Raw genomic sequence first — 136,616 nt, forward strand, 5'->3', positions numbered from 1 at the left:
CTGATGGCAAATCCATCAATCACCCGTCAGGCCTTATCCTCCAGGATCTTTCAGGGATGTATGACCCTGATGACTTCTCTCTCCTTTCTTTCTTTATTTTTTAAATATATTTTTATTGATTTCAGAGAGGAAGGGAGAGGAAGAGAGAGAAACATCAGTGATGAGAGAGAATCATTGATTGGCTGCCTCCTGCACACCCCCTACTGGGGACTGAGCTTGCAGCCCAGGCATGCGCTCTTGACCAGAATCGAACCCAGGACCCTTCAGTCCGCAGGCCGATGCTCTATCCTTTCGGTGCATGGGCCAAACCAGCCAGGGCTCTTCTTTAAACCCTCCCCTTAGTTCCCAGCCTGTCTCCCGCCTCTACCCTCCCCCCAAAACACACACACACACACACACACACACACACACACACCCCTCTGGATGTTGTTTCTCAGCCTCCTTCCATACCCCTCCATTCTCCCACACCCCTCAACAGCGGGGTTCCCCAGGCCCCACCCCATCTTCTTTCTTTACCCGCTCACCTCCCCGGGTTCGGCTGTGTGTCTCCGTGTCTACAATATTGACATCTATGCGCAAGCCCGACCCTGCTCCTCAAAGGCAGGACCTGTAGCGCGCCTGAGCCCTGGGCTGGGCACCAAGGACAGAGGCAAAAGGTGTGATCATGGTCCATCCGCAACGCTAGTGAGCGAGGCCAAGGCTCCGATGTTGGAACCGCCACCCGGTGCTGGCCGCACCTTCCCCGAGTGCTTCTTTCTGCATTTCCCAGCAGCGATGGCACCTCTGTCCCTCCTGACACTCAAAGCAAACAGCAGGCTGTTTGGGGCACCTTCCCGTACCCATCTGCGCATCCACCTTGTCCCAGGTGCAATGCTGAGTAGCTCCCATAATCCTCCCTCCTTCACGGCAGCTGCTGCTCTTGTCCGGGGTGTACAGATCAGGACACGGAGGCTCAGAATGGTTAAATACGGAACCCAAGTTCACAAGGCTAGGACAGGCCAGGGCTGGGGCTCTCACTGCACTTTTCCCCACTTGACCTAAAATGTAAGTTAAATAAATAATACAAATAAACAAAGGTGGGAAGGGACAAGGAAGGGCCAGCATGGCAAAAAGTCCACGGTTGGTCAGAAGGCCCAGCCTCTCCTCACTTCAACATTCTCGCCTTGCACTCTCCTTTTTTTTGGTTAATCCTCACCGAGGATATTTTTTTCCCATTGATCTTTAGAGAGAGTGGAAGGGAGGGAGGGGAGAGAGAGAGACACACACACACACATCAATGTGAAAGAGACACATTGATTGGTTGCCTCCTGCACGCACCCCGACCAGGCCCAGGGATTGAACGTGCAACCCTACGTGCCCTTGATGGGGAATTGAACCCATGACCCTTCGGTGCATGGCCAACACTCTAACCACTGAGCAACACTGGCCAGGGCACACCTCACACTCTTGAGGAGGTATCAATAAGAGTTCATCTTCTGGGACTACATTTGTACTCGTTTCCACAGCAGCCCCGGCACCTGACCTCGTGGAGGGACAGTGCAGGGCACTCAGCTGAGTCTCACTTGCATTCTTTGGTGACAAAGCCCATTCTGGTGAAGAAACCACAATGTTACAGCTTTGCCTCAGTGGCCAAATCCGGAGCTGCCTCCTGGGTCCTCTCCATTGCAACCACCGTGGGTCAGTCTAGGCTCTCATCTGCTCTCCCCTGGGCCTGAGGGAAAGCCTCCTCTCTGGTCTTCCCACCTGCGGACTCTTTCCTTCACATCATATTTCATCCCCGCTGCTAGCATGATCGTCCCCAAACCAATGTGATAATATCCACCCCCACACCCATAACTCCATGCCCCCCACCGCCCCCTGTTACACTCAGTAGCTTCTCTGGCCTTTGAAATCACACCACCATCACCTCGTCTCTCCCACTACTTCCTTCCCTGTGCCACAAACCCAAGGCCTTAACCACACAAAAGAGTCCCAGATCCCAAATACCTCCAAGTCTGTCATTGTGCCATTTCCTCTGCTTGGTACCCTGTACCATTCCTTCTCTGACGGTCACTTTCAAAGCCCAGTTCAAGCCTCTCCCAGCAGTCCAGGCAGACAGTGTTACGAGGTGGGGGCTGAGGCTGCTTCCCCACTAGACCAGACTGGGCCTGACTCATGCCTGCTTCTCCCCAACAACCAACACAGGCTCAGGCACAAAGTACATGTTCACTAAAAATCTAAGTGGCTGAGTGAGTGGATGCCATATTCCCTCACACCTTTACCCAGGCATACAGACAAGGAAAATAGCTCCATGAAGACAGGCATTTCTGTTTGTTTTGTTCATTGCTGGCTTTCCAGGAGCACTAAAGCACTTGGCACATAGTAGATCTATACTAATAAAAGGGTAATATGCTAATTAGACCAGACATCTTCCAGACGACCTTCCGGACATCCTTCTGGACCAAGCCCCAGTGGTGGGGCTGAGGCAGAGGCAGTTAGGGGGATCAGGTCGGCAGGGGAGAGCAGTTAGGGGGATCAGGCCGGCAGGGGAGGGCAATTGGGGGCAATCAGGCAGGCAGGCAGAGGCGGTTAGGGGGAACAGGCAGGCAGGCAGGTGAGCAGTTAGGAGCCAGCGGTCCCGGATTGTGAGAGGGATGTCCGCAGGGATCGGGTCTAAACCGGCAGTCGGACATCACCCGAGGGGTCCCAGATTGGAAAGGGTGCAGGCCAGGCTGAGGGACACCCCACCCCTGTGCATGAATTTCATGCACCGGGCCTCTAGTGTTCAATAAACATGTATTTGTTAAACGAATGTATGAGTGAAAGGTGTGCAATGTAAATCTGACTACAGTTCTAAAGATGGACACAGACACACGATGCGACAACAATGGTAATTCTTCTCATTGTTCAGTGATTTTGAACTAATTGCATCCATGACCACTTAAAGTCCACCCCAGAACTCTGAGGTGGGATGCCTGGACCACACACCCACCTCCTGTCCAGTCTCCTGCCTGTGTGGCCTTTCTAAAGCTTCAGCATAACCAAGCCGGCCCCTGTTCAGAACCTCCCCGGCTCCCCAAGGCTCAGATATTCTAACTTGACTCCCCAGTTTTGGGCACACCACCATCCTCATGTACCCTGATTCCAGTCCCTGCATTTCCCAGTCCCATGTGCTTCCTCGGGGTGTTCCTGACCCCGGCGCACCTATCCTCTCATATTTCCAAACCCAACTCCTCCTCTTCTTTCAGAGCTTAGCTGTTGGGATTTTCTTGACGCTCCTGAAGCTGGGGGGAAAGCTTGCTACACATACAGATTGCCAGGCCTCCACCCTGGAAAGTTTGATTCAGGAATCTGAGATGGAGCCCAGAAACCTCGGTTTTCACAACCACCTCTGGCCAGTCTTATTTTCAGTCAAGTCTGGGTTTACCAGGTGGCAAGGCTAAGGCTGGGCTACGCTGTGTAAGAAACACCCCCCAAATCTCAGGGCTCTATTTCTATTTTTGCAGCAGGTTTGGGTTACTTCCCAGAGCATCTGCCCTTCAGAGAATCTCAGTGCTGTAGAAGGAGAAATTTATACACAGCTTAGCAACATGCTGGATTCAAGGACCCCATCTCATTCATCTCTGCCTCCCCGTGGTACCTGGCACAGGACCGATCACGCCTGCTGTGCTCAGAGGAGAAGAATGAATATCCGGTTGACCTGTTCTCCCATTAACTCGTATTTAAGGAGACTGCTCTTTGCACCAGGATTATGCTCTGATGCTGGAGACACAGTGATGAGCAAAGCAGACATCAACCTGCTCCATGGAGCCAGCCACCTAACTTCTCTAAGCCTTAATCTACAAATCTGTAGAATGGGCCATATTCCTCACCCCGCAGGCACAGTGTGAGAGGATTTCCTGAGAAAATGAGCATGGAAGCCCTTTGCAACTTGAAAATCTTAATGCCAGCGGATGCCAATGGGCACTGGTACCCTGGTGTGTGGCCCTTGCTGCTCCCCCAGCCCTCACATCCCATTTTCAGGTTTTATTCCTTAGGCCCCTGGAATTTAGTAGCACAAACCTCTGCTCACTATTTCCACTTCCCCTTCAAATCATCATAAACCTGTAGCATGAATATTCTATATAATAAAAGGCTAATATGCAAATTTCCCCCTCTACCAGGAGTTCGACCAGCGGGCAGGGCAGGCTGGCCAACCACGGGCTGCCCCTCCCCCTGGCCTGCCCTGCCCCCGATCGCCCCCACTCCACTGCCACCCTGATCAGGAGCGGGGCGGCCAACCACACAAGGCCCCTCCCTGCATCAGGCCCGACCCGATCAGCCCTGATCGGGGTGGGCCAGCCGGACCTATGCACAAATTTGTGTACTAGGCCTCTAGTAATATTAATAATAATAGTGATAATAATAGATTTTTTAAAAATGTATATATTTTATTGATTTTTTACAGAGAGGAAGGGAGAGGGATAGAGAGCCAGAAACATCGATGAGAGAGGAACATCGATCAGCTGCCCCCTGCACACCTCCCACCGGGGATGCACCCACAACCAAGGTACATGCCACGGCCGGAATCGAACCTGGGACCCTTCAGTCCGCAGGCCGACGCTCTATCCACTGAGCCAAACCAGCCAGGGCATAATAATAGATTTTTTAGAGAGCAAGAGGAGATTGAGAGAGAAACATAAATTTGTTGTTCCACTTATTTATGCATGCATTAGTTGTTTCTTATGTGCCCTGATCGGGGATCAAACCTGCAACCCCGGCATATTGGACAATGCTCTAGCCAACCGAGGCACCTAGCAAGGGCAACAGCGCAGTCTTATATAGTACCTATCATGTACCAAGCTCTGTGTTAAATGTTTTATTTCTATTAATTCATTTAATCTTCATAACGACCATCTGAGGGTACTACTATTCTCTCCGTTTACAAACAAGGAAACTCAAGCACAAAGAGTTTAAGTGGATTGCTCAGGGCAGGAGCTGGGATCCACTCCGGGCAGAAGTCCTGGCTATGGACTCATTCTCAGGGTGAACTGGTTATCTGCCTCCTGGGAGGCTCCTTCCGGCCCTTCTCTCCACCAAAAAACACAGTCAACATCCGGCAGCAGAAACATGGCACTGACTTTGTAGATATACTTTGGGAGAACTAAGTCATTACGACACTGAGTCTCCTATCCCAGTGGTTCTTAACCTTCCGGCCCTTTAAATACAGCTCCTCATGTTGTGACCCAACCATAAAATTATTTTTTGTTGCTACTTCATAACTGTCATGTTGCTACTGTTATGAATCGTAATGTAAATATCTGATATGCAGGATGGTCTTAGGCGACCCCTGTGAAAGGGTCGTTCGACCGCCAAAGGGGTCGCGACCCACAGGTTGAGAACCGCTGTCCTATCCATGTACATGGTATATCTATCCATTTGTTTAGGACCTCTTTAAAGTCTTTCAATAACATTTAAAATTTTTTCACATAAAGAATATTAACATATCTTTAAAAGACTTGCTTAGGTACTCTATACTTTTGTAAATGATGTTTTTACATTTTCTAAAAGTCTGTTGCTGTGATTTTAAAAGGCAATTTATTTTAAGATATTTCTCATATTCCAACAAACTTGCCTCCAGAGTTCAGCCAGAGCCAGAGACCGGGGAGTGATCTAGGACCCGCCCACTCCCTCGCCAGCACTTCCCGTCTGCCGCTGTGTCTGACGGACACCCTCTCTTCAGTGGGTATTCCACCCACCTCCAGGCCGCAGTGTAGGCCTCGTTACTTTTGGCCTGAGGTGATTTCTAACTGATCTGCCAATCAACCTTCACATGGCAGGGCTACTGCCACCCTAACTGGATCCTTGTGCAAATAGAAAAAGGAGTCCCTTCCTCATGACGCTCTGCCTCCCTCTGTCAGGTAACTGTTGCAATAAATATTCAAATATATGATGTCTACAGTGCACTTGGTGCCCCTCGTGTGTCTGTCTTGTGTAGTGCACATGGGCTCAGCCATCAGTGGTGGCCCTGTACGCGGCCACAGAGAGATCGTTACAAAATGAAAGTCTGATCATAGCATTCTGTGATGGGCTGAATGTCCACCATCCCCTACCCCGAATGCATATGTCAAAGCCCTAACCCCCAAAGTAATGGTATCAGGAGGTAGGGCTTTGGGAGGTGATTAGGGTTAGTTGAGGACATAGGGTAGAGCCCTGATTGGATTAGTGCCCTTAGAAGCAAAGGAAGAGAGACCAAGCCTTTTCCCTCTGCCACCTGACAGGACGGCCACCTGCAAGCCAGGAAGAAGCCCTAACCAAGAACTGACTCTGCAGGCACCTTGACCTTGGACTTCTCAGCCTCCAAAACTGTGAGCAATAAATGTTTGTTGTTTAGGCCTCCAAGCCTATGGTATTTTGTTATAGCAGCCTGAGCTGATTAAGACATATTCCTTTGCTTGAAGTTATTCAAAGGTACCACTCTTTCCTTGATTTAATTACATAAAATAGGCAATACTTTAACATGGTTCAAAAAGTTAAATAAGCCCTAGCTGGTTTGGCTCAGAGGATAGAGTGTCGGCCTGCGGACTGAAGGGTCCCGGGTTCAATTCCAGTCAAGGGCACATGCCCAGATTTCGGGCTCGATCCCCAGTAGGGGGAATGCAGGAGGCAGCCAATCAATGATTCTCACTCATCATTGATGTTTCTATCTCTTTCTCCCTCTCCATTCCTCTCTGAAATAAATAAAAATGTATTTTTTAAAAATCTAAATAATATTAAATATTACTGTACAGTGAAAATTCTTACTCTAACAACTGTACTCGCCACCTTGTTCTCACAAAACACCCATAGACAACCACTTTTATTAGTTTCTTATGTACTTTCCAGGATTTCTCTGACAATACAAGCAAATACTAGTACACACACACACACACACACACATATACTTTAATTATATAACAGTAGCATGATACACTCACTCTACACCTTGGTTCCTGATATTAGCTAACAATATATTTTGAAGCTCTTTCCTATTTATACATAATGAACACCCTCATCCTTTTTGAGAGCTGCATACCTACTGATGGACAAGTTTCTGACCTATTGCAGATAATATTCAATGAAGAACATTGATATATGTCCTTTCATAATGTGAATGAAAATTCTATTTGTCCACCCTTTGCAGCTGGTGTGGACTTGTGACTTGCTTTGACTAACAGAATATGGCAGAAGTGCCCTGGCCAGGAAGCTCAGTTGGTTAGGGCATCCTCCTGATACGCCAATGTTGCAAGTTTGATCCCTGGTCAGGGCACTAATGAGAATCAACTGATGAATGCATGGGTGGGTAGAAGAACAAATCTCTCTCTCTCTCTCTCTCTCTCTCTCTCTTCCTCTCTCTCAAATCAATGGATTAAAATTTTAATTAAGAAAAAAAAAGGATATGGCAGAAGTAATGTGTAACTTCTGAGCAGTGCCTCAAGAGACCTTGCAGCTTCTACTCTCACCTTCTTGGAGCCTGAGGCCACTGTGCTATGAAGAAACCCAGGATGAAATAGCACACGGAGAGGGTGGCTCAACCATCCCATCACACCTGGCCACCAGAGCTAAGATCCCAGACATGGGCGTGTGAGAGAGACCATCATGGGCCATCCAGCTCCAGCGGAGGTGCCTGCCCCTGTCACCACTTGAGTAATCGAAGGTAAGACCAGCAGGAAAACCACCCAGCCATCCCTAGGATCTGGAAAAATAAATCATTGTTTGACACCAGTGAGTATTGAGACGGTGTCTTATGAAGCAGCAGCTGACTGATATCGTAGGAACACCTTTCAGATAGATTCAAAAATGGGGTTGCTGCTTCAAAGTGTATGTGCATTCAGAATTTTGATAAATGTTATCTGGGTTGTATCACTTTGCATTTCTACCAACAATGGGTAAAAGTCACTGTTTCTGCCAGTCTTACCCAAAGAGTGTTTTATCAAACATACAGATTTTTGCTAATGAAATAAAAAATGTTACTTCAGTATTGTCTTACTTTTCATTTCTCTTATTACATATGAAGTTGCACACCTGCATATGTGTTTAAATCCTTACCATTCACTTTTTTGTGATGTTTTTCACATTTTTTTATTGAACGATTGGTCTTTCTTATCAATATGTGGAAGCTCTTGAACTAGTAGGGATATTAATACTTTGTATATAATAGGAATTGCACATATTTTTCCAGTTTGTTGTTTGTCTTTCGATCTTGCTTTGATGTTTTCGCCATGCAGACTTTTTTCATGTAGACAAATGCATTACTCTGTTATTTATAGCTTCTGAATTTTGAGTGGCAGTTGGAAAGGCCTTTCTCACTCGGAGAGTTATAAAGGATCTTGCCCATATTTTCTTCTAGAATTTTTTGAAGTTTATCCTGACAACTGTGTAATCTATCACCTTTACTTTTTTAAAATATATTTTTATTGATTTCAGAGAGGAAGGAAGAGGGAGAGATAGAAACATCAATGATGAGAAAGAATCATTGATCGGCTGCCTTCTGCACGCCCCACACTGGGGATCAAGTCTGCAATCCGGGCATGTGCTCTGACCAGGAATCAAACCGTGACCTCCTGGTTCATAGGTTGATGTTCCACCACTGAGCCATGCCGGCCAGGCTGATCCATCACCTTTAGAGTGAAGTTTAAGACTAAGGTTATGGCATGGGTGACCTTATCTCACCCATATAGAGAAGAAGCAGGAAAATCAGAAGCTGGTTTAGGAAATTCTCTGGGTGGGGGTGCGGTGGGGTGGTGGTGGATGCATCCTGTTTGGGACACGTTGAGTTTAAGATGCCTGTGGGGCCTCTAGAATGTCTAGGAGGCAAGTAGATTCCAGGGTCTGGAACTCAAGAGAAAAGTCTGAGCTGGAGACGTGGATTCGGGAGCTAGCATACGGATGTCATTAAAGCCGTATGCATAGGTGGAGAGTTTGAAGAGGAGAGGTTCTCAGTGAAGCTCTAGGAAGTGATCCAGGTCAGGCCCAAAGCACATCGTCAGAAAAGAGCTGTGGGGGCGTCATCTCGGTGGCCTTTGGCACAAAAACAGCCTCACAGACATTTGTGGGGTGAGCAGAGGCCCCTTAACTTGAGGCATGCATGAGTATCTTTGTCTCCCGGGACACAGCTAACATGAGAGAGAAAAGGACCCACAACTTCCCCAGCTGTCAGCCCCACCACAGAGGGTGTGGGAAGGAAGAAGGCTCAGACTCACAGGCAGTCCGGCCCCTGCTCCCCCACACGATCCAGAGCAGGGCTTCAATAGGTAGCAGCAAGTCCCCAAGGTGAATGGGGCCCCGGGAGCCATCTCTGATGAGTTCTACCCTTGGGTCCTAGTGTAGCGGTTAAGAGCATAGACTCCGGAACTTCCTCTCTCGGTTCAAATCCGAGCTCTCTCACTTACTAGTGGGGAACTTTGGGCAAGTTACTTAATCTCTCTGTGTTTCAGTTTCTGTCTATCTCAGAGAATTAGTATGGAGATTAAATAAGTAAATATTTATGAAGGGCTTTACTATGTACCTGGTACATAGTAAATGCTATATAAATTTTATATTAAAAGGAAACAATTTGGCTCTGGCTGAGTAGCTTAGTTGGGTAGAGCATCATCCTGATACGCCAAGGTTGTGGGTTCAATCTCCAGTCAGGGCACATACAAGAATCAACCAGTGAATGCATAAATAAATGGAACAACAAATCAATGTTTCTCTCTCTCTCCCAAATCAATAAATAAAAATTTAAAAAGGGATCATCTCATTCACTTATGAATAGTTATTGATCAGCTACTATGTGCCAGGCATGGTTGTAGGTGCTTGGGACACAGCAGTGAATAATGCAGGTGAAAATCCTGTCCTCATGGAGTTTACATTCTGGTAGGTGGAGAGGAGGGGTACAGACAAACAATATATAAAATAAATAAGCCAAATAGATGGCGTGTCAGGTCCGAGTGGAGGCATGAGAGATTCGCAGGAGTTAGCAAGGCCACCAGCCTAGGACCTGGTACACAGTGGGGTCAGGAGATGGAAAGGCGGGGAGACCCTGGACAAGCAGCAGAGTGGGATCCCTGGCGGAGACCCTGGGCTGCTGACACCCTCAGAGTAACAATCATCATCATACCATCATATAATAGCAGCAAACACTTACATAGCACAGTACCCGGCACTGTTCTATTCACTTCACTTACATCACTTTATTTAATCCTTACAGCAGCCCTATGAAGTTGGTACTATTATTGTTCCCATTTTTCAAATGAGTAAACTGAGGCATAGAAAGGTTAAGCACCTTGCCTTATAGAATTACACAGAGGGTGAACGAGCTGGGGTTCTAAGCCAGGTCAGCTAGCTCCAGTGTTTGTAGGATGGACCTATAAGGGGAAGGGACAGGGCAGGTTACCAAGCCTCAGGATCAGGTAGGGCCTGACCTTTATATGAATGAAAAAAATTTTGCATACATCACCAATACCCACACATCCGAGACCCAATATACTTATATACACTTCTAGGCTACTCAAAGGGCCTGAGTAGTAAAGGACCATCCGCAGAGCCATTCTCTCTAGATGGCCCCTGCTCCCCATCCCTCCACATACCACTCCTCATGCCTTTGAACCAGCCTCCTGGGGCCTTAAGTCACCATCCCAAAGCTCCCTGATCCTACCCAGAGACCACAAATAAATGGTGAATATCATCATCCTGGGCAATTTAACAAAGGCAGCAACAACTCCAAATCACAGCTGAGGACCAGAAAGGCAAGTCACCTAAGGGCTGAGGAGCAGCCTTAGCTGATTTTCTCAGTGGTTAGAGCATTGCCCTGCAGACCGCAGGGTCATGGGTTCAATTCCCGGTCAAGGGCAACATACCCCAGCTGCAGGTTCCCAGCCACGGAAGGCAGCCAACCAATGTGTCTCTCTCATGTCGATGTTTCTTTGTCTCTTGCTCCCTGCCCTCCTCCCTTCTTTCCATTCTCTCTAGAAATCGATGGAAAAAAATATCCTTGGGTGAGGATTCAAAATTTTAAAAAATTTAAAAGGCTGAGAAGCAGGGGTGTTGGTGGGGATAAGGACACATATGTAATACCTTAATCAATAAAGAAAAAATAAACAAAACAAACCAAAAAAGGCTGAGAAGCAGAGAGAGGCAGGGCTGAGAGAGTGCTAGACTCACAGCAGTAAAAGCCCAAAGAGGCAGAACACTCAACATGTTCCCAGACCCTTCCGCATCCTTCCTAACCTCACTTGATATTGTTCAGCTTTTACCTTAGGCGAGGCAGAACTGACCTGACCAAGTTGTCCAATGGAGAACTTGAGTCGCAGAGAGGAGCAATGACTTATTCAAGATCACACCCAGGACTAGGAGTCAGATGCCCAGAATTCCTTCCGCTGTGCCACACAGAAAGAGTCTGAGACAGACACGGTGCGAAGGAGAGGGAGAGGGAGAAGGAGAGAACAGGGAGGCATGAAGCTAGAGGTTGGCATGAAAGACCCATGAGCAGAGAAATCTTCCTCATGATCTCCAAGGGACCCCACGGAACAGGCTTGGCCTCCTGAAACCCTCCAACCTCTCATTTCCCCTGTGTGCTGACCAGAGTGGCAGCATCCTCATTCCTGACCCCCAGGATAAAGCAGCATTTGACAGTTTCCAAACTCATAATCATTGGACTTCACAGCAGGGAATACCCATGAAGATGATCTCCCCATCCCCTTTATATAGATGGGAGATCAAGGCCCAGAGACAAGTGACTTTGCAGAGGCCACAGCAACTCAGTCATAGGAATCTAGATTTTCTTACCAGGGCATACTAGAGAGGGGCCTTTCTTTCTCCTGCTTGAACCTCCCTGCAAAGAGCTGTGAGGTCCAGGAGACTTGATATGCATTCCAGGCTTGCTGAGACTCAATCAGTGGCTATAGGACTCCTCCTATTGAGTAAGTTCCACAAGTGCAAAGTATTTTTATTTGTTAGGCCCTGATGTATCTCCTGCCCCTAGAACAGTGTCTATCCCATATTAAGTGCCCAATAAATAACTATTGAATGAACGTCTAGGGGCCAGGGTTAGAGAAGTGTCACTGTGAGGGTCTGAAACCTAATAGAGAAAACCAAGGAACATGAGCTTTACCCTCAGACACATGAACGGCTAAAATCCTGTCCACAGATATTTACTGAGGGCCCGTTAGGTACAGAACCAGGTGCTGGGAACTCAGGTAAAAAAAAAATGTCAGTCATGCCCTGACTTCAAGAGCTCACAGTCGCCGAAACCGGTTTGGCTCAGTGGATAGAGCGTCAGCCTGCGGACTGGGGGGTCCCGGGTTCGATTCCGGTCAGGGGCATGTGCCTGGGTTGCGGGCACATCCCCAGTAGGAGATGTGCAGGAGGCGGCTGATCGATGTTTCTCTCTCATCGATGTTTCTAGCTCTCTATCCCTCTCCCTTCCTCTCTGTAAAAAATCAATAAAATATATTAAAAAAAAATGTTTAAAAAAAAAAAAGAGCTCACAGTCAACTATGATGTGGAATATGTGCAGATTTTTGGTATGTGGGTGGTGGTGGTGCGAGGTGGGGCGGGGGGGGGGGGGGGGGCGGTCCTGGAGGGTAGAGCCAGGTGCAAGGCAAACTGCTCAGTATAATACAGACACTTTTCTCAGCCTGAGCTAACCTGAAATGGTCTGGCTGCTCATAAGGTGGTGAGTGCGGTGGGACTGCAGTGCCCAAGCAGGGCGCCAACCGCCCACCTGTCGTCAAAGGCTGCGCCAGGACGATGCGGGGGGTGGGGGGGGGGGGATGGGGGGGAGGGTGGAAGAGATTTCTGCTTGGGTGAGGCATTTCTCACCCCCAGATTCTCTGCCTTCAAAATCCTGCAATTCTGACGCTGGATCTTATTATTTTCTGAATTTCAAGGTCCCATGATGCTGACAGCTCCAAATTCTGAGTCTTCAGTCTGCCCACGCCTCTGGACCAAAAGAAATAGAGCCGAATTCATCAAGGGTCCTCCGACCTACTGCTTCAAAAGGTCTCTGGAGTTAGTTAGCGCCCCCTCCCCGCCTCGTGGGAGCTGGAGGGGCGCAGCTCGAGCTGTCGTGGGGACATGGGTGTTCAGAGAAGGGGTTGACAGAAGCCGGGGCACGTGACAGTCAAAACGTCACGTTCTGTGGCCTGGGACCCGACCGGTCACGTGACGCGGGGGTGCACCGTGGGGTGATGTGAGATGCAGGGCCTCTCAGATTACGTACAAATGAGGCATTTCCACCCCGTTTGGCAACACGATTGCCTTGGGAAGACAGTTCCGGTAAAGGGGGTGGGCTCTCACATCCTGGCAATTTTGCTTCCGGTCGGGGCGCTGCAGCTTCCGACCTTCGCTTCTCCCTCCCACGGGAAGGAGACGCAACCCCGTGCGCATGCCCCGAATCATCCAAAAGAGGGTGGGGCCTAGGCTGCGGGAGCGGGAGGGGGGGAAAGAAAAGGGAATTCCAACCTGTGGAATCCTGGAGGTCCCCGTGGGCAGCACCATCCCATTGACTGTGGATGGTGTCAGGGACAGAGCCTCTGGCGGCTCGTGGGGGGTTTGGGGGCCCGCAGGGTGAAGGCGGAGGGGAGTGTCGGGGGTGAGGGCAGTACGGGAGTTCCAAACTTAGAATCTTGAGGCCCTCAGGGCTCAGGTGCGGGGAGAGGGAGCTCGGGCCGCCATGCGGGACAGGACCCAAGAGCTGAGGCAGGTGAGAAGTCGGGGCAGCAGGGTTGGGACGGGAGGACGGGGTGGGGTTTGGCCGGAATGCAGGATTCCTGGTCTTCGGGGCAGGGAGGGGTGGCTGAGGGCGAGGAAGGAAAGACCCGGAAGCCCGTGAGTCCTGCGGGGAGAGCCACAGCAAGGAAGTGATGCCAATGACCCCGGTCCTGGCAGGGGGATGACAGCTCGGACGATGAGGACAGGGAGCGGGTCGCGCTGGTGGTTCACCCGGGCACGGCACGGCTGGGGAGCCCGGACGATGAGTTCTTCCAGAAGGTATGAGCCTGGGGTCTCTGCCTGGATTCCCGAGGGGCTGGAGGACCCGAGGAGCAGCGCGGTCTGGAGGGCCTTCGCATCTCCTTCAGCCCTCTCGGTCACCCTCCCCAGGTCCGGACAATTCGGCAGACCATTGTCAAGCTGGAGAATAAAGTCCGAGAGTTGGAGAAACAGCAGGTTACCATCCTGGCCACGCCCCTTCCCGAGGATAGTGAGTGAAAACCTGGGTGCAGAACGCATGCTCAACCAGAGGCATTTTGGGTATTGTAGTTCCATGCAGGTGGTGGCAAGGAGATTTGTTGAGGTAGGGACTGCTTTCTTTTTTCAGGCATGAAGCAGGACCTGCAGAACCTGCGCGAAGAGATCAAACAGCTGGGAAGGGAGATCCGCGGGCAGCTAAAGGGTGAGCTTCTGGGACCTGAGACAGATCCTTCCCTCTGGTCCTGCCCAGCTCCTGACACATCTGGGGAGTTTGTGGCCCAGAGAGGCCAAGTGATCTATCCAGGTCACACAGCAGTCTAGAATCTCCGTCTCCGTGTTCCAGCCCATAGCACTTTCCACAGCACATGCCTGCCTCTCAGGTTCTTTTATTTACTATGAAACCATTTACTCCTAAAATTCTTGCCGCCCAGTGTGCATTCTTTGGGCAGGCATTTGGGGTTTTGTTAGGAGGCCTCTGCATCCTTCTGGGAATTAGCTGATGTACGTATTGCAAAGAAAAAATATGCTTTCCCCTGTCAGAGACTTAGAATTAGTCATTTAATGATAAATTATATTTCCCCCCCAAATCGTATGGAGATAAGCATCTCTCTGTAGTGTGGCTTGGGTATGACACTGGCCCTGCGTCCTGATCCCCAAACAATTTTCAGAAGCCACAGGTCACCCTCCTGTCACCCCCACAATACCCTTGTGTCTTCCCACAGCCATTGAGCCCCAGAAGGAGGAAGCTGATGAGAATTATAATTCAGTCAACACAAGAATGAGAAAAACGCAGGTGGGTTTGTTATTCCCAGCACTAGAACATTTCAGCAAGTGTTTTATAGAAGCAAGAGGGGAGCGACTTGGAGATCAGCAAGTCCAACCTAATGATTTTCCAAATGGGGAAACTGAGGCTCAGAGAGAGAAAGGACTCACCCAACATCAAGAATTCCCAATCCATTATAACACCCTGCCTTTTTCTTCATTCAATGAGAAGTTGCTGAGTCCCCAGATCTGACCTGGGCTCAGCTATGGGAGACATGCTTTCTAGGAGCCAAGATGGGAAGTTAAGCTTGAATAGGTGAGGAAGACATTACTGAGGTAGGACTTGTTCACTAATGGCTTTGTCCGAGGAAGAAAAAGGAGCAGTGATAAATGACGGTGAGGTTTCCTGCCCAGATGGGGGGACAGCCTCTGCCCTGTGGGCAGAATTCAAGAAGTCAGGAAGTGGAACTTCCCTGGAGGGAAGGTCACTTAATCAACATCTTAGGAAGATTTGAGGTGATCTGATTGGTCCCTTCTGGGTGCCCAGTGAGGAGTGGTTTGGAGTTCTTGGAGGTCAGAGTTGGAGTGAGTGGGCCCAGAGCTCAGCAGGGCCGAGACTGAAGGTGGAGCGGTTTGGGCATCTCGAAAGGGTGCTGAAGCCAGGAGAGCAGGTGTGTCTCTGAGGAAGGTACTCCAAGGACTAAGGATCAGGGAAATGGACAAGGGAGAGGGCATTGCAAGGGGAGCCTGTGGTCATCAGCGTAAGAGGCTGAGGGCCCAGCTGGACCTGTAAACCTGGGCAACAGACTGAACGCCAGGCTTTACCAGCACACACCCCGAGTGTAAGCAGTGAGGCTGGTGTCCAGCAAGCATTCGACAAGTATGTATGGAGTGCTAGCTGTTTGGGCTACGACAGTCCAAAGATCCCTATCCTCCTGGAGCTTACATCCCAGTGGGGAGAGACAGTCACCATAATAAAGAAGTACGGTGTTTTAGAACATGGTTATACACTAAGGAAAAGGTGCAGGAAGAGACGGATTGGGAGTGCTGGCAGAGGCAGGTGGCAATTTCAATCAAGTGGAGAAAACTGCATTCCAACAGTAACACTGGAGCAAAGACTTCAAGGCCTTCGTGGGGCATGAGCGTTCTAGGCTGAAGGAGCAGTGAGCGCAAAGGCCCAAGGTAGGGCCGTGCTTTGTTCAGGGAGGGGGAAGGAGCCACTGTGGTTGGAGGAAATAAGGGAGAGACAGTGGAAGGAGGTAAGGTCAGAGGGGAAGTGGGGGAGAGGCAGGTCATGTAGGCCCTGGTAAGGACTTCGGCTTTTACTTTGAGGGAATGGGGGCGCCTTTCAGGTTGGGAAAGCAGCAGCACCTACACCAGCTCATGCTGTTTGCTCGCTGTCCCGGTGGCGATCCTGAGGCCCAGACTGGGCAAGGGTCCTCGCAGGGAGGCACAGCCTGTGTTCTCCGTCTGCAGCATGGGGTCCTGTCCCAGCAATTCGTGGAGCTCATCAACAAGTGCAACTCCATGCAGTCCGAGTACCGGGAGAAGAATGTGGAGCGGATCCGGAGGCAGCTGAAGATCAGTGAGTTGTGGAGCCTGGCCCACAGGGTGGGCTAGCCCGACCAAGCTCTAAACCTGGCCTTTTCCTTCACAGCAAATGCTGGCATGGTGTCTGATGAGGAGCTAGAACAGATGCTGGACAGCGGGCAGAGCGAGGTGTTTGTGTCCAATGTGAGTGGCCACAGCCAGCCTCCCTCTGATGGGCCTCCCGTCCTCTCCAAGCTCTGGTCCTTTTTGATTGAGGGGATGCTGAGGCCCAGGAGGGAATGGGTTTGCATGCCGGGAGTCGGTCAGCAGGGCCCTGGCCCAGTGCTAGACCCAAGGGCTGCCGTAAACCTCAACACGAACTGCTGACCTGCTGCTGGCTTCCCTGTTACCTGTTCCTCCACTCCTGTCCACTCCCCAGATACTGAAGGACACGCAGGTGACGCGGCAGGCCCTAAATGAGATCTCGGCCCGGCACAGCGAGATCCAGCAGCTTGAACGCAGTATTCGTGAACTTCATGAGATCTTCACTTTTCTGGCTACTGAGGTGGAGATGCAGGTGGGCAGCCCAGGGAGCTGGCTGAGCTTGACCCACACCCCAGACGTGAGACCATGTTCAGTCAGATCTCCAGCCGAAACTGTCAGCCCACAGCCACTCTTAGCCTCTCTCCCCCAGGCTTTTGTTCCCCTCCCTTCTGGGCCATGCCCTCAAGGCTGGCCCTGACTTCCGTCCTTAGCTGGGCCCCAGAGCTGCAACCACCTCTACAGCTACCCAGATGACCACTTTTCTATATATAACATTCCCCACCCCGGCCACCTGACCCCACCCCAGGTACGGCCCCAACCCTGGCTCCTCCACCAATAGAATACACCCTTCTACCTCTAAGAGCTGGAGTCAAAGTTTCCCCCCAGAGGGCCTGTCTCTGAAAATCTGTACAGGGTTGGGGTGGGAAGTGTTATTTCTGCTGTGGCCCTGGTTGTTGGGGTGAGGTGAGCTTCCAGCCTTGTCCTGGGGGAGCTGACCCGCTGGTGCTGCAGCCAACACCCTTCCATCGCTGGGAGTCACGGGAAGGGGTTTCATTCGGGAGTGCGGGACCTGGAGGCCGGTGATGCATGAGGAGGCAGGGATAGGAAGGGTGGCACAGCTGTTGGGAGATGGACCTAGAACAGTGGTCGGCAAACCGCGGCTCGAGAGCCACATGCGGCTCTTTGGCCCCTTGAGTGTGGCTCTTCCACAAAATACCAACTTCTGCACATGGGCCACGAAGTTTCAAACGCACTGTTATGTGGGCGCCCGCACGTGGTATTTTGTGGAAGAGCCACACTCAAGGGGCCAAAGAGCCGCATGTGGCTCGCGAGCCGCGGTTTGCCGACCACGGACCTAGAACGGGCAAAACCATAAGTTTTTTGAGGGGACTAAAGTTCATGCTCTGTGAAAAGCGATGAACTATTTAAGGCTCTTGGCCCCAAGACCCCGCTGCGAGTCAGGGTTGTGTGGGTCAAGGGAGCAGAGCAGAAGGCACCACGTGATGGAAGGGGCCTGGAAGCCACCTCAGGAGGGTGAACTGTGGCAGATGTGGCCCCGCCTCCGTGTCTTCCTTAGTGCAGTGTTTTCTGCCAGGAATGTCCTTTGGTGGTTTGGGGCTGGGGTGGGCAGAGTGAGCTACTGGGTCCTCCTACCCCACTTGTCCCCACCTGCCTGAGCTGCCACCTCCTCCGAACAGGGGGAGATGATCAACCGGATTGAGAAGAACATCCTGAGCTCAGCAGACTACGTGGAACGTGGGCAGGAACATGTCAAGAGGGCCCTGGAGAGCCAGAGGAAGGCCCGGAAGGTGAGCCTCCTCGGGATGGCCCCCCCGCTCCCCGGGGTGAGTTTCCCTGACTCCTTCCTCCCCCACAGAAGAAAGTGTTGATCGCCATCTGTGTGTCCATCTTTGTCCTCATTCTGGTAGTCGTCATTGCCGTCTCGGTCACGACCTAATAGCATCGTGCATTCTCGGTGAGATATTGTGGGCCTGCCCACCGGCCTGCCCCGTCCCGGGCCCCAGCCCCTCCTCCTCCCCTCAGACCCGCTTCTCCCTCCTTCCCTTGCAGGCGCTCAGAGCCCGGGACCCAGGGCGTGCCTTCTCTGCCAGCAGCTGGGGCAGGGGCAGCACAGACCCTGCCGCCGGACCCCCTTCCTCACACCGGCCTGTGCAGAGGGGCAGATGGCTCTCCGGGGGTTGGCGGCCACCTGTTCATGGGGGCCTCCCCCTGGGGCCACAGTGGCTGGCGGAGGGCCTGCACTGTCCTGTTTGGGTGGGACACATGGTTTTGTAAGAAATTAAAACACACAAAAAGAAGGTTGAGACTCCCCTGTGCATGTGTGTTCCTGGAAGGGCTGGCCCAGGGCCTCCAAGTGTCCGGCCTTCCCACCTCCTGGCCGTGCTGCCGGCCAGGCCTCGGCAGGCTTCAGCCAGGCTGTTCCAGGCACCGTGACTCCAGCAGGCCGGCCTTTCACCTCCCACAGGAACACGTGGGGCCGGGAGGCCTGACACCCACTTCTGGCTCAGTACGGTCGCTGGGGAAAGGCCACTGTGGGTCCCTCACCCTGAGCGGTGGGCCAGACCAGGCTGGGACGCAGGTGAGATGTGTGTGGATGGGGAGGGGTCATCAGTGGGCCATTGTGAGTAACAGGCTGTTTCTTTGGATACAGTGGAAAGGGAAGGGCCAGACTCAGATTTGCCATTTGAGTGGCGTTAAATGAGGAGCCAGTTAAGGGAGAGGTTGCCAGGCAGTGTCCCACAGGCCAGACCCTGTGCCCAGCAAAAAGCCTTGCCTTTTACATAAGAGTTCAGCTGCAGAGCCAGCGACTCCGGATCAGCACACGCTATTTCTAAGGGGTATGTGGCTAGAGCAGGCAGAGGAGGCCAGGAGCCTGATTTTTATGAGGTGCTTGAGCTCCAGGCCCCAACTCTAAACTTTGAAGCGTTTCAAGTGCAGGTGCCTCGTTTCTGGAGCTGGGAGTGGCACCTGCCTCCACACACCTGGCTTTAGGGCTGAGGCAGCACCTGACCCATCCGAGATCTCCAGGTGGGTTCTGGCCACCTGTCCCTCCCACTTTTGATCCACAGGCTGCTGCTGCTCTTGGCTGCCCAACCTGTCCAGCCGCAGTATCTCTTGCTCCTGCCACCGAGTGGGGGCACACATGTGGATGCTGTGGTGACCCCGTGGTGGAAGGGCTCCATGTGATGTCCTTGGTGTGGTCCCAGGCCTCTTTGACCTGGACTGGGGGAGGGGCCAGAGGGTGGGATTGGACCCCAGATACACAGCCCCTGGTTTCGCTGCCTCCATCCGTGGCTGGGCATCCTGGGGCGCCTTGGGGTGGCCCTGGAGCGGCGGTGAGCCTGTGCTGGGGGGAGTGTGTATACTTGGCCCTGAGTGTATGCAGCGTGGTTGAGGTAGTGGCTGCGACTGGAAAACGTTGGCGAGTGGCCCTAAATGCTGTTCCCGAGAAGCACTGGGATTGGTCTGTAGGTCGTCCTGGCGGACTGAGCACCCCAGTGTTAAACAGCATTTTTAGATGGAAAATGTTGATATAGGTGGGGCCTCAGAGTAAGTCCACTGTCCCACCCAAAAGTGATTGGTTCACAGAGCGCAAGGGGCATGATCAAACCCGCAAAAGAGGCAGAAAGAAGATCATGAGCTTGTGAGAGACGCAGGGAAGGGGACTCACGGGAGAAGGCCAGGCTGGGTTCCGCTCCCGAGCTGCTGAACTTGCACCTGCACACGTCTGGGAGGGGACCCGCGCCCACGTCTTGCTGGAGATGGTGCACCCCCTGTGCAGATGACACCTACGGAAAGGGCTCATTCTCAGCGGTGTGCAATCAGTTTGACGTCTGCCCCGTGGAGAAGCTGCCGGACGCCAGATTCTGTCCCAGCAGAAGACCGACTTGGACACAGGGCCTCTGGGCTTCCCTGATTCTCCATCTCTTCCCGGCAGCTTGGATCTTCAGCAGAATCCTGTCCTGTTCATCTTCTACTCCCTCACCTTTCTGCCTTCAGAATAAAACAGCACCGCCTGTGACATCTCCCGGGATCTGCTAGAGACTGCCAGGCCGATGCAGAGATTATGCCACATCTGTGCAGCCGGGTGTCCGTGTGTGCTACCTGACTTCTGTCTGGCCATGCTGGACAGCGCCACCCCTAAAAGGCTGCTTACCTGCCTCACTCAGGAAGCTGTCTAGAACCTCCTGGAAGAGGTGGCTAGATGGTTAGGTTGAGGGCTTGGATGCCAGGCTCATTAGTTTGAACTTCTCCTGTGGGCTCGGGGGCCCTGGAAGGTTTTGAACAGGAAGCAGCAAGTCTGAGCAGACCTAGCAGACAAAGGGCACGCGCACTGGAGGTTTCACAGGCCCTTGTGCATTCCTCGTCCCTGTGGGATGCTGACCTGAGTGAGGCGCTAAGGGCAGGTGTGCACTGAAATCCAGGCGTGGCTGCTGTCAGCCCAAGTTTCAGAAATCAGGGTCTCGGTTAGTTGTGGTTCCTCCAAATCCATCTTGCATCGCGAGCTTTCAGCTGCATCTCTCTACTAGCTGCCTCGTTCATTCAGTGTTTTATGGTTCAATGCCTAAGCAAAGGAACCTGATGGTCCAGGTCAGGCTACATTGGCCTGCCTGTAATTTGTCTATCTTCAGTCAAGATTTCATCCTTGACCAAGATATATGTGAGGTTACATGATACAAGATGCCATAGCAGAGTGTATAAGAAGGAGTAGATGGACTCAGTGACTGACATGTCTGTACAACCCCGTGGTCGAGTGCATTATTCCACATACATACTGTCATTCCCGTGGGGCCCCTCCCTACGGAACTTTACATTCATGCCCCACTTACAACAGGCTTGGCTCTCTGATTTGGTTTGGCCAATGGGATGTGAGTAGGAATGTAAATAGAAGCTTTAAGCACCAACGAGTAGTCCAGTAGCTTCCCTTTTCTTTTCCCTCTGCCATGAGGCTGGCAATTGCCAGATCAATACTTCTTCAGCCTGGAACTCAGAATTAAGATACCATGAAGATGTGCTGTAGCCCACCTGTAAAATGACATGTCATGTAAATGAGAAGTAAACTTGTTTTGCTGTGAGCCACTGATACTTGGAGATTGGTTGTTACCGCATCATAATGAGTCTAAACCACCTGTTACAGAACTAGTGCCCAGAAGTGGGGAGCTGCTACAATAAAAAATAAACCTGAATTCTGTGACTGATCTTGGAGCTGGACAGTGGCTGGTGAGGAAACTATCATTGGAAGTTGGAAAGATGATGGTGGGTGTTATGCAGTGATGAAGCATTTGGTTAAACTATAAGCTGGAAATAAGTAAGAATATAAATTCTATCCAAATGAGCTTGGGGCCTTAGGCAAAAACTTTGGGAAAGAGACTATTAGTAGCATGCGTTAGTTGCTATTGGGTGCAGTTGATAAGTTACTATAATAAAGAGTTGGCTCAGAAAATAATTGGCCAGTTTTTAAGGAGAAATGGAAGAGAATATAGAAACTCCAGGCAAATGATCCACATTTGAACCAGTGAAAGATAAAACTGACAAGACTCTTAAGCCACAAAGTTTGATTAAAAACTAATCTTTGTGCCGAAACTGGTTTGGCTCAGTGGATAGAGCGTCGGCCTGCGGACTGAAGGGTCCCGGGTTTGATTCCGGTCAAGGGCATGTACCTGGGTTGCGGGCACATCCCCGGTGGGAGATGTGCAGGAGGCAGCTGATCGGTGTTTCTCTCTCATCGATGTTTCTGACTCTATCTCTCTCCCTTCCTCTCTGTAAAAAATCAATAAAATATATTAAAAAACAAAAAACTAATCTTTGTGACAAGGGCCATATCAAGTGTATGGCTCTCGTGCCCTTTATGAAAACCTCCGAATCAGCTGGCCAGTGTGGCTCAGTGACGGATCATCGACCCATGAACCAGGAGGTCACCATTCCTGGTGAAGGATGGGTTGCAGGCTCAATCCCCATTAGGGGCCGTGCAGGGGGCAGCCCATCGATGATTCTCATCATTGATGTTTCTCTTCCTCACCTTTCCTCTCTGAAATCAATAAAAGATTTTTAAATGATAATAATAAATAAAAGGAGGAATGTCTGAAAAGAAATGTAAGTTTAGCTGTTGGCCCATTGAGTTGGCAGGAATCAAACAGGTAAGCCTTCTACCTTCTAAGAAAGCCATTAGCTTGGATTTTAAAAGACCAGGAGTGGCTCTTTCCATCACCTCTCAAGCCACCATAATGGTGCGTGTGAGTGTCCTGGCTGATGTTCTCAAGGGTATCGTGCTCAATCCACTCTGACTGCTCCCGTCTAAGAAGAGAAAACTTGGACACATGAAGAGAAACCAGAGGTGCACACCAACAGGGACAGACACATGAAGAGGCCATGAGGGCAACCGTCTGCAAACCAAAAAAAGACATATTGAGGACACCTTGGTCTTGGACCTCTAGCCTCCAGAACTGCAAGAAAGTACATGTCTGTTTCTTAAATTAAAAAAAAAAAAAAAAAAAAAGGTATTGTGCTTGCTTCGGCAGCACATATACTAAAATTATAACAATACAGACACAGTTTGTCCTGACCGGTTTGGCTCAGTGGATAGAGCGTCGGCCTGTGGACTCAAGGGTCCCAGGTTTGATTCCGGTCAAGGGCATGTACCTGGTTGCAGGCACATCCCCAGTGGGGGACGTGCAGGAGGCAGCTGGTCGATGTTTCTCTTTTGTCAATGTTTCTAACTCTCTATCCCTCTCCCTTCCTCTCTGTAAAAAATAAAAATATATATTTTTAAAAAGTTTTAAAAGAACCATATTTAAAAAAAAAACCAATACAGAGAAGGTTAGCATGTCCTCTGTGCAAGGATGACACGCAAATTTGTGAAATGTTAAAAAACAACAACAGAGTATCAACAGTGCTGAAAAGAAAGGCAAACTTCTGGTTCTTATTAGGCTGTGCTCCAAAGTCATCGTCTGGTGACTTTGGTGAACTTGAAATTATTGATGACCACAGAGCTGGGAAAATTGTGAACCTCACAGGCAGGTTAGAGAAGTGTGGAGTAATCAGCCCCAGGTTTGATGCGCAACTCAAAGTCTAGAAAAATGGCCGAACAACCTGCTCCTGTCCCGTCAGTTTGGTTTCACTTTACTGACAACCTCAGCCGTCATCACGGGCCATGAAGCCCGATGAACACGCACAGGAGGGAAAATCCTGGGATTCTTCTTCTAGGGATGTGATACATACATTCAAATAAAATGCCTCAGTGGGGAGAAATATGACCATGCGTGTTCAAGACTACATTTGACCTTGAGTGCTCCCAAATTTCTAGGAGCAAGAAGGAGACCAAGGCTCTAACCGGTTTGGCTCAGTGGATAGAGCGTCGGACTGCAAACTGTAAGGTCCCAGGTTCGATTCCGGTCAAGGGCATGTACCTTTGTTGCAGGCACATCCCCAGTAGGGGGTGTGCAAGGAGGCAGCTCATCTATGTTTCTCTCTCATTGATGTTTCTAACTCTCTATCCTTCTCCCTTCCTCTCCGTAAAAAATCAATAAAATATATTTTAAAAAAAGAGACCAAGAATGCTGTGCGACCTCAGAAAGGCATAGCCTCCAATATCTTCTCAAACGTGGCCAAGCAGAAAAGGATGGGCCACTCTAAGGGCAAAACCTACCACATGGAGAAGAATGAACTAGAGGACCAGTTCCAGGAAGCAGTCCATTTCCAGGGAAAGGAGGGGCACCTCTGCCCAGTAAGATTTTAGAATTACTATGGACTGCGTGTGTCGCCCATTTTTCTTTCTGAATGGGGATGTTTACTGCTATTCTTCTGTCCCTGCTTCACTTCATACGTTGGGTGGGGGAGCAGAGAGAACTATTTCTTTTCTTTTTTTTAAATATATTTTATTGATTTTTTACAGAGAGGAAGGGAGAGAAATAGAGAGTTAGAAACATCGGTGAGAGAGAAACATCGATCAGCTGCCTCCTGCACACTCCCTACCGGAGATGTGCCCGCAATCAAGGTACATGCCTCTGACCAGAACCGAACCCAGGACCCTCAGTCCGCAGGCCGACGCTCTATCCACTGAGCCAAACCGGCTGCAGCTCTTCTAGGATTTTTAAAAATATATATTTTATTGATTTTTTTACAGAGAGGAAGGGAGAGGGATAGAGAGTTAGAAACATTGATCAGAGAGAAACATCGATCAGCTGCCTCCTGCACACCCCCTTACTGGGGATGTGCCTGCAACCCAGGTACATGCCCTTGACCGGAATCAAACCTGGGACCCTTCAGTCTGAAGGCCGACGCTCTATCCACTGAGCCAAACCGGTCAGGGCATTCTTCTAGGATTTTTATGGTTTTACGACTTACATTTAAGTCTTTTACCCATTTTGAGTTTATTCTTGTGTCTGGTATAATTTGGTGGTCTAGTTTCCTTTTTTTTTTTTTTTGCATATGTCTGTCCAATTTTCCCAACACCATTTATTGAAGAGACTGTCTTGCCTCCATTGTATATTCTTGCCTCCCTTGTCAAATATTAATTAAGCGTAATGGCTTGGGTTGATTTCTTTTTTCTTTTTTTTTATTTTTTATTTTTCTTTTTTTTTTTTTATTAAATCTTTATTGTTCAGATTACATTTGTTCCTCTTTTTTCCTCCCATAACTCCCCTCCTTCCAGCTCCCACCCCACCCTCCGCCCTCACTCCCCACCCACTGTCCTCATCCATACGTGCACGATTTTTGTCCAGTCTCTTCCCGCATCTCCCACACCCTTTTTCTCCCCAAGAATAGTCAGTCCATTCCCTTTCTATGTCCCTGATTCTATTATAATCACCAGTTCATTCTGTACATCAGGTTATTTATTCACTTGATTCTTAGATTCATTTGTTGATAGATGCATATTTGTTGTTCATAATTTGTATCTTTACCTTTTTCTTCTTCCTCTTCTTAAAGGATACCTTTCAGCATTTCATATAATACTGGTTTGGTGGTGATGAACTCCTTTAGCTTTTTCTTATCTGTGAAGCTCTTTATCTGACCTTCAATTCTGAATGATAGCTTTGCTGGATAAAGTAATCTTGGTTGTAGGTAACTGAGTTTCTTTCTCTTGCTGCTTTTAAGATTCTCTCTTTGTCTTTTGCTCTTGGCATTTTAATTATGATGTGTCTTGGTGTGGTCCTCTTTGGATTCCTTTTGTTTGGGGTTCTCTGCGCTTCCTGGACCTCTAAGTTTATTTCTTTCACCAGGTGGGGGAAGTTTTCTGTCATTATTTCTTCAAATAGGTTTTCAATATCTTGCTCTCTCTCATCTTCTGGTACCCCTATAATTCTGATGTTGGTACGTTTGAAGCTGTCCCAGAGGCTCCTTACACTATCTTCATATTTTTGGGTTCTTTTTTCATTTTGCTTTTCCGGTTGGGTGTTTCTCCGTTCTTCGCATTTCAAATCTTTGACTTGATTCTTGCGCTCCTCTGGTCTGCTGTTGGGAGTCTGTATAATATTCTTTATTTCAGTCAGTGTATGCTTACTTTCTAGTTGGTCCTTTATCACACCATCGAGGGTCTCATTAGATTTCTTGTACATCTCATCAAGTTTATCGACAGACTCTAGAAGCCTCTTGAGAGACCTGAAAAGTGTGGTTCTGAACTCAATATCCTCCCTTGATAGTTTTGTCCTGTTTCTTTGTCTCCGCATTTTTTACGCTTTCTTGGTACACCCCCTAGTGGTCTTTGTGCACAGTCTTGTTGTAGTTAAGCCTTGATTGTTATAGTTAATACTAGAGGGATTTGACTTCCAGGCCGACTGGCTGTGATAATCAGCTGTGTTTGCAGTGGAAGAGCTTGTGTCCTCTAGGGAGGTGCTAATCTAGCCTTTGCCTAAGGCTATCCAAAAAATGCCTCTGTGCAGGGCTTGGGCAGGGCGGGTCCCACGGGATCAACAGGGCGGAGGAGGGAGCAGTTATGGCTGCTCTCAGTCCGTCCCCAGGGGCTCTGCCTCTCTGTCCCAGCAACAGCTGCAAACCTCGGAGGGACCGTAGCCAGACAGTCCTGCTTCTCCCGTTTGAGTCTGGGTCCCTAGAGACTCGCCCGGATCTGGAGCTCTGAGTCTGAGGCTCCCTCCGGATTGAAACAGACAACCACACCCTCAGCCACCAGCCCGCGCCGCTCACACTCCGCACCTTAGTATTTTACTTCAGCACTGCACCTCCTCTGATTCTCGGTTCCTCCTAGTTGTAGAACTTCCATTCAGCCAGCCTTCCTGTGGTTCTGGATGATGTCCGTTCCGTCTTTTTTTTTTTTTTTTTTTTTTCAGGTTTTTAAAAAATCTTTATTGTTGAAAGTATTACATATCTTTCTTTTTCCCCCCATTGACCTCTCCCAGCCCACCCCAACCCTCCACCCCAGACCTTAACCACCCAATTGTCTGTGTCCATGGGTTATGCATATATGCACACAAGTTCATTGGTTGATCTCTTTCAACCCACCCATCCTCCGCTGCCTTCCCTCTGAGGTTTGACAGTCTGTTCAATGCTTCTGTGTCTCTGGATCTATTTTTGTTCATCAGTTTTGTTTTTTTTTTAATTAAATCTTTATTGTTCAGATTATTACATTAGTTACTCTTTTTTCCCACCATAACTCCCCTCCACCCAGTTCCAACCCCACCCTCTGCCCTCACTCCCCACCCACTGTCCTCATCCATACGTGCACGATTGTTGTCTAATCTCTTCACTCACCCCCACACCCCTTTCTCCCCCCCCCCCCCGCAAGAATAGTCAGTCCATTCCCTTTCTATGTCCCTGATTCTATTACAATCACCAGTTCATCAGATTATTTATTCACTTGATTTTTAGATTCACTTGTTGATAGATGTGTATTTGTTGTTCATAATTTGTATCTTTACCTTTTTCTTCTTCTTCCTCTTCTTACAGGATACCTTTCAGCATTTCATATAATACTGGTTTGGTGGTGATGAACTCCTTTAGCTTTTTCTTATCTGTGAAGCTCTTTATCTGGCCTTCACTTCTGAATGATAGCTTTGCTGGATAAAGTAGTCTTGGTTGTAGGTTCTTGGTATTCATCACTTTGAATATTTCTTGCCATTCCCTTCTGGCCTGCAAAGTTTCTGTTGAGAAATCAGCTGACAGTCGTATGGGTACTCCCTTGTAGGTAACTGATTTTCTTTCTCTTGCTGCTTTTAGGATTCTCTCTTTGTCTTTTGCTCTTGGCATTTTAATTATGATGTGTCTTGGTGTGGTCCTCTTTGGATTCCTTTTGTTTGGGGTTCTCTGCGCTTCCTGGACTTGGAAGTCTATTCCTTTCACCAGGTAGGGGAAGTTTTCTGTCATTATTTCTTCAAATAGGTTTTCAATATCTTGCTCTCTCTCATCTTCTGGCACCCCTATAATTCGGATGTTGGTACTCTTGAAGCTGTCCCAGAGGCTCCTTACACTATCTTCATATTTTCGGATTCTTTTTTCATTTTGCTTTTCCGGTTGGGTGTTTTTTGCTTCTTCGTATTTCAAATCTTTGACTTGATCCTTGCGACCCTCTGGTCTGCTGTTGGGAGTCTGTATAATATTCTTTATTTCAGTCAGTGTATGCTTAATTTCTAGTTGGTCCTTTATCACAACATCGAGGGTCTCATTAGATTTCTTGAGGATCTCACTACATTTATCGGCAGTCTTACCAGTCTTTTCGAGGGCTTCTAAACAGTTCTTTAAAGACCTTAAAAGTGTGGTTTTGAACTCTATATCCAACAGTTTGCTTTCCTCCAATTCTGTCATTTGTGTCCTGTTTCTTTGTCTCGGCATTTTTTTATGCTTCACTGTGTCGATAGAGTGCCTTTCTGTGCTAAGTGTCCCAATTACCTAAGGTAGACACTCTTGGTGCACCCCCTTGTGGGCTTTGTGCACAGTCTTGTTGTGGTTAAGCCTTGATTGTTGTAGTTATCACTGTGAGGAATTGACCTCCAGGTCAATTGGCTGTGAGAATCAGCTGTGTCTGCGGTGGGAGAACTTCTGTGCTGGAGACACCCCTGTGGGGCTAGACTTGCTTCGATGGGGCTTTGGTGCTCACTGAGTCTGCCTCCTGAGTGTGTCTTTTATGGTTCCACGGAGCTTAAAGCTGGATGGTCCCACTCTGACCTCTGGGCTTCCTGGCTCCTGGATCTCTAGGGAGGTGCTAATCTAGCCTTTGCCTGAGGCTAACCAGCAAAAGCCTCCCTGCAGGGCTTGGGCGGGGCAGGTCCCACGGGATCAACAGGGCGGGGTTAGCAATTATGGCTGCTCTCAGTCTTGCCCTCAGAGGCTCTGCTTCTCAGTGTCCCAGTAGTCTCTGCAAGCCCCACGGAGAGAAAGCTGCCCTAGGGTTCTGAGCGATGCCAGACAGTCCCGCTTCTCCCGTATGAGTCTGGGTCCTTAGAGACTCGCCCGGAACTGGAGCTCAGAGCCTGAGACTCCCTCCCGATTGAAAACAACCGCGCCCTCAGCCTCCAGCCCCCTCTGCATGCACTCCAAACCTTAGTATTTCACTTCAGCACTGCACCTCCTCTGAGTCACGGTATGCTTTTCTCTTTCCTCCTAGTTGTAGAACATCCACTCAGCCAGCTTTCCTGTGGTTCTGGATGATGTCCGTTCCGTCTTTTAGTTGTATTTTTGAAGTGGTTGTTCGAGGCAGCAAACTCCCGTGTTTACCTATGCCGCCATCTTGGTTTTCTCCGTTCCGTCTTTTAGTTGTATTTTTGAAGTGGTTGTTCGAGGCAGCAAACTCCGGCGTTAACCTATGCCGCCATCTTGGTTTCTCTGGGTTGATTTCTGGGGTCTCTATTTTATTCCATTGATCTATATGCCTGTTCTTGTGCCAGTACCAGGCTGTTTTGATTACAATGGCTTTATAGTATAATTTAATATCTGGTATTGTGATCCCTCCAACTCTGTTCTTTCTCAAGATTGCTGTGGCTATTCGGGGTCCAAATTTTTGGAGTATTTGTTCTCGACCTGTGAAATATGCTGTTGGTATTTTAATAGGGATTGCATTTAACCTGTAGATTTCTTTGAGTAGTATGGACATTTTAATTATGTTGATTCGACCAATTCATGAACACAGTATATTCTTCCACTTGTTTATATCTTCCTCTACCTCTTTTTTCAACGTCTAATTCATTATTGGTGTATAAAAATACCATCAATTTCTGAGTGTTAATTTTGTATCCTGCTACATTGCCAAATTCACTAATTAAATCTAGTAGTTTTTGGTGGAGTCTTTAGGGTTTTTTATGTACAATATCATGTCATATTTTTTTGCCCATTGAGTATGATATTCGCTGTAGGTTTGTCATAAGTGGCCTTTATCTTGTTGAGATATGCTCCCTCTATTCCCACTTTGCTGAGAGTTCTTATCAAGAATGGGTGTTGGATTTTGTTGAATGCTTTTTCTGCATCTATTGATATGATCATGTGATTTTTGTCTTTCAATTTGTTTATGTGATGTATCATGTTTATTGATTTTCAAATATTGTACCAGCCTTGCATCCCTGGAGTAAATCCCACTTGATCATGGCGTATGATCTTTTTAATATATTGCTGGATCTGATTTGCTAATATTTTGTTGAGGATTTTAGCATCTATGTTCATCAGGAATATTGGCCTGTAGGTCTCTTTCTTTGTAGTGTCTTTTTCTAGTTTTGGAATTAGGATAATGTTGGCCTCATAAAAAGAGCTTGGAAGTGTTTCTTCCTCTTGGAATAGTGTGAGGAGTATAGGTGTTAGTTTTTCTTTCAATGTTTGGTAAAACTCCTCTGTTAAGCTTTTTGGACCTGGGCTTTAGTTTGCTGGAGTTTTTTGATTACTGCTTTAATTTCACCAATTGTTATTGGCCTATTCAGGTTTTCTGATTTTTCCTGGTAGGTTGTATTTTTCTAGGAATTTGTCCATTTCATTCACATTGTCCACCTTGTTGGCATATAGTTGTTCATAGTATTTTCTTACAATCCTTTGTATTTCTGTGGTGTCAGTGGTTACTTTTCCGCCTTTGTTTCTGATTTTATTAATTTGGATCCTCTCTCTTTGTTTTTTGATTAGTCTGGCTAACAGTTCATCAATCCTTTCAAAGAACCATCTCTTGGTTTCATTGATTTTTTTTGTCTCTATGTCATTTGTTTCTGCTCTAATCTTTATTATTTCTTTTATTCTACTTATTCTGGGCTTTTCTTACTGTTCTCTTTCTAGTTCTTTAAGTTGTAGGGTTAAATAGTTTATTATTAATTTTTCTTGATTTTGTTTTTGTTTGTTTGTTTGTTTTTCGGTAGGCCTGTAGTGCTATGAACTTCCTTCTCAAGACTGCTTTTGTTGTGTCCCAGAGATTTTGGGTTGTTGTGTGTTAATTTTATTTTTTTTCCAGGAAGTCTTTTGTTTCTTGCTTGATCTCATTGGTAAACCATTCATTGTTTAATAACATGCTATCTAGCCTCCATGTGTTTGGATGTTTTGGGGTGTTTTTACTGTAGTTGATTTCTAATTTCATTCCACTGTGATCTGAGAAGATGCTTGATATGATTTCAATCTTCTTGAGCTTGTAGAGACTTGTTTTGTGTCCTAACATGTGGTCTATCTCTGTGAATGATCCATGTGCACTTGAGAAGAATGTATATTCTGCAGCTTTGGGGTGAAATGTTCTATAAATGTCAGTTAAATTAATCTGATCCAGTGTGTCCTTTAGAGTCACTGTTTCCTTACTAATATTTTGTCTGGAAGATCTATCCCGTGAAGTCAGCAGAGTACTAAAGGCCCCTACTATGACTGTATTGTTGTCCATCTCTCCTTTAAAGTCCTCTAGTAGTTTTAAAAAGTATATTTAGGTGCTCCTATATTGAGTGCATATATGTTTACCAGGATTCTATGCTCTTGTTGGATTGATCCCATTAGTGTTATGTAGTGATCTTTGTTGTCTCTTGTGATGGCCTTCATTTTGAAGTCTATTTTATCAGATAAGAGTATTGCTACCCCAGCTTTTTTTCCCCCCATTTTCCTGGAAAAATTTTTCCTATCCCTTCTCTGTCATCCTGTGTGAGTCTTTTGTGCTGAGGTGGGTCTCTTGTATACAGCATATGGTTAGGTCATGTTTTTGTATCTATTCAGCTACTTTGTGTGTTTTGATTGGAGCATTTAATCCATTTGCATTTAAGATTATTATTGATAGGTACTTATTTATTGCCATTTTAATTCTATAAATAGAGATTTCTCTCTCTATTTCCTCTTCTCATTACAGCAGTTCCTTTAGTATTTCTTGTAATATTGGCTTGGTGGTGATGTACTCCTTTAGCCATGGTTTTTTTTTTGTTTGTTTTTTTTTTTTTTGGTCTGGGAAGCTCTTTATTTCACTGTCTATTTTGAATGATAGCCTGGCTGGATATAGCAATCTTGGTTTCAGATCCTTGCTTTCCATTATGTTGAGTACTTCATGCCTTTCCCTTCTGACTTGTAGAGTTTCTGATGAAAAATCAGGTGTCAGCCTCATGGGAGCTCCTTTGTAGGTAACAAATTGCTTTTCTCTTGCTGCCTTTAAGATTCTCTCCTTGTCGTGAATTTTTGGCATTTTAATTATAATGTGTCTGGGTGTGGACTGTTTGGGTTCTTCTTGCATGGGACTCTCTGTGCCTCCTGAGCTTATGTGACTTTTTCCTTCACCAGGTTAGGAAAGTTTTCTGCCATTATTTCTTCAACACGTTCTCTATCCCTTTCTCGCTTTCTGCCTCTTCCAGCACACCTGCTATGTGAATATTGTGACGTTTCATGTTGTCCCACTGCTCCCTTGAGCTGTCTTCCTGTTTTTTAGTTGCTTTTTCCTTTTGGTTCTCTGATTGAGTGATGTTTTCTACCTTATTTTCTAATTCACTGATCTGATCCTCAGCTTCACTTAATCTGCTGTGTAGTCCATCCAATGTGTTATTTTTTTGTGTGCTATGTCATTCTTTATTTCCAACTGTTCTTTTTTTCATGTCACCATACCTTTTCTCATGCTGTTTAGCATCTTTACCATCATTATTCTGAACTCTATATCAAATAAATTTCTTATCTCCATTTCATTGATCTCTTTTTCTGGAGAATTCTCTTGTTCTTTCATTTGGGGGTTGTTTCTTTGTCTCCTCATTTTGGGTGCCTGTTGGGTTTGTGACTATGTATTAGGTAGTTCTGCTATGCCTCTCAATCTTTAGTGCAGGATAGTGTCAAATTCTGTTTCTGACTAATTAGATCAGGCAAAGACTCAAAGCCTCCAGAGACTGCCTCTGCCTGCAGACTGATTGGATTCAGTCTTGAGTAGCCCTCAGGCAACTGTCCACAAGTGTGATGAGAGTTTTTCCAATAGGGTGGGGCAATTGCTTCTGCCTGGAAGCTAATTGTTATTCTCAGTCTCTTAATAAGCCTCAGAAACTCCACACTATGGGGCAAGGTATTTTCCAATAGGGTGGGTCAACTGTTTTCTCATCAGGCAAAACCTCCAGGATAGCAAATATCTGCCTGAGAAAGGTGACCTCCACAGCAGAGAGTGAGGGAATGACTCAGCACAGGAAATCAGAGTGTCTGCCTTCTGAGCTCTCATCCAGAGCTCCCAACCTTGGCTTCTGTCACACAGCTCCAGTCCACTCTGCTCTCCCTCTGCCGGAGCACAAGATAAGTGGCTGTACATGGAATTTTGTGCATTGGCCCTTTAAGAGGATGCCTGCGTTTCCAGCTGTTTTTCCCTGGCAGACCACAACCCTGCTGCTTTTCATAGTCAGATGTTATATGGCCACTTTTCTCAGTTCTGGTGCTCTCTGCTGGGGCGGGGGGCAGCTTGGATATTAGATGCAAGAGTCCTCAGTGACAACCCCACACAGTTGTGATATCTCTCTGTAATTTTAGCTGCTCTCTGTGGTAGCTCGTCCAGCCCTCTCACACCTCCACCCTTCCTACCAGTCTCTATGCGGTCTCCACTTTCCATCCTTGCTTATCAGGATTCTCTCCAGCTAGTCTTCAGTTGATTATTCAGGGTTTTGTGTTTTCTTTTGGTGTGTTTTAGTTGTAATTCCAGTTTGGTCCTGGTGGCATGTCTGTGGGGCATCCACTTACTCCACCACCATTTTTAATCTCTTCTCCTATGTCTTTTGTTTGGAGCATTTAATCTACTTTCATTTAAGGTTATTATTGATAGGTACTTATTTACTGCCATTTTAATTCTTTTAAAAAAAAATATGTATTTCTTTATTGATTTCAGAGAGGGAGAGAGAGATAGAAACATCAATGATGAAAGAGAATCATTGATCGGCTGCCTCCTGCATGCCCCCTACTGGGGATCAAGCCCACAACCCAGGCATGTGCCCTTGGCCAGAATTGAACCCAGGACATTCCAGTCCACAGGCTGATGCTCTATCCACTGAGTGAAACCAGCTACGGTGCCATTTTAATTCTTTATGCCTATTTTCTCTATATATATTTATTCTTGTTACAACAGTCCCTTTAACACATCTTGCTATGCTGGTTTGGTGGTGATAAACTCCTTTAGCCTTTTTTTTTCTGGGAAGCTCTTTATTTCAACATCTATTTTCTATTTTGAATCATAACCTTGCTGGATATTGTAGTCTTGGTTTCAGATCCTTGGTTTTCATTTCCTTGAATACTTCATGCCATTCCCTTCTAGCCTGATGAAAAATCAGCTGACAGCCTTATGGGACCTCCTTTGTAGGTAACAAATTGCTTTTCTCTTGCTGCCTTTAAGATTCTTTCTTTGATGTTAATTTTTGGCATTTTAATTATGATGTATATAGGTGTGGGCCTTTTTGGGTTCTTCTTTTTTTAAAGATATATTTTATTGATTTTTTTACAGAGAGGAAGGGAGAGGGATAGAGAGTTAGAAACATTGATGAGAGAGAAACATCGATCATACCTTCTACATACCTCCTACTGGGGATGTGTCCGCAACCAAGGTACATGCCCTTGACTGGAATCGATCCTAGGACCTTGAGCCAAACCAGTTAGGGCTCTTTGGGTTCTTCTTGCTTGAGACTTTCTGTGCCTCCTGAACTTGTGTGACTTTTTCCTTCACTAGGTTAGGGAAATTTTCTGCTATCATTTCTTCAAACAGGTTTCCTATCCCTTGCTCAGTTTCTTCACCTTCTGTTACTCCTATGATGTGAGTATTGTTACATTTCATGTTGTACCACAGGTCCTTTAAGCTGTCCTGTTTTTTAATTGTGGGGTTTTTTTGTGGGGTTTTTTTGGTTCTCTGATTGAATGATTTTTTTCTACCCTGTCTTCTAATTCACTGATATAATCTCCAGCTTCCCCTAATCTACTGTTTATTCCTTCCTATGTGTTATTTATTATTGGTATGTCATTTTTCATTTCCGACTAGTCATTTTTCACAGTTTCTGTATCTTTCCTCATGCAATTGAGCATTCTTGTAACCAATATTCTGATTTCTATATCTGATAAATTTCTTATATCCATTTCATTTAGCTCTTCTTCTGGAGAATTCTCTTGTTCTTTCATTTGGGGCTTGTTTTTTTTTTTTTTTTTGTCTTCCCATTTTAGCTGCCTGTTTGGGTTTGTTTCTGTGTATTAGGTAGATCTGCTATGACTCCCATTGTTTTTGGAGGGTCTGTAGTGATCAGATGCTGTTTGTGACTGGGCCTGAGTATGCTGTTTGAAGCTCTCAGCAATCCACAGCATGTGGCTCCCTCTGCTGGGGTTGGCTTCCTTTGAAAAGACCGAGATGTACACCAAGGTCTGCTTTTCCTAGCCTTAGGTCCCGTAGCAGATCAGGCAAAGACTCAAAGCATCCAGAGATCTACCTCTGCTTGCAAGCTGATTTTTATTCTCAGTCTCTTAATGAGCTTCGAGTTATAGACCATAAGAAGGTGTAAACTCCAAAGGGTGGTGCAATTGTTTCCCCGCCCAAGCAAAAGCTGCCTGGATGATAAAGGTCTGTCTGAGAAAGATGTCTTCTGCAATATGGGGGAATGACTCAGCACAGGAATACAGGCTGCTGCTCTCTGAGCTCTAACCCTAGAGCCCCCAAACCTGGATTCTTTTCACACAGCTCTAGTCCACTCTGCACTCCCTCTGCTGGAACCAAAGGTGAGTGAACGCACACAACATTTTGTGTGTTGGTCCTTTAAGAGGGAGCCTGCATTTCCAGTCATCTCTGGCTGGCGGACAGTAACCCTTCTGTTTTTCACAGAATCCAATTAATCTTTCTCAGTTCTGGGTTCTGGGCTGGGGAGCCCAACTTGGGGTTTAGACACAGAAGTTTTCAGTGGGAACCCCCTGGAACTTCAGCTGCAGTCTATGGGAGCCCGGCCAGCCCTCTCATGCCTCCACTCTTCCTTCTAGTCTCTATGCAGTCTCCACTTTATGTCCTTGGTTATAAGGCGTCTCTCCAGCTAGTCTTGAGTTGATTTTTCAGGATGGTTTGTCTATATTTTAATTGTAATTCCAGTTTGGTCCTGGGAGATTGTCAGGGTAATTTCCACCTAACCTGCCACCATTTTGGAAAAACCCATTCTCCCCTTTTTGAACCAGAATGTCTGTAGCTATTATTTGATGCCTGTGCCACTATAGCATGTTTGGAGAACATGACTTTTCTTTAGTTTCACAGGTCCACAGATGAGAAGAATTGTGCTCCAGGATGGATTATACCCACAGCCACATCTGTATCAGATTTAGATAGGGACTCTTGATTTGATGAAATGTATGAGAGTTTTGGACTCAGACTTGATGCTGTAGTGGGATGAGACTTTTAAGGACCTTGGGAAGAAGTGAGTGTACTTTGCATATGGGACAGATGCAAATTTTTTTAAAAAAATATATTTTATTGGTTTTTTTACAGAGAGGAAGGGAGAGGGATAGAGAGCCAGAAACGTCGATGAGAGACATTGATCAGCTGCCTCCTGCACACCTTCTACTGGGGATGTGCCCGCAACCAAGGTACATGCCCTCGACTGGAATCGAATCTGGGACCCTTGAGTCCGCAGGCTGACGCTCTATTCACTGAGCCAACCTGGTTAGGGCCAGATGCAAATTTTTGAGGGCTATAAGGAGAATAATGGCCCCCAAAGGTTCCATGCCTTAATCTCTTTGAATATTATCTTACATGGCAAAAGGCATTTTGCAGATATAATTAAGTTTACTAATCAGTTGACCTTAAGATAGATTATTCTGAATTATTCAGGTAGGCCCAATGTAATCACATGAGCTCTTAAAGGCAAAGAAGCTTCTCCAGCTAGTGACAAAAGAGGAAGACAGAACAAATCTGAGAAATTTGAAGCAGGAAGACTTTTTTTTTTTTAGATTTTTAAAAAACTATATTTTATTGATTTTTTACAGAGAGGAAGGGAGATGGATAGAGAGTTAGAAACATCGATGAGAGAGAAACATCGACCAGCTGCCTTCTGCACACCCCCCACTGGGGATGTGCCCGCAACCAAGGTATATGCCCTTGACCGGAATCAAACCCAGGACCTTTCAGTCCGCAGGCCGACGCTCTATCCACTGAGCCAAACCAGTTTGGCGAAGCAGGAAGACTTGATGTGCTATTGCCAACTTTTAATACGGAGTGGCCCTCAGCCAAGGAATGTAGATAACCATTAGAAGCTGAGAATGACTATTGGCTGAGTCAGCAAATAAATGGGTATCACAGTCCTGCAGCCAAATGAAACTGAAATCAGTAATAACCTAGATGAGTCTGGAAGTGAATTCTACACCAAAGGCTCCAAATGAGAAGCCAGGCTGGCCACAACTTTGACTTCAGCTTTGTGAGACCCTAGGTAGGCAACCAGCTGAATCAGCCTGGACGTCTGACCTACAGAACTATGAGATAATAAATGGGTGTTATTTTTAAGATGTTAAATTTGCCCTAACCGGTTTGGCTCAGTGGATAGAGCGTCGGCCTGTGGACTGAAGGGTCCCAGGTTTGATTCTAGTCAAGGGCATGTACTTTGGTTATGGCCACATCCCCAGTAGGGGGTGTGCAGGAGGCAGCTGATCGATGTTTCTCTCTCATCGATGTTTCTAACTCTCTATCCCTCTCCTTTCCTCTCTGTAAAAAAAAAAAAAAATCAATAAAATATATTTTTTTTAAAAGAAAAATAAAATACCTTAAAAAAATTAAAAAACAAAATTTGGCCCTGGATGGATAGCTCAATTGCTTAGAGCGTTGCCCCAATATGCCAAGATTGTGGGTCGATCACAGGTCAGGGCACATATAAGAATCAACCAGTGAATGCATAAATAAGTAGAATAACAAATTGATGTTTTTCTCTTTCTCCCTTCGTATCTCTCTCAAAAATCAATTTAAAATTTTTTTTAAAGATGCCGCAGTAGAAACCAATACAGTAAGATTTGAGCTGAGACTTGACTGAAGAGAAAGAGCATCATGGGAAAATTTAGGGTAATGGGCTCCAGCTCCAGGGAAGGGCAAGTGCAAAGGCCACAGACTGGGGACAAATAAACAGAAGGCTAGCATGCTGAGTGGAAGTACTAGATAAGAGATGAGGTCAGAGCTGGGGTAGGGACTGTAAGAAAGGCAGGCTATAAGGCAGGGGTTCTCAACCTGTGGGTCACGACCCCTTTGGTGGTTGAACGACCCTTTCACAGGGGTCGCCTAAGACCATCCTGCATATCAGATATTTACATTATGATTCATAACAGTAGCAACATTACAGTTATGAAGTAGCAGCGAAAATAATTTTATGGTTGGGTCACAACATGAGGAACTGTATTTAAAGGGCCAGAAGGTTGAGAACCACTGCTGTAAGGGCAGGGATTTCTGTTGAGAGTGGGCCGTGTGTATGTACTAGTAATTGATAATGAGTCTCCAAAATTCCCCAGTTAAATCCAGAATAACTGCCCCAACCTACAAGGCCTGCTGCTTTGCCCTTCCTCTTTCTCAGCCCTGATCCTGGAACATTCTCCTGTGAGGAACTTCAGTTTGTCTAGCCACTAGGCTGGGGAGAGGATGATGACTCCAGTCCACAGTACAGACTGAGGGGTGATGCCAGCTATTGCTCCAGCAGCAGAGCCTATGCTTTCGCACTCCCAAGATGCATTCACCACCTGGGACAGTTCTGGTAGAGAGCCAGGGAAGTAAAGGAAGTTGGAGCAGAGGAAAAGTGAGGGTCAGAAGTCAGACTATCTGAGCATTATCCAGATAACAAAACTGGACAAAGACATCACAAGAAAAACTACAGGCTCTGGCTGGGTAACTCAGTTGGTTAGAGCATTGCACCAGCCAGGGCACATACAAGAAGCAACTAATGAATGCATAAATAAGTGGAACAACCAATCAATGTTTCTCTCTCTCTTCCTTCCTCTCTCTAAAATCAATCAATAAAATAAAAAAAACTATGGATTAATATTTCATATGAATATAAATATGAAAATTCTCAACAAAATTTTGTTTTCTTTAGCAAACCAAATCAAGCAATATATAAAAATGATTGTACAGCATGACCAAGTAGGATTTATCTGAGGAATGCAAGGTTGGTTTGACATCCAAAATCAATGAATGTAATACAGAATCTATAATAATAAAAGTGTAATATGCTAATTAGACTGGATGTCTTTCCGGACGCCCTTCCAGACGAAGCTGGGGCTGCGAGGGAAGCCCGGGCCCCGGGTGCCAGAGGGAAGCCGGTGTCAGCAGCCGGGGGAAGGAAGGCCTACTCTTGCACAAATTTTGTGCATTGGACCTCTAGTATTAATAGACTAAAGAACAAAAAATATGATTATCTCAATAGAAACAAAAAATACATTTGACAAAACCCAACACTTCCATAAAAATAATTTTTAAAAGCTTAAGAAACTAGGAATAAAGGGGAATGTCCTTCACTTGCTGATTATCAAAAAGCATATACAAAAATTTACTAATGCCCTAACCGGTTTGGCTCAGTGGATAGAGCGTTGGCCTGCGGATGCAAGGGTCCCAGGTTCGATTCCTGTCAAGGGCATGTACCTTGGTTGCGGGCACATACCCAGTGGGGCGTGTGCAGGAGGCAGCTGATTGATGTTTCTCTCTCATCGATGTTTCTAACTCTCTATCCCTATCCCTTCCTCTCTGTAAAAAATCAATAAAATATATTTTTAAAAATTCACTATTAACATCATACTTAAATGGTGAAAGACTGGATGCCTTACCCTGAGATCAGGATGTCTGCTCCCACCCTTCTATTTAATACTGTACTGAAAGTTCTAGCCTGGGCAATAAGCAAGAAAAAGAAATAAAAGGCACCCAGACTAGAAAAGGAGCAAATTATCTCTATTTACCAATGACATGATCCGGTATATAGAAAATCCTTAGCAACACACACACACAAACTATGAGAGCTAATAAACTAATTCAATAAGGTTGCAGAATACAAGAATAATGTACAAAAATCTATTGTATTTCTCATCACCAGCAAGGAACAATTCACACATGATACAAAGAAAACAATTATATTTATAATAGAAAACAATTACATTTATAATAGCAACAAAAATAATAAAATACTTAGATATAAATTTAACAAAAGAACTGTAATATTTATACACTGAAAAGTAGAACACACTTGAAAGAAACATCTAAATAAAATGTTTAAATATCCCATGCTCCTGGGTCAGAATATTTAATATTATTATGATGGCAATACTCCAAACTGATCTATAGATTCAATGCAATCCCTATCAAAATTCCAGCTATCTTCTTTTTCTTTTCTTTTTTGTTACTTTTTTGCAAATATTGATAAGCTGATCCTAAAATTCATATGGAAATGCCAGGGTTCCAGAAAAACAAAAATAATCTTGAAATAGAAGAACCAAGTTGGAGGACTCGCAGGTCCTGATTTTAAAACGTACTATAAAGCTACAACAAGCGAAACAGTCTGGTACTGGCATAAATAAAGATATACAGGCATATTCAGGGAACAAAATTGAGAGCTCAGAAATAAACCCTCATATTTACAGTTAGTTTATTACCAACAATGATGTCAATGGGCAAAGAAAAGCCTTTTCAACAATTGAGTTCTGGGATAGTTGAATATCCACATATAAAAGAATGAAGTTGGACCTCCTACCTCAAACCATATACAAAAATTGAATCAAAATGGATCAAAGACCTAAATCTAAGCACTCTTAGCTATAAAACAGTTATAGTTTATAATTTTTAAACTTGTAAGTTTATAACTGGGTTATAAACACCTATAAAACTCTTAGATGGAAACACAGGCATAAATCTTCATGACCGGGATTAGGAAATGATTTCTTAGATATGGCTGTGAAAGCACAAGCAACAAAAGAAAAAAATAAATTGGGCATCATCAAAATGTAAAACTTTCGCTCTTCAAAAGACACCATCAAGAAAGTAAAAAGACAACCCACACATGGGAGAGAACTTTTGCAAATCATAAGGAACTTGTATCTAGAACTCGTAGCACTCAATAGCAAAAAGTCAAACAACCCAATTTAAAAAATGGGCAAAGGCCCTTGCCGGTGTGTCTCCGTGGTTAGAGCATCGGCCCAGGCACCGAAGGGTCACAGGTTCAATTCCCAGTCAAGAGCACGTACCTGGGTTGTGGGTTCACTCCCCACCCCTGGTTGGGACATGTGCAGGAAGCAACCAATTGATGTGTTTGATGTTTCTCTCTCTCTCTCTCCCCACTCCCTTCCTCCCTTCCACTCTCTCTTTTTGAAATATCAATGGAAAAAATAGATCCTCAGGTGAGGATTAACAATAACAACCAAAAAAAAATAGGCAAAGGACTTGAATAGACATTATCCAAAGGTGATACACAATAACCAATAAATACATGAAAAGATGTTCAACATCATTAGCCATTAGGGAAATGCAAATCAAAACACAAATTCACATCCAGTAGGATGGCTATAATAAAAAAGACAGATAACACTGTTGCTGAAGATGTGAAAAAATTCGAACATTTATACCCTGTTGGTGGGAATGTAAAATGGTGCAGCCACTTTAGAAAATAGTCTGACAGTTCCTCAAATGGTTAAACAACAGTAACTGTATGACCCAGCAATTCCACTCCTAGATATGTACACAGAGAATTGAAAAATATGTCCACACAAAAACTTGTATGTGAATGTTCAGGAGCAGCATTATTCACAATTGACAAAAATGGAAGCCCATTGCCAATCATTGATAATGGATAAATAAAAGTGGTATATCCATAAAATGGAATATTATTTGACAATAAAAAAGAAAAACAATATGAACTTTGAGAACATTATGCTAAGAATATAAAGAAGCCAGTAACAAAAGACCAAATATTGCATGATCCCTACATGAAATGTCCACAATAGATGAATCCATAGAGACAGATATAAGATTAGTAGTTGACTTTGGCTGAGGAATTGTGTGTGTGTGGCGGGGCGGGGGGGGGGGGGATCATAATGGGCATGGAATTTCTTTTAAGGGGATAAAAATATTCTAAAATTAGATTGTGATGGTTGCATAACCCTGTGAAAGTACTAAAGACCATCAAATTATACACTTCAGATGGGTTAATTGTATGTATATGAATGACATCTTAATATAGCTGTTAATTTTTTTTTAAGTCAGCTTGTTTGAGTCCTCGGGAAGCAGGCCTGGTTATGGGGTGCCTGGAGTGTCAGAGAAGGGGAACCGAGGGATCAGTAGGTTGTCTAGGCCCAGACCCACTTTTTTCTTCATTGTAGATAAATGCCCAAATATACTTGTTGATTAATATATATGGTATCTTTGTACCAATGTCTAAAAGATGCCTCCCCAACTCCCAAGATAAATCATCTCGCTCAAGGTCACATATCAAGTCAGTAGTAACCAAAGTCCCTCGGTTCCAACCCCATTTAGTTTGTTTCTTTCTTGGACCCTGTCCTTCAGACTTTAGCTCCAGCCTGAACAGGCAGGAGACCTGGGGTCAGTGCTTGTCTTGCTCTGGGTATGGGGTGGGCAGTGAGTGCCCTTGGTCAAACTAGTACTCTCTTCCTGCAGTCATGACACCCTGGCCCCTGCTGTTGCCACATGCCCCCTTGGTATGCTATGAAGAACAGGAATGAGGTCTTAGCCGGTTTGGCTCAGTGGAAAGAGCATCGGCCTGTGGACTGAAGGGTCCCAGGTTTGATTCCAGTCAAGGGCACATGTCCAGTATAGGGTGTGCAGGAGGCAGCTGATCACTGATTCTATCTCATCATTGGTGTTTCTCTCTCTCTCCCTTCCTCTCTGAAATCAATGAAAATATACATTAGAAAAAAAGAGAGAGAGAACAGGAATGAGGACCTTTTCCAAAGCGTGGGCATGGCAATGCTGTCTGTCCCCTGACATCAAGGGATTACCAATACTTCTACTCCTGGCGCTACCTGGTATGCCAGTCCTAGGCTAGAGCCAGCCGCTGCAAAGTCCCTCGTGACTGGCACATGGGCCTGGAGATAGACTGCACACATTTCCGGAAGCTGCCAACCTGGTGGCCCCAAGTCTAGAAATGACAAAAGCATGGAAGAGGACCTGGTCCATTCTGACTTTGGCTTTGTTTTGGCTTATAAATGGGGAAAGCCTTAGTGGCTGAAATTTATAGTCCGAAATCAGTTAAGTATCCTTCTAGAAATATTCTATAGAAACTTGAGCACTTCTGTGTAATTTGGCCCATACTAGCCATGCTGCTTTGCACTTTTTTTTCATTTGACATACTTTTTTGATATTGTTAAAAAACATAGATTGATAAGTCTCATTTCTTAAACAGCTGCACAGTGTTTTACAGTGGCTAGCCTTAGTCCTTTGCTAATGGACATTTAAGGTGTTCCCAGTATCACAAATTTTGCTGTATTAAACATTATCCTCAATTTTGCCACTTAAGTGGAAAAAGAAATTTGAGGTGTAAATCCTTGAGGTGTACTTGCCGAGCCAAAGGGTATGTCCATTTAACTTTTAAAAAAAATATGTATTTTATTGATTTTTTACAGAGAGGAAGGGAGAGGGATAGAGAGTTAGAAACATCTATGAGAGAGAAGCATCGATCAGCTGCCTCCTGCACACCCCCTACTGGGGATGTGCCTGCAACCAAGGTACATGCCCTTGACCAGAATCGAACCCGGGACCCTTCAGTCCGCAGGCCGATGCTCTATCCAGTGAGCAAAACCGGCTAGGGCTCCATTTAACTTTTTTATAAATATAATCAAATCATTTTCCCAACAGGCTGTACCAAGTTACACTAAATGTGAAGCCTCATTTTTATTTATTTTGGCCTTTGAAAAATTGCTTAGAAAGATGTGTAGCCCTAACCAGTTTGGCTCAGTGAATAGAGCGTCAGCCTGCAGAATAAAGGGTCTCGGGTTCGATTCCGGTCAAGAGCATGTACCTTGGTTGCGGGCACATCCTCAGTGGGGTGTGTGCAGGAGGCAGCTGATCGATGTTTCTAACTCCCTATCCCTCTCCCTTCCTCTCTGTAAAAAAAAAAAAAAAAAAAAAAAAATCAATAAAATATATTTTTAAAAGAAAGATGTATAACCTTTCAGAGTACAGATATAACTGTAAAGCTATTTAACAGCCTATCTTTTCCCACCAATTTGAATAATCATTTTTATCACAAACTAAATTTCCAGAAATAGTTAGGGCTGTTTCTGAACCCTCTCCCCCACTCCACTAATTTATTCTTGTGCCGATACTGTTTTTACTCCAGTGCTTTGGTGTCTGATTATCTAGTATGTAAACACATCACCTCCACTGTTTTTTAAAAATGTATTGCATAGGAACTTTGGATTTTCAAGTTCTGTTAAGAACCCTTTTTGGATAGCAATGAATTTAAGCATTAAGCTGGGGAGAATCCAACATCTTTTTTTTTTTTTATCCTCACCCAAGGATATCTTTCCATAGATTTTTTTTAGAGAGTGGAAGGGAGAGGGAAAGACATAGAGAAATATCAATGTGAGAGAAACACATCGGTTGGTTGTCTCCTGCATGTGCCCAATGAGGGCCCGGGCCAGAAAGGAGCCTGCAACCAAGGCATGTGCCCTTGACCAGAATTGAACCAGGGACCCTTCGGTCCACAGGCTGATGCTATATCCACTGAGCCAAACTGGCTAGGGCCAACATCTTTTAATGTCTTCCCATTTAGGTACATGGTATGTCTTATATCCTTCTGGAGAGAGCATTTTCTTCATATAGGCTCTGCATGTTTCCTGTGAGGCTTCTTACTTTGTAGTTTATGAGTATTGTAATTGTGAAGGGGACCCCCTTTTTTTCAAGTATATCTTCCAATTTGTTACTGCAGTGTATAAGGAATATACTAATTTGGGCCTCAGTTTATTCTCTGTAAAAAGGATAGAAGGAGAACTACTCTGAAAAAGGTTTCCATGGTTATATAAATATGGGATAAACAAAGCTAAATAGATTTGTTCATTGCGGGACATATTAATGACTTTAACACACTTTTGATCAAGAATCCCCAAGAAAGGCACAGGGAATTTCCTGTACTTACTGGGCCATGAAACCCTTCGTCACAAGGCATTCTAAAACATACTTAGAAAAAAATGCACCCAAAGACCCTTCTAGCTTCTAATCTGTCAATCTAGGAATCTGCAATGAACCTTATCTAATGCCCAAATTCCCTTCCGAACCCCCAACTAGAACACAGGAGACAACCCAGGGTCAAAGTGAATGCTTTAATGTGTTACTCACAGAGCCATGTCTCTGAACAGCAGGTGCCCGCCTCCACTGTCCCCAGATCTCTTTGTAGGGAAGGTAAGCTGGCCACCTGGGGGGCAGGGATGTGGAGTCTAGAAGAGTAAGCTGGGGCAAAGGGAGGTTCGGGAGGCACCCTGTGGGGGCTGGACTCCCGGGAGTTCAGAGGGAAGGGCCACGGGCCTCAGGCTGGCCCCTCTTCAGGCATTCCTAGCAAAGCCACAAGGGGCTCCAGAGGTGTGGGGGTCTCCATGGGCACAGGGTGGGTGCGTTCGTGCTTTCGTAGGTCGCTGGCACTCAAGAAGGCCTTGGGGCAGTGGGGGCAGGTGTAGGGGCGCACAGAGCTGTGTGTGCGGCTGTGTTTGCGCAGCCCAGCCCGGTCTGAAAAGCTCTTGCCACACTGGGTGCAGGGAAAGGGCCGGAGCTCGGGGTGTGAGCGCTCATGCCTTCGCTGCAACGTCAGCGTGGAGAACGTCTCCTTGCACTCCCGGCACGCAAACTGCGGAGGCTTCTCGTCAACCTCCTCACCCCCCGCCTCGCCTGTCCCCTCCAAGGGACCAGGAGCCTCCCCCACCCCAGCATCTTGGCACTCCACGTGCTCCACCGTCATGCCCACCACTTGCCATTGGGTGGCCATCACACCACCTGATTCTGGGGGCAGCCCTAGCAGCCCTGCTGGAGGGTCCCCGAGCCCTGCACCTGCCGCGGGGGCCACTGAGCCCTCGCCTGCCACGCTGACGGGCAGTGCGAGGCCCACGACCAGCTCCTGCGGTGCGGGAGCCCCGGTGGCCTCGCTACTTCGATGGGTCCGCTCGTGCTTCCGCAGGCTGGAGGACACCACAAAGGACTTCCCGCAGGCGTTGCAGTGGAAGGGGCGCTCACCCGAGTGCACTCGGCTGTGCTTGGTGAGGCTGGCTCTCTCGGCGAAGGCTCGTCCGCACTCCTCGCAGCGGAAGGGCCGCTGGCCCGAGTGCACCAGCGCATGGCGCTTAAGGTCCCAGGAAGCTACGAACGTCTTGTCACACTGCAGGCACTTGAAGGGCCGGTCGCCGGTGTGCACCCTCCGGTGCATGGCCAGGTCCGCCGGCTGCCGGAAGTCCTTGCCGCACTTCTCGCAGCGGTAAGGCTTCACGCCCTCGTGTGCCCGTTGGTGGCGCCGAAAGCTCGAGGGGTCAGAGAACATGCGACCGCAGCGGGGGCACAGGAAGGGCTTCTCGCCAGAGTGCGTGCGCTCGTGGCTCTGGTAGGAGCTGAGCTGAGTGAAGCCCTTGCCACAGGCGGGGCAGCGATAGGGCTTCTGTGCTGCGTGGATGCGCTGGTGGCACGTGAGCGAGGATGACCGCGAGAAGCTTTTCCCGCATTCGGAGCAGAGGAAGGGGCGCTCTCCAGTGTGGGACCTGTGGGGGTGTGGGGACGGCATGAAGGTGGCAGGCCCATCACCTGACCCTGCTGCCGTCTGCACGGTTAGTTAGGAGGCCCTAACATCCAGGGGGCCTTGGCCCAACCCCCTAAGACCAGAGCTGTACCCCAGAGTGAGAAACCTTCAGTTGGGGTATCTAGATCCCAGAAAAGACCCCTCTCTGCACCCAAAGCCCTAGACTTACCAGGTCCCGTTCACAGAACCTGTGCTCTACTGGAGACCCTGAGTGACCCAACTTCAAGCCCTGCCCCTTTCCTGATGTCCAGGAACCCAGGCCTATCAGACCCCACTTGCATCCTCCAGGGTCCCATCCCAAATCAGTCTGCCCCGCCCCCTCATGTCCGGTCCACCCGACCGACCAATCCGGGATCACCAGCTCCCCATGTGCTGCTCACCACCACCCATAGCTCCCGCCCACCCACCTTCCCATTGGCTCATTCTGCTCCTTCAGACCCAAGCCCAGGCCACACTGGTCACAGAGCAGCCCCTGCTGCCTCCCCCGCCCCACCTGCTCTTCCCAACCCCCTACCGCCCTCACCGCTCGTGGTTGCGCAGGTCCTTGAGCTCCGCATAGGCCTTGCCGCAGCGCTCGCAGCCATAGGGCCGAAGGCCGGCGTGCGTGCGCCGGTGCTTGCGGAACACAGAAGGGTCCGCAAAGCTCTTGCCGCAGTCGGCGCAGGCGTAGGGCCGCTCGCCCGTGTGGCCCCGCTGGTGGATCTTGAGCTTGGAGAGCGCGCCGTAGGCTTTGGGGCAGTGCGTGCAGCGGAAGGGCAGCTCGCCAGCGTGCGAGGCCAGGTGCACGCGCAGGCACACAGGCTGCATGAAGCGGCGGCCACACTCGGGGCAAGGGAAGGGCTTTTCGCCCGTGTGGCTGCGCCCATGACTGCGCAGCTCTGGTGCCGTCTTGTAGGCCTTGGGGCACAGTGGGCATGCGTAAGGCCGGGGCTTGGCCGCGGCGCCTGACACTTTGTCCCCGCTGGCATCCTCTGTTTTAGATTCCGTCTCTGGCTTCAGCTTCACCTCCGCCACCTCCTCCGCGCAGTCTACAGGCCCATGTGTGGCAGCGTGGCGTGCTGCCCTGGGCGCATTTGGAAACGTCTTAGTACAGGACAGGCACTTGTAGCGGCGGCCCGAACGCTTGTAGCCGGGGCCTGGGGACCGGGCCTCCACAGTCTCCACCTCCATGGCCTCGATGGACAAAGCTCTGTGAGAGAAGCGAAGTTAGACAGAAGCCACATCCCTCCGCCATTCCCCAAGGCCTCTCCCGTCACCAAAGCCCTCATGGGGCCTCAGTGGGAACCCCAACTTATCTGCACTTCCCACCCGGGAGGGCCACATCCTGCCTTCAAACATTCCGGCTCTGACAGTGCGCCCAAGTTTCCTCTCTGGTCTGCTCACTGTTGGCAGGAGTTGGACTGGGTGACTTCAGAAAGACTAAGGGAGGAGGCTGGGTTCATCAAAATGTCTGCCTGCCCTTCATTCCCCAGCCCGAGCTTTTCCAGACCCTGTGGCATTCCCAGAACACCCTGTTCCATCCTCTCACCATCCTCCTCCTTTGGCTCAGCCTCCAAGGCCTGTGCCAGGATGCAGGGTCCTATGCAAGGCTGCACCGAGACTACCCAGATGGGGGTCTGGCCTGACGGCCTCCAAGTGCCCAGGGAAGGCAGAGGAGGCCCAAGAGAGGCCAAAACCAGTGGGCTCACTGTGGTGATTGGCACCGTCTGTCTGGAAGTGATAGGCCCCCAGCATATGCATTGTTTTTCCACTCTGGTGGGTTAGCTTTCAGAGGCAGCAACGGTCGCACAGAATTCTGGCCTTGCACGGCTATAAGGGACTCCACCCCAGACAGGAATCCTGGCCCACCCCTGCTCTGGAATCACTGTGGGCCCCTGCTCCCCTAGCTCCGCTCAGAGGAAGCTCAGTCACTCCCAAGGCAGCTTGAACCATTGCTAGCAGTTAGAAGCCTCTGAGTCATAATCAATGTATCTGATCTGGCTTCCAGGGACACCCACTCGAGCCGAGGCCCCCTTCATTCTCGGTTCAGAGCCAGACACCGTCCACACAGCTGCTCCTGTGGATCATGGCTGGAAGGAAATAGGATTAACAGCTGCATTAGCCCTAACACCAGCTCATCCTCCCTGGGGGATGAAGGGAGAGGATTAGGGCAGATCCACTTAAGGAGTGCGCAGCAGCAGCTGCTGGGGGCAGCCTGGGTGGGGGTGAGGCTCTGCTACAGAAAAGGGAGCCTGGTGCGCCCAGAAGCGAGGTTGGGAGGCAGGGGGCCTGAGTTCTTTCTCATGCTCCTTCTAAACCTGTTTCCCTGTCTGTACACCTCAAAGCTTGATGGCTTCTACATTATGGCCCAGGGAGGACACTGGAGCCCCTGGAGTGAGTGGCAAGGACTGCATCTTTAGAGTCAGCACCCTTCTGCCTGGTGGACCTGCCTCCGTCCCCCAGCCCTACACACATAATCTGGTGTACACAGGCAGCCAGCTTCTTCTCCCTAAAGTACTGTGTGACACTCAAGGACTTTCCGTGGCTTCCATCACGCCATGCAAGTTCCCAGGTCCTTCCTGGCCGTTACACATCCCATCAATCCTTCCTTTGAGCCCCACTTCGCCCAGGAAGCTCTTCCTGCATCTCCGCTCTGGTTTTTGGGGCCAATCCCACTCAACGCTGTTCCACCATCACCTTGTTGTTGTTTTTTTCACTTTTCCCACTAAATTCTGGGGCTGGAAAGTGAGTTAAAGGGCTTGAGGATCAACTTTCCAGGGGATCTCTTGTTTCCAGAGGATCTCTCCCTATCCCTGGATGAGGGACTCACTACCTCCTTTCCAGACCATCTCTGGACAGCCTGACTGATAAAGTTTCTCTTTAATAATAAAAAAAAGATAGCTCACATTTACAAAGCACTTGCTAAATAACAGGCAGTATCCTAAGCTCTTTACATGTATTAACTCACTTCAACTTCCTGTCCATACCATGAGAAAAGTACTATTATTATTCCCTTTTCACAGATAAGAGAACTGAGGCCCAGAGGAACAAAATGGCATTGTGCTTAATAACGAGCCCGTGGCCACACCTAGTAATTCGCAGCTGGGAGTTGAATCTAGCTGTTTAACTCGTCTTGAGTTGTTGGGTCCTTACTCAGTGATCTGGGCCCTCACAGTCTTGTCTGCCCCCTGGGCCGACCCCACAGTGGCCGGACTCTGAGCTCAGGTTGCACCTTTGTCTGCTCTCATCCCCGTAGAACCGCCCTGAGGCCAGAGCCAGAACCCTTTATGACTGTTTCCCTCTCAGAGGCTGGACCCATGTATTCTGAGCTCTGGGCCTCAGTCTTCCTCTCTGTGAGCCAGAGACCAGAGAGCTGGATGGGTGAACCTCTCCTAAGGCACTTCCCAGGGGACAAGTGGGCACCAGGTTGGTCCCAGCAGGCACCCAGCTCCATGAAGAGCAGAGGGCCAGGTCGGCGAGGCCCCTGTCAAATTATCTCCTCGCTTCACAGTTCAGTGAGGACTCTCACCTACCACTCCCTACGGTGGGGTTCCTCCAAGTCAGGTCTCTGAACCCCCGGAATGAGAATAACCATCCAGGGAGTGTGGGGCAGGACAGAAATCTTCCCTATGAACACTCTTTCTGGGTCATTCCAGTCAACACTCAACATTTAGGAACCAAAGACACATCCTTAAGTCTTCACAAGCTTTTAGGAGAAAGGTGTTTTTACTTCGCCTTGCTTTCAGGTGTGCAGATTACGCCCCAGAGGGAAAAACTTGCACAAGAACACACAGCTGGTCAAGGAGCCCTGACTCAAACCCGAGTCTTCAGGTCTCTGGGCCGGGCTCTTTCGCCAGCAGTCTTCATTTCCTTAAGACTTATTAGCCAAGCCATGAGACTTTCCACTGTTCCTAGGACAAAGACCAATATCTCTTTCATGGCCAGCAAGGCTTGAACCATCTAACTCCTGCCTACCTCATCTTCCATCCTCTTCCCTGTCCCACTAAGCTCCACCCACACGGGCTCCCTTTCTTTTCCTCAAAGAGCTAAATTCCTTCTTCCTTCAGGGCCTTTGCACACAGTACCCTCAGCCAGAACCACTCTCCCCCAAGGATCTTTGTGTAGCTATCACTTTGGTTTTTATTTGGGTCTCAGGTCCCTGTCACCTTCTCAAAGAGGGCTTTCCAGACCATCTTTCTGAAGGCTGTCGGCGCCCCTGCTAATCACTATCCTCCCCCCTCTTTAATTTTCGTTATGGTGCTCCCATGGATAGCATTCCTTCTTGCAAGCTTAGCACCAGCCAGGTACCGTTCTGAGAATTTTACGTGTACTACTCAAGCTAAGTCTCACAACTGTGGATCCCAACCTTCCTAAGGCCGCGACCCTTTCATACAGTTCCTCATGTTGTGGTGACCCGCAACCATAAAATTATTTTCGTTGCAACTTCATAACTGTAATTTTGCTACTGTTATGAATTGTAATGTAAATATCTGATATGCTATATGTGTTTTCCCATGGTCTCGACCCACAGGTTGAGAACCGCTGGGGAAGTTTGTTACAGACTGAATGTGTGCATGCCTGCAAGCCAGGAAAAGAGTCCTCACCAGGAACTGGCCAGCACCTTGATCGTGGACTTCCCAGCCTCCAGGATTGTGAAAAATAGTTTCTGTTGTTTAAGCCCCCGAGTCTGTTTTTTTGCTACGGTAGCCTGAATAGGCTAAGTTAAACAGACAAGGATACTGAGGCACACAGAAATGAAGCAGTGATAGTCATAGCCAGTATTCAAAGCTAGGTGGTCTGCCTCCAAACTGCTCTCCGTCCCGATTACTACTTTGACAGCACTTACACATTTTATGGCTTAGTTGTCAAACTCTCTGTCTCCAGCACAAGAATCTAGGCTAGCGAAGAGCCGGGAACCTTTCTTATTCTGTATCCACTACACCTAGAACTGTGACTAGCGCCCCAAAACAAGTGGAAAGAATCAACTTCTGAGACACAGTTCAGACCCAGGCCTAGAGCCTCTGCCTTCCCCACAGTAGGCATGTGTGAGACTGTCCATCAACAACTATTTATTAACTGGATTTCTCTGCTGTCCAAGTTCCCAAGGTCCAAATAGCATCAGGCCTATTTCCCACACGGGCTTCATTGCTCTAGTGAGGAAGGCTGGTCTTCCCTTCCTGCTGGCTTAGGAGAGGGATAAGTCCTGCTGCCTGAACGGGAGTCAGAGACTTCATTCCCAGAGTCTAGGCTAGGAGCCTGGGAGCTGGGAGCTGGGAGCTGGGATGAGGTGAGAAAGGAGCCACTTTTTATCGTCCCTGCACCTCCGTCTCCATGTCTAAACATGTCACCCACAGGCCTCACAGACTCGGGGAGACGGCAGACGTGTGAGCATGAACAGTGCGTGCAGAGGTGAGAGTTAGGGATCTCCTAGGCCTCCAATCTGGTCAGTTCACAACCTAACCCCAACCCACGTTTCCAGCCTCAGCTCAGCGTGTTTCCCCCTCCCTGCAGCAACCTGAGCTCCAGCCACAATTCTCAAACTTCCCCACCTGGATGCATCTGCACCTGCACTGCCCTCTGCCTCGGTTTGCCTTCGCTCATGGGAAAACTCGTTTGCATCCTTCCCATCAGTACCGGTTCCCCCAGTAACAGGCAGAAGCAGGGGCGCCACGGCGCTCCAGGCCCCGGTCTTCTCCGAGGCAGGTGGGGGTTTGGAGAGCGCCAGGGCCTACCAGGCGCGCCGAGGAGCCGAGAGCTGCAGAAACGCTGCGCTTCAGGCCCCCCGCAACCGTCTGTGTCTGCGCCCCCGCCAGACAGCCGCGCAGGCCAGGGCCCCGAGCTGCCTCGTCTCGGAATGCGCCCTGGGAAACGTGGCCTTGGAGAATGTGGCAAAGGGTGACAAAGAATGAGAGAATGAACAAATGAATGGGACCGAGAGCCGGGGGTGGACAAAGACCTGCAAAATGGCGTTCTCTAGGACCGCGGGAGGGGTGGCCAGGACCTCGGCCAGGGAGGGGGCCGCAGGCGCCGCGGCTCTCGCTAGGCGGGCGGCGCGCCAGGGACAAAAGCCCGCAACGTGGCGGGCTCTAGGACCCCCGGGCCCGCACCGCGCAAGGCGGGCACCGCGCCGGCGGAGCCCGGGCGTCCGCAGCAGCCGGCCCGCGAGGACAGCCGGTCCGCGAGGACAGCCGGCGGGTTCTAGGACCCGCTGGGCCCGGAGCGCGCCCGCGCCCTCCCGGGGCCGCACTCCTCCCGCCCCGCCTGCGCTGCTCGCGCCAGGCCAACCCCATCCGCCCTCGGCACCCACAGGGAAACAGGTCCGTTCGGGTTTCGTCCGCGCTGGGGACGCCTGGGGGTCCCCGCGGCTTCCCGCCGGCGTTTCCTACCTGACGGACTTGGGCTGGCTCCGTGGCGTCCGCTACAGCTCGTCTCACCAACGGAGCCCCAGACTCTGCCAGGGAGGGGCCGGCGCTAGGACCCAGCGGGGGGGGGGGGGGGGGAGGGCGGAGAGGCGGGACCGGCGGGCGGAAGTGGAAGGGAGCTTCACCGACGGGGAAGAAAGCGAAGCTCATCGAGGTGGCAGAGGACTAAATTGCAGGGGGGTCTCTGTGGATGCTAAAGGCAGGGGACGCCGGACAGGCTTACTATGTACACCGGGATCCTGCTAGTTCGGGGCCAGATCACCAACAACTATAAGCTGGGAGGACAGGCCATGATCAAGCTTGTGGTGCCTAAATCCTCATATTCCACCACATTTCCCTTCACAGCGAGGAGTGCACAAAGCTCCTCCATCTGTCTTGAGTTTTTCAGGGAGCCCCACGAAAAGTGTCACCAAAGTACTGAGGTTATGGCTGCAGAGCCCTTTTTCCCTCATCCTCGCTCAGCCAAGATGCACCAGACCCGTGCTCGCTGCTCTTGCCGGAAGTGTGGCTAAGGTTATAGGAAACGACCAGCGCTTTGACCTGCGTGGGCGGGGCCAGAGGAGCGTTTGTAGCGACTCCTTGCTTGGCACCGGAAGTGTGTCTGTGTAGACCGGGTGCTTGGAGGCGGGTCAGGAAGTGTTCTCCAGGAGGAGGTTTCGCGGGGAAGCTTTTGCGGCTAGAACACTTCCTGTTTCCTAGTAACAATAGGAAGTGTCCGCGGAGCTGGGGGTACTCCTGGCTCGTGTCAGCTGCGCCCTTTTTACTCTACCTCCTTCCTTCTCCCGCTTCTCCCTTCCCTCTCCCCCTCCCCTCCCCACCCCCTGGGACCCCTGGCGGAGTGTGCCTGTGTGGGAGCGCGAGAGCCCCCCACAGCCACCCCTTGGGGCGCACGGCTGCAGTTAGGGTGAGGGTCCCAGTGCGCAGGCGCGCTCCCGTTCGCGGTCCCCAACGGACGCACCCGCGGCGGGAACGAGAAGGGGCCACCCGTGTGAGGTAGGGGTCTTAAGAGGAAACCGGCCGAGATGATCAGTGAGGCGAGAGGACTCGTTTGATCTCCTGATCAAGACAGGGGATTCACTTTTGAGCGAAGGGGCTTTGAGAAGTGAGAGTTCGGGGAGCAGGTTCAGTGAGGGGGGTTAGTCGGCGATAGTTGTACTGGGGTCCAGTGGAAGTAAAGGATCCGTCGGAAAGCCCAGGTGGTGGAGAGGGCAAGAGCTTTGGGAAGGAGGTTGCCTCCATCAGTGGGTTTGCTCGTGTGTATCCTGGGACAGCAGGCATTGCCGTGTGTTGTGGGGAGTAAGTGACACAATGGATATTCTTTATTTAGCACAGTGTTCGGTCCGCGGTAATGCTCAATTAGCATGCATTGCTGTCATCAGTATTATGAGAGGAGGTAGAAGAACAGAAAGGCAGCAGGGAGGCTATAGTGAGGAGGTGTCAGAAGGAAATAGGTGGAGAGGGTGAAGAACGACCAGAAATGGGATGGAATTTCCGTGATGGGAGATAGTGTGGGTTCAGGGGAAGTAGGTGAAAGAAGCGGCCAAGAAAGTCTTCTAGAAAGGAGACTTTGTGACCATGAAAGGAGTAGGGGACATGGGGGCACAAGCCAGCCCCTTCTCTGAAGGGCGGCCCTGACTTCATCTCTCAGGCCCTCATCTGTCAACTGGAGAAAGACTGCTTTTGCGGTGCCTCTGGGCTACTCTGCTTAGCTGAGGGGTAAGGACTGGACATCTCTTGTTCAGAGCCCTAGAAAAGGTTCAGGTTTCCTTTTAAGATGTCACAGGAGATACGTTGTTTGTTTCAGAATTATAGAGAGAAGGTTAGGGGCAGTAAGACCTTTTGGATTTGGTCTGAAGAACAGGTTATTAGGTCTGCGATCAGAAGCCAGTTACATCCCTCTAGACCAGCGGTTCTCAACCTGTGGGTCGCAACCCCTTTGGGGGTCAAACGACCCTTTCACAGGGGTCACCTAAGACCATCGGAAAACACATATATAATTACATATTGTTTTGTGATTAATCACTATGCTTTAATTATGTTCAATTTGTAATAATGAAATTGGGGGTCACCACAACATGAGGAACTGTATTAAAGGGTCTCGGCGTTAGGAAGGCTGAGAACCACGGCTCTAGACTTTCCCTATCTCTACCTCTAGGGATGAGTTAGGCCCAAGGAAGCTCCCACATCTGGGGAGCTTGTGTACAGAGTTGCCTTACGTGATGATGCTTCCAGATTAGATCCCGTAGGAAGCAGGTCCCTGGGCATTGCTGCGTGGGGAACCTCTCTGTGACCTCTGGTGAACTTGTTGCTTATACAGCCAAGAGATAAAGTTAATTCAGGCCTTCCTTCTCACCACTGCCCTCTCTTCCTAGGCTTTGGGCACCACCAGAAGAAGATGCCTCTGCCACCTGCCTGCTCCTCCTGACCCTCCAGGTTTCTGCCACACTGCCCCATGGAGGATGTGCCCACCTCACTCAGCTGCTGTGACTGTCAGCACCACTTTCCTAGTGTCCTGGAACTGTCAAAACACCGTGAACTGCTCCATCCATCCTCCAGCCAGGACAGTGAGGAGGCTGATAACATCCCTCCGCCCTACCGCTGTCAGCAGTGTGGGCAGGGCTACCGTCACCCAGGAAGCTTGGTCAACCACCACTGTACCCATGAAACTGGCCTTTTCCCCTGTACCACCTGTGGCAAGGACTTCATCAATCCCATGGCCCTCAAGAGCCACATGAGGACTCATGCTCTTGAGGGAAGCCCCAAGGAAGCCACTCCACGCCTCCAGGGGGAGACAGTGTCCACTGACTCTTGGGGCCAGAGGTTTGGCCATGGGGAAAGCTGGGACAATCAGAAAAAACATGCCGAAGAGACACCTGGCTGTGAATCTGGGCTTGACCCCAGGGCAGCTCTGGACACCTGGGAAGATCCACCCATCAGACAAAGAGAAGACTGGGAAAGCCAGCCAAATCCTGAGGAGGGTGCGGAGGGCTGGGGGTCCATCACCAACTCTGCCAGGGCCCCGCTGCTCTCCACTCCAGCCAGCAGCCTCCTTAGCAACTTGGAACAGTATTTGGCTGAGTCAGTGGTGAATTTCACGGGGGGTCAGGAGCCCCCCCAGTCCTCTCCTGCAGAGGAGGAACGGCGGTACAAGTGTGGTCAGTGTGGCAAGACTTATAAGCACGCAGGGAGCCTCACCAACCACCGCCAGAGCCACACCCTGGGCATCTACCCTTGTACCATTTGTTTTAAGGAGTTCTCTAACCTCATGGCTCTGAAGAACCACTCCCGACTCCATGCCCAATATCGGCCTTACCAATGTCCCCGCTGCCCCCGTGCCTTTCGGCTGCCCCAAGACCTGCTGGAACACCAGCAATCCCATGAGGGAGAAAGACAGGAGCAGCTGTGGGAAGAGAAAGGGATGCCCACCACCAATGGGCACAGAGACGAGAGCAGCTGGGATCAGCTCCCTAGTACACCGATGCTGAACGGCTCTGGGGAACTCGGCGTCTCTGGGGAGCTGGAGGACAGTGGGCTGGAGGAATACCGACCTTTCCGCTGTGGGGACTGTGGCCGTACTTACCGCCATGCTGGGAGCCTTATCAACCATCGCAAGAGTCACCAGACAGGTGTCTATCCTTGCTCCATCTGTTCCAAGCAGCTGTACAATGCAGCTGCTCTCAAAAACCATGTGCGGGCTCATCACAGACCCCGGCAAGGAGCTGCAGAGGATGGGCAGCCATCCGTGCTGCCACCTCCTTTGCCTCTGACGGAGACCACCCACAAAGAGAGAGAGGTTCCCACTGCCACCCTGGACCACCGCCCCTATAAGTGCAATGAATGTGGTCGGGCTTACCGCCACCGGGGGAGCTTGGTGAACCACCGCCACAGCCATCAGACAGGAGAGTACCAGTGCTCGCTCTGTCCCCGCAAGTACCCCAACCTTATGGCCCTGCGCAACCACGTGCGGGTCCATTGCAAGTCTGCTCGTCGCAGCACAGGCCCAGGGGCTGAAGGTCCCCCCAGCCAACTCAGGGTGGAGTCTGACTCAGTGGGAGCAAAGGCAGCCCCATGTACAGATCAAGGGACTGGGTGCAAACAAGAAGAGAAGGCCACTGATGTCCCCCCAGTAGCAGATACGACAGCACCACAGATACGCGACATGCGTGGGATGCTCTTTGAAGATCCTGAGAGCCTTGAGCATCATAGCCGGACCCATGGAGAAGGGGGGAATAGCAGGACAGAGGCCAGGGTGTCACCTCCTCGGGCATTTGCCTGCCGGGACTGTGGAAAGAGCTATCGCCACTCAGGCAGCCTTATCAACCACAGGCAGACCCATCAGACAGGGGACTTCAGCTGCGGGGCCTGCACCAAGCACTTCCACACCATGGCTGCCATGAAGAACCATTTACGACGCCACAGTCGGCGTCGGAGCAGGCGGCCCTGGAGGCGGACTGGCAGTGCTGGGGGTCGGGGAGAAGCCCAACTCCCTTCTGGTGGGAACTGGGCCCAGGAGTTGGTAGAACACAATGAGGGCCCAGACTGTCCCCAGGGCCCTTCAGAGGAAAGTCCTAGTGGAGCTGAAAGCAACTTGGAAAGTGATGGGGGCTCTTTGCAGGCTCATGCTGAAAGAGACAAATGTGAGCCTCAAAGGGATGAGGCCTGTTTCCAGGATGATAAAGAGAGCAGAGGTCCTGAGGAAGGACTAGAAAGGAAGGAGGCCTGCTTTCTTGACAACTTGGAAATGCCAGGTGATGAGAAAAGCAATGGGACACACTTCTGCGATGGCCTCCCTGGGGTGGATGAAGACCAGAAACCAGCCACTGGCCAGCCCAGCTCTTCCCACTCCGTTGAAGCTGTCACTAGCTGGCAGGCTGAGGTCTCCCACACATGTTCTGACTGTGGGCATTCGTTCCCCCATGCCACTGGCCTGCTGAGCCACAGGCCCTGCCACCCACCAGACATCTATCAGTGCTCCCTCTGCCCGAAGGAGTTTGACTCTCTGCCTGCCCTGCGCAGCCACTTCGAGAACCACAGGCCTGGGGAGGCAGCCCCAGCACAGCCTTTCCTCTGCTGCCTCTGTGGCATGATCTTCCCTGGGCGGGCTGGCTACAGGCTTCACCGGCGCCAGGCTCACGACTCCTCTGGACTGACTGAGGGCTCAGAGGAGGAGGAGGGAGAAGATGAAGCAGCAGCAGTGGCAGCCTCCACCCATAGTACCCCACTACAGCTCTCAGAAACAGAGCTGTTGAATCAGCTGCAGCGGGAGGTGGAGGCATTGGATGGAGCCGGTTATGGGCACATCTGTGGCTGCTGTGGTCAAACCTATGATGACCTAGGGAGCCTGGAGCGTCACCACCAAAATCAGAGTTCTGGGAACACGACAGACAAGGCTCCCAACCACTTGGGAGAGTCAGGTGATACCACGGAAATGGTTGCAGATGGCGTCTTTGAGGGCACGGTGACTTCTCTCCCTGCAGAAGGTGGAGACACAAAGTCTGGAGATGGAGTAGGTGCCGGGGTTGCAGACAGCCTCTGCGTGCAGGGCGGGGAAAGTTCCCCGGAGGATCAGCCCCGCCCCTTCCGCTGCAATCAGTGCGGCAAAACCTATCGCCATGGGGGCAGCCTAGTGAACCATCGCAAGATCCACCAGACTGGAGACTACATCTGCCCTGTCTGCTCCCGCTGCTACCCCAACCTGGCTGCCTACCGCAATCACCTGCGAAACCACCCACGCTGCAAAGGCTCTGAGCCCCAGGTGGGGCCCGCCCCACAGGCCGGAGGCGGCAGTGAGCCCCAGAACGTGGCAGAGGAGGGGCTGCGGCAGGCGGAAGTGGAGAAGCTCCAGGAGGAAATTAAAATAGAGCCCCCAGAGGAGGTGGCAAGGGTCAAAGAAGAGCCGTGGAAGGAGCCCACTCTGAAGGGGGAGGAGATGGGGCTGAGGTTGGAGACTGCGGAGAAGGGCTGCCAGACCGAGGCCAGTTCTGAGCGGCCCTTCAGCTGCGAGGTATGTGGCCGGTCATACAAGCACGCCGGCAGCCTCATTAACCACCGGCAGAGCCACCAGACCGGCCACTTTGGCTGCCAGGCCTGCTCCAAAGGCTTCTCAAACCTCATGTCCCTCAAGAACCACCGGCGCATCCACGCAGACCCCCGGCGTTTCCGCTGCGGGGACTGTGGGAAGGCGTTCCGCCTGCGGAAACAGCTGGCTAACCACCAGCGGATCCACCTCGAGCGGGGTGGGGGCGGGGGCACCCGAAAACTGGCTCGGGAAGATTGGCCCTTCCGGTGTGGGCAGTGTGGGCGGAGCTACCGCCATGCCGGCAGCCTCCTGAACCACCGGTGCAGCCCTGAGACGGGCCCGTACAGCTGTCCCACCTGTCCCAAGACCTACTCCAACCTCGTGGCCTTGAAGGACCACCAGAAGCTACACGCAGAGAGCCGACGGCGGCGAGCAGGGCGGGCCCGGCGGGCAGCTGTCCGCTGCGCGCTCTGTGGCCAGGGCTTCCCGGGCCGGCGTTCTCTGGAGCGGCACTTGCGAGAGCATGAGGAGGAGACCAAAAGTGGTCAGGGAGGTCCTGGTGGCACAGAGGGCAGCAAGGGGAACCTCGCTGATGACAAGGGACTGGAGGACAGATCTGGTGGTACTGAGTCAGTTCCCCAGCCGCAGTGTGGAGCCAGGAGGCCAGGGGAGCAGAGTCATAGCCCCAGCAGGTCAGCAGGTTCAGAAGCCACAGAGCCAGTACCCTGGGGCATGGGGCAAACAGATGGATGGCAAGGAGATAGGGGACCGGTGAATCATGATGGAGATTGGGTTCCTCGGGGTCATGTACTGACCAAGCCAGAAGAAGACTCAGCAGACAGTGTCCCCATAAGTTCTTGCCACCTTGGCAACAGCCAGCCCAATGGACCTAGTCATGTGGACAGCTGGGACAATAGAGACAGCACCCCTCAGCTCCAACCAGAGAGCCACCCCTTTTCCTGCTGCCGTTGTGGTAAGACCTGCCAGTCGGAAGGCCCCTTGAACCACCACACCCATGAGGCAGACTGCCACTATTGCCTGCTCTGCTCCAAGGAGTTCCTGAATCCTGTGGCCACTGCGAGTCACAGCCACAACCATGTATCTTCCCAGACCTTTGCCTGCCCTGACTGTGGCAAAACCTTTCCGTTCCAACATGAACTAGCCAGCCACCTGCAAACTCATGCCAAGGGCCTCAGTCAGGTACCACCCCAGATAGAGGAGGCCAGAGGCCCCAAAGCTGGGACTGTGGAGGATGAGGTAGATGTCGCTGGTCAAGGGAAAGCCCAGAAGGCCCCAACAGGTCCCCCCCGGGCCCCAGGAGAGAATACTGAGAGAGCTAAAGAGGGGCAGGGAGTGAAGTCCACAGTGGCTGAAGATGAGGACCGGCCCTTCCGCTGTGCCCAGTGTGGGCGTTCATACCGCCATGCCGGTAGCTTGTTGAACCACCAGAAGGCCCACACCACTGGACTCTATCCTTGCTCCCTCTGTCCCAAACTTCTACCCAACCTGCTTTCCCTTAAGAACCATGGCAGGACCCACACGGACCCCAAACGCCATCGCTGCAGCATCTGTGGCAAGGCCTTCCGGACAGCTGCCCGGCTGGAGGGCCATGGGCGGGTCCATGCACCCCAGGAGGGGCCCTTCACCTGCCCCCATTGTCCCCGCCATTTCCGCCGCCGCATCAGCTTTCTGCAGCACCAGCAGCAGCACCAGGAGGAACGGACAGTGGCCAACTCTGGTACGGGGATATGAATGGGCAGAGGACTGAAGGATCCCAGAGGAGGTGGGCATACAGTGGAGGGCAAAATCTGGCCCCAAGGTAGTGGGGAAGCAAGGAGTGAGAGGAAAGGGTCCTATGGGTCTGAGAGGTGACCAGAAGCTTGGGTATGGAATGAGAAAACTAGTTTGAAGATGCTGCCTTTTGAGTGGCCTAGATCTGAACCCCTGGGTCAGGTAAATAGATAGCATGGTGGGTGGGATAAAGACTGGGCAGGGGCAGAGGCCGCTGCCTGCGCTCCTCTGCTGTGCCTGAGCCAAAGAGGAGTCTTCGTTTTGGGAGGGAAGGCAGCTGGGTACCATCTGGCTGCTACATCTGGAAACCCTCCTGATCCAGCCAGTAATGACTCCCAGGGGAAAAGATGATCTAGGTTCTGCTCTTCCCTAGAGTAGGCAGGGAGTCAGGGAATGAGGAAGGTGCTGAGGGAGGCACCCCCAGGCTGGACTTTGTGGCTTCAGTGCTGACTTGGCCAGAGAAACTAGGCCACTGAATAGCCCCAGCTCCCTGTCCCTGTCTCCCTGCACCTGGCCTCTGCTCCCCTCCGCTTTTCTTGGAAACTAGACCTTTGGTCCTTTCCTACCAGTATTGCCTCACGTCTCTTCTCCTTATTCAGCCCTTTTCTCTGTCTGCTGTGTATGCTTTTTAGGATCCAACCAAACCACCCCTTCTACCTGCACACCCCCTCCTGCCAGCACACCTTTAACTGGAGGGCTGAGTCACAGATGATAGTTCCTTTGAAGCCAGGCCCAGCTGTAGTAACAACAATTAGCCCCTATCACCCTTCTCTATCGGGGAACTCCACGGAGTCACCTCCACCCAGCCAAGCTGGAAGATGAGCTGGAAGAGTGGGACAGCCTATTCCCCCAGCAAGCGCTGGGCTTGCCCGCTTCACCTCTAGAGACCTCCCGGAACCCATTCCACTTAGTGGCCACCAAGGATGGCTGCCCTGAGATGGCGGGCCCGTGACCAGAAATTGTCAGGGACGGAGGGGATGGTGGCTGAGAGTCCCCTCAGAGAGCTGATGAGATGGCGTTCGAGGTGAAAGGTTTCTTGTAACCTTAGGGAACGAGTGAGGAGCCAGTTGGCCAAGCCTGGGAAACCCCGTGGAAGTCTTAGGGCGATAGGGCTCTCCTACAGGTTCCCCCGGCCATGGGCAGGGCTGGGAGGGGAGTACAAGGTGTATGGAGTGTGCCCCCTCGGTCAGTACCTTCTCTCTCCCCAGGAGCCTCAAAGGCACCAGCAGCGGGCCTGTCATTGCCCCCTCCACCCACCCCCACGACCCCACTTCTGGACCCTTCACCCCAGTGGCCTGCAGATCTCAGCTTCTCCCTCTGAACTTCAATTCTCCAAAGATCAATACAGGGCAAGAGTGCAGGTTGCAGGGAAAGGTTTGACCTCCATGTTCTACTCAGGAGTAGTTTGGGCATCCCCATCTCTCCTCTCCCCTGGCTTCTCTCCCATGTCCCTGTCCGTGAAGGGCCTCCTTCCCCAGCCTTGGTCACCATGCAATTCATTATGCTCGTCCTACAAGAAACCTGGTGCCAGGGTGTGCGGGATGCGGGGCTCCCCCCACCACCCTCACCCACCGGGTTCCAACAGCAGGGAGGCAGATTCAGAGAGAGCCAGGGATAGGAATGTTGCCTGTGGAGGGGGATGGGGAGGCTTTTGCTACAATTTGTAACTTATTTTCTAAAGTCTATTTTGTAACAATTTATTTAAGTTTAAAAAAAGGAAAATTGCACCACCAGTCCCCTTCCCCCGCCAAAAAAGAACATTTTCCAAGTATGTGGCTGGTGTGGTTATATGTGAGGGGATGAGAAGAGGGGAGAGTGGGACGCCTGCGTCGGAGAGCAGAGCTGAGAGCGGGGAGCACCTACAGGTGACAAGTCCCTGTCCTGCAGGGGGGAGACGGGGCAGCTGCCAATCCATTGGGCTTTGGGGCCTGCCCAGGGCCTGGAATTGTGTGGGTGGGGGGAATGGAGAGGGGCAGAGGCAGTGATGTGTCTGCAGCATCCCAGAGCCACCTGTCAGCAGTCAGCTGGTTGGCCTGTGGGAGAGGAAGAGGTGGGTGGTGGCCTCTCCTGGAAGGAGGAGGAAGGAGGTGCCACACAGCCCCCATGGGGGATGAGAAAACAGGTTCAGAGGTTGAGAGGCCTGTTCCAAGTCACACGATGACAGAATTTGAATCCAGATGGGTCTGTCTACCGCTCCACCCCACTCAGGGCATCTAGAGGTGACTCAGATCAGATCTTACAGAGAGAGGGGTCTGGAGAGGGAAGAGTCAGCAGAAGGCCCCAGGGCCACATACTCATATTGGCCAGGCAGCTTCCAGGCTCGGGCTCAGGCTCGGGCTCGGGCTCCTTGGAGAAGTAGACCTGCCAGTCCAAACTGCTGACCCAGTTCTCGTAGGTGGGGAGCGCCGTGAAGACTGCAGGCCGCGCGGGGCCCTGGCAGGCATCTCCAAAGCTGTGTAGCCCAGCCAGGAACCATGTGCCCCTCACCTCAAGCACCAGTGGTGCCCCAGACAGGCCCTGCCAGGGGTCAGTGACACTGGGTGACTTCCTCTTACCCCTCAGCAGTTGTGAGGGGCAGAAGGGGCTAGGGGCAGAAAGGCTGAACTTGAGGTGAGGGGCAGGACGGGAGGCCAGCCCTGGCAGGCCTGTACATGAGCTGCAGGCTGAGGATGCCAGGGGACTGTGGGGTAAGGTTTGGGGGACTGGAGCTTACCTCACAGCGGGGCGGCTCACCCACAACACTGGTGCACACCATCTCTGGCAGAATGGGGGTGCCATCGCTCCCGAGGGCAGTAAGCAGCCGGCCGCAGGCCCTAGGCCCCAGGAGGGTGACAGGCACTGTCTGAGGGGAGCTGGTGCCTGTGGCGGGGGGAGGGAAAGACCTGACTGCCCCAGTGGCCTTGGGGCTGGATGGAGAGCCACCGGTGGCCCGGTCCCACATACCTGCTCCTTGGTGGGCCAGCCCCAAGACCCAGCCACGTCCCCCATCGGGCAGGCGATGGTCAGCATAGGGCAGGCAGAGGGGCCGCAGGCTGGGGCCTAATGTCACAGGCTGGGCCAGCAACAGCAGGGCCACATCGTAGCCCCCCTCGCGGTGGGTGTAAGCCCCATGCAGGATGAGTTGCTTGAGGCTGTGCTCCTCTGGTCCGGCCGCCAGCCTTACGCTCCACTCCTCTGGGCTCTGCCGCCTGTGCAGAGACAGCACTGACAGCATTGGTGGCGGGAGTGGGGGTGAGGGGGGCGGGGGGTACAAAGGTGAGGGAGACAGGGCTCACCCAATGAAGCAGTGGGCAGCAGTCAGCACCACCTCCTCTGACACCAGGGCTCCGCCACAGATCAGCTTCCCCTGGTGCTTCAGCCTGGCATCCCAGGGCCATGGGGAGGGGGCTTCTGCCTGGGGACCTTCTCCCCTCAAGGATCCGCAGGCTGAAACGGATGGATTACCATCTGCCTTCTTGCTACGTGCTTCCCACATGCTATCTAATCCTCACAACGACCTTTTAAGTTGAATTTTGTTAACCCTGTAACCAAAGTTCCCGAAAGGTTAAGTGACTTTCTAGCTCAATAACTACAGGTAAGTAGCAGATTTATATTCAAAAGCCAGGGCCTAAGCTTTTAACTGATGGTCCAGCCTCAAGGGAGTGGCCTGCTCATCATCCCTCTGCCCCACCTGTCTGTACCCCTCCGGGCTTGGACTGGCTCCAGCATTCCTGGCTCACTTGGGCTTCTCTTACCATCAAGACATAGCTTCCGTCTCAGGAATTATTTTGCATGCAATTTGCGTGTTAATCACTTACGCTAGAATTCTGAGTGGGAGCCCTGCCCTGTCCAGTCTCACTGGGTCCTTGCTTGGAAACGTGCAGCAAGGCCCCGAAACCTTCAGCTAGATCACAGGTCCCTCTTACCTAACTCCAAACCCAGAAAGTTCTGGAACATCTCAGCCCTAAATGGGGCTGTTCCCATCCTAGGGACTCAGGGGTGGGCCTTAAAAGCCCCCTCATTGGCATATGGCAGTTTGTGGATGCCCTGTATCAATTCTCTATTGCAAGCTGAAATTTATTTCACCGTGGCTTCCACCTGCTGCCCAGAAGTCCTCGTAAGCCCAGCTGTCCCCACATATCACACTCTTAACAGCCTCTGCGCATACCTACACAGCTGTCCTCATCACTGATCTGCAAGGCCTCTGGGTTCTGGGCCAGAAAGGCTGCGCCCCCAGCACGAGCCTGCAGCCAGGAGCTGTGGGCAGCCGTGTCAGTCAGCAGCACGGGAGTGTCTTCCTGGGCACAGCTTGATGTGAAGCTGATGATCCCAGCCTGAACCCAGTGTCCATCAGGCTCCTGGCACAGCACGGGACCCCCAGAATCTCCCTGAAGCAGGCAATGGAGTCAAGGACAGACACCTGAGCCCAGCCCTGGGCAGACATCCTCTGCAGCCCTTCCACCCATCCCTGTGCCAGGCCCCCTCCCCTCTGCTTCCTTCCCCTCTCCTCCCCTTCAGACCTGGCAGGGCCCCTGCACCCCGGGCTGGGCACCCCCACACAGCATCCCAGGCCGGGCCGGGCTGGCCAGCAGCCGCTGGTGCAGCCTGTTGTAGAGACAGTTACACGTGGGGCGGCTGATTAGACGCAGGCGCAGATTCCGTAGGATCCTGGGAGCTGGAAAAAGACGGGCTTGGGGCTGGAGTCTGGGTTCTGAGGAGCAAGGAAGACTAGAAGCAGAGACCGTTGCCAGCTGAGGCTGTGACCTTGGGCAAGAGGACTGCCTCTTTGGGCTTCAGCCTGGGGCAGCACTTACCATCACTAATGTCCTGGTCCCAGCCAGTGGCCCAGCAAGAGGTCCCAAAAGGGAAGCGATGGGCAGGTCTGGGCAAGCAGAGGGGCGTGTGGGCTATGGGGTGGGCGAGCCGTAGCAGGGCCAGGTCTGAGCCCTGGCTGTAGTGGTTGTAGGCCCTGGGCAGCTGCAGAGAAGTCACCCCGACCTCCTCAGCCCCGGGGCTCAGCCCCTCACGCTGCAGAGAGCCCAGAACAACGGACCAGGAGCTCAGTTCTGTCAATGCCGCTCTGGAAAGAGAGGGACGAGGCCCAGGCATGGAGTGCAGAGGGGGACAGTGCACCAGGGAAGACAGAACAAGGTAGGTGAACGGACAAATACCAGCTGTGGCTTTAAGCAAAGCCTTTCCTTCTCCCAGCCTGTTTCTCGTTTGTAAGGCTTCTGCCATGAAGGCTGTTAAGAGCAACTTGATAGTAAGAACCTGGCACATTGCAGAGTCTCAGTATTCTTTGTTATTCTAAGGGCAGGAATCAGCACTGTGGAGTTTGGGGACACATCACCCCGCCCCCCCCCCCCCAAAGACGGCAGCCCTGTCGGAGCCCAGCCACAACTCACTTTTCAAAGCAGTGGGCAGCCGTGAGGACCCAGGTGTCCGCCACCAGGGAGCCACTGCAGATGTGCACCCCCTGCCTCCGCACACTGGCCTGCCACGGCCACTCGCCAGGCCCCGTGCTGCCCTCCTGAGGCTCAGGGGGGCCAGGGCCGCGCTGCCCGCAGGCTGTGGAGAGAGGTGGGTCAGGAGAGCAGGCCCCCATCCTGTCCTCACAGGGTCCATCCAGACCCCGGGAAGGCCCAAGCCCCGTGTCCCCAGAGCTTACCACGCTGAGCTGCCTGAAGACCTGGGAAGAGAGAGACACGGGTGACACTTGGGGGAGCCTTCCCTGGCTGGCCCAGCTTTGGTGGAGGGGACAGGTTGGGGGACAGGCCCTGGGCCCTTGCCTATGACTCTGTGGCCACCTCACCAGCCCCTCCCAGAATGAAAATATTTATGTGTGGTCCAGGAACAGCTTTTATTGGAACCTACTCAGAGCATCTGCTCAGTAATTAACTCTCCTCCCTCAGCTGCGCTCAGCACTCCAGGCCTGAGGAGCAGGGCCTGGGGTTCAGCCCAGCCCTCCTCCACGCTTCAGAACCCCAGCTCCTGCCCCCGCCACTGAGTCAGGAGGCTGCCAGTGAGTGTGGAGAGCATTAGCTTAATTGTGCCCTCAGCCATGGAGGCCGAGGAGGAAGGATTAGAGGCCTGCGTCATGTCCACCCATTTTGACGACTCAGACTCCCCCACCTTTCCAGAAACTGCCAGACTCAACCAAAGAGTCTCCTGCCCTGCCTCCTCCCCATAATAGGCACACGCAGACACACCCACTGCACATCTGCGCCCGGAGAGATGGGGCAGAGGCAAAGGCTGGGAGACTGAGGCTAAAGGCCTCAGAACTTGCCTAAGGTCTTGCTGGAAGTAGAGGGGCAGACGGGGGCACAGGGAACAGACAGAGGCGCTGACAGCCCTGCAGACAGACTCCTCCAGCCCAAGAATATCACACCCTTTTTGACACAGACACACAGACGTCCCCCCACACAGCCAGGCATGGCTGTACCACCACCAGCGGACTGTCACCCCACAGGCAGCCTTCCTCACACACACCAAGCTGCAGGGGCTGCTGACAGAGGGTGGCCCCTGAACCCCACCATACCACTCCCCCACCCACTCAAACACAGGTGGCTCACCCTCTATGAGGACCACGGCTCTCAGGAGCAGCAGCCCTGGTCCCCAGCTCTGCCTCATGCTGCTCCCGGCCACTCTGCCGCCTGTGCTGTGGTTCTCAGAGAAGCCACCGGGTCTCGCTAGCTCCACCTCTGCTCCGCCCCCAGTTGGCTAGGAGTCAGGTGTCATTGCTTTTCCTGGGCTGGAAGGAAGCCAGTAGCTCCTGGTTCTGGGGCTGTGTGACCCTGGGCTATTCACCATCCCTCTCTGGGCCATGGCCATGAGCTCACAGACAGAGTTCAAAGGCCAGTTCCCCCGCGTACTACTGTAGTGACCTTGGACATTTAGCCGGTCTGTGCCTTGTCTGAAAAACTCAGAAAATGCCAATTTAAAGACACTTAGACCAGAGCCTGGCATAGATTCAACCTCTCCCAGCATGGAAGCTCTCTCCTGTGACTAAAGGACACCACGGTAGGCCCTCCCGTTCTCACTTCTCAGTGTCCGCACCTCTCACCCAGTCCCAGGTCCAAGTGGACTTCACACACCTCCCATCTTGCTTCAGATACAGTGAGCTCAGGGCTGACAGTCAAGGGGCCAGGGCTCTACCACCTGCTAGCCGAGAGACTGGCAAATCTCAACCCCTCTGTGGGCCCGCCCCCTTTCCGGCAGGCATGGGTACAGTCCTGCCCACCTTTCTCGCAGGTGTCGGAAGACTCGCTCAGGAGGGAAGAACATTCAGGGTGCGTTCTTTTCCTGTTCCTGACGTCTAGCTCAGGCCAGCCCAGACTGTTCAGGAACCCTGACCCCAACACAGACGCTGCAACCAGATGCCCCTGGTGGGTTAAAACCCTGAGGGCTTCCTAACCCCCTTCCAGACACTAGCTGTGTGATCTTAGGCAAATTACCTAGCTTCTCCATACTTCAGTTTCCTCATCAAGACAGGGATAATAATAGTACCTACCTCATACAAATTGCTAGAAGGATTAAATGAGTTAACGCATGTCATGTTCTTAAACAGTGCTTGGCATGCAGGTAAGTGCTCAGTACATATTAGGAAAAACAAATCAAAAACACAACCTGGCCCTGGCCCTTCAGAGCTCCCAAGCCTGTCTTGGGTGGTAGATAAGGCAGCCAGAAGGGTTAAGGTTTCACTGTAAGAAGAACTTCCCAGCAAACATGCACAGAACCAGAGGCAGCTTGTTCTTACAAGTGCGTGCGTGGCCCTCGCAGGAGAGGAGGCCTGGCCCCCGTGGGCAGCGGGCTGCCAGCCTGTTTCCTGGGGCTGGGGGCGCCCCGGTCTTGCTGACTCCACATGAAGGCTGTGGAGAAGGAACTAACCACCCTTTCCAAGCAGACCCCCCACTCTCCCTCCAACTCATATCCTTCCAGTCCCAGAGGAGGCAAGAGTTAGGGCCCGTGGCAGACAGGTGGCTCAGACTTAACCAATTTAAGAAATTTTATTGCTCAGAACCTTCCCTCCTGGGGCAAAGGCAGGAGCTTTGGAAATCAATCGTTGGGGACAGAGCCAGAGGCACCAGGTGGAGGAAAGCGTGTGGCACATTTGGTCCATTGTCCTGTGTGGGGAGTATGGTGGAGTGGGCTGTAGACTCCTCTAGGACCCGGGCGTGCTCCCCTTTGGCAAAGCTGACACACCAAAGCAGAGCATAAGAGGTCAGTGAGGGCTCAGTGCCCCTTGACCTTGCCCTGCGGTCTCTGGACGTCCCGGAAGCTGAGCACCATCAGGCCCACGTTGATGGCATAGGTCGTGATGCAAACAATGCAGAAATCATGGAGCACAAAGAACAGGATCCAAGCCAGGTAGACGGAGCCGACGAGAGACACCAGGGAGCTCAGCAGCAGCAGGGCAGACACCCAGCGGCCCCGGAGGCAACCTGCGAGGAAGAAAAGGGTCACACATGGGCTTCAGGGACAAGCCACCTCAGGGGCTGCTGGGGAAATCTCTAAAATCAGAGGGTCTGACAGGCCCCTCAAGGCCTTGGTTTTCCTCTCTGTGCAATGATCCCTGGGACCCAAATACTGCATTTTCCTACTGAAATGTCATCCACATGAGATGAAAGACAAACAACCCTTAGATTCCCCCAGAAAAGAACTCCCGAGTCTTTCCAACAAAACTGGTGCCCTCGGAAGTGGTTAAGGGTCCTTCTGACTCTGACACTTCCAAGACCAACTGAAAGGCTCCTATTAGTTCCCACCCCCGTCAGCTCTAAGAGCCCCCGAGGTTGCAAGCAATGGGGCTGGAAAGGAAGGGCTGTCATGAGGGGGCGGGGCCAGTTACCTAACAACAGCTGCAGTGAGTAGAAGATGCATCCGAATATGCTGTTGGACTGATTGAAGACACTGTCTGGACCCAGCACTTGTTCCACCAGCCCGAAGCCCTGGCCCCACCTGGTGGAGGGGAAGGCCCAGGTAAGGAGTGTCGTCAACCCAGTGCCCTGGGCCCTGTCCTGGAGGGTGATTTCCAAGAAGCCACTTGACCCAGCTGGTGTGGCTCAGTGGTTGAGCTTAGACCTATGATTCCTGGTTGGGGCACTTCCCGGATTGTGAGCTCACCCCCAGGAAGCAGACGATCCATGATTCTCTCTCATCACTAATGTTTCTATATCTGTCTCCATCCCTTCCTCTCCAAAACCAATTTAAATATATATATATATATATATATATATATATATATATATTTTTTTTTTTTTTTCTTTCTTTCTTTCTTTCTTTCTTTCTTTTTAAATAGAAGCCATCTTGGCTGTCCTCCTTCCCTATGTCGCCATTTCCCTACCCAGCTTGAGGCCAAGGGTCGATGACCTCCTGGTGAAGCTTCCCTTTGCCACGTCAGGATTCCATGTGTTTGCTCCTATCTTCCCCCATTCCCAGGCCAGGCCTGGCCAAGGTTCCCCCTTAGGCCCCTCTTTTCATCCTAGACCTTCAATAATTCTAAGATGGCATGGTGGGAAATAACAGTTGACCTTGCTTTACAGAGTTACCAGAGACTGGGAATCCGGGGTAGAATCTCTGGCCTCTAACTCTCCAGCTCCCTGGCCGCCCATTGCCTCCTCTGTATTCGGTCATCCCACTGACCCCAGGCCCTCAAGCATAGCCAGACCTGGGCACCTTATCCCCAGGCACGGCCATCCTCATGAGCAGCATGAGTCCCTACACATTACCTCCCCCTCCTGCCGGGTCACCGTTATTCCTTGGAATCCAGATCCACGAGCTATTCCCAGGAATAACCATAGTCCCAGCAATATCTGCACCCCCCCCCAATCCGGCCCCTCATTCCTATCTCGGACACCCCCGATTCGCTGGGCAGTGTCCCCTGGAGCAGCCGGTTCCCATGCACTGCTCCAGAACCACCTGGCAACCTGGCCGCCATGTACACCTGGTTCCCATGCACCGCTCCCACGAACAGCCCGGTGCCCCAAGCCTTCCACTCCCACGCGCACCTGGAGGAGAAGACGCGCGAACAGCTGATGGCGGTGCCCACGTCGCAGAGGGCGCGGTAGTCCCGGTCCCGGGCGCGCGCCGCCTTCACGTGCAGCGCGTAGAGCGAGAGCACTAAGCCCGCGAGGCAGAGCGCCAGCCGCACCCACCCGGGGCTGCCCCAGGTAGCGCCCATGTCTCGGAGTCCCGCCCGAGGCGCCGGTCGAAAGAATCAGCCACGGAGCAGGGGCGGGGCAACAGGTGGCCACACCCTCCCCGCCCGTCGGCGCGAGCGCGGGCTGGGTCTCGCACTCCCGGATCCAGTTGGGTTTTCCTAGGACTGGACAAGCTTGCTGGCGGTAGGGAAACGGCAAGGAATGCTGGGACTGGAAAACCAGATTAAAGGCGCTCACGGACTAGACGGCCCGCCAGGCATTCTAGGAGTTGTAGTCCCAGCGGCCGCAATGCCTCAAGGGAAATGGAGTCTGCGGCGTTTTAACCAGTACGTACGCCTATCAATCACAGCTAACGGTATATAGCGGTTGCTCTGTGACAAGCCCTGTTCTAAGCATTGGGACATCCAGGACCTCAAGACCAGCGGATCAGGAAATCCAGCGAGTGGTGCGATCCAATCAAGAACCAAGCATTTTCCCTAAAATTATTTCAGTACCATTAAGACAACAATAGCCTTAGTTTGCTCCGCAATTCCTCCCTGCCTCACCAGCGCCTCCTGCCGGCCGGTGTCTCTTTCTCTCCTTAAATTCCCTGTTACCACCTCAGCACACCCTGATGGTAACCTAACCCTCTGGTCTATAGTGGCGCCCGCCTGGCTAACCCTGAGCCTGGGTCAGTCCAACAGTCTCTCCTTTCGAGGCTTTCGGCGGGCTAGCGGCACTCTCCCCTTCACAGATACCGCGTTTACACCCATCGCTGCTATACCCCTCCTTCCTTCTCATCTGCATCGAAATGTGCTTCTCTTTCCTATTTTAGAAACAGCAGCACATTTTCTTTTACAATCAAGTATTTGGGAAGATTTTACACTCTCAGTCTCACACTTGTTCGCTCCTTCCTTGCTGCCCAGGACACCATAAACTAGCTCCTGCCCCCAAAACTACCCCAACAAATGGCTGGTGTCATCAGGACACTAACTCCAACGGATATTTTTAAATTCTTATCAGGCTTAACCTCTCAACAGTATTAGTCACCGCAGTGCACTCCTTCCTGGGAACTCTCTCTTCCTTTGGCTTTTGTGACATGTCCCTCTCCTGCCGGCCCACCTCCTTTTCCTGGCTGCTCCCTTTCAGGCCCACTCCTCTCCTTCCAGACATGCTAGCATGGTTGGCAGAGCAACAGCCACACAAACATCCCTGTCCTAGTCCCTGGGACCCGTGAGTGTTACATAGCAAATGGAAACTAAGGTGGAAGATGGAATTAAGGTCACTAATATGCTGATTTTAAAACAAAGGGATTGTCCTGTGGGTCCAATGTAATCACAAGGGTTCTTTTTTTAAAATATATAAATTTTATTGACTTTTTACAGAGAGGAAAGGAGAGGGATAGAGAGTTAGAAACATCGATGAGAGAGAAACAATCAGCTGCCTCCTGCACACGCCCCACTGAGTATGTGCCCGCAACCAAGGTACATGCCCTTGACCGGAATCGAACCTGGGACCTTTCAGTCCGCAGGCCGACACTCTATCCACTGAGCCAAACCAGATAGGGCCACCAGGGTTCTTTAGAGTGAAAAAGGGATGCAGAACAAGAGAGTCAAAGGGAGGTGTGACTACAGAAGAAAGGCACAGTGAGATGCAATGTTGCTGGCTTTGAAGGTGGAGGAATGGGGTCATGAGCTAAGGAAATAGGGGTGGCTTCTAGAGGCAGGACCGGGCAAACAAATGGACTCTCCCCTAACTGCTCCAGAAAGGAACTGTTGACATCTTGGTTTTAGCCCAGTGAGACCCCTATCAGACTCCTGAACTGTAAAGCTGTAAAATAATAAGTTCATGTTATTTTAAGCCACTAAGTGTGTGGTAACTGGTTACAGCAGCAATAGGAAACCAGTACAGAGGACGAGGACTTAGGTCTGACCTCTTCCCACGGCCTCCTGGAGTCCCTGCTATCTACGGCTGGTTTCCCCCAGGATGAGTGCTCTAGGTGGGAGCAAGATGGAAACCACAAGATCTTTACCCCTTAGCCTCAAAAGTCACACTGTCGTTTCTACCTTATCCTATTGGGACAGGTCAGCCCTACTCAGTGTGAGAAGAGACTGCAGAGTGGTATGAATACCAGGAGGTGGGAACCACAAGGACTTATTGCTGTTCAACAAGTCACTACAGAAATAATGGTGTACAACAAGCATGTCAAACTTGAGGCCCACAGACTACATGCGGCCCACAACAAATATTTTTGCGGCCCAGTCAATATAACAGTACGTAAGAAACGTTTTAATAAAAATTCCATAACTTAATTTTTACAATATCCTGTTATACATAATCTATATATATAAAAGGCTGACTGACCGACCGTCTGGCCGACCGTCTGACTGACTGGCGGCCAGTACATATGACGCGCACTGGCAATTTAAAAATAAACATTGACTCGCGCATGCGTGATACACATAAAGTGCTCAGAATGGATATTATTGGAATCCCCCGTGAAATGATTTGTAATGGATCTATTACTGAAGCTACCTTTGGAAAAAGTATATCTATAGGTAATATTAAAAATATAGCCCTGACCGGTTTGGCTCAATAGATTGAGCGTTGGCCTGCTGACTGAAGGGTCCTGGGTTTGATTCCGATCAAAGGGCACATGCCAGGATTGCAGGCACATCCCCAGTGGGGGGTGTGCAGGAGGCAGCTAATCGATGTTTCTCTCTCATCAGTGTTTCTAACTCTCTATCCCTCTCCCTTCCTTTCTGTAAAAAAATCAATAAAAAATATATATTAAATTTAAAAAATAAAAATATATATAAATGTGCGATTCTTTATCCAAAAAAATGAGCATATTCATAAATGAAATGAAGAAATTTTGGATATACTCAATGGAGATTTTCACACCTATTTGAGTGATGATTCCATCGATTCAACGGATGTTGCCAAAAACAAAAATCTTCCCATTGAATTTCTTAATAGTATTACTCCTTCGGGAATGCTGTGTCATAAATTAAAATTGAAAGTAGGTACAATCATCATGCTACTGAGAAATGTCAATAGTAAATGGGTTCTTCGTAATGGTACTAGATTTATTATCAAAAAATTGCGACCTATCATAATCGGAGCTGAAGTATTAATAGGATCTGCGGAAGGCAAGGTTGTTCTGATTCCAAGAATTGATTTGTCCCCGTCTGACACTGTTTAAGTTAATTCGAAGACTGTTTCCCGTGATGCCAGCATTTACGATGACTGTTAATAAATCACAAGGACAAACTCTAGACAGAGTAGGAATAGTCCTACCTGAACCCATTTTCGCACACGGTCAGTCATATGTTGCTTTCTCTCAAGTTCAAAGAGCGTGTGACGTTAAAGTTGTAAATACTTCATCACAAGGGAAATTAGTCAAGCACTCTGAAAGTGTTTTTACTCTTAATGTGGTACACAGGGAGATATTAGAATAAGTTTCATCAATTTATCAGTCATTGTTTTAATCAATATTGGTTTTTTTAAATTTTTTAAAAAATATATTGATTTTTTACAGAGAGGAAGGGAGAGAGATAGAGAGTTAGAAACATCGATCAGCTGCCTCCTGCACATCTCCCACTGGGGATGTGCCCGCAACCCAGGTACATGCCCTTGACCGGAATCGAACCTGGGACCTTTCAGTCCGCAAGCCGACGCTCTATCCACTGAGCCAAACCGGTTTCGGCTCAATATTGTTTTTATATCATGTTTTTGTTGTTTTTATATCATGTCTTTGTTGTTGTTATATCATGTTTTTATTGTTTATTTGTTGATCAAATTATATATTATTTTCATATACATTTTACTAATTTTCTTTCATCTCTGACACTTCTATTATAGAGAGAGGGCAAATAGCGATATTAAAATATTTCTTCTAATTAATTTCCTTTTAATGTACATTAATCTGTACACTGGCCCACTAATTATTAATAACAAACTACATTGTTTGCTAATGACTGATTACTATAATCGTGTTGCATTCATTTCCCTTACATGCCTTATGTGCAGGCGCACCATTTCTCTCCACTAATATTAGCAGCGAATATTTTAGCAGCCAATTGCCACATCATTAGTCTTGAACTGACTTGTTTGGTGTGAGCAACAGGAAATATTTTGCTTTCGGAGAACAAGAAAAATAGGTTTATTTGCATGACTCTTATTAATTTGTGCAGTTATTCAGTGTCTGGTAAGTTAATGTTCAAGAAAAAAATATTAATTTTTATTAAAATGTTCTATTATTTTATGTTAACGATGACTCATTTATTTCAGCCCTTGGCATTCAGCATGTCTCTATCGAAATCAAGTGGTAGTAAAAATAAACAAAAAATTGCTGACGAACATTGAAATTTCCAAGAAAAGTAGGGATTGGAGTATTTTTGCTGAGAAGAAAAAAATAAAATAATCTGCTTGATATGTAATAATGCTATTAGCGTACCAAAGTTATAACATAAATTAAAATATGATCATTACGAGGGATTAACGGGACAAGAAAAGTTGAAAGAGTTCGAGTTGGGGCTGAATAAACAACAGCTCATGGTGACTACAGTATCACAAGGGAGTGAAGCGTGGTGCACACAAGCTACGTCTTGTCGGAGTCGATAGCTAAACTCGAAACCTTTTACTGAAAGTGGTTTCATCAAGGAATGTGTGCTTAAAGCTGCAGAAACTGTTTGTCCTGGAAATGGAAGTCTTTTCAACAATCTCTTTGTCTCGAAATACAGTTGCAGAGTTACTGATTTGGCCGACAATATAAGTATTCAGATCAAAGCAAAATCACCTAGTTTCGAAGCTTTCTCCTTCGCCTGTGACGAGAGTACGGACACTGGAGGCGTAGCTCAGTTAGCTGTGTTTCTTCGTGCTTGCGATACAGATTTCAACATTTTTGAGGAATTATTGGAACCAGTACCGATGTATAACACTAGTACAGGACAAGATCTATTTAATTGTGTTTTTAAATTTCTGCAAAAATACAATCTACCTCTCTCAAAATTAACTTCTGTAGCTACAGATGGAGCTTAATGGTTTCATGGCATTTCTGCAAAAAAAAAACAAAAACAAAAACAAAAACAGAATGGAGCGAGAGGAGACCAAGATGGCGGCGTAGGTAAACACCGGAGACCGCTGCCGCAAACAACCATTTCAAAAATACAAATAAAAGACGGAACGGACATCACCCAGAACCACAGGAAGGCTGGCTGAAGAGAGACTCTACAACTAGAAGGAAAGAGAACAGCAAACCGAGGCTCAGAGGAGGCGCAGTGTGGAAAATACAAAGGTACTAAGGTGCGCACGAAAGCGGGCTGGTGGCTGAGGGCGCGGTTGTCGTTTTCGGTCGGGAGTGAGTCTCAGACTCTGGGCTCCAGATCCGGGCGAGTCTCTAGGGACCCAGACTCAAACGGGAGAAGCGGGATTATCCGGCATCAGTTGGAACCTGAGGGCAGCTTTCTCTCCGAGGTTTGCAGCGGCTGCCGGGGTTCTGAGAAGCAGAGCCTCTGGGAACGGGACTGAGAGCGGCCATAACTGCTCCCTCCGCCCGCCCTGTTGAGCCCGCCCCGCCCAAACCCTGCGCACAGCCATTTGCCGATTGCCTCAGGCAAAGGCTGGATTAGCGCCTCCCCAGAAGGCAGACGTTTTCCACACAGCTGATTCCTACAGCCAGTCGGCCTGGTGGTCAAATCCCTCTAGTGTTAACTACAACAATTAAGGCTTGGCTAGAACAAGACTGCGCACAAAGACCACAAGGGGGTGCACCAAGAAAGCATAAAAGATGCGGAGACAAAAAAACATGACAGAAATGGAGGATATGGAGCTAAGAATCGCAATTTTGAGGGCTTGCTATAAACTTGAGCAGAGCCTCACGAAAACTAATGAGACCCTCGATGCTACGATAAAGAAATTAGAAAGTAAGCATACACGGACTGAAATAAAGAATATTATACCAAATAGCAGACCAGAGGAGCACAAGAATCAAACCAAAGATTCGACAAAAAACACCCAACTGGAAAAGCAAAATGAAAAAAGAATCCGAAAGTGTGAAGATAGTGTAAGGAGCCTCTGGGACAGCTTCAAGCGCACTAATATCAGAATTATAGGAGTGCCAGAAGATGAGAGACAGCAAGATATTGAAAACCTATTTGAAGAAATAATGACAGAAAACTTCCCCCACCTGGTGAAAGAAATGGACTTACAGGTCCAAGAAGTGAAGAGAACCCCAAACAAAAGGAATCCAAAGAGGACCACACCAAGACACATCATCATTAAAATGCCAAGAGCAAAAGACAAAGAGAGAATCTTAAAAGCAGCAAGAGAAAGAGACTCAATTACCTACAAGGGAATACCCATACGACTGTCAGCTGATTTCTCAACAGAAACTTTGCAGACCAGAAGGGAATGGCAAGAAATATTCAAAGTACTGAATACCAAGAACCTACAACCAAGATTACTTTATCCAGCAAAGCTATCATTCAGAATTGAAGGTCAGATAAAGAGCTTCACAGATAAGGAAAAGCTAAAGGAGTTCATCACCACTAAACCAGTATTATACGAAATGCTGAAAGGTTTCCTTTAAGAAGAGGAAGAAGAAAAAGGTAAAGATACAAATTGTGAACAACAAATATGCATCTATCAACAAGTGAATCTAAGAATCAAGTGAATAAATAATCTGATGTACAGAATGAACTGGTGATTACAATGAATCAAGGACATAGAAGGGGAATGGACTGACTATTCTTGGGGGGGGGGAAAGGGGAATGGGAGATGCGGGAAGAGAATGGACAAAAATCGTGCACCTATGGATGAGGACAGTGGGTGGGGAGTGACGGTGGAGGGTGGGGCGGGAACTGGGAGAAGGGGAGTTATGGGAAAAAAAGAGGAACAAATGTAATCAGAACAATAAAGATTTAATTAAAAAAAAAACACAACAAAAACAAAGTGAAATTTATGACGGATCCAAGATTCATCATACGCATTGCATTATACATCAAGAAGTATTATGCGCCAAAAAAAAAAACACAAAAGAAAAAAACAAAACCAAAAGAAATAAATAAAAAATAATAAACTAAAAAAAGAAAAAAAAGTATTATGCACGAAGGTAATAAACATGGGAAATGTGTTGACATCTATAAAAAATTATCCATTTCATAAGATCTCAAAGTTTGAATCAGCCACAGTTTTCTGCTTTCTTAAGTGAATTAGACAGCGAATATTCTGACTTGTCCTACTATGCCGAGGTACGTTGGCTCTCCTGCTCCAAGATTCTTAAACAATTCTGGGACTTTTTTAAAAAAATATATTTTATTGATTTTTTTACAGAGAGGAAGGGAGAGAGATAGAGTTAGAAACATCGATCAGCTGCCTCCTGCACATCTCCCACTGGGGATGTGCCCGCAACCAAGGTACATGCCCCCGACCAGAATCGAACCTGGGACCTTTCAGTCTGCAGGCCGACGCTCTATCCACTGAGCCAAACCGGTTTCGGCAATTCTGGGACTTGAAGGAAGAAATATGTCAGTTCTTAATAACTAAAAATCAAGACACAAGCCTGATTTTATTATATATATATATTTTATTTTAGAGAGCAAGGGGAAGATGGGAACATCAATGATGAGAGAGAATCATTGATTGACTGCTTCCTGCACATCCCCTACTGGGGATTGAGCCCGCAACCCAGGCATGTGCCTTGACCAGAATCGAAGCCGGGACCGTTTAGTCCACAGGCCGCTGCTCTATCCACTGAGCCAAACCAGGTAGGGCAAGCCTGTTTTTTGACACAATATGGTTGCAACATTTATCCTTCATGGTTGACATAACAAAATACTCATATGATTTAACTTAAAACTGTGAGGAAAAGATCAGATTATTACAAACATGTGTCACCAAGTCAAAGCATTCAAATGTAAGCTAGTTCTTTGGGAAAAGCAGTTGAAAAATAAAGATTTAATGCACTTTCTGACATGCAACATGAACAAATCCAGTTTAGGTGAAACTGCATTGCATCAAAAGTACACAGAAAAAAATTTAAACCTTAGAACTAAATTTGAAACAAGGTTTGCAGATTTTAAATTTTTGGAAGACAGGTTTCCTTTGTTCGATTTTTTCAATAAATATAGAATCAATACCTAATCAAATGCAATTGGAATTGATTGAGATCCAGTGTGATTCAGATTTAAAGGCAAAATTCAATGATGTTGGTGTGCTTGAATTTTACAAATATTTACCTGCCAGGTTTGAAAATACTCGAAAATTCACATATGAAATTATTTCCATGTTTGGAAGTACGTATTGGTGTGAGCAGTTATTTACAATTATGAAAGGAAATAAGTCTCCTGTCAGATCCAGAATTACTGACATTCACCTTGGGTCAGTTTTGAAAGTAACCACTGCGAACAAAATTTCCCCGAAAGTAGGAAAGATAGCAGCAGAGAGATGCCAAGTGTCAGGAAGAAAACATTAAAATTTCTCATTGCTCTTGTTCCTTTTTTATACTATTCTTTTCGAAATAAACCTACGTTTCTATGAAAATTGCAGCTTTTGTTTTTTTGCGGCCCACATAAACTTAGACCTTGTTTATTTGGCCCGTGTTAGCCTTTGAGTTTGACATGCTTGGTGTAAAGCAATAACAATTATTTTGGTTTACCTCGCAGTTTTCAGGGGTTAGGAATTTGGGGAGAGAATTTTGTCTGGCAGTTCTAGCTCACATAACTGCAGTTTATTTGATGGCTGTGCTGGAACCATGGGAGACTAAAGCAGCTGAGGGAGAACCTAGGAGCTCTCTCTCTTCTTGTGGTCTCAGGGTCTATCCATGTGGTCTCTCTTAGGGGTTAGTTTGGGCTTCCTCGTAGCGTGGCAGCCTCCAGGCTATAGTGGCCAGCTTCCAACATTGTCCTTAATGATTTCCACCTCCTGGTATCCATACCATTGGCAGCCTCTTCCCACACTACACAGGGCTGACTGTGCCCAAAAGGGCAATACAGAAAGGACGATGTGTGACTTTAGAGCAGGGGTGGGCAAACTTTTTGACTCGAGGGCCACAATGGGTTCTTAAACTGGACCGGAGGGCCAGAACAAAAGCATGGATGGAGTGTTTGTGTGAACTAATATAAATTCAAAGTAAACATCATTATATAAAAGGGTACGGTCTTTTTTTTTTTTTTTTTTTTTTTTTAGTTTTATTCATTTCAAACGGGCCGGATCCGGCCCGCGGGCCGTAGTTTGCCCACGGCTGCTTTAGAGGGTAAGTCCTAGAGACATTGTGGCCCCTATCTTGCTTCCTTTTAGATCACTCATCCTGAGAGAAGACAGCCATAGATAACAGGGACCTTCCATTTCAATAGCTCAGAAAATAAAGCCCAATATTCCTATCACTTTAAAACCAATGTTTATTGAGCACCTGTTATGTGCCAGGGTTAGGGGCCTGGAATAAATCAGTAAAGCAGACAATTATTCATGCCCTGGTCTCGCATTTTAGAAAAGGAGAAGAAGATGAGCAGTTATATTAAATACATAAAGTATATAGTATGTTGATGGTGCTAAATGCTACGGATAAAATAAAAAGTAGAGCACAGTTGGGGAGGATGGGGGTTATTGCAATTTTAATTAGGACAGTCAGGGTGTGCTTCATTCAGTTGACATTTGGGCAAAAGGACACGAGGGAGTAAGCTATGTAGATATCTAGAGGATGTTCCAGGTACAGGAAACAGCTAGTGAGAGGCCTCGGGGTGGAATGTGACTGGTATGTTTAGGGAACAACAAGGAGGCCAGTGTGGCTGGAGCCAGGGAGCATGGGGGTAAGAACCCAGAGGAAAGAGGAGGTGGGGGAGGAGGGGGAGGGCTTTCTGGGCTTCAGTTCTCTCATCTGTAAAATGAGCAGAATAATAGTATATATATCTCAGAGAGTTGTTATGAAGATGAAATTAGTACATATAAGGCTATCGGAAGAGTGCCTGACCACTGTACACTAAATGAGTCACAGTATTCTGGAAGAGGGATCATGGCGTGCGTGTCCAATCTTAGCCGCTGGGGGGCAGCAGAGTGCAGGCCGAGCGCCAGTCCGGCGGCCCAGTCAAAGCCTGATGTTCGCGCACGCCTCCCGCCTCCGTGGCCGCCGGAGCTGCCAGCTCCGTGACGGGTCCACACAGCGGCTACGCGAGCGCCGCGTTCTGGCACACGGCTCGCACCCGAGCCCGTGCTGCTCTGCGCACGCTCCTGGCCGGGGCACCCTCCCCTCTCCCTTCTTCCATGGGCTCAAGCAGTGCCGGCCTCCGGAGCTGAGTGGCCTCCTGACTTTACTCCAGGATATTGCCAGGAGGTTGGAAAAGAAAGGGTGGGAGGGTGTGTGTGTGTGCGCGTGTGTGAGTGTGAGCGAGTGTGTGTGTGTGTGTGTGTGTGTGAATGAGTGTGCGTGTGAGAGGGAGTGTGAGTGAGTGTGTGTATAGTGGGGTGGGGAGCGAAGAGGAAATCCAGAGACTCAGGGTGCCCCTGAGTTTCACTTAACCTTTTATTATTTTTTTATTTTTTAAATGTATTTCCACGGATTTCAGAGAGGAAGGGAGAGGGAGAGAGAGATAGAAACATCAATGATGAGAGAGAATCATTGATTGGCTGCCTCCTGCATGTCCCCCACTGGGGATCGAGCCCGCAACCCGGGCATGTGCCCTGAACTGGTGACCTCTTGGCTCCTGGGTCGTCGCCCAACCGCCGAGCCACACCAGACTGGAAACTTAACCTTTTAAAAAAAAAAAAAATTAAAAACTTTTAAATATTTGTAAAATACATAACCATGGTAAAGAAAAATCTAGTCAGTACAAGTACACACGCACACACACACACTGAAAAGTCTCCCATCACCTCTTGCTTGGAAAAAATAATTGTCTTTTCACTGGTTTCTGTGCCTTTGGTCTCACCAATCCCCATATTCCCATCACTACAGCCAGAAGGTTCTGTCTAAGGGGCAAACCTGACAAGTTAAATCTTTTCCGTGGCTTTCTCCCTTCGTGATCTGACTCTACTCACCATTCACTCCTCCCCTCCCAGTGTCCACGTGGCTGCAGCCATCTCCTCAGATTATCCAGGCTGCTCTCTATCTTGCCATCATGCCCTTGCCAGTCGTTCCCGCCTGGCCAAGTCCTAGTCATGCTGCACCTGCACCAATGCCCGTCCCTACCTGGTGCTCCCTCCGCCTCCTGTGCAGCCCCCCTCACAGCTGACACGGAAACTGCTTCCAGGACAGGGAAGGGTTTTTTACTTGATTCAATCCCCTATCTCCTCTCCTGGAACAGAAAAGTCACCCAATCAGTTACTCACAGGCATGAATGAATGGTCACGTCTAACAGTTATATAGTGCTAATCCCACGCCTGGCATTATTCCATGGACACCCCATATATAAATTCACGTAACCACACAACAACCCCAAGGTTGCTACATCCTCATTTTGCCAACATGGAAATTAAAGCATTGAGCAGTTTAAGTAACTTGCCTCAGACAGCAAGTGGCTGAGCTGGGGTTTGAACTGGGCAGCTTGGTTTCCGGTAAATTAACCAAGAGCTGGAAGGAGAAAGCCAGACCTCAGGGAAGGAATCCAGGGGTTTTTTCTCTGCGCTTTACATCTAAGGATCTTCTCGCCCTCTCCCGTTTCTCTCCCAGGGAGCCCATTTCATAGACTAAGACAGTGGTCGGCAAACACATTAGTCAACAGAGCCAAATATCAACAGTACAACGATTGAAATTTCTTTTGAGAGCCAAATTTTTTAAATTTAAACTATATAGGTAGGTACATTATTAACTTAATTAGGGTGCTCCTAAGGCTTAGGAAGAGCCACACTCAAGGGGCCCAAGAGCCGCATGTGGCTCCGAGCCGCAGTTTGCCGACCACGGACTAAGAGACAGAGGGCCGCACGGAGACCGCAGATAACGCCGGAAGCCCCGGGGAGGGAGTCGTGGAGTTTATTTGGGTGCTCGCGAGCAGGGGCATAGCCAGAGTGAGCGGGCACCCGGGTTGAGAGTACTTCGCTCCAAACTACAATTCCCAGGAGGCACCGGGCGCCCACAGCCCACGCGACGTCACCGCGGCAGAGGGCTAGGGCAGCTCTGCTAGCCGGCCCGGCGGCAGTTGGGCCGTTCCGCTCGGACCCCGGCCCTGGCTCTGGCCCCGCGGTAAGTGGAGCCACAGGCGCAGACCCTTCCCGCAGGGCGCGCCCGCCACCTCCGCCATTGTGCGGGACCGCGGCCGTGCGCGGGACGCGGGGTTGGCATCTACCATATGGGGGGGATCCGGGCTGAACCAAGTGACTTGCGCAGGGGGAACCCAGACGGGGGCTCCGGGGTCGCAGCTCCGCTGCCACCGGCTCTCGGGCACACAATGCGCTGGGCCGCACGGACGCAGGCCCAGCCGGGGCAGGTTAGGGCGGGAGGGCGGGTCCGGAGGCGCGGGGTAGGGGTAGCTCCGTCCCCTGAACGAGGGTGCCCAGGCGCCGGGGCGAGGCTTTTGAGCGGGACGAGCCCGAGGATCCCCTCCGCGCTAGACCACCAGATAGAGCCTCGGGTTGCAGACTAGGAGCTCCGGAAGGCAAGGTCCTGTGCTTGGGAGGTGGTTGAGGGGTAGGGGTAGGGGTAGGGTTAGGGCGAAGGAGATCGCCCAGGTCTGCGGATACCGGTGCCTAGCGAAGGGACGGTGCGGGTCGCCTGGATTCGGACCCTGACAACTCTCCTTTCCTCGTCTCAGTAGATGGGAGCTGCTCCCTGGGGCTGAGCTTGTCGCATCCTCCACCAGCCCTCGCCCCCGAAGTCAAGAGGAGCGCCCCTGCCCACCCACACCTTGCCCCTTTTGGAGGTCGCCTCCGTCTAGCCGGTCCTTAGCACTGGTGGCCGCGCCGTCCGACAAAGGACGATGCTCCTGGCGTCGGTGCTGGGAAGTGGCCCCCGCGTGGGGCCGCCGCTCCGGCCCTTCCTCGGGCCTGCGCTCCTGCTCAGGGCCCTCTCCACATCAGCCACCGACACTCACCACGTGGAGATGGCGAGGGAGCGCTCCAAGACCGTCACCTCCTTCTACAACCAGTCCGCCATTGACGTGGCCGCCGAGAAGGTGCGCAGCTGGGGCAGCGAGGTCCGGGTCCCCAGGTGGAGTGGGTGTCCAGGGAAGGGGCGGGGCCGATGTGGGGGTGCAGTGTTGGGGGTCCAGTGCTCAAGCCCCATCTGCCCCTCCTCCAGCCCTCAGTCCGCCTCACTCCGACCATGATGCTCTATTCAGGCCGCTCTCAGGATGGCAGCCACCTTCTGGTAAGGTTCCTGCCCCTTATCTTTCTCTTGGTTCCCGGAGCTCTGGCCCAGCCACTCGGACCCCAGCCCGGCTTTCCCTCCTTTTTTTCTACTAGAAAAGTGCCCGGTACTTGCAGCAAGAGTTGCCAGTGAGGATCGCTCACCGCATCAAAGGCTTCCGCAGCCTTCCTTTCATCATTGGCTGCAACCCCACCATCCTGCACGTGGTAAGGTGGCCTCTAGGGACCATGGGTTTCCCCAGTCGAGGGGGGTCTGAGATCAGTGTGCCCACCACCCAAGGGGCAAATGGGGAGATGGGACCAGAGAGGCAGAGACTTGCCAGCCAAAAGGTTTCAGCGTCGCAGAGGACCCAGACCCCAGCCTTCAGAAGCCAAGGCTGCATGTTCATGGAGGCTTGACAGGCCATGATGGGGGTTTGAACCTCTTGAATTGGGGTGATGGCATAGTTGTTCTCTACCCAGTGCCCACAGCATCCTTGTGAATTCCGACACTTTTTCCTTGCAGCACGAGCTGTACATCCGTGCCTTCCAGAAGCTGACAGACTTCCCTCCGGTGAGGGCTGGGCCTGGGCAGGGTGAGGGGTTGAGAGGTCAGGGCTGGACCATCCGTCCTCATGCCTCTGTGGCCTGCAGATCAAGGACCAGACAGAGGAAGCCCAATACTGCCAGCTGGTGCGTCAGCTGCTGGACGACCACAAAGATGTGGTGACCCTCTTAGCTGAGGGCCTACGTGAGAGCCGGAAGCACATAGAGGTCAGGGGCAGCACAGTGGTGGCCTGTTGGGGGGCCTGGGGAGGGCACAGCATTATTGAGGCCCCACTGTTTACAGGATGAGAAGCTTGTTCGCTACTTCTTGGACAAGACACTGACTTCCAGGCTTGGGATCCGCATGTTGGCCACACATCACCTGGCGCTGCATGAGGACAAGGTGGGGCCCTGGGACCTGAGAACCACCTGGGAATGTCAAGCGAGGCAGAGGGGACTAAGCCAGGGGCCCCCTTGGACTGGGGACCTGGGCCGAGGGCCTGGGGAGGGGCTTGGGGCTACTCCAGCAGTCCAGAGGTTGCAAGCATTTGGTGGCCAAGGTGCAGGTCAGCTGCTAGTCCTGACCTTCTTTCTCCTGACAGCCGGACTTTGTCGGCATCATTTGCACTCGCCTCTCGCCAAAGAAGATTATTGAAAAGTGGGTGGACTTTGCCAGGTGAGGCTAGAACAGCTAAAGCGGGGGTTGGGGGGGTCTTTGGGCAGGGAAGGCTTGGATCTGAGCCCTGGCCTGGGGCATGGTTTACAGCAGGGTTTCTCAACTGTGGCACTATCAGCATTTTGGGTCAGATAATTCTGTTTTGTGAGGGGCTGTCCTGTGCTTGTTAGGATGTTTAGAAGGATCCTTGGCCTCTACTCACTTGATGTCAGCAGTACTTCCCAGTTGTAACAAACAAAAATGTCTTTAGAAATTGCAAAATTTCCCTGGGGGGCATGGAAGAAGCATCTCCAGTTGAGAACCACTGGTCTAGGTCTGAACTCTTGCTCCTACACACAGACGCCTGTGTGAGCACAAGTACGGCAATGCCCCCCGCGTCCGCATCAACGGACATGTGGCTGCTCGATTCCCCTTCATCCCTATGCCCCTGGACTACATCCTGCCGGAGCTGCTCAAGAATGCCATGAGGTGGGCTGGCTGGTATGTTGAAAGACGACAGATAGGGACTAGGGTGAGGCTGGGATACCAACACCCACCACTGGTCTTCCCCCCCGTTTAGAGCCACGATGGAGAGCCACCTAGACACTCCCTACAACGTCCCAGATGTGGTCATCACCATCGCCAACAACGATATTGATCTCATCATCAGGTTTGCCCTGAGTGGGTGGACAGGGTTGTTCCGACACTGTTTTTGACTTGCTGTATGAGCTCAAACCAGTACCTGCCCCACTCTGAGACTTGGTCCTGGGTCACACAATATACTCTGGTCCTGAGATTGCCATGAGCTGGATAAGAATGAGTGCGGGGCCAGGTGCAGGCCCTAGGGCAAGCACGTCAAACCCAAAGGCTAACCGGGCCTTGAAGTAAACAAGGCATGCGGGCGAGTTTGACATTAGCAACTAGGGCCCTAGGGCAGTGACGGCGAACCTTTTGAGCTTGGCATGTCAGCATTTTGAAAAACCCTAACTTAACTCTGGTGCCGTGTCACATACAGAAATTTTTTAATATTTACAACCATAGTAAAACAAAGACTTTTATTTTGGTATTTATTTTATATATTTAAATGCCATTTAACAAAGAAAAATCAACCACAAAAATGAGTTCGTGTGTCACCTCTGACACGTGTGTCATAGGTTCGCCATCACTGCCCTAGGGCCTTGTCTTCCTTAGCAGCTGAGGGGCCTAGAATGGGGAAAGAGTCGGGAGTAAACAGTCGGTGACACTGGGCTGAGAAAGCCAAATCCTGTGAGAAGGTATAAGCAGTCAGTGGCCCAGGCAGAGGCGAGGATAGAGAAATGAAGCTTATAAAAAACAAGGCCCAAGACTCTAGGTGGACATTCCACCTTTGGCTAAACGGGACAAGACGGCACTGTCTGCATGGGCGGTAGTGAGCCCCCCGCCAAGCTGAGGCAAGCTCCTATTATCCACATCCTGCCAGGATTTCAGACCGGGGCGGGGGAATCGCTCACAAGGACCTGGATCGGGTTATGGACTACCACTTCACGACAGCTGAGTCCAGCACCCAGGACCCCCGGATCAACCCACTCTTCGGTCACCTGGACATGCACAGTGGTGTCCAGTCAGGACCCATGCATGGGTGAGCCCCCACTTGGCCACGATGGAGGGGTGCGGGGGCCCTGGAGACTCAAGCCTCTGAAGCTCCTGTCCTGTCCCCTCCCTTCTCCCCCAGCTTTGGCTTCGGGCTGCCCACATCCCGGGCTTACGCGGAGTACCTTGGTGGTTCCCTTCGGCTGCAGTCCCTGCAGGGCATTGGCACGGATGTCTATCTGCGGCTCCGTCACATTGATGGTCGGGAGGAAAGCTTCCGCATCTGACCCTACAGCCCTTGGCCTGCCCGCCTGCCCAGCCTGGGCCACACACCCTGCCAGGACCTTCTGGGCCAGACAGGGTCCACTGTGCTCCACCCCCTGCTGCATCTTGGGTCTTACGATGCCAAGCAGATGGACTTCTATGGAGCCGGACATCACCCCTCCTCAACAGGGTCCACTGTTTCCCTGCCTCCAGCCCTTGGAGGGGAGGAAGTGGGGACCCCAGCACTGGCTTCATCTTTCTTGTTCCTGGGGAACCCCATTCTGACCTGCTGTTATTAAAGTTCACATTCTGAATGCCCTCTTGGGCCCCATGTGGGGAGGGCAGGTGAGCTTGTTTCTGATCCCATTCAGGTTCCCTGGGCCCTTGGGTTCAACCTAGTTCATGTCCAGGCGCTTAACTGTCCAGACAGAATTTGCCCCAAGTCTCTTGCACTTTGACTTGGTGGGAGTGAGGGTGACTGATAGTTTGTACAAAGACCTTTCATTCATTTCATTTAACAAATGTTTCTGCTTCTCAGACAATATCGAAGGCCCAGGCTGGCCCAGCTTCAGGCTTCATTTCTGACTCTTGCCTTCCTGGCAGTCACAGGTTCTGGAGATGAAGGTCACCAGACTGGGCAACCTCCTGAGCCACCTGATTCCTGAGCCCAAGTAAGGTTAAAAATACCGTCCACCACCTGTGCCTGTTGCTGCCAAGGACAGGAACACACAAGATTGTGTCCTGGCAGGCTCCAGAGGACCATGGGGCCCTGGTAGGGAGATTGAAACGAAAGGGTCCCATAGAGCATCTTGCCAGGGAAGGAGAAAGGCTTGGTGGGACTGCTGATGGAGGCGGGGAATGGAGGGGGCACAGGAAACCAGTGACTTGCCAGGCTGAAAGTCTGCTGGCTGCAGTGCAGGGGGTGAGGCTGGAGAGGCAGGCGGCAGCAGCAGCTGCAGGACTCTGACTGTACAGCAGGGGTGGGGATGTCTGGCAGGGGCAGTACAAAGCCCACAAAATCATTTGGTCTGGCCCTGCCAAGGCATTGGGGGTGAGTTAATTAAATGTTTGAGCAAATATAGCAGGCTAATTTAAAATATATATATTTTTATTGATTGCAGAAAGGAAAGGAGAGGGAGAGATAGAAACATTAATGAGAGAATCATCAATCGGCTGCCTCTTGCAGGCCCTACACTGGGAATCAAGCTGGAACCTGGCATGTGTCCTGACTGGGAATCGAACTGTGACCTCCTGGTTCAGAGGTGGACACTTAACCACTGAGCCACGCTGGCCGGGTGCAGGCTAATTTTTAAGTTGATAATTTTGTATGGCCCACTAATGATGTTAAGTGTATCCAAATGGCCCTTGGCAGAAAAAAGGTTCCCCACCCCTCCTGTCCAGCTAAGCAGGGGTCCATGGGTGTGTTTTAAGCTAGGAAAGTATGTATCGTCAGGTTGGATTCCCTAGAAGCAGAACCTGAGATTTGCATCCAAGTGATTTGTTGAGAAAACACTCCCAGAAGGGAGTCGGGAAGCATGAAAGGCAAGAGCAGGAGGCCAGGAAAGGATGTGATCTCAGGTAAAAGTCCAGAGCCAGTAAGTTGTGCCAGAGTTGGAGGCAAGAGAGCTAAGCCCCACAGACACTGCTTAATGTCTGCCGGGAGGTGCCTGAAATAGTCCTCAGCTAGTTCAGGCAAAGCTCTTCTCTTAGCCAGAGGGGCAGTCTGTCAAATAAGAACCTCTGGTGCTGTAGTTTGAAAACACACAGAATGTAATTGGCACACATAAGCAACAAAGAGGCTCCAGGGGGTCTGCGTGAAACTTCTATATAGGTTCTGGAGAAAAGTCAGATTTGCACATTAGAAGGACCACTGGTGGTTGGTGGATAGGAGGGAGAACAGTGAGGAGGTTGGTGGAGTGACCCTGATCAGGGATTTACAAAGTTTATGGTAATCATTAACTAGAAGGGATAGCATCCCTAATTGAAGACGTCAGGTGAAGTCAAAAGTGAGGCACCAGAACCCTGGGTAGACAGAATAACTATGTTGAAGATGGGGGAGTGAGGGAAGATGTCACGATTTTAATTTTTTATTTCCTTTCTCCTGTTTCTTTTTTTAAATGCTGCCAGACACCTGGCATTCATTGCCCTTCCCCAAACTCCATTTCCCTAAAGCCCAGTTACCAGCATTTACACTGCCAACCCCCACAAACACCTAACTCAGATATTTCTTGATCTGTAACCTGAGTCCCATTCTCTGGCCCTGAGCATGTCACCACTCTTAGAATTGTTTCCAAGTCCAACAGCCAAATTATAAGTCGAAGATTCAGAGTGGCCAAGAGGAATGTTTATTGAGCACCTACCCTGCCTGGCATTGTGCACTGCACTTACTTTATATATATGAGAGGTAGATGAATACATGGTTTAACCTCTATTTAGTTATATGGTTTGTACAGTTACATATAGTTTAATCCTAACACTCTGAGAATGAACACTTGCACAACTTACCCGGAGGAGGGTCAGAACCCACGATTCCTCTCGCTAAGCCCACCTCTCCATTATACCCACTGCCTCTGCTGGTTGCTGTTCCGGGAACGTCTGGTTTGGGGGGCCTGGCCCATTTGGAAAGGCTGGATTCTGAGGGGTTTATCGGCGGTCCCGGGACACACTCCTCCAGCTCCCCCACCCCTGTATCCTGCATCCATCCTGAACAAGCAAGGCCGTTTCTTCCATCTGCAAAAAGGGGTGAGCGGTCTAAGGCAGGCGGAAGCGGCGGCGCAGGAGTGGGTGTCAGGCCTCCAGCCCCAACTCGGGCCGCGGGGACAGCGAGAACAGCGCCCCCTCGAGCCGGCGCGGCGCAGGGCCTTTAAGAAGCTCGGCTGACTCATCACCAGGGAGGCCTCCGCGGGCCAGGCGCAGCCACCCCAGCGGCGGGAAGGCAGGAACTCCCGGGTGAGCGGCAGCGCGTCCCGGCCCGAGACGCCAGCGGACCAATGAGGTGCCGCCACGTCACAGACTCCACCCCCGCCGCGCGCCGCCCCGGAGCCGCGGCGCGGGTATCTGGCGTCATTTCCACCACAGCGATGGCGGCCCCGGGGGCGGCTGCAGCGGTTGCGGCCGCGACTTCAGGGGTCGCGGGGGAGGGCGAGCCCGGGCCCGGGGAGAATGCGGCGGTTGAGGGGGCCGCCCCATCCCCGGGCCGCCTCTCTCCGCCGACCCCGGCGCGCGGCGAGCCGGAAGTCACCGTGGAGATCGGAGAGACTTACCTGTGCCGGCGGCCGGACAGCACCTGGCGTGAGGGCGGAGTCCAGGGCCCGGGGCGGCGTGGGCGGGGCGGGGCCGGGGCCGAGGGTGGTTCTCGGAAGGGCTGGGCGTGGTCGGGGCGGGGCCTGGGGAAAGAACGCGGAGTTTCGGGCCCTTCCGAACCCCACCGGTGAGGCCACCACCAAGTTCTTGTGTCTGGGAAGCGCCCACCCCGCTTCCTCGCCTGACCTTAGGCTCCATCCCCGTCTCTTAACCTCGCTTCCTCACGGTCTCCCGTCCGCGACTTCCCCGTCCACCTGTCCCCTAGAGCCACCAGCGGAGAGGACCTCCGACCTCAGGACCGACCTCCTCCCTCCCCAGCTCTCCCCCTCCTCTCCTCGTCCTTCATCATTCCGTTGAACGGCCTGCATCTTTGCGTCCTCTGGTTTCTAGCCACCCCTGGCAGAGGTCATTGCCAGGCCAGTCCACACTGTACCCTTTGAAGACCTTTTGCCTCCTGTTCCCTCTGCTTGGAATGCCCTTCCCTTTCTCCTTGCGCACCTGCCCAGCTCCTACTCATCCGTTTAGCACCATATCCCCTTATGATGCTGTTCCTGGCTCCCTCCAGGCAGAGTGAGTCATTCCCTTCTCTGTGTGCCTGCCCCGTCCATACCTCAGCCACCGCGTGTGTCACATTGTTGTCATTTTCTGTGGGTACCGTCCCCATCACAGTGGGAACTTCTGGAGGGCAGGCTGCTTGTGATTCATTGCCATGTCCTCAGTATCTAGCAACAACAAAGCAGAGGGCCAGACACGCAGTGGTTGCCTTCCTCATTTCCTGAATGGTCTGCGAGTTGTCAGTCACTATACTTAAAGCTTTAGAGCCATTAACTCACCCTCTGAGGTGAGCACTATTATCTCTGTTTTACAGGTTAAGAAACTGAGGCTCAGAAAGTCAAAATAACTTGCTCAGTTAATACAGCAGAGAAATGGGGAGCTGGGATTATATGTAAACCCAGTCTGTCTGACTCCAGAGCCAGCCTCATGACCTCTGAATAACAGCTGAATATAGTAAACCAAGCATTGCATTTGGAGTCAGGCGTAAGCCCAGTTAAGTATTAGCTCTTACCACTTTTCACATCTGAGCCTGGGTAAGCCTCAGTTTTCTCAAGTGCAAAATAAGAATAACAGTCCTGACCTGGTCTCCCTCACAGGCAGCGGTTGCATCGAATGGCAGATGCGGACAGGAGAGGTTAGCTTCCATGTGAAGCTGGAAACAGCTTCTCGGTGTCCGGGCTCTGCCTTCCTGATGACACTAGCTTTTCTCCTTCCCAGATTCCGCTGAAGTGATCCAGTCTCGAGTGAATGACCAGGAGGGCCGAGAGGAATTCTATGTGCACTACGTGGGCTGTGAGTGACCTGGGGTATCTGGGTCTGGGTGGGGGGAGAGGGGTGGGAGGACAGTACCCTCATGGCGCATCCTCACAGTTAACCGGCGGCTAGACGAATGGGTAGACAAGAACCGGCTGGCACTGACCAAGACTGTGAAGGATGCCGTGCAGAAGAACTCGGAGAAGTACCTGAGCGAGCTGGCCGAGCAGCCTGAACGCAAGATCACTCGAAACCAAAAGCGCAAGCATGATGAGATCAACCATGTACAGAAGGTCCGGGCTCTCCCCTCCCCCAGGGCCCCAGAGGCTCCGCTGCCTCTGCCAACTCCTTTGGGTGCCAGTTCCAAAACCGCAACAGCTCCCATTGCTTAAGCTCCTACAGTGTGTCAGAGACTTCCCTATCTCTTCTCATGTGCTCTTCCCAGATGAGAAAACAGGTTCAGAGAGGGCAGGGGCGTGGCTACAGTCTCACAGCTAGCAAATGGCACAGCTGGGACTGGAATTCAGGCCTCCTGCGCAAATAGTGTCTTTTATCGTTTATTGTTCCACATTAGACAAGCCAACTTGAAGTCCAAAGGGAAGGAAAAGAATGAATGATATTGGGCACTTGCTATTGGCCAGAACTCTGCCGAGTACTCTATGTGTATAAACTCATCAACTATTCCTTAACAGTTAATACCACAGGGGTGTGTGTGTGTATACACACTAGAGGCCCGGTGCACGAAATACACAGGTAGGGTCCCTAGGCTGGGGCCTTCCTTCACTCTGCACTGCCCCCTGGTGGTCACTGCCCCCTGGTGGTCAGCGCACGTCATAGTGAGCGATCAGTCTCCGGGTCAAACTCCGGAGGGGATACTTTGTGTATTCGCCTTTTATACACACACAGGATGGGGCAAAGATAGGTTTACAGTTGTTTGTATGGAAAATAATACAATAATGAAAGAATAAACTGTTTCATGTACTTACCACTGTAAACCTACTTTTGCCCCACCCTGTATATATTTTTTGTAGATGAAGAAATAAGCTCAGAGAAGTTAGCTAACATACCTAAGGTCACACAGCCAGTAAAAGGGTGGGCTGGAGTTAGAATAATAATGCAGACATTTATTGGCTTGTGACCCAAAGTTTTAGGCTAAGTGTTTGAATACATGATCTCACTGAAGTTTCACAACAACCCTGTGAATTAAGCATTATTATCCCCATTTATATGGGAGGTACAGATAGGTTTAGGAACCCAGTCAGGAATTAGATTTGCCACTGTCCAACTTCAGGGCACAAATCCTTAACCATGACTTTGACACATCCTAGAAATAGGCCACTTGTTTCCGAAACCTGGGTTCTTTTCATCAAGCCAGCCTGCCCCTGGGCGGTTACTTTTCTCCCACTCCAAGCCTCAGTTTCTTGATTTGGAACGTGGGGAATGCAAGAGAACTGGATTTATTGAGCTCTCAGGACACACAGACATTAGTTTTGGTTAATGCGATTTCTTCTAAGTGCTCGTGTGCTTTGCAGCAGTGTTTTGCTAACTGTGGGGCACAACTGTTAGAAGATTACCAAATTAGTTCAGTGGGTTGTAACCAACATTTACATATTTTTTAAATGGAAGAAAGAAATAGGATAAAAGAAAATACCAGAGTGCATTGCACTTTATTAAAGGTAAATATTATTTTGAGAAGCTTTTATTTCACATACAAATACATGTATGTGTATGCATAAATATCAACTTATTTACAGCGCTAACTGCCCTTCCTACTGTGGTTTGTGATAAAAATTAAATAAAAATTGAAATACCCTGAACTAAAATGACCCCTCAAGGTCTAAGGCAGCACTGTCCAATTGAACTTCCTGTGATAAATGGAAAAGTTTTGTATCTGTACTGTCCAATAAAGTAACTACATGTGGCTATTGGGAACTTGAAATGTGTTTAGTGTACTAAGAATTAAATTTCATTTAGTGAATTTCAATTGAAGTAGCCACTTGTGGCTAGTGGCTACACTATTGGACAGCACAAGCCTGAGGTTCTCAGTTCCTCAACCAATTTGCACTGGCCAGTTAAGTCTCTAAGATGCACCTCTACACTGGCACTCAGCCAGGCGACGGCAGTGGGCCAGGTGATGAAAATCAAAGAATGGATAATCATCGAGGTCACAGGCAGCAAGATTCTTCAGAACCTAGTTAATGTTTAATTCTAAATAGCAGCACTTAAGAAAAGCAGTGTTTTTGTAGTTCTTTAATGATTTGCAGAAGAGGATTGTGCTTTGTGAGAGCTGAGACGTTTGAGGAAGAAAATGAGGAAATCTTTCTTCTCCCATCTTTGCAGGGATTAGACTCGGGAGTTGGACCAGGGGCCTATGCCCAACTGTGCTGAGTACCTTTTCTGTGACGGGCAAGTGACCTCACCTCTTTGTGCCTCAGTTTCCTCTTTTGTGCAGTGCGGATAATGAGCAATCGTGTCTCAGGTTTATTGTGAGGACTGAATGAAGTCATGCCTGTGGAGTGCTTGGCACTTGGAATAATGGCAGCTAGGTCATCCCCAGGGCGAGTGACCTCACCTCTCCCTGCCTGTTTACTTCTCTCTGAAACAGCAGTGAGTGCTGTCGATGTGAGGCCAGACAGCCCGAGTGCTTTGTGGAAGGGCCTTCTGAGGGGAACGTTGGCTCCTTTTCTCCCTTCTCACCTGCAGGGCAAGGCTGCTGTCTTCTCTGGTATAGGTCATAGGCCATGGGTCCCCACTCCATTTTCAGGCTGTACTTGGTTCCTCCTACAGAGTCTGGCCTAGGAACAGGATGTGCTGTGAGTGTGACATGACTCTCAGTCCCTGCTTTCCAAGAACTTGGAAAATAGGGGAGCCAAGTGGGGCAGTTAGAGGTTATTGTTGTAGATCTCTGTGTTCCTGACTTGGAAAGGACAGGGTATATTCTGCATCGGGTGCATCCAGTCCGGCCACCTGGAGGGGATGGGAAGGATGCTGGGCCTCGAGGGACAGGAAAGAGCACAGTAAACGTAATTACACGTGATAGCTCACAGAGTTCTGCCTTATCATGTGTCACCTGGCTCACCCTCTTGCTAGGTTGAGTAAGCATTTTCTGGCAGCAATAGGATAAAGAAGGGCATTCGAGGTGGAAGGAACTTTATGTGCAAAGGCACAAAGGCTGGAAAAAGAAGGGTTGATAGCAGTGCAGATTTGAAGAGGCTGAGGCTGGAGGCTGGGAATCTAAGGAGCCCTAGTCAGTTGTCCAGATCTGAGATGGTGGCAGTGGCTACATGGCATAGGACAGAGGAGAATGCCGGAGAGGGACCAATTCCAGAGATTTCAAGGAGGTAGAGTTGGCAGGACTTGGCTGTTAATTGAATGCCAGGCTGAGACAGGGAGGAGTCTACAGCTAGGCCTCTTGTTGGTCTCAGACATTGGGCTGAGGTTGATGCTCCCAGTGAGATGGGAGATTCACGAGGGGAACAGGTTTACATGGAGGAAAGAATGAGTTCCCTTCTGGACACTTGGGGTCTGATACGCCTGAGGGAGGGACCTCTGCGAGCAGTCCCATGGGCAGACAGCTCCTCAGGTGTTCAGGAAAGAGGTCCGGGCACACTGGGGAGTCAGCAACGATTCCTGCTGTGAGCATGGAAGACAAGATCATTATTTCATCTCTCACAACTCTGGCTGAGCTGGACTGATCCCACTGCAAAGCTGAAGCTCTTACCAGCCCAGGACTACCCAGAGCTCCTGGTCCTAGCCCTGTTCATCTGGCCAAAGGTCTCAACTCGGGGACATCTGCGATATATGGGTGGGTGTGCAGTGGGAGAGGAGTGTGGACAAGCCAGCTTCAGAACCAGGTAGAACGTGTTAGCTATTCATATGGTTATTGTCGTTCAGGATGTGAGATCTGAAGACAGGAGGGAAGCACTGGGTTCTGGGATAGGGGAGGGACAGACTGAGATTCCCTTCTATTCATCTCTGTTCACTGCTCTTTCCTTGCCCAGACCTATGCAGAGATGGACCCTACAACAGCAGCTTTGGAGAAAGAGCACGAGGCGGTAAGCAGGGGCAGGGGTCCTGACTGCGGGCTATCCCTCTCCCCTGCTCTCCTTGCTCTAACCGAGCCATCCACTGCCCTCCACAGATCACCAAGGTGAAGTATGTGGACAAGATCCACATCGGGAACTACGAAATCGATGCCTGGTACTTCTCACCGTTCCCCGAAGACTATGGGAAGCAGCCCAAGCTCTGGCTCTGCGAGTACTGCCTCAAGTACATGAAGTATGAGAAGAGCTACCGCTTCCACCTGGTGAGGCGCTGACACCGTGGCACTGGGAGAGCCACAAGTTCAGAGCAGAGGACAGGGAAAAGCTGCCCGTGGGTGGAGAGACCCGATTCCTTCCTGGCTGTGTCTTTGCTGGAGTGACTTAGGCCAACCTGCCCCTTCCCAGACCTCAGTTTCCTCTTCTGTGGAATGGGGACGGTAATCCCTGCCCTTACACCTTCCTTGGATCCCTTGCCCTTCTGCACATGTGTATCAAAGCCAGCTCAGTGCAAAAGCAGAAGTAAGCACAGCCCCCAAGCGATGGGACTGGAAGGTGTGACAGATGGGAGGTGTTGGTGCATGCAGGCTGCCAGGGGGGTCATCTCATCATTCATGCAGCGGCATGTTTCCCAAAGAGTGGAATCTGAGGCAAATGTATGCGGTTTAGGAAACACCATTGCCAGGGATCAGGGCCCTCCAGAGTCCTCTAGAGCCAGGCCGACCTGGACTCAAGCCATCCAGCTGTGTGTTGCTCAAGCCAGTTCATAGCCCCTGTGTGCCTTAGGCTCGGTCTCCTCAGGTGGGTGGAGAATTACTTGATGTGGGTGAAGTGTTGAGCTCAGGATCTACATATAGGGAAACCGAGAAGCAGAGATCCGCTGCAAGCCACATGGGCAGAATGAAGGGCACCTGGCAGGAAACCTCGGGGTCTCAAGCCTCCCTCTTCCCATCAACCCCAGGGCCAGTGTCAGTGGCGGCAGCCCCCCGGAAAGGAGATCTACCGCAAGAGCAACATCTCTGTGTACGAGGTGGATGGCAAAGACCACAAGGTGAGCTGGGTGGTCACGGTGCTGGGTGTGGGAGGTGGGAGCACTGGCACCGTTGGACGGCGTTCACTGTCATCAGGACAGAGGCCAGCCTTAGGGTGAGCAGCTCCACCAGGAAGAGGCCTGAGGGGTCACATGCAGCCTGGCACTTGGCCTGTGGCCGGTGCTTGGTCAACATGTGGGCCTGCCGTGCCAGCCTTGGGGACTGGTGCTCCTCTCCCCAAGGACTTTTCTGCTGATGGGGTAGTTGAGGTTTGAAGTGAAGATTGTCGTGCCTGAGGCTGTCTCTAGAAGGCTTTCTCTTTCTGCCTGAAGAAAAGGTGTTTGGTTTTCCCCAGGAGGGGCCTGCTTTGTGTAAGGGTTCCTGCCCAGAGCTCTGTGGCTCTGCTGTCCCAGTTCCTTGTTCCTGGTGAACGGACTTGAATGGGGCAGGGTGGGGCATCGGGCTCTGCTTTCCTGTTGAGAACCTGGCCTTTGCCTGGTCAGTCTGGGAAGGTTGCACCAAATGTCCCATTTCCCGTGGAAGGGCAGTTAATGAAGACAAACTTTGAGTGGCTCCTGGCTTCAGATGACCCCGTCACTTCCTATCTGACCTTAGACAAATTACTTAACATTGTTTGTTCCTGTTTCCTCATCTGTTCGACGGGAGTCATGACCATATTTACCTAATAGGGCTATTGGTGGAATAACTGAGATAGCAATGTCACATACTTAGCACGGTACTTGGCACCAAGTAGGTGCTTAGTAATGGGCCTTCGTTATTACTGGTGACCTGTGGTGGCTCAGTCAGCCTTGTGATAATTGCTTGGGGAAGGAATATCCACACTGAGCCTTGCCCGCTGCTCTGCCTTGAGCAGCAACAGGGGGAGTGGCAGAAAGGGCTCTGTAGGAGACATGGGTTTTCCTGTTGGCTCTACCCTCTGCCAGCTTTGAGGTCTCAGACAAGCACTTCCCCTCCCAGAGCCTCAGTTTTCTTTTAAGTAAATGGGACTAGCCATGCTGGGCTTACACAGTTGTTGGGTCAAATGGGAGTGGATATAAAAGGTGTCATACACCAGAGGGACCCTTGATCTGTGCCATGAAGGCAACCTGAAGGTCCCATTGTTCCTCCTGATGTTGGTCTCTGACGGGGTGGGTGTCTGGGCCTGCAGCAGGTGAAGCAGAGAAGAGCATGGCCAAGCGGGCAGACTGCAGGCTGCAGAGTCAGGCTCAAGGCCCTCCACTCAGCAAATATTTAACAAGCACTTGGCTTCATGCTTAGCCTTGTGCTCGGTGCTGGGGACATAGCCTTGAATAACACGGGCTTGAACTGCATATGCCCACTTACCTGCGGAAATCCTGTGCTACTGTTCTGGTGAGTGGGCACTTCCCATCGGCCTGGCACGGCTGTTCTGTGGAGCCTGGCATTTGCAGAGCAGGGTGGCAGCTCCTGTCCAGGCCTCAATGGGCTCATTGTACTTGCTTCCTGAGTCTTCTGCCTCTCCTACCCCTCAGATTTACTGTCAGAACCTGTGTCTTCTGGCCAAGCTTTTCCTGGACCACAAAACATTGTACTTCGACGTGGAGCCCTTCGTCTTTTATATCTTGACTGAGGTGGACAGGCAGGGGGCCCACATTGTCGGCTACTTCTCAAAGGTACTGGGTCGGGAAGCCGAGGTTGAGGGAGGGCAGTGAATATGAACTGGAGCAGGGGCCGAGCTCCCCCAGAGTCCTGACCTCGCCCCTGCAGGAGAAGGAGTCTCCAGATGGAAACAATGTGGCCTGCATCCTGACCCTGCCTCCCTACCAGCGCCGTGGCTACGGAAAGTTCCTCATTGCTTTCAGTGAGTGGCTCCCGCTCTGTCCAGCAAGGGGCCCCCGTGGTGGAGGCAGAGTACTAGGGTGGGGTGGGTTTTCAGGACCGTCTGTCTCCCCCTGCCAGGTTATGAGCTATCCAAGCTAGAGAGCACAGTAGGCTCCCCTGAGAAGCCACTGTCCGACCTGGGCAAGCTCAGCTACCGCAGCTACTGGTCTTGGGTCCTGCTGGAGATTCTGCGAGACTTCCGTGGCACGCTGTCCATCAAGGACCTAAGGTGAGGGCCCTGGACCCCAGCCCTGTCATCTCATGAGGGAGGCTTCCTGGAGTTCTCCAAGAGAGAAGGGTTCTCCTAAGATTGGCCATGATCCTGTCTCCTTGTCCCCTTTTGCTGTCCCAGCCAGACCCCACAAGGGACCTCTCCCAGCATCTGCTCCACTCCCTTTCTGCAGCCAGATGACCAGCATCACTCAGAATGACATCATCAGCACCTTACAGTCCCTCAACATGGTCAAGTACTGGAAAGGCCAGCATGTCATCTGTGTCACACCCAAGCTAGTAGAGGAGCACCTCAAAAGTGCTCAGTATAAGAAACCACCCATAACAGGTAGGTGGGGGGCTCCTGCGTGTGTGTGGTAGGGGGTAGGAGTAAGGACAGCTGGGAGCCATAGCTCCTTTTGCTGTCGCATGATCCTAAACCAGTCCGACCAGCTTCCAGGACCAAAGCCTGGGGCAGGCTACTCATGCCTGGGCTTCCCTGCCCCCTCCCCAGGATCAAGTCTGCCCTTGTTCTCACCTGGCGAAACCTGGCCTAGGCCCAGAGGCCCAACCCTGCCTCTCATGTCTCTTCTCCCCACAGTGGACTCTCTTTGCCTCAAGTGGGCACCCCCCAAGCACAAGCAAGTCAAACTTTCCAAGAAGTGAGTGGCGGTGCCCCTGCTGCTGGACCTGTGCCTCCTTCCCCGCCTGTAAATATGTACAGCCTGTTTCATCATTTTTTAAATAAAGTAAGTTCTGCCGGTGGCTCTGGACTTTGGAGGCGGGAAGAAAAGGCCAACAGCTGATGTTCTTCATGGCATGTCACACACACAGCCAGTTATGCTCAAAACATTTTATTCCTTCTTGCTCCTTCTACCCTCTACCCCAGATCCAAGCTCAAGCCCAGTTCCGGTGGGGGCTCAGTCCTCCGGAGTCCAGAAATCAGGGCGCAGTGGGGGCTTGGCAGCCAATGGGGCAAGATTGGGGCCTTTTGTGTCCTTGGAAACATGCTGCTCAGAGGCAACTCCAACCCAGAAGACAACAGGAGGGCAGAGTGATGGGGCTCATCAGGCAGAGCATGTCGGGCAGGGGAGCCAGCCCTTCAGCAGCAGTCAGCTGGGCAGCTGTCCAGTCTTCCAGAAACATAAGAGCCAGGGCCCATTTTCTTAGCTAAGGCTCCTTGGGAGCTCCATAGGAGCCCAACCAATAGGCTTGTGGACAGCAGGAGGCCAGAGGTTCTAGCCAGTAGCACAGGCAGTAAAACTGGCTCTGGGTTAAAGTCCCAAAGAACAAACCCAAGAGTGTGGGCTCAAAGGTCATGATGGTGCCCTGAGCTCCTACAGGGTCCTGGGAGGAAGGAGTGACTAGAGCCTCAGGCCCAAACAGTGTCAAGGAGGGGCCAGGTCCATTCCTGGGAACAGGCGTCTGTCCTTGTGTACAATAGGGCAGTTCTGGAAACAGGGTCAACCCCCAGGGTGAGTAGCTCAGTGCTCCCACCATGGCTAGAGGAGGCCCAGGATCAGGGCTAGTGATAGCAAAAGGGTGAGCCCCAGCAAACCCTGGCCTGGAGCAGAGCTGAAGGCCACGTGGTTTCTGCAGAGGTTGATGTCGGGCTGGGACTCCTGGAGGGGAGGGACCACCTGAGGCTGGAGCTCCGCTACCTGGTGGTGAATCCAGGAGGCATAGCTGGAGGTCAGAGTGTACACGCCAGGCCTGTTGGGGGCCCCACAGGCATCACCCCAGCTCACAATGCCTGCCAGGTACCAGAGGCCCCCAGCAGGGCAGGAGAGTGGGCCCCCAGAATCACCCTGAGGAGAAAAGCCATACAAAAGCTGTCAGGACCAGGCCCCAGGCCTCGAGTCACCCATGCCAGCCCTCATTTCCCCAGATTCATTTGTCCCACTGGACCCCTTGCATTTACCTGGCAGGCATCCTTGCCCCCCTGTACATAGCCAGCACACACCATGTCCTGCTGGATAGAGTGGGGCTCATTAGGCTTGGCATTGATGTTGTACAAGCAGTTACATGTCTCCCGACTGATGAGTGGCACCTCAAGTTGCTGTAGTATCCTGGGGGCCTGGAGGCTCACTGTGGGGGCAAAAGATGCTTAGTCAGGGCCTCCGACCCTGAGTCAGGCTCCCTCCTGCCTCTAGACATCAGTGCCCACCTCACCTGAGGGGGCCACGTGGCCCCATCCAGTGACAGTGCATTGGAGGCCGTTGGGGAAGGAGGCGTTGGCTGCAGGGAGGCAGATGGGCCGGATGTAGCGGGAGAAGGTGATGGGGCTGCTGAGACGGAGGAGTGCGATGTCCCCCTGGGAGCCCTCATGGCGGTAGCTGGGGTGGGGAATGACCTTTTCCACGGTGCGAACCTCGGCCGCAGGGGTGTAGGAGTCCAGCTGGTGGGCCCCTAGCTTTACTTCGTAGTCATCCTTGTGGTGCTCCCTGCAAACAGGGAGGACAAAGGCTGGGACCCAGGAGTCCTGGCTCCTTGATCCCGGTGGCATCCAACCCCAGATTCTGATCCCAGCAAAGGACTTTTTGCATCCCAAACTGTGCCCTAGTTTTATCCTGTGACTTGTGACCTCTGACCTTCATTCCTGACTTATCTTTCAGATTTCATTGATAACCCTAGACCCAATCCAAGAACCCCAACCTCTTATCTAAACTGATCCCTGAACTTTGACCTCCAGACTACTTTTGGCATCCCCACCTTGCCCACCCCAGTTGGTACCTTGGAAAGCAGTGGGCAGCCGACAGTACCCACTGCTCAGACACGAGAGAACCGCCACACACGTGAGTGCCATCAAAGAGGATGCTGACCTGCCAGGGCCACTGGCCAGGGGTTGCACTGTTACCACCTGTGATGCGTGCTTGGGAGGCCACACCGCAAAAGGCTGCCCGGGGAGGGAGGAAGGGGAGGGGGTCAGGCCCTTCTGGGTCCCCCATACCTTGTTCTTAGCCCTGCCACTCCCAATGAAGCCCAGGAGATCTGGTTTGGAGCCTGGGAAATGAGTTCACAGAAGCCGGCCACCCTTTTGTCCCCATCTCACTGCTTACCAGACACTGTCAGTTTTGCCACCTTGACCCATTCCCTCATTCAGGTCTCTTACAGCTTCCTTCCTCCCTTCCTTCCTTCCTTCCTTCCTTCCTTCCTTCCTTCCAGGACTTTGCCTCCTATCCAATCCAGCCCTTATAAGTCTGAAGACCTTTATAAACGAGAAATCTGGCCAGGTGACACCCCCTTAAATCCTTCCCTGGTTTCACACTGCCCTTAAGATATATCCCAGACCTCCCATGACAGTGCCATCCACCCGGACACTTCCTGTCATAGACTCGGAAGCACTGATTCACCTATGGAACTTCGCTCTTCAAGGTCACTACCTAGAATTCCTTTCCTCAGCCCTACTTTGCTCGGCAAATTTCCATTTGCCTATGGCAGCCCCTCCTTGGCCTGCCCTGACCTGCTGCCTGAGTCAGGCCGTGCACAGAGCTCCCAGGGCTGCTTCCCTGATACTGCCCCGTCACCACTGCTCCCTGTGCGTGCTTCACCACACAACCCGGCACTCCCACGGCCCGGTGCCCAAAGATGGAGCTGTGGATGCGGCTAGTGAACAGAGGAACAGAACAACTGGGCTCCCACAGCCTGAAGGCCACCCTACCCTCACTGAGGCTAGCAGTTTGGAACAAGACCCAGCTGCCCTTCACAAAGTCACCTTCCCAGGAGCAGAGAAAACTGCCCAGCCAGGCTCCTCCTCTCGTAATAATGACAATAGCTGCTATTTAGGAACTTTAAACAACGTGAGGCCCCGAAGGGGCTTTCACTTCCTTTATCTTCAGGACTGCTCACACAGCCCCAGGAGATAAACTCAATCAGCTTCATTTAGAGGTGAGCAGTGAGCCAAGCACACAGCAGTAAGTGGGGAAGCCGGGACTCAGTCTGGTGACCTGCCTTCGAAGGAAGGAGACCTTTGGTTTGTTTCCACAAAACAACTCCGGCTCTTACAGGCTGTGCCACTCACTGGCTGTGCGCCTTCGGGCACATCACTTCTCTGCACTTCGGTTTCTTTATCTGTAGAACTCGGGCTACCATCCCCGTCTCACAGAGCTATTGTGGGACTTAAGACATTACGGTGCGTGAGACAGCCTGGCAGAGAGAGGTCAGGCACTCATTAAACACGCCATGGGAATCTGAGTCTGTGTCCCCTCTCCTTCCTCTCCCCCTCCCCCGCCCCCCGAACCCCCCCCCCCCACCCCCGCCAAGCCTCACCTTCGGGCCCGGACCCCTCGGCTCCTGGAAGGCAAGAGAACGAGGGAGGGGTGAGCGGAAAGACCCAGGTTCCCAGACTTCTGAGCACCTGCCACTTGTCAGGAGAGCTGCCCATCCCCCCAGGAAGTCCAAGCGGAGGGAGAGAGAGAAGCCAAGAGCTAGGGCGCGAGGACGCGGGGGCTCTTGAGCCAGGATAACCCCTCCCCATGCCCTCTGCCTGTTCAACTCACCCAGCCCGGATCGGAATAATCCAAGCAAAAGCAGAATGGCAGCGGCCTCCAGCCGCCTAGGCCCCAGGCCTGCCCTCTGGGCCATGACCCGGGGTGAGGGCCCCTGGGGAGCCACCAGACACCCAAGGGAAGGGACCTAGGACTGGATTCGAAGGCAAGATTCAGGCGTCGGGCCCAAAGGGAAGGAAGGGCTGCTGGAATCCGCGCGGGGAAGTCGGAGCAGGTGTCCGAGGCTGGCTCCAAGGGCAGGGCGCGGGCACCGAGGAGACGACGGCAATCCGGCCCTCAGAGAGGACACGTCTGCAGCTCTGCCTGGCTGCGCAGAAAGCCGCAGGTGGCAGCTCCTGGGAGAAAAGCGCCTACCTGCCCGCCCCTCCCCTGGCCCCGCCCTCTGGCTCGGCTCTGCCGGCTTCCCGCCGCTGACGTCCCTATCGCCCAGACCCCCAGGTGAGTGTGTGCCTGCGCGGAAGCGTGCGCGCTTGGGGGCGGCGGATCCCCCGGACAGCAGCCCCAGGCAGGGATGGAAACTGGAATGTCCAATGGCCCAGCCCCCTGGAGGGACACAGTGCTGTTGGCCCAGGTCTTTCAGGTCTCCCGAACCAGTTATGCCTCCCAGGGCTTGGCTCAGCCTTGTTGTCCTGGGGCCAGAGGCGCTCCTACCCCCTTCCCTTCTTCGGCCCCGTCTCTGAGCCTAAGAACCTGGGTTTGCCACAGGCTAGGGCTGGTCCAGGCCCTTCTGCCGAGCCGGCAGCCTCATCGGTGTGTGGTGAGCGTGTCTGGCAGTGCCAATCATCTCACAAATATTTACTGAGTGCCTACTCTGTTCCAGGCACAGGAGACAAAACAGACACCATCCCTGCCTTCCCCGAACTCACTCTAAAGTAGGGATGACAGAGGACACAAATCATCACAAGCAATTATAGAATAATTTCAAACTAGCAACCGTGGCACAGAAGGGAGAATGGGGGATCGGGGAGCCGTTTCCAGGAGCTTGACCTAGGCTGGCATCAAGAAGGGCTCCTCAAGGAAGTGCCTTCAGAACTGAGACCTAAAGAGGTTACGGAAGAGTTCACAAGGCAAAGGTGGGGAGGAGTGGCTCAGGTGAAGCATCTGCAGGCGGAGGGCGCAGGAGGCACAGGCTCAGGCAAAGACCCCGTGACTGGTCAGGTGACTGGTCAGGAGGTGGGCACTTCCTCTGTGAGTGTATGAGTCTGGGCGATTGCAAATGTGTATTGGCTTCAAAGTTCAGAGAAACAGGGCCCCACTTCCCCACCTGCCTTCCGTAGGCTAGGTGTCTGGACCTGTAAGCCAAGACTTCAGGCCCTTGAGGGCAGGGAATTCTTGGAGTGATGAGAGGACCTAGGCTGACTGAAGGGTCTAAACTGGGGAGGGGCAAGACACTACCAGGGGTGGGCAAACTTTTTGACTCGAGGGTCACAATGGGTTCTTAAACTGGACCGGAGGGCCGGAACAAAAGCATGGATGGAGTGTTTGTGTGAACTAATATAAATTCAAAGTAAACATCATTACATAAAAGGGTACGGTCTTTTTTCTTTTTTTTTTAGTTTTATTCATTTCAAACGGGCCGGATCCTAGGCATTGTGGGTGTATTTGGGTAGATATTAAATGGGGTATATTAAATGTTTGTGGGGATCTCTAGCTGGTCTGGCTCAGTGGGTAGAGCGTCACTCTGCGGACTGAAGGGTCCTAGGTTTGTTTCCGGTCAAGGGCACATGCCTGGGTTGTGGGCTCAATCCTCAGTGTGGGGCGTGCAGGAGGCAGCTCATCAATGATTCTCTCTCATCATTGATATTTCTATCTCCCTCTCCCTTCCTCTCTGAAATCAATAAAAAAATATTTTTAAAAATGTTTGTGGGGAAAGGCATATGGATGACTGACTGAGTATGGGGAGCAAGTGGGGATGTACGTCCCTATGGAGATTCAAGGGAATATTCTATTTGGGACCTGGCAGCTAAAGATAAGCCTGGCCTTTGACCTCTGCCCGTCTCCTCAGACCCCCAAGGAGAACTTCCAGCTGCCCTTTAGGTGTCCCCTCCCCCATCCTCTACCTACTCAACCAGAGATTTGACTCCAGCCCCAGAGGTGACCCCTCTGCTACCTTCATCATCTGGCTTCCACCACAAGCACATCCCTTCCCGAGGTCCCCATTTGCTTTTTTTCTGTGCTCAAACGTCACCTCTATGGCCCTTTCCTGACCCCCAGCCGGGGGTGTCCATGTGTGTCCCCACTATATAGGGAGCACTTCGAGGGCTGATCCCTCAGACTCTAGCCGTGCCATGACTTAGCAGTTAACAGGGAACGTGCCTGCATTAATGCAGGGAGGTGAACCAAGCAGTGGTGGGTGAGGTGGAGGGATGTATATACAAGGATGGTGATGGGCCTCAAACCCGGAGAGCACTGGGCCGGATGTGACAGCTGTGGACCCTTGAAGGGTATGGGGGTCCTGGGGACACTGGAGGTGTCTACTTGGGGACATCATTCATCAGGGTGTGTAGATGGGGGTGGCTCTCTGTGGGTATAGGATACTGTAGACAGACCCTGGACTCCCAGACTCCTGGACCCTTCCTTCTGTGACCCCCACCCTGAGTCCTGCTTACTCTGGGGGAGGGGCAGCAGGGTCAGAGCTAGGGCTGAGGTGTCCAGCAGGTGTTGGGGATGCTGATTCCTTTGGGGAGGTGACACACACCCAGCTGGCCGCCCAACCTCCCCCACCCTGGGGCAGGAATGAGGGACAGCTGCCACGTTATCAGGGACACATTTCCTGGGAGCCCAAGGCCTGACTCACGGAAGCTCAAGAGGGAGGGGCCCTTTGGCTTCCCTCTAGCCCCCCACCTGCCCTCAGCAATGCCACAGGGCCACGTGTCTTTGTTTACACCTTTATTGCCGGCTCATGCCGTCCCCAAGGATTCCAGGGCACAAAATATCCCGGCACTGAGGCCCAATTATCTGAAGCCATTGCAGTCTAGGTGGGTGGGGAGCTCTGGAGGTTCTGGCAAAGGAACTGAAAGCCGGTTAAGTCACATTCCAACCCCACTGGGAAGGAAGTAGAGGGCTGGAGGAGGTGGGGAAGGAGGGGGGGAGGTGGTCTGGGGAGCCAGACCCCTCAGCCCTGAATCAGGGGGGTCAGTAGTAGCAGAAGGAACAGAGCAGCAGGAGGGGAGCCTGAGGCCCCAGCCATGTCCAGAGGACAGAGGTAGCCGCTTTCAGGGGGCCAGTAGGGGGAGCCACTCGGGGGCAAGAAATGAGCCTCTCCCACTATCTGGGAGATCCAGGCCTCTTCAGGGCCAATGGTGGCAAACAGCTCCCGGCTCCCTCTAACAGCCATGCCCACAAGGACCCAGGAGCCTCCCTCACTCTGGCACACGAGCGGAGGTGCGGAGGTCACCTGCGGAGTAAGAGCCAAGGCCCAAAGGGTCTCTTACCCTTCCTCCCGGTCCCCTGCACCTTCTCCTAGGGCCCAGCCCAAAGTTCTGCTTGTCTCCATCCTTAGGCATCCAGAGCCCTGGTCGCTCTCCAAGGTCCAACCAGGAAACACTACTTCTACCCATTTCAGGCCCAGCTCCCAAGAATTTTAACCCTGCTCTCTCCCCAGGGTCTAGCTGCCCAGCCCTGCCAGACCCCTCCCTGGACCAGGACACCCAGGCGCCTGTACCTCACACCTGTCTTCCTGCCCCTCTGCATACAGGACACAGAGAGTCCCGGGGGGCAGAATACCCTCATGGAGGCAGTGACAGAGTCGTGGTGTCAAGATGGAGACAGCAGCAGCCACAGGGACTAGAGAGGAAAGAAGGTTGTCCCAGGGATGCTGGCCTCTAGTCACTTCTCACCCCCGGGACCCAGGGCTCTCACCTCGGTCCTGGGGGTCCTTCCAGCCCAGCACCCAGCAGCTGCTTCCCAGGGGGACACCCCCTGTGTGAAGGCAGATAGACAAGGCTGAAGGGGAGGGCTCCACCCGGGAGCTCAGCTCTAGGAGGGCCAGAGGGGGCCGAAGTCCCAGGTGCCGGGGCAGGCGGATGCTGATGACCGACCGGGACACCTGGTGGCCCTGTGGGAGGGGGCTGGCCCCGGCCCGGCCCAGGTACACTTCAATGTAAGGCACTGTTGTAGAGCCTGGCCTGTTGGAACAAGGCCCATTGTTACCCCCTGCCCGCCCTCCACCCGCACCCCCTACTGGTAAAGTCTTCCCCAGCCCAGGGGAAAGGGTAGAATGAATCTCCCGAGTTATCCCACTAACTCCTTTACTACTGCTCCTTCTAAATCTCTCTCCTGTCTCAAAGCCCTTCACAGAAGCTGCCCTGTGCTCTAAGAGCCCTAACGGGGGAATAGCCCACAACTGCAAGAATCCTCGGCCCGCCGCCCAATTTTCCCATCGCCCAGGAGATGGGTGAGACCCACCTGAGGACACAGTGAGTGGCTGCCAGGACCCAGCCGGGGGCCACGAGGGTCCCCGCGCAGACGCGATCGCCAGCCACATGCACCTCTGCCAGCCAGGGCCACAGGAGCCCCGCCGGGGCCGGCTCTCGCCGCAGGCCACAGGCTAGGGAGAGGAGTGACCCCTCAGCGGAGGTCTCACAGCTGACCCCTGAAGCCTCTGCCATGGATCTAAGCACCCCAAGCCCCAAGCCCCGAAGGCCCCCTCCTCACCACCATGTTCTGTGTGGGAAGGACAAGTCTGTGTCTCAGTCTCCTCCCCCTCGGGGCCCCAGTCCCAGGTCAGCTGGTCCTCTAGGTAGGCCCCCCGAGTCACATGGCTGATCCATGGGCCGTGGGTCTGAAGAGGGTAGAAGGCTCTGGGACGCAGGCAGCCACTGGAGGAGTCTCTGATTCCAGCCAGGAACCAGGTCCCCTCCTCCCGGCACAAAAGGCTCCAACTGGAGTCGTTCTGCAGCGAGAGAGTGTGCGTTACCAACCTCTGCGTGCGTGCGCGTGTGTGCGCGTGTGCGTGTGCGTGTGCGTGTGCGCGTGCGAGAGAGTTGATGAGGGTATCAAAGGGCTTTCCTCCAGGCCAGGCTCCATAAATAATCTGTAGTCAATCGTCACTTTAGGATTCCTTTAGATCCAGGGGTAGCAAGAAAGCCCGACGGAGCCCAGAGCAAGCCTCAGGACTCTCCCCAAGCGCCCCCAGGGCCAGGCCCCGCCCCCAGCGCGCTGGCCCCGCCTTACCCGGTCCCCGCGGGGAGCGCTCCGCCTCCTTCCCAGTCTTTCTCAGGCCCCGCCCCTCTCCCCGCCCCGCCCCCCGCCTCTCCGAGTCCCAATCAGACACGCAGGCCCCGCCCCCGCCGCTAACCCAGCAGCGGCCGGCCTCCTCCTCCTCCTGGTAGGCGGGGCAGAGCGCGTGCGGCGGGTCTCCCGGCGGCGGCACTGTCGCCCCCTGGCGGCCGTACAAGCAGTGACACCACCAGCCGCCCAACAGCTCCGCCTCAAGCAGCACATTCGGGCCGGGCGCGGGCCCTGGGAGAGAAAAAGGAAGGAGTCCGCGCGCGGCGCAGCAGGGCCTCGCGCCCCCGCACCATGCGCCCCTGCTCACCGCCGCGGCCCCAGCGAGCCAGGCGGCAGCGGCTCCCGGGCAGGAAATAGTGTTCTGGGCGAGGCAGGCACACCGGCCGCGGGGCGGCGCTCAGGTTCACGGGCGCGCGCAGCTGCAGCAGCGCCAGGTCCGCCGCGTCGTCCCGGGAAGCGTTGCGGTGCGGCACGAGGCGCGCCACCTGCTCCGCTTGCGGCCGCGAGGGCAGCAGCACGCGCCAGCTGTGCAGGTCGCGGGGCGGGCGGTCCGAGCTGCTGGCGCTGCGGGATGGGGAGACTGGGCGCGTGGGCTGGATTCCGCACACGGGGCGCGAAGCCTCTCACCCCTGACCTGGCTCCATCGGCAGGCTAGGATTTTCTATCTCCCACCTGAGCACTGTGCACTCGGACTTCACATCCCGATCGAACTTATACTAACCCCTGTACTCGCTCCCGATAGACCAGGACCCCACTTTGTGAGTTGGATCCTACACCTCCCAAGGAGAACCCCCTCCCGCACTGCAGACTGAGGTTCCCCCCAGCCCCCCACTCAGGACTGGGGCTAGGTGTGTCTCAGGCCGGTGCGGGGAGGGGCGGGAGTCTGGCTGAGACGTGGGTTTTCACTCACTCCAGAAAGCAGCTGGCAGGTGCCAAGACCCAGCTTTCCGACACCAGCGCCCCATGGCAGGGTCTGTATCCCGGCACCATCACCTGAGCCTCCCAGGGCCAGGCCCCTGGCCTCGGGGCCTTCCCACACTCTGCGGGTGAGAGGCCTGGGTCAGCGGGCCTCTGGACCCCCAGGACTTCCCACCCAACTCAAATCTCCCCTGTTCAGTGGACCTCCAGGGGTCCTACTCCCTCACCTGGCAGGGCGATGGTGCAGTTCTCATCCATGGGCTCCTGGGGGCCGGATTGGGGCCCTCGGGACTGCGGGGGAAAGGCGGGCCCAGGCTCTGGGCCCATCACCTTTTCCCGGATCCATGCCTCGTAGGGAGCCACCGCAGTGAAGACTCCAGGGCGGTTCCTTCGTGCACAGCCAAAGCCAAAGCTGGTGATTCCCGCCAGGAACCACCGCCCTTGTTCCTCACAGACCAGGGGTCCCCCCGAGTCTCCCTGATGATAGATAGATGACTCCGAGTCAGGGGATCGGCCCAGGGACCCACCAGTGTATACTGGGCCACCTTCCAAAGGTTCTACACCTCTTCTTGTTGGACCAGCAAACAGCCGCCTTCTCCTAGGAGACTGGGGCTAGGTGGTGTCTTGGCTGCGTCAGCTCCTGTATTCCCTACGACGCTAAGTGGCAGAAAGGCAGATGAGGAACAGCCAAGCCAAGAGCACCAAACCAATACACTGAAGGCCATGCCAGAGAGACCTTCAGGGAGCCACTCAGAGCCAAATGACTTGTGTTCAATGAATAGTTCAAATAAATGCTGTTTTGGGTTTCTAAGATCACCCAGTTGTTAAAGTGAATCAGAGGTGCCAGCGTTTAGGAGGCTGTTAAAAATAGGAATCTAAAAGCAGCAGGAAGACAGGAGGAACGACTACAATGAACAGACACTAACACAGGAGTTGTGGGCATTTCGTGCTTAGAGGAATTGTCCCTAAGACATCTCTATAGTCCAGGACAGGTATCTCTGTGACCTGAACAGGGTCACAAAGAAGGCTCAGAATCCTCTAGAACTGTGCTGTCCAGCATGGCAGACACTAAATAAAATTAAACTCAGCCAGCATGGCTCAGTGGTTGAGTGTTGACCTGTGAGCCAGGAGGTCAGGGTTCAATTCCAGGTCAGGGCACAGGCCTGGGTTGCAAGCTCGATCCCCAGTGAGGGGTGTGCAGGAGGCAGCCAATCAATTATTCCTTCTCATCATTGATGTTTCTATTCCTCCCTCTCCCTTCCTCTCTGAAATCAATAAAAATATATTAAAAAATATATTTTTTTGATTTTTTACAGAGAAGAAGGGAGAGGGATAGAGAGTTAGAAACATCGATGAGAGAGAAACATCGATCAGCTGCCTCCTGCACGCCCCCCAGTGGGGATGTGCCCGCAACCAAGGTACATGCCCTTGCCCGGAATCGAACCTGGGACCCTTGAGTCCGCAGGCCGACGCTCTATCCACTGAGCCAAACCGGTTCGGCAATAAAAATATATTAAAAAATAAAAGATTTAATTCCTCAGTTACAGTAATCATATTTCAGATGTTTTTTCAAATGTTCAGTAGACAATGTGGCTAGTGACCACTACCCTGGACAGTGCAGATACAGAATATTTCCGTCACCATAGGAAGCTGTGTTGGACAGCGCTGGTCCAGAGGGATTTGAATTGTTTGCAATCCTGCTCAAGAAAGCGGAGGATTATGCCCATAGGTCACAGAGCTTCGTCATTGGGAGGGACCCTGAAGACCATCTAGCTTGAATCCCCATTGCCACCACCCAGGCTGAGTACCCTAAAAACGTGTGTGATTTGAGAAAGGTTTGTGGGGAAAATAGTTATCATATTACTATATTTTGGCCTTCAGAAGGTGATCTGGAAAATTCCCTTCTGGGAAGGATTAATTCGTTTTTAAAGATAACTATTGATTGAGTATATGCTAAAAGGTGCCATGCTCTGTTCTTCTACACCCTCATCTCAGGAATGGCCCCGTCAAGCAACCAGTGAGAGCTGGGAAGTGGGATTATTATAATGTTAGTAGCTGATACTTATTTAGCTCTTATTAAGGACCACACTGCCAAAACCGGTTTGGCTCGGTGGATAGAGCGTCGGCCTGCAGACTGAGGGGTCCCGGGTTCGATTCCGGTCAAGGGCATGTACCTGGGTTGCGGGCACATCCCCAGTAGGAGATGTAGGAGATGTGCAGGAGGCAGCTGATCGATGTTTCTAACTCTCTATCTCTCTCCCTTCCTCTCTGTAAAAAATCAATAAAATATATTAAAAAAAAAAAAAAAGGACCACATACTGTTCTAAGTGCTCTTACATGTACAAATTAATTTAATCATCCCAACCGCCCTATGAGGTAGGGAACACTATCATCTCTGTCTTCCAGATAAGAAAGTCTGGACGTGAGGTTAAATAACTTGGTCAAGGTGCCCGACGGGTGTGGCTCAGTGGTTGAGTGTCAACCTATGAACCAGGAGGTCACAGTTCCATTCCTGGTCAGGGCACATGCCTGCATTTCAGGTTGGGTCCCCAGTGGAGGGGTGTGCAAGAGGCAGCCAATCAATGATTATCTCTTATCATTGATGCTTCTCTCTCCCTCTCCCTTCCTCTCTGAAATCAATAAAAAGATATTTAAATAACTTGGCCAAGGTTACACAGCCAATATGTGGTGGTGCCCTGCTTCAAACCAGGCAGACTCACTCCAGAGTCTGGCACATAACCACTGCACGTACTGCCATAACAACAGTGCCCACCGATGAGCCCCAAGTTCTGTCTAGTGATAATGTTCACATCAATCCCACCTATTGACATCTTGCCCTCTTTTTGCAGATAAGGCTCAGAGATACGAGAGAGATGGCGCTTGTCTGCTTCTCACACTGCTTCCTAGTGGTTACTTGTCAGGCAGATGCAGGGACCTGCCCTCACCTGGCAGGTGTCCTTGCGGCCCTCTGGGTAGCCAGCACACAGCATGCCTGGCAAGAGCTGGAGAGTGAGGTTGAAGGGGCCAGGCCGGCTGTAGAGACACTGACAGGCAGCTTCTCCCAGCAGCTTTAGCTCCACTTCTTGCAGCACCCAGGGGAGAGGCAGGGGGTCTGCAGGCAGAAGGAGAGAGCAAACGCTGAGGCAGGTATGGAATCCCCTGCTCCCCAGGGCTCAACTTTGTCGCCCCCCCCCCCCCCCCAGCTGCCTCCTGGACCTATCAGATGCTCAGTATTTCAGCCCACCACATCCAAAACCAGTCATCGTCTCCTGCTCCTCTCCATCCTTCTTCCTAAATCCTCATCTCCAGAGTGAGATGAGGAGAGGAGCTGCCATGGATGGTTTCATACTGCACAAAGGCACCCAGCCAACAGAGGATGGATGTGAGGGCTAAACCCGCGAAGCTCTGGGCCCTGACATGGGCTGTGTCAGTCCTGAGAACGTACCCTTTTCAACAAAGATGCCATATACACTAGATGCGGTCCTGTGCCAAGCTGCCAAGCATGGAATCAGGGTGCCATCCCTGACCCTGTCTCAACTTCCCCTTCTCAATAAGTTCTCAAGTCCAGAAAATCCATCATTGTGACCTCTGGGCATTTTTACTGCCACTTCCCCAGTTCAGGAGGCATAAGCTTGGGCCTGGCTGATTGGCCTGGCCTCCTCGCTGACCGGTTTCCCGACCGCCCTTCACTTGTTGCTGCCAGAGAAATGTTTCTAGAGTTCCGCTCCGATCTTACCAAGGACAGACAATGGCCCCCACTGTGTAACCCTGAGGGCTCCGTCCTTTCCGCAGGGGAACCCGCTTGCGGTGCAGATAATGTCTCAGGATCCAGCAAAAGTGGGTGAGGGTGTGGACCGAGCTCCTTCCCTCCCCATCTAGCATCCCCGGCTGTGAGCTGATGGCTGAGCTGTACTTAAGGGTCAGCCAGGGGAGTTTAGGGATTGTCCTGGGGATTCCTGGAGCTGGAGGGGCACTCTGGCCCTCAGTCTGACCTTATGGCCTTCATGGCCCAGCCCCACCGCTTTTTAAAATATATATATATTTTTATTTATTTCAGAGAGGAAAGTAGTGGGAGAGAATCACGAATCAGCTGCCTCCTGCACGCCCCCTACTGGGGATCAAGCCGGAAATCTGGGTATGTGCCCTGACCTCCTGGTTCATAGGTCGGCTCAGCCACTGAGCCCGCCATCCAGCTCAGCCCCACCAGCTTTTGCAGCCTCTGCTGCCTCTGCCCACTGCACTCCAGCCTGGCAGCCTGACCCTTCTCCATCTGCGATGCCTCACCTGGATTTCCAGGGTGGCCTCCATATCGCCCCATGTGCCTGTGATGCCAGCTGATGCCCTGACTGCACAAAACCTCCCCAGAAATCTGCTCGGGGTGTGCATTGTCAGGATGGCCCGGTCCACGCACACAGACTTCCTCGGTGCTCAGATGGGCCCTTCCTGCCACCTCCTGCCCCGATGGGGCCCCTGCAAGCAGCGGCTGTGGCATCTCCTCCCCTCCCACCCGCTCTGAAGGCCTCGGCAGGGCGCAGGTCTGATCACAGATGTGGAATTGTGGTGGGGGCCTCGCGACCACGGAAAGATAACTCTCTTGAGATGAGGATTTACCCTCTAACGTAAGTGTTTGCTTATTTAGCTGAAAAAGCATATGTCTACCCACTTAGTGACTAGAATGTAACGTGAGGAGGCAGGACTTTTTGCTTATGTTCATTAGCATATTTCTAGTGCCTAACACAGTGCCAGGCACCAGGAGGTGCTCAAAAATCATCTGTTGCATAAAAGAAAGATGGACTGCTTACCTGTGCCTGGCAACCCCGCCCCTCCCCACCCACTTCCTAGGCGCTCGATCCACCCACCCGGGAGGCCCAGCGTCTCGGACACGCCCGCGGGGTCCCGCCTCCAGCCTCCGCACTCACCCGCCTCCTGCACGCTCCCCCAGCCGGTGGCCCAGCAGGCCGTGCCGTGCGCGAAGCGGTGCGAGGCGCGGGGCAGGCAGACGGGGCGCACGGCGGGGCCCAGCCTGGCGGGCGCGGCCAGGCGCAGCAGGGCCAGGTCGGCGCCCAGCTCCACGTCGCTGTAGTTGTCCGGCACCAGGATGGCCGCCACTGCGCGCACGTGCGCGGCGTCCGGGGGCTCGTCCTGCGAGTGCACGCCCAGCAGCACCGACCACTCGGCCGCGGGCTCCAAGCTCCCGTTCCTGCGCCAAGGCCGAGGCGGGAGGGGTTAGGTCGGCCCCATGGGGGTGGGAAAAGCAGGCACCCGCGCTGGCTGGGGCGATGGAGGCGGGCGGGGGGGAGGGGGGGGACTGCAGGTGGTGGGTTGGGCGGGGGGACGTAATTCTGACTTGGACAGTTAGCAGCCTCAGCGCATTCAGAGCCAGGATACCCCGCAGGGCACCTAGCTCCGGGGTGGGGCGGGGGAGGGGTGTGTGTGTGGAGGCAGCTAGTCTCCAAATTAGCTGTGCACACGGGGTCGAGCAGTTTGGCTTTTGAAGTAGGGGAGCTGGACAGGGGTGAATACTCACCACACGAAACAGTGAGCGGCGGAGAGGACCCAGGAGGGGGCGATGAGGGAGCCCCCGCAGATGTGCACCCCGCTGTGGTGCAGGCTCACCTGCCACGGCCAGCGGCCCGGCTGCGCGTCTGAGCCCCCCACGATTCTGGCAGAGGACTCAGGGCGACCACAGTCTGCAGCGGGGTACTGTGAGGTCATATCCCGTCCCTGCCCCCCACCTCAGAGGCCCAGGTAGCTTAGGACCAACTTCCGTTCCTCACCCCACTCCAGTGTGCCGCCCTGAACAGAGAGAGAACAGAGGACTGGGCACCTGCAGGTTTCCGGTCCTCTCCACTTCCCTCGTGGCCTAGCCAGCCTCAACCTCCTTTCAGACCCCAGACCACCCTCCCGCTTCCAGCCCCTGCTCACCCAGATCTCCAGGTTCTTCCTGAGCAGGACTTGCAGCTGGGAGTCCTGCAAAGAGAGGAAGATACTGGCGATTCTGGCCCCTGACACTGCCCAGGCCTCAGCTTCCTTCTCCACCCCCACCCTCGTCCTCTTCCCTAATTCCCTGCCCTTCAGCACCCCCTGCCCCAGCACCCATGCCCCTCCTATCTTTTTGCATTTGCACCTGACTTTCCCCAGGTCAGCGGCCTTACCTGCACCCTGGGGAGCTCCTGGGATGGGGCTGATGGCTGGAGAGAGGAAGCAGGGAGCGCTGGAGCCCTCTCACAGCCTGCCCGCCTCACTCCTGGCTCTATACCTACTCCCTCTCCCACTGCGGCCAGGCCTCCTGGCTCCCTCCTCTCACACAGTTTCTCCCTCTTGCCACCTCACTCCCTCCATCTCCAGATGGCCCCCTCCCCTTCTGACACCAGCCTCGCTGGGCAGAGCTCGGGGGTCCTGCTTTCCAGCTCCTCAGATGCTAGGACCCAGGCCCCTGGCAGCCATCCTCTGCCTCCTGCGGTTACCGAGGGTCACAAGTGGGAGAAGCAGGTGCGGGAACATGGCACATTTGAGTCAACTGGAGGCACAGAGCTGGGTGACGGTCTGCTGCCTGCCACAGCTCTGTCACTGTCTAGGCGGCCGGCGCCCGTGACTCCTGATGATCTCAGGAGCAGCCCCACCCTCCCTGGCCAGAGCCCATCTCGGAATCTGAGAGGATCTGGGGTTGGAAGGGGGAAGTAGGGAGCTTGAAGGCCCAGCCCTGTCCCATCTCACATCTCTGGAGGCCCAGGGCGGGGGTGGGAGGCAGATGTCCTAGTTACAGGACACCTGTTGGGTGCGGGAGGGAGGAGCGGAGAGCCCTGTGGGCAAAGGCACGAAAGGATAGCCAGGGGCTGGGAGGCCAGTGCTGGTGAGGCAGGGCTACAGGTGAGCAGTGGCCTTTGGGACAGGAGAGGTGGCCCCTCATTGGCTTGACTCACCTGAGACCTCACCTCTGTTTGGGGTGTGGCTACCCTAGTGGCCTGGGCTTTTCTTCTCACACAGCTCTGGTTACCAGGTCCGGGAAGGGAGCCCTCGGGAATACAATCCCATCCCGACAAAAGGATCACAGATTCCGGCAGGTGGGGCAGGGCCCAAGATTCCGGGACGGGGCTGGGCAGGTGGGCAAGGCCGGCAAAGGACGCCACCTTTCTCTGTGTTGGCAGACGTCCTCTCAGGGGTCCTCCCACTTCCTCTGTGTGACCTTGGGGAAGTCACTCAACCCCTCAGCTTATATCGCTACAAGCCCCTTACCCATATGGTGCCCTAGCCGGTGTGGCGCGGCTGGGTGTCCTCCTGTGCACCGAAAGGTTGCCGGTTCGATTCCCAGTTGGGATATGCAGGAGGCAGCCCATCCATGTTTCTCTCTCTCCCTCCCCCTTTCTAACTAAAAATCGATTTTAAAAAATCTTTAAAAATAAACACCACAGATATGGAATCTCAAAAAGAAATTGAGGAGAGTTTAATGAAGGAACTATTTACAAAGGTGTAGGCAGGGTTAACGGAAACCAGCAAGGGATTGCTACCCCGGGGCTAGCAGCCATGGAGAGCCCGGCCTGAGGAGACAGAGAGGGAGAAGTTACTGGAACCAAGAAAGAGAGAGCGCTGCCAGGGCCAGCCAGCAGCTGTGCCTGCAGTGGAATGCAGCCGTTGTCAATCTGCACGTGCCCTGCCTGGAATCCAACCCGTGACCTTTGGGTTCACGGGTCAACACTGAACCACTGAGCCACACCGTCCAGGCCCTCAGCTCCATGTTTGTTCTGCACCCTCCTCCATGCCGATCTGTTCCCCCAGGGAGCGACCCTTATGGGCCACATCACGGACTGCCTGGCTTCTGGTAGGTTTCAGACACGGAAGGATCTGGTAGACGATTAGAGGGTAGGAGGAGAATGAGATGTGGGTTTTTAGTTCCCAGTCTCTTCCTGCTTCAATAAGTGGAGCAACAAATCAATGTTTCTCTCTGTCTCTTTCTCTCTCTGAAAAAAAAAAGAAAGAAAACAATTATTGTCTTACATCAACAGATGAATGGATTAGAAAACTGTGGTACATCTACACAATGGAATACTATGCTGCTGTAAAAAAGAAGGAATTCTTACCATTTGCACAGCATGTATGGAACTGGAGAGCATTATGCTAAATGAAATAAGCCAGTCAATGAAAGAAAAATACCACATGATCTCACTCATTTACGGATAATTAAGACCATTATAAACTGATGAACAAAATAGATACAGAGGCAGAGCAGCATCGAACAGACTGTCAAACTACAGCGGGAAGGCCGGGGAGGGTTGGCGGGGGTGGGGTGGGGGGGGGAGGGGGGCGGAGGAGGAGGGGTAAGAGATCAACCGAAGGACTTGTCTGCATGCATATAAGCATAACCAATGGACACAAGACACTGGGGGGTAGGGGAGGCCAGGGGAAGGTCAAGGAGAGAAAAAAAAAAGGAGACATGTAATACTCTTTGTAATACTTTAAGCAATAAAAAAAAAAGAATTATTGTCTTAGAGCAGCAGTTCTCAAATATAGTCTGGGAGCTCCTGGAGGGGTCCCCAAGACCCTTTCAAGGGGTGCCCAAAGCCCAAACTATTTTCACGATGTCAAGTGTGCCATGTAGGTTTTCAAAGGCTCCTTGGTATATAATATCCCAAAGGGCTGGGTGCAGAAGCAGAGATGAGAAACATCTGCAGGTTTCCATTAACATATAACAGATTTGTTATTTTTAAATAAATTAATAAATATTTTAAGTATTTCTCATTTTTTTCTTTTTTTAAAAAATTATCTTTATTGTTGAAAGTATTACAAATATCCCCTCCATTTCCCCCGTTGACTCCCTCCATCCCACTCCTGCCCCCTCCCAGGCTTTTTTTCTTTTCTTAAAAAATGTTTTTATTGGTTTTAGAGAGAGAGGATGGGAGAGGGAAAGAGAGGTAGAAACAACAATGAGAAAGAAACATGGATCGGCTGCCTCCTGCATGCCCACTGAGCCCGGAACCCAGGCATGTGCCTGACTGAAATCGAACTGGCGACCTTTCAGTTCATGGGAGGACGCTCAACCAACTGAGCCACACTGGCCAGGGCAAATATTTCTCAGTTTTAATTTAAGATGCAGTAAATATTGAAAGATATAACCCACATAAGCAAAAGCTCGGTGGATTCCTTCATAATTTTTAGGACTATAAGGAGGCCCCGAGACTGAAATGTTTGAGAACTAACTGATGGAACAAGCAGTTCGCAGCGAGGGTCTTCGTGGCATGCACGCCTTGCTCTAACCACCCTACTACACACGCTCCCTGTCTTTTCTACCTTTGAGCAATGCCAGCTTGCAGAGCTGCCCAGGTAATTCTGATCGTTCCTCCACCCTAAGACACCTTGTTTAAGAATCACTGCTCTAGCCCTAACCGGTTTGGCTCAGGATAGAGTGTCGGCCTGTGGCCTGAAGGGTCCCAGGTTCAATTACGGCCAAGGGCACATACTTGGGTTGCAGGCTCGATCCCCAGTAGGGGGTGTGCAGGAGACAGCCAATCAATGACCCTCTTTCATCATTGATGTTTTGTTTTGTTTTAATTTATTTTATTGATTTTTTACAGAGAGGAAGGGAGAGGGATAGAGAGTCAGAAACATCGATCAGCTGCCTCCTGCACGCCCCCCACTGGGGATGTGCCCGCAACCCAGGCACATGCCCTTGACCGGAACCGAACCTGGGACCCTTCAGTCCGCAGGCCGACGCTCTGTCCACTGAGCCAAACCAGTCAGGGCATCATTGATGTTTTTATCTCTCTCTTTCTCCCTTCCTCTCTGAAATCAATAATATCTATATCTATATCTATATCTATATCTATATCTATATCTATCTATATATATATATATAAAGAATCACCGCTCTAAGCTTCCGAACTGAAACGCAGAGAGACAAACCGGAGCAGGTCTCTCTCTCTCCTAGGAACTCACAAAGAGGACACTTTGGTGTAATGGAATCTTCCACACGTAGCCTGGCAAAGCAGCAGTTTCACAAGGCTGGTTTTTATGGTGCTGCCTAGTGCCAGGCAATAACACCACAATCAAACCACAGCCAATAACATAATTTTATGGGGCATGCCTCTGGGTATGAGACACAGCACCTGGAGACACAGTTCTCTGCTGGTTCTGGCTAGTGGAAGGGGAAATATATTCTTTTTCTATTGCTGACCCAACAAAGTATCCTACACTTAGTGGCTTAAAACAACACAAGTGTAGCCCTAACCGGTTTGGCTCAGTGGATAGAGCGTCGGCCTGTGGACTGAAAGGTCCCAGGTTCGATTCCGGTCAAGGGCATGTACCTGGGTTGCGGGCACATCCCCAGTAGGGGGCGTGCAGGAGGCAGCTGATCCATGTTTGTCTCTCATTGTTGTTTCTCTCTATCCCTCTCCCTTCTTCTCCGTAAAAAAATCAATAAAATATATTAAAAACAACAACAACACAGATGTATTATCTTACGATTCTGAGGGTGAGAGTCTGACATGCTGGGCTAACATACGGGGCCCTTAGGGCCGTGTTGCTTCCTGGGGGCTCTAAGGGAGAATGCATTTCCTTGTCTCTCCCAGCGTCCACAGGCTGCTTTCATTCCTGGGCACGCGGCCCCTTTCCTCCTCTTCAGATGCCTCAACATTGCGTTGCTCTGACCCTTTCCTGTCTTCACATCTTTCTCTCTGACCGAAACCAAAAACGGGTTCTCTCCGTGTGGCCACTCCACCTGGCGTTGCTTTGCCATTGGCCTCCATGCACGGAGCGCAAGGAGAGACCGAAGAGGCAGACCCCTCCCACGGAGGTGGCAGGCTCCCCACGCCCCGGACTTACAGACAAGGCGGGACTCGGGTGACGGAAAGGAGGAGCTCTCGGTCCCGTTCACCCAAATCTCAAACGCCCTAGCCGGTTTGCTCAGTGGCTAGAGCGCCAGCCTGCGGACAGAAGGGTCCAGAGTTCGATTCCGATCAAGGGCACATGCCCGGGGTTGCGGGCTGGATCCCCAGTAGGGGGCGTGCAGGAGGCAGCCAATCAATGGTTCTCATCATTGATGTTTCTATCTCTCCCTCTCCTCCTTTCCTCCCTGAAATCTCCTTTCCTCCCTGAAATAAATAAGTAAATACGTAAGTAGGTAAACAAATAAATAAAGAGCCCTCTTACTGGTGGCTCAGGACTCCAGGGCGCTCCAAAGCAGAAGCTGCCGCGCCTTCTGAGCGCAGGCCTGAAGCGGCACAGCGCCGTTTCTGCCGCCTTCTACCGCCCAGAGTCAATGAAGGAAGGGGCTGCAGAGCCCATGAATCCCAGGAGGCGCGCCTGGGTCACTGGGGAACTTCTTTGGAGGTGAGTGACGACAGACTTTCACAGAAAGTTGCCCAATTGCCAATACGGATAGGAAAAGTGGTGCAACATCACTTGAGAAAAGTGGAATTAAAAAAAAAATCTTCACCAGGGGATATGTTTACTGATTTTAGACAGAGGGGAAGAGAGAGAGAAAGAGAGAGAGAGAGAGAGAAACATTGATCGGATGCCTCTCATTGACAAGGGATTGAACCCATAACTTCCCTGACCAGGAATCAAACCCACAACCTTTCGATGTACAGGACACTCCAACCCACTGAGCCACACTGGCCAGGATGAGAGAAATGGAAATTTAAATCACCAAGAAATACCACCACATACCCACTAGAATGGTTACATTCAGAAAGCTGACGACACTGCATGTTGATGAAAATGCGGAACACCTGAAATTCTCATGTGTTGCTGTGGGATGGGGAGGGTGGGTAGAAAATTGTTTGGCAATATTTTTTAAAAATATGTTTTTATTGATTTTTAGAGAGAGAGGAAAGGAGAGGGATAGAGCGATAGAAACATGGATTGGCTGCCTCCTGCACGCCCCCTACTGGGGATGGAGCCCACAACCCAGGTATGTGCCCTGATTGGGAATTGAACTGGTGACTTCTTGGTTCAGGGGTCGATGCTCAAACCACTAAGCCACACCGTCCAGGCAGTGTGTGTGTGTGAGTGTGTGTGTGTGTGTGTGTATGTGTGTGTTATTGATTTCAGAGAGGAAGGGATAGAGAGACAGAAACATCAATAATGAGAGAATCATTGATTGGCTGCCTCCTGCACCCCCCCCGCCCCCCGACTGAGGATCGAGCCCACAATCCGGCATGTGCATATGAAAAGTGGTGCAACATCACTTGACCCAGGACCCTTCAGTCTGCAGGCCGAAGCTCTATTTACTGAGCCAAACTGGCTAGGGCTATATTTTTTTAATTCTCACCTGAGCACATGCTTAGAGAGAGGACGGGAGAGGGAGGAGGGGAAAGAGAGAGAGAAACATGGATGTTTTGATTGTTTGTCTTCCAGATACTCCTAAAACCTAGGCATGTGCCTTGATGGGGGATGGAGCCAGCAGCCTTTTGGTGCACGGGATGCTGCTCAACAACGGAGCCACTCTGGCTGGGCTGTTCAGCAATATTGACTGAAGCTAAACATATACCTACATTGTGACCCAAAATTGATAGGGGGACTTATAACCTGATAGAGCACCTGCATTAATCTGAAAAATAATCATATTGTTTTAAATCTTAGGACACTTATACTTATGTGAATAGGGGGTTAGGTTTCTCATACATGAATAGGGGGTTAGGTTTTTCTTAAGTTTCCTTTCCAAGGCCTGTGGGGAGCGATGGAGGAGGTGACTCAGCTGTGACTCCAGCAAGCACAACCGAGAAGCAGGGTCAGACCGACCCACCAGGAGTCAAAACATCATCGCCTCCACATCATCTCCTCCACATCATCTCCTCCCCTGGTGACCAAAGGACAATAGCTGACGTCTGCGGACCCCCAGGGCTGTGAGTAGTTGCACTCAGTTCCCAGCCTCACCCCAGCGCCTTCCCCTCTATAACCCCGTCCCCTGCACCTGCTGTAAGACAGGATTTGAATGCTTATAAGCGCCCTGTCTTCTTGGCGGGCTGGCCTTCTCAATAAACGCCTTATGTGATTCAACACCGCCTTCGTTATTGGACACAGCGACAGGCAGCTGAGCCGCCGGGGGTCTCCCGGTAACACATTCATACTTCTGTGATTAGATGCAAGAGAAATGAGTGCACCCAAACACATGAGCATAGCTGTGTCCATAGCAGCTTTACTCACAAGAGCCAAACCCCCCAAATGACATAAATGCCCAAGTAATTTTTAAAAAATATTTTTAATTGATTTTGCAGAGAAGAAGGGAGAGAGATAGAGAGTTAGAAACATGGATGAGAGAGAAACGCCGATCAGCTGCCTCCTGCACGCCCCCCACTGGGGATAGAGCTCGAAACCAAGATACACGGCTTTGACTGGAATCGGACCCGGGAGCCTTCTGTCCGCAGGCCGACGCTCTCTCCACTGAGCCAGACTGGTTAGGGCTAGGTAATTTGACAAATAAATTGTGGTATTTTCCTACAAAGGAATACTAGGCAGCAATGAAAAAGGTGAATTACTGATATGTGCAACATGGATGAATCTCACAGAAATTATGTTCAATGAACACATATCATACTGTATGACTTCAATCATATGAAACACAAGAACAAACAAAACTAATAACTAGTGATAGATCGGAATAATGGTTGCCTTTGGTGGAAGTGCTGTCTGGAAAAGAGCACAGAGGAACTTGCTGAGTGCAGAAAAGCTCTACATCTTGATCGAGGTGGTCACTACATGACCATGTATGGTCTTTATACATGAACAAAAAGAGACAACACACATTTTGCACTTAAGTGGATCCCAGGGTCAGGTAAGGAAAAGCTAAGTGAACCAGCTCCAAAAATGCTTTCCTAGACCACAAACCTTGGTCATCAGATACGCCAGGGCATGCGTGCTATGTAGTTTCTGAAAGTTTAGGCAAAATAATGAAACCCTTTAGCCATTGGAGAAACAATAGAAGCATGCCGAAACAAAAGTTGTTGATATGACATTCCTGATAAAAAAGATACTTTCTTTCTTACAAATTTGGTAACAGGTTACCTTTTCCTGAATTGGCCTTTTCACGGAAAAGGTGGGTTATCACTGGCCTAGAAAAAAGACATTCCTCAGATTATCTTTTTAAAATATTGTTTCTCTTGGCCCAGCTTTTGAAGGTGCTGAAGGGAGGGAGCAGGAGACGGTACTGCATCTCCTTGTGGAAAGAGGATGCCCAGAAACCGAGTCATTCCGCTTCTGGGCAGACCTGTGGGCAGGGCCATAGGCCAGCACAGGTGCCAGCACAGAGCAAGGCTGCAGACATTTCAGCTGGGACAACTTTTAAAGCACATCTAACCCCGGGTAAGTTTGCCAGGTAAAATGGACAATGCTTGTTAAATCTGGATTTCCAATAATCAACAAATAGATTTTTGGTATAACCATGTACCATGAAATATTTGGGGAGTACTTACACTGAAAATTTATTTGTGTTTCTTTGGAATTCGGATTTAATTGGGCATCTGTATTTTCATTTGCTAAATTTACCAACCCTAATCCCTTGGCTAGATGTCGTCCTGATGTTAATGTACATTCTCTGGAAGAGCAAGACTTCCTGGAATTTGCTCCAAGTAACGTGAAGTGGGTCTAACATGCACACTCCCTGTTACCAAACGGAGTGACCCTCTGAACGGGCGTATTTGAAAGGCCATTGATAAAAGCTGAGGTCATATTGACAATAATCCGTAGTAGAAGCTAATTAATTGGTACGATCGAGACCTTCGCACTGGCGCTCCCCCTTGTGGCAGGAAGAATAACAGCTCCTCCTTCCATCTCACTGTGGCAGACACCCCACCCCCTGCCTCTTACCACCTGGTCTCCAGGGACCCGCGGGCACAGTCACCACCATCCTTTCCCGCAACACAGGCCCCAGCCACTGAGGCCTCCTGGAGCCAGAAGCTGCCCAGGGCGCAGCACTGCGGTCTCCAGTGAGCAGCCCTCCTTCCGGAGAACCTCGGCTCAGTGCGATGCGCTCCGTGCCAGGTGGAGGCTGGTTCCTAGAAACGGAGCGGAAGACCTGGGTGGGGGTCTGGGAGAGACTCTCTGCCTCTTAGCCGTGGGGCTCTCCTACCCACACTGGACGGGGGAGCCGAGCCTGTGCAGCCCTTGGCGGGGAGCGGGGGTTCCAGGAGAGGATGGGAGTGAGGCCAGGTGTTTGAGAAGCAGTTGGATGCCCTAACCGGTTTGGCTCAGTGGATAGAGTGGAGGCAGCTGATCGATGTTTCTCTCTCATCGATGTTTCTAGCTCTCTATTCCTCTCCTTTCCTCTCTGTAAAAAAAAATATATATTTTTTTTTTAAAAAAAGGAGAAGTGGTTGGAGGCAGTAAGGCCCTCCCTCGGGGCATGGTGGGACCGTGAGTCCTCATACCTTAGCAGACGTTAAACAAAAACGTTCTCGACCAAAACCTTTCCTGAGAGAAGGGGCTGATTGAGCCATCTGCTAGCCAAAAAGGGCAGGTCCTGGCGCGTGGAGTCCTGGGCAGGAGGCCCAGGTGGAGAAGACAAGCGTGCCCTGCAGTTGACCAGCATTTTTTTCAGGCTTTGATACGTTTTATTGAGCAACATTTCAATGAAAGGTGGCTTTTATTTATAGAATTCAATGCCTGTGGGGACTTCCCAACCCACTTGGACACAAGTGATGATAACCATTAGGCTTGTTTATGTATTTTCTCGTTTTCAGTGCGTATACAAAAAAATTATTTGCTTCATATTCATAAAAATCCCAATATTTAAATGCCAGGTAAACCCTCCCTTACCTACCGATCCCTTAATTAAATATGAAACAGCTTACAAACACTCAGAATTTAGATTGGCTTCATCTTGAAGTGTAATCCAATGCGACTGAAAATGAAACATTTCAGGTCCTGTACCAACTAGCAGAATACGAGGGTCCTTTGACTGATTTACATCAATAAGATAACTTATTCTTTTAAAAATATGTTTTTAGCCCTAACCGGGTTGGCTCAGTGGATAGAGCATCGGCCTGCAGACTCAAGGGTCCCAGGTTTGATTCCGGTCAAGGGCATGTACCTGGGTTGCAGACACATCCCCAGTGGGGTGTGTGCAGGAGGCAGCTGATCGATGTTTCTCTCTCATCGATGTTTCTAACTCTCTATCCCTCTCCCTTCCTCTCTGTAAAAAATCAATAAAATATATTTGAAAAAATAAAAATATGTTTTTAGTGATTTAAGAGAGAGAAAAGGAGACAGAAACATCAAGGAGGAGAGAGAATCATGGGTTGGCTGCCTCCTGCACAGCCCCCACTGGGGATCGAGCCTGCAACCCAGGCATGTGCCCTGACCGGGAGTCAAACAGTGACCTCCTGGTTCATGTGTCGACACTCGATCACTGAGCCACACCAGCCGGGCAAGATAACTTATTTTTGATGTAGTAAAAGAAATGCGTTCGTCTGCAATTACCATTTCAAGCTCCCGTCAGCCAACCCTGTCAGGGGGAGGCCGCAGATCATCATCCTTTTTTGTAAGTTTCCTGTCGCAATAATTCTCGTCACTTCTTCCATTACACTCTTATGTACATAAGCCTCTCTTCTGAGCATGACATCATTATTTGCAATGGCTGTTGTTAGCATAGCTAAGCTTTCCTGTGGGAAGTGGGGAAAATTCAGTCGACAACAGCAAAAACTGCCCGGCTGAGACTCAAACTCGAAACACTTGTGTCCAATGTGCCCTTGCGCCCCCCATAGCAGTGCGGGCCGAAATCACTGGCTATAGCTACTTTTGTCCCTCAATGAGCACTTTTATACATCGTTTTGGGGAAGGAAGATGTAAGTTATTTTCAAAGAATTTACGCAGACTACAGATAAGGGGGTGGGAAAAGGCGAAGGCAGTTCTAGGATAGTGCACAGTCCGCAAGGAAGAAATATTTACTAGTCTTGAATGGTTATAGGCGACACGTCATGAAAGTTCCGGCAGATTCATCATGTGGTGGTGGCTACAGAAGCCTGGAGCTTGAGTCAGGGCCTCACACCCTCAGGAAAGCAGCCGGCTTCTGCTCACTGGCCCCCAGCTGTCATTGACTAACGGCCATTACTCTTGCTTCCTTCTCTCACTCTTCTGCCCACTGTAATTCCATTTAGGACGTCGTAGAATTTTTTTGCTTGTCACAGATATTTCTCCTGCAGCTCGTTTAGAATATTTCTGAATTCTAAACATCTAAACGAGAGTGTGTGAGGAGGGAAGCTGTCGGTAGCTGTGGGTTTCAGCCGATCTTAATGAAAAATAGGTGCATTGCCGAAACCGGTTTGGCTCAGTGGATAGAGCATCAGCCTGTGGACTGAAAGGTCCCGGGTTCGATTCCGGTCAAGGGCATGTACCTAGGTTGCGGGCACATCCCCAGTAGGAGATGTGCAGGAGGCAGCTGATCGATGTTTCTAACTCTCTATCTCTCTCCCTTCCTCTCTGTAAAAAATCAATAAAATATATTTAAAAAAGAAAAAAAAAGAAAAGAAAAGTAGGTGCATTATTATAAGGATATTGAGGACTCCTCATTGAGTCCCAAGCGCTCCCCACGGACTAGAGCTACATGTGCTGGACCTCTAGACCTCTACTGCCCACTACAGAGGTAGCTAACGACATGTGGCTACTAAAGTACAGTTAAAATTAAATAGAATTGCCGAAACCGGTTTGGCTCAGTGGATAGAGCGTCGGCCTGCAGACTGAAAGGTCCCGGGTTCGATTCCAGTCAAGGGCATGTACATTGGTTGCGGGCACACCCCCAGTAGGAGATGTGCAGGAGGCAGCTGGTCGATGATGTCTCTCTCTCATCGATGTTTCTAACTCTCTATCCCTCTCCCTTCCTCTCTGTAAAAAATCAATAAAAAATATAAAAAAAAAATTAAATAGAATTTAAATTCAGTTCCTTAGTCTCACTAACCGCATCTCAAATGCTCAGTTCCACATGTGCTGGTGGCCACCACGCTGGACAGCACAGATATAGACCATTTCTATCACGCAGGAGGTCCTGAGGTGAGATAGCCACTGTTCTAGATTATTTGTCCAGTTTAAGGACAAAACTAAACAAATAATCCTTTTCTATAAATGGTCTTAAATTTCTGATCACTAGCCCTAGCTGGTTTGGTTCAGTGGATAGAGCAGTGATGGTGAACCTTTTGAGCTCGGCGTGTCAGCATTTTGAAAAACCCTAACTTTTTTTTTTTTTTTAATATATTTTATTGATTTTTTACAGAGAGGAAGGGAGAGAGATAGAGAGTTAGAAATATTGATGAGAGAGAAACATCGATCAGCTGCCTCCTGCACATCTGCTACTGGGGATGTGCCCACAACCCAGGTACATGCCCTTGACCAGAATCGAACCCGGGACCTTTCAGGCCGCAGGCTGACGCTCTATCCACTGAGCCAAACCGGTTTCGGCGAAAAACCCTAACTTAAGTCTGGTGCCGTGTCCCAAGAAATTTTTTGATCTTTGCAACCATAGTAAAACAAAGACTTATATTTTTGATATTTATTTTATATATTTAAATGCCATTTAACAAAGAAAAATCAACCAAAAAAAATGAGTGTCATAGGTTCGCCATCACTGGGATAGAGCGTTGGCCTGTGAGTGGATAGAGGGTTGGCCTGTGGACTGAAGAGTCCCGGGTTCAATTCTGGTCAAGGGCACATGCCCAGGTTGCAGGCTTGATCCCCAGTAGGGGGCGTGCAGGAGGCAGCTGATCACTGATGTTTCTCTCTCCCTTTTCCTTCCTCTCTCTCTCTAAATAATAATAATAATAATAATAATAATAATAAATGAAATAAAAAGTTTAAAAAAGAAAAAGGCTGAATGTACTTGCCAGGCACGGGCACTCACCAGTGCAGAGGAGAGTCACCGGGAGGGATGCTGAGAGGGAGAAGTCAAGAGAGTGCTAGGAGGGGGTTTCCATGGTAATATGCTAATTAATAGTTAAAAACTAGCACTTTGCATAGAATGGAATGAATTCATGGGTCTGACCCAATTGGTTAAGACAAGTCCATCGCTTATTAGTCAGGAAGGAGTTAGGGTCTGGCACCCAGGAGTCGCTCAAAGTCCACACTGTTTATTAGCTTCAGCCGGTTGGGACTAGTTGTGATGAAATACGATATTCAGTTTTGATATCTCTTAGGCAAGTGTTGCTTTACAGGTGTTATGGGTTGGCTCAACGAGATACACCACCGACTCAGAATTTAAATTTAAAAGCCTTTTATTAAGCTGGCCAGCTGAGCACAGCACCTATCTTCCCCTCTGGGAGATTCGGAGCATGTGGCCCCAACCAAGTGTGCAGCAAGATCTTTTATTGCCAACTACACAGTGTTAGAAAAAAAAAGAAAAAACCAACTACAAAGCGGTTCATTAGCCGTTCCTGGTACTGTCAGGGTAAAAAGTTTACATAAAATTTACGAGCAGGGTCATACCTGGCTGGGTTCAATCATAACACATTGCTTTTCTAGCGAGATAATTAGCAATTTTTCTCTCCCATGGTCCCTGCCCTTGACACAATCGGTAACTTTTTCCAGGCCGCAGCCCCTCCCTCCAACACATTCAGTAAGTTTCTCATGTTTCATTTCCTCCCCCAGCACACAGGGAAATCTCCCTTTCAAGAGATACGCCCAAGTATGTGTCTTGCTTTTTTCACTAAACTGTGATTACGGGTGTGAGAGCAGACCAAACCAAAAGCGAGAGGGAAAGGCTGTGAAGCCATCTCTCTCCTTCTTTCTTGCTAACGAGGCCCCGATTTTCTTCAGCCGTTGGGTGGGCAGCAACACGCTGATGGGCGAAGGTGCCCTGCCCCTGCCCAGGGCGGGTGTGGTGATGGGTCTGAGCCTCTTGGGCTAACACTACTTCTCTTTAGCAGCAATTGGTCAAATTCTGACCCAGGGAGAGTCTGCGGGGGCCTCTAAGAAAGACATTTCCCCAATATTAAAGAGAAAAATCTCTTCAAGGAGAAAGGATCCTTTTCACATACCGCAGGCGGGACTGCACGTCCCGGCCCCCTGGTGGTAAGGAAGAGCCGTCTGACCAGTTCCGGCCAAGGACACGCACAGCCAGCAGGCCACAGCTTTCACTCCGAGACTGAGACTTCCTCGCGCTTGCCTTTCCCCTGGACTTAAGACCCAGCCTGGCCCGAGAGTAAGTGATGCAGAGCCACCCCGCAGCCAGCCCTCAGGGGACATGAAGTCCAAGGACAGAGTGAACCCATGTGCTAAGCTGCTGAGATTCTGGGGTTGTTTATTACCACAGCATCACAATCTCTCAGCAGTTCTCAAAGCGAGGCCTGGGGACCTCTGTGGGTTCCCAAGCCCACTTAGAGGATCTGCAATATGAAGACTATTTTCATGATAATATTAAGAGGTCATTTGCCTTTTTCATTCTCTGGAGTTTTCCAGAGACTACATAGCAAGTGATGGTGTCATTGTTCCGATGGCTAATGAAATGTGTGCTTGTGTGTTTCATTTATTTATTTTTATTTTTTAAAATTATTTTATTTTTAAAAAATTTTATATTTTAAAATTTCTTTATGTTTAAAAAATATTTTTATTGATTTTAGAGAGGAAGAGAGATAGAAACATCAATGTTGGGAGAGAATCATTGATTGGCTGCCTCCTGCACGCCCCCTGCTGGGGACTGAGTCTGCAACCCAGGCATGTGCCCTGACTGGGGAATCGAACCCTGACCTTCTGTTTCATAGGTCAACGCTCAACCACTGAGCCACACTGCCCGGGCTGTGCTTGTGTGCTTTAAAAAAATTACCAGTTTTAATTGTAATATGATCACTATAAATAGGTGTAACTTACCTAAATGAAAGCTTTTTTCTTCTTCCTTCCTTCCTTTCCTTCCTTTCATACATATATATGTTTTCCCCAAATATTCGTTTTATGGCTGACATTGTCCTTCCTTATCTGTGGGGATACATTGCAAGACCCCCAGTGGGTGCCTGAAACCGCAAGTAGTATCGAATCCTGCATATACTATGTGTTTTCCTATACATACCGGTACATACTTGTGATAAAGCTTAAATTATAAATCATCACAGTAAGAGATGAACAACAATAATAATGAAATAGAACACTTATAACAATACTAGAGGCCCAGTGCACAAATTCATGCGTGGGTGGGGTCTGGCCAGCCTGGCCCCAATCAGGGCAGATGGGGGCTGGGTCTGTCAGGAGGAGGAGATGGCTGGAGGCTGGCCAGCTGACCCCTCCCGATTGGGGCAGGATCAGGTCTGGGCCAGATGGGGGAAGGGGCTGTGGGCGATTGGCCAGCCCCAATTGGGGTTGGGGGACCGATTGGGGGCATGGCAGGCCATGGGGAGGGGCTGTGGGTGGTGGGCTGGACAGCCCCACCCCCAAATGGGATGGGTGGTGGGTGCCGATCAGGGGCCAGCAGCCTGGGGGTTGGCCAGCTGGCCCTGCCCCTGATTGGGGTGGGGGCCAATCTGGGGTGGGGCTGGGCGGGGGGAGGGGCTGCAGGAGATTGGCTGACCTGCCCTGCCTCCTATTGGGGTGAGGGGGCGATTAGGGTGGTGGGGGCCCATCAGGGGTGTGGCCATGGGGGTAGGGGCTGCAGGAGGTTGGCCACCAGTTCCACCCCCTCATCAGTGCGCTGGCCACATTGGGCATCATAGCGACTGGTTGTTAGGTTGTTTAGGCCATTACAGTGGCTGCCTTTTTATATACATAGATACTGTGACAAAGGTCATGTGACTGTGGCGTCTTTGATAACAGACAGCTACCAGGTGACTAAAGGGTGAGGAGCGCATATAGCTCGGGTAGGCTGGGCAGAGGGTGATTCACCTCCTGCGCAGGACAGAGCTGGATGGCTGGAGATGGCGTGAGATTTCATCATGCTGCTCAGAACCGCACGCAACTTAAAACTTGTGAATTGGCCTGGCTGGTGTGGCTCAGTGGTTGTGCATTGACCTAGGAACTAGGAGGTCAAGGTTCGATTCCCTGTCAGGGCACATGCCCAGGTTGTGGGCTCGATCTCCAGTGTGGGGTGTGCAGGAGGCAGCTGATCAATGATTTTCTCTCATCATTAATGTTTCTATCTCTCTCTCCCTCTCCTTTCCTCTCTGAAATCAATAAAAATGTATTTAAAAAATTAAACTTATGGATTGTTTATTTCTGGAATTTTCTAGTTAACATTTTCAGATTACAGTTGATTGCAGTAACAAACTGTGAAAAGCAAAACTTCGGATAAGGGGATGACTGCCTTGGCCGGTGTGCTCAGTGGTTAGAGCGTGGGCCAGAGCACCGAAGGGTCTCCAGTTTGATTCCTGGTCAAGGGCACGCACCTGGGTTGCAGGTTTGGTTGCCAGCCCCAGTCGGGCTCCCTTCCGCTCTCTCTACGGATCAATGGAAAAAATATCCTCAGGTGACTGTATAAAAAGTATATTATTTTACATTTTTCCTTTTTATTGAATTTATTGGGGTAACATTGGTTAATAAAATCATATAGGTTTCGGGTGTACAATTCTATGATATATCACTGGTGTATTATATTGTGTGTTCACCACCCCAAGTCAAGTCTCTTTCCATCACTGTTTATCTCCCTTTACCCTCTTCTACCTCCCCTCTTTCCCTTTGGCAATTACCATACTGTTGTGTCTATGATTTGTTTTTCTTCTCATTCCCTTCACCTTTTTCACTCAACCCTGCAACCTCCCTCCCCTCTGACCCCTGTCAATCTGTTCTTTATCTATGAGTCTGTTTCTATTTTGTTTGTTCATTTATTTTGTTCACTTATATGTGAAATCATATGGTATTTGTCTTTCTCTGTCTGGCTTATTTCACTTAGCGTAATACTCTCCAGGTCCCTCCATGCTGTCACAAAGGGTAAGATTGTCTTTCTTTCTTTCCTTCCTTCCTTCCTTCCTTCCTTCCTTCCTTCCTTCCTTCCTTCCTTCCTTCTTTCTCTTTCTCTCTTTCTCTCTTTCTCTCCTTCTCCTTCTCTTTCTCCTTCTCCTGGTCTAGAGGGTTTTCTCTATTGTTGTAACTGGAACCCAAGTTCAGCTGCCTGCCGACACAAAAGTCAAACTTGTGAGACAGATGCTGGTGAAAAAGGAAAGAGGTTTATTCAAGTGCCAGGCACCTGAGGAGATGGGGGACTCTTGTCACAAAGCCCATCTCCACATCTCAGTGCAGGCAGAGGTTTTTATAAGGAGAGAAAGGCAAAGCAAAACAAAGAGATCAAGGGGAGAGGGTTGAAAAGTTCTCTACCTGCTGGCCAGCACAGTCTATTCTGATAAGGTCCTTAAAACAGGTCAAGTGATGGCCTGGTGTGTGTCATCCTGGTTCTACATCATCCGGGTTCTATGGTTAAAGGTCAGCAAGTCTCCTGGAACTGGGAGGACTGGGGGTCAGAGTCTGTATCTTCTGAAGTTCGTTCCTAGGATTCTTTTTTTTTTTTTTTAATATATTTTATTGATTTTTTACAGAGAGGAAGGGAGAGGGATAGAGAGCCAGAAACATCAATGAGAGAAAAACATTGATCAGCTGCCTCCTGCACGCCCCCCACTGGGGATGTGCCCGCAACCAAGGTACATGCCCTTGACCGGAATCGAACCCAGGACCCTTGAGTCCGCAGGCCGACGCTCTATCCACTGAGCCAAACCGGTTCTGGCATTCCTAGGATTCTTATACAAACATGCTGATTATCTACAAGCTACATATCAGTTAGAGTCAGCATGTACAGAAACAAGGTCAAAAGAGTGGTGGTGGTGGTGGGTTATAATGCCCCACGGTTACATTGTCATAGAAAAGGGAGCAGATAACTATTATGTTGAACAGAGCTGCTATGTTATTTTTCCCTGTGGGCTAAAAGACACTATGCCTGTATCTTTAATTTGCGGCTGTTTTCTTGAGGTCTTTTTAAATCTCATAGAGGCCATGTCTTGCAAGTCTATGTTTGGGTTCATTTTTCTTTCTTTTCCTTTTTTTAAAAAATGTTTATCTTTTAAATTTTTATTATTATTTTTTGTTGATTTCAGAGAGGGAGACGGAGAGGGAGAGGTAGAAACATCAATGATGAGAGAGAATCATTGATTGGCTGCCTTCTGCATGCCCCTCACTGGGGATCGAGCCGGCAACCCAAGCATGTGCCTTGACTGGAATCAAACCTGGGACCCTTCAGTCGGCAGGCCAATGCTCTATCCATTGAGCCAAACTAGGGCTGGGTTCATTTTTCTTCGCATAATCCAAGGAATCATAGATCATGCCAAAGCATGTTGTCTTGAAGCCACCTCAAAAAGGGTTCTGAATTCAAACACAACCTGGTGTGATCATACATTTGGGTTAGTTTTTCCCGAGTTTCTCTTAGGTGCCATTGCCTCCCCAGGTAAAGGCTGCCAGTGACCATTTGTTTCCATTGAAACAGTCTGCTGGTAATGAACTTCCTGGTCCAGATAGTTACCGTGTTGTTCATGGTGGAAGCCGATCGACAAGCAGCCGGGGAGAAAAAGCCAACGCAAAACTTCCTTCAGTTATTTCATATGAAGCTTTCACTGGAGACGGGGGTTGCAGGTCAGAAGAGAGTGGCAAGAAATATTCAAAGTGATGAATAGCAAGGACCTACAAGCAAGATTGCTCTACCCAGCAAAGCTCTCATTTTTAAAAATATATATACAGACAGTCCTCGGGTTACGTCGCACTGTTCGTGGTTATGTTGCCATCTCCCATTTATTTATATAAAAAAAAGTTCCGCCATTTCGACGTATGTACATATGTGCTTTGTTTCTTATTATTTATTTACCATAAGTAAAGGTCAGAAATTATCTTTCTTTTTTTTATTGCTTAAAATATTACAAAGAGTAGTACATTTATCTCATTTTTTTCCCCCTTGACCTTCCCCTGGCCTCCCCTACCCCCCAGTGTCTTGTGTCCATTGGTTATGCTTATATGCATGCATACAAGTCCTTCGGTTGATCTCTTACCCGCTGCCCAACCCTCCCCAGCCTTCTTGCTGTAGTTTGACAGTCTGTTTAATGCTGCTCTGCCTCTGTATCTATTTTTGTTCATCAGTTTATAATGGTCTTTATTATCCATAAATGAGTGAGATCATGTATTTTTCTTTCATCGACTGGCTTATTTCACTTAGCATAATGCTCTCCAGTTCCATCCATGCTGTTGCAAATGGTAAGAATTCCTTCTTTTTTACAGCAGCATAGTATTCCATCGTGTAGATGTACCACGGTTTTCTAATCCATTCATCTGCTGATGGGCACTTAGGCTGTTTCCAGATCTTCGCTATGGTAAATTGTGCTGCTATGAGCACAGGGGTACATAGATCCTTTCTGATTGGTGTTTCTGGTTTCTTGGGATATATTCCTAGAAGTGGGATCACTGGGTCAAATGGGAGTTCCATTTTTAGGTTTTTGAGGAAACTCCATACTGTCTTCCATAGTGGCTGCACCAGTCTGCATTCCCACCAGCAGTGCACGAGTGTTCCTTTTTCTCCACATCCTCTCCAGCACTTGTCCTTTGTTGATTTGTTGATGATAGCCAGTCTGACAGGTGTGAGATGGTACTCATTGTGGTTTGGATTTGCATCTCTCAGATGATTAGTGACTTGGAGCATGTTTTCATATGTCTCTTGGCTTTCTGAATGTCCTCTTTTGAAAAGTGTCTATTTAGGTACTTTGCCCATTTTTTTTTATTGGATTGTTTATCTTCCTTTTGTTAAGTTGTATGAGTTCCCTATAAATGTTGGAGATTAAACCCTTATCCGTGATAGCATTGGCAAATATGTTCTCCCATGCAGTGGGATTTCTTGTTGCTTTGTTGATGGTTTCTTTTGCTGTGCAGAAGCTTTTTATTTTGATGTAGTCCCATTTGTTTATTTTCTCTTTAGTTTCTAATATCCTAGGAGATGTATCGGTGAAGAAATTGCTGCAGCATATGGCTGAGATCTTGTTGCCTTTGGATTCCTCTAGTATTTTTATGGTTTCTCGTCTTACATTTAAGTTCTTTATCCATTTTGAGTTTATTTTTGTGTATGGTGTAAGTTGGTGGTCTAGTTTCATTTTTTTGCATGTATCTGTCCAATTTTCCCAGCACCATTTATTTAAATTTTTTTTTACTGTTTCACTTCATTACTGCTGTGTATGTGCTCCATGTGAGTTATGTAGGTGCTTATGTAGGTAGGCTCTGACGTAGGGCGAAAATCGCGTTACGTCGGGCCGTAGGAACGGATCTCCGACATAACCCGAGGACTTACTGTATTTTTATTGATTTCAGAGAGGAAGGGAGAGGGAGAGGGAGATAGAAATATCCATGATAAGAGAGAATCATGTATCGGCCACCTCTTGCACTCCCCTTACTGGGGATCAAGCCCGCAACCCGGGCATGTGCCCTGACTGGGAATCGAGCCAGTGACTTCTTGGTTCATAGGTCGATGCTCAACCACTAATCCATGCTGGCCGGGCAAAGCTCTCATTTTGAATTGACGGTCAGATAAAGAACTTCACAGACAAGAAAAAGCTAAAGGAGTTCATAACCACCAAGCCAATATTACATGAAATGTTGAAGCGTATTCTTGAAGAAGAAAATATGAGCAATAAAATGGCAACAAATACATATCTATCAATAATTGAATCTAAAAATGAAAATAAATGAACAAAAAATCGAATGAACAAAATAAACTTGTGAATAAAATAGAATCAGAGGCATGGAGCCCAGCCAGCATGCTCAGTGGTTGACCTATGAACCAGAAGGTCATGGTTTGATTCCCGGTCAGGGCACAGGCCAGGGTTGGGGGCTCGATCCCTATGGGGAAATGCAGGAGGCAGCCAATCAATGATTCTCTCTCATTATTGATGTATATCTCTCTCTCTCTCTCTCTCCCTTCCTCTCTGAAAAAAAAAAAAAAAAAAAGGAATATATATCAGAGGCAAACCTCAGGGGGAAGGAGGGAGGGAGGTGGGAAGGGATTAACCTATGGATACAGACAGTAGGGTGTAAAGGCCT

At 50.7% G+C, this 136,616-nt stretch overlaps 9 protein-coding genes, 1 non-coding gene and 1 pseudogene across 18 annotated transcripts; 5 read left to right on the plus strand and 6 right to left on the minus strand.

Moving 5' to 3' along the window:
* The first annotated feature begins 13,557 nt into the window (after positions 1 to 13,557).
* STX4 (syntaxin 4) lies at positions 13,558 to 18,827 on the plus strand. The gene is made up of 11 exons (XM_070413606.1): positions 13,558 to 13,684; positions 13,870 to 13,971; positions 14,083 to 14,182; positions 14,300 to 14,374; positions 14,895 to 14,965; positions 16,411 to 16,519; positions 16,592 to 16,668; positions 16,904 to 17,041; positions 18,207 to 18,317; positions 18,386 to 18,484; positions 18,580 to 18,827. The coding sequence occupies exons 1-10, from the start codon at positions 13,655 to 13,657 to the stop codon at positions 18,464 to 18,466; spliced, it is 894 nt and encodes a 297-aa protein (XP_070269707.1). The 5' UTR covers positions 13,558 to 13,654; the 3' UTR covers positions 18,467 to 18,484; positions 18,580 to 18,827.
* A 4,474-nt stretch (positions 18,828 to 23,301) lies between these two features.
* On the plus strand, positions 23,302 to 23,404 carry LOC139009614 (U6 spliceosomal RNA). The gene has a single exon (XR_011471347.1). It is a non-coding gene; the product is annotated as a U6 spliceosomal RNA (small nuclear RNA).
* Positions 23,405 to 43,955: 20,551 nt separating this feature from the next.
* ZNF668 (zinc finger protein 668) lies at positions 43,956 to 53,051 on the minus strand. Its single transcript, XM_070411655.1, has 3 exons — positions 52,985 to 53,051; positions 47,143 to 47,808; positions 43,956 to 46,581 (listed from the first exon to the last, which is right to left on the minus strand). Exons 2-3 carry the CDS (start codon positions 47,787 to 47,789, stop codon positions 45,369 to 45,371), a joined length of 1,860 nt encoding a protein of 619 aa, XP_070267756.1. The 5' UTR covers positions 47,790 to 47,808; positions 52,985 to 53,051; the 3' UTR covers positions 43,956 to 45,368.
* An 875-nt stretch (positions 53,052 to 53,926) lies between these two features.
* On the plus strand, positions 53,927 to 61,964 carry ZNF646 (zinc finger protein 646). The gene is made up of 2 exons (XM_070413607.1): positions 53,927 to 54,013; positions 55,393 to 61,964. The coding sequence occupies exon 2, from the start codon at positions 55,473 to 55,475 to the stop codon at positions 60,789 to 60,791; it is 5,319 nt and encodes a 1,772-aa protein (XP_070269708.1). The 5' UTR covers positions 53,927 to 54,013; positions 55,393 to 55,472; the 3' UTR covers positions 60,792 to 61,964.
* Positions 61,965 to 62,521: 557 nt separating this feature from the next.
* On the minus strand, positions 62,522 to 67,439 carry PRSS53 (serine protease 53). Its single transcript, XM_070413608.1, has 11 exons — positions 67,382 to 67,439; positions 66,478 to 66,498; positions 66,215 to 66,377; positions 65,624 to 65,889; positions 65,330 to 65,484; positions 64,978 to 65,197; positions 64,106 to 64,256; positions 63,774 to 64,018; positions 63,544 to 63,689; positions 63,125 to 63,347; positions 62,522 to 62,863 (listed from the first exon to the last, which is right to left on the minus strand). The coding sequence occupies exons 1-11, from the start codon at positions 67,437 to 67,439 to the stop codon at positions 62,844 to 62,846; spliced, it is 1,668 nt and encodes a 555-aa protein (XP_070269709.1). The 3' UTR covers positions 62,522 to 62,843.
* Positions 67,440 to 68,796: 1,357 nt separating this feature from the next.
* On the minus strand, positions 68,797 to 71,177 carry VKORC1 (vitamin K epoxide reductase complex subunit 1). Of its 2 annotated transcripts, XM_070411657.1 has the most exons (3): positions 70,814 to 71,177; positions 69,655 to 69,764; positions 68,797 to 69,250 (listed from the first exon to the last, which is right to left on the minus strand). In XM_070411657.1, the coding sequence occupies exons 1-3, from the start codon at positions 70,984 to 70,986 to the stop codon at positions 69,042 to 69,044; spliced, it is 492 nt and encodes a 163-aa protein (XP_070267758.1). In that variant the 5' UTR covers positions 70,987 to 71,177; the 3' UTR covers positions 68,797 to 69,041. The 2 variants fall into 2 exon arrangements, with proteins under 2 accessions (XP_070267758.1, XP_070267759.1); XM_070411658.1 differs by lacking the exon at positions 69,655 to 69,764 and having other exon boundaries at positions 69,055 to 69,250; positions 70,814 to 71,069.
* An 11,858-nt stretch (positions 71,178 to 83,035) lies between these two features.
* BCKDK (branched chain keto acid dehydrogenase kinase) lies at positions 83,036 to 87,603 on the plus strand. 3 transcript variants are annotated; one of them, XM_070413613.1, is made up of 12 exons: positions 83,036 to 83,120; positions 83,689 to 84,048; positions 84,174 to 84,242; positions 84,338 to 84,448; positions 84,747 to 84,794; positions 84,875 to 84,994; positions 85,071 to 85,169; positions 85,369 to 85,442; positions 85,782 to 85,910; positions 86,002 to 86,091; positions 86,881 to 87,039; positions 87,133 to 87,603. In XM_070413613.1, exons 2-12 carry the CDS (start codon positions 83,854 to 83,856, stop codon positions 87,275 to 87,277), a joined length of 1,239 nt encoding a protein of 412 aa, XP_070269714.1. In that variant the 5' UTR covers positions 83,036 to 83,120; positions 83,689 to 83,853; the 3' UTR covers positions 87,278 to 87,603. The 3 variants fall into 3 exon arrangements, with proteins under 3 accessions (XP_070269714.1, XP_070269713.1, XP_070269715.1); XM_070413612.1 differs by having other exon boundaries at positions 83,039 to 83,120; positions 83,692 to 84,048; XM_070413614.1 differs by lacking the exon at positions 84,875 to 84,994 and having other exon boundaries at positions 83,039 to 83,120; positions 83,692 to 84,048.
* A 2,706-nt stretch (positions 87,604 to 90,309) lies between these two features.
* On the plus strand, positions 90,310 to 99,771 carry KAT8 (lysine acetyltransferase 8). Of its 3 annotated transcripts, none has more exons than XM_070413609.1 (11): positions 90,310 to 90,545; positions 91,830 to 91,904; positions 91,983 to 92,158; positions 95,867 to 95,920; positions 96,007 to 96,171; positions 96,867 to 96,956; positions 98,448 to 98,588; positions 98,683 to 98,776; positions 98,875 to 99,025; positions 99,153 to 99,355; positions 99,608 to 99,771. In XM_070413609.1, exons 1-11 carry the CDS (start codon positions 90,335 to 90,337, stop codon positions 99,670 to 99,672), a joined length of 1,425 nt encoding a protein of 474 aa, XP_070269710.1. In that variant the 5' UTR covers positions 90,310 to 90,334; the 3' UTR covers positions 99,673 to 99,771. The 3 variants fall into 3 exon arrangements, with proteins under 3 accessions (XP_070269710.1, XP_070269711.1, XP_070269712.1); XM_070413610.1 differs by having other exon boundaries at positions 99,201 to 99,355; XM_070413611.1 differs by lacking the exon at positions 99,608 to 99,771 and having other exon boundaries at positions 99,149 to 99,318.
* Positions 99,772 to 99,844: 73 nt separating this feature from the next.
* Positions 99,845 to 103,832, minus strand: PRSS8 (serine protease 8). 2 transcript variants are annotated; one of them, XM_070413616.1, is made up of 6 exons: positions 103,506 to 103,832; positions 103,276 to 103,299; positions 101,740 to 101,902; positions 101,179 to 101,450; positions 100,928 to 101,094; positions 99,845 to 100,814 (listed from the first exon to the last, which is right to left on the minus strand). In XM_070413616.1, the coding sequence occupies exons 1-6, from the start codon at positions 103,588 to 103,590 to the stop codon at positions 100,509 to 100,511; spliced, it is 1,017 nt and encodes a 338-aa protein (XP_070269717.1). In that variant the 5' UTR covers positions 103,591 to 103,832; the 3' UTR covers positions 99,845 to 100,508. The 2 variants fall into 2 exon arrangements, with proteins under 2 accessions (XP_070269717.1, XP_070269718.1); XM_070413617.1 differs by lacking the exon at positions 103,276 to 103,299.
* Positions 103,833 to 106,399: 2,567 nt separating this feature from the next.
* Positions 106,400 to 116,168, minus strand: PRSS36 (serine protease 36). Of its 3 annotated transcripts, none has more exons than XM_070411660.1 (15): positions 116,132 to 116,168; positions 115,820 to 115,855; positions 115,590 to 115,625; positions 115,192 to 115,354; positions 114,584 to 114,864; positions 112,610 to 112,776; positions 109,892 to 110,141; positions 109,657 to 109,786; positions 109,054 to 109,310; positions 108,829 to 108,977; positions 108,171 to 108,408; positions 107,922 to 108,063; positions 107,376 to 107,641; positions 107,179 to 107,300; positions 106,400 to 106,911 (listed from the first exon to the last, which is right to left on the minus strand). In XM_070411660.1, the coding sequence occupies exons 1-15, from the start codon at positions 116,166 to 116,168 to the stop codon at positions 106,630 to 106,632; spliced, it is 2,556 nt and encodes an 851-aa protein (XP_070267761.1). In that variant the 3' UTR covers positions 106,400 to 106,629. The 3 variants fall into 3 exon arrangements, with proteins under 3 accessions (XP_070267761.1, XP_070267760.1, XP_070267762.1); XM_070411659.1 differs by having other exon boundaries at positions 108,814 to 108,977; XM_070411661.1 differs by lacking the exon at positions 107,179 to 107,300 and having other exon boundaries at positions 107,563 to 107,641; positions 108,814 to 108,977.
* A 9,291-nt stretch (positions 116,169 to 125,459) lies between these two features.
* On the minus strand, positions 125,460 to 126,211 carry LOC139008343 (protein mago nashi homolog; annotated as a pseudogene).
* Positions 126,212 to 136,616: the final 10,405 nt, after the last annotated feature.

This window comes from Myotis yumanensis, unplaced genomic scaffold (genome assembly GCF_028538775.1).
Source record: "Myotis yumanensis isolate MYYU_CA2020_CCGP unplaced genomic scaffold, mMyoYum1.0.hap1 SCAF_4, whole genome shotgun sequence".
Taxonomy (NCBI): Eukaryota; Metazoa; Chordata; class Mammalia; order Chiroptera; family Vespertilionidae; genus Myotis; species Myotis yumanensis.

What these genes read in the sequence shown, in the direction of transcription:
- STX4 (XM_070413606.1), top strand. Translation starts at nt 13,655, where the DNA reads ATGCGGGACAGGACCCAAGAGCTGAGGCAG. An exon ending in GGACCCAAGAGCTGAGGCAG is followed by an intron (nt 13,685 to 13,869) that starts GTGAGAAGTCGG and finishes CGGTCCTGGCAG; the next exon opens with GGGGATGACAGCTCGGACGA. An exon ending in CTACTGAGGTGGAGATGCAG is followed by an intron (nt 17,042 to 18,206) that starts GTGGGCAGCCCA and finishes TCCTCCGAACAG; the next exon opens with GGGGAGATGATCAACCGGAT.
- ZNF668 (XM_070411655.1), bottom strand. Translation starts at nt 47,789, where the DNA reads ATGGAGGTGGAGACTGTGGAGGCCCGGTCCCCAGGCCCCGGCTACAAG. An exon ending in GACCTGCGCAACCACGAGCG is followed by an intron (nt 46,582 to 47,142) that starts GTGAGGGCGGTA and finishes ACACCCCCACAG; the next exon opens with GTCCCACACTGGAGAGCGCC.
- ZNF646 (XM_070413607.1), top strand. Translation starts at nt 55,473, where the DNA reads ATGGAGGATGTGCCCACCTCACTCAGCTGCTGTGACTGTCAGCACCAC.
- PRSS53 (XM_070413608.1), bottom strand. Translation starts at nt 67,439, where the DNA reads ATGAGGCAGAGCTGGGGACCAGGGCTGCTGCTCCTGAGAGCCGTGGTC. An exon ending in TCTTCAGGCAGCTCAGCGTG is followed by an intron (nt 66,378 to 66,477) that starts GTAAGCTCTGGG and finishes CTCTCTCCACAG; the next exon opens with CCTGCGGGCAGCGCGGCCCT. An exon ending in GCTGCCCACTGCTTCATTGG is followed by an intron (nt 64,019 to 64,105) that starts GTGAGCCCTGTC and finishes GTCTCTGCACAG; the next exon opens with GCGGCAGAGCCCAGAGGAGT.
- VKORC1 (XM_070411657.1), bottom strand. Translation starts at nt 70,986, where the DNA reads ATGGGCGCTACCTGGGGCAGCCCCGGGTGGGTGCGGCTGGCGCTCTGC. An exon ending in TCGCGCGTCTTCTCCTCCAG is followed by an intron (nt 69,765 to 70,813) that starts GTGCGCGTGGGA and finishes CCCCTCCACCAG; the next exon opens with GTGGGGCCAGGGCTTCGGGC. An exon ending in CTCACTGCAGCTGTTGTTAG is followed by an intron (nt 69,251 to 69,654) that starts GTAACTGGCCCC and finishes TCTTCCTCGCAG; the next exon opens with GTTGCCTCCGGGGCCGCTGG.
- BCKDK (XM_070413613.1), top strand. Translation starts at nt 83,854, where the DNA reads ATGCTCCTGGCGTCGGTGCTGGGAAGTGGCCCCCGCGTGGGGCCGCCG. An exon ending in TTGACGTGGCCGCCGAGAAG is followed by an intron (nt 84,049 to 84,173) that starts GTGCGCAGCTGG and finishes CCCCTCCTCCAG; the next exon opens with CCCTCAGTCCGCCTCACTCC. An exon ending in AGGATGGCAGCCACCTTCTG is followed by an intron (nt 84,243 to 84,337) that starts GTAAGGTTCCTG and finishes TTTTTCTACTAG; the next exon opens with AAAAGTGCCCGGTACTTGCA.
- KAT8 (XM_070413609.1), top strand. Translation starts at nt 90,335, where the DNA reads ATGGCGGCCCCGGGGGCGGCTGCAGCGGTTGCGGCCGCGACTTCAGGG. An exon ending in CTATGTGCACTACGTGGGCT is followed by an intron (nt 91,905 to 91,982) that starts GTGAGTGACCTG and finishes GCATCCTCACAG; the next exon opens with TTAACCGGCGGCTAGACGAA. An exon ending in AGATCAACCATGTACAGAAG is followed by an intron (nt 92,159 to 95,866) that starts GTCCGGGCTCTC and finishes TTCCTTGCCCAG; the next exon opens with ACCTATGCAGAGATGGACCC.
- PRSS8 (XM_070413616.1), bottom strand. Translation starts at nt 103,590, where the DNA reads ATGGCCCAGAGGGCAGGCCTGGGGCCTAGGCGGCTGGAGGCCGCTGCC. An exon ending in ATTATTCCGATCCGGGCTGG is followed by an intron (nt 103,300 to 103,505) that starts GTGAGTTGAACA and finishes CTTGCCTTCCAG; the next exon opens with GAGCCGAGGGGTCCGGGCCC. An exon ending in GCTGCCCACTGCTTTCCAAG is followed by an intron (nt 101,451 to 101,739) that starts GTACCAACTGGG and finishes CCCTGTTTGCAG; the next exon opens with GGAGCACCACAAGGATGACT.
- PRSS36 (XM_070411659.1), bottom strand. Translation starts at nt 116,168, where the DNA reads ATGTTCCCGCACCTGCTTCTCCCACTTGTGACCCTCG. An exon ending in GCCGCTCACTGTTTCGTGTG is followed by an intron (nt 114,865 to 115,191) that starts GTGAGTATTCAC and finishes GCCTTGGCGCAG; the next exon opens with GAACGGGAGCTTGGAGCCCG. An exon ending in GGCTCGCTGGGGCCGCGGCG is followed by an intron (nt 108,978 to 109,053) that starts GTGAGCAGGGGC and finishes TTTCTCTCCCAG; the next exon opens with GGCCCGCGCCCGGCCCGAAT.